General features: G+C 41.5%; 5 protein-coding genes across 18 annotated transcripts; 2 read left to right on the forward strand and 3 right to left on the reverse strand.

Annotated features, from left to right (window-relative positions):
- The first annotated feature begins 9,329 nt into the window (after positions 1–9,329).
- On the forward strand, positions 9,330–16,716 carry gabrp (gamma-aminobutyric acid type A receptor subunit pi). 2 transcript variants are annotated; one of them, XM_085175946.1, is made up of 10 exons: positions 9,330–9,935; positions 10,946–11,052; positions 11,144–11,256; positions 11,399–11,466; positions 11,544–11,761; positions 12,469–12,551; positions 12,736–12,873; positions 13,002–13,154; positions 16,100–16,293; positions 16,384–16,716. In XM_085175946.1, exons 2-10 carry the CDS (start codon positions 11,006–11,008, stop codon positions 16,714–16,716), a joined length of 1,347 nt encoding a protein of 448 aa, XP_085032072.1. In that variant the 5' UTR covers positions 9,330–9,935; positions 10,946–11,005. The 2 variants fall into 2 exon arrangements, with proteins under 2 accessions (XP_085032072.1, XP_085032071.1); XM_085175945.1 differs by having other exon boundaries at positions 9,331–9,935; positions 10,966–11,052.
- Positions 16,717–18,174: 1,458 nt separating this feature from the next.
- On the reverse strand, positions 18,175–44,801 carry afap1l1a (actin filament associated protein 1-like 1a). Of its 3 annotated transcripts, none has more exons than XM_085175860.1 (19): positions 44,287–44,783; positions 27,894–28,019; positions 27,684–27,767; positions 27,505–27,584; positions 26,964–27,090; positions 26,709–26,804; positions 26,389–26,603; positions 26,106–26,285; positions 25,885–25,968; positions 25,234–25,309; positions 24,881–24,997; positions 24,588–24,799; positions 23,671–23,816; positions 23,465–23,537; positions 22,874–22,982; positions 21,232–21,399; positions 19,775–19,950; positions 19,564–19,689; positions 18,175–18,309 (listed from the first exon to the last, which is right to left on the reverse strand). In XM_085175860.1, exons 1-19 carry the CDS (start codon positions 44,423–44,425, stop codon positions 18,283–18,285), a joined length of 2,361 nt encoding a protein of 786 aa, XP_085031986.1. In that variant the 5' UTR covers positions 44,426–44,783; the 3' UTR covers positions 18,175–18,282. The 3 variants fall into 3 exon arrangements, 2 of the variants coding, with proteins under 2 accessions (XP_085031986.1, XP_085031995.1); XM_085175869.1 differs by lacking the exon at positions 44,287–44,783 and adding an exon at positions 31,450–44,276; XR_014876607.1 differs by lacking the exons at positions 18,175–18,309; positions 19,564–19,689; positions 19,775–19,950 and having other exon boundaries at positions 21,286–21,399; positions 21,841–22,982; positions 44,287–44,801.
- A 1,573-nt stretch (positions 44,802–46,374) lies between these two features.
- On the reverse strand, positions 46,375–93,430 carry ablim3 (actin binding LIM protein family, member 3). Of its 9 annotated transcripts, none has more exons than XM_085175901.1 (23): positions 92,898–93,430; positions 82,785–82,919; positions 68,386–68,569; positions 64,019–64,134; positions 60,797–60,923; positions 60,566–60,659; positions 58,147–58,234; positions 57,973–58,031; positions 57,743–57,814; positions 55,481–55,642; positions 54,472–54,501; positions 54,240–54,366; positions 53,567–53,662; positions 53,188–53,238; positions 50,300–50,434; positions 50,055–50,125; positions 49,639–49,807; positions 48,497–48,526; positions 48,155–48,210; positions 47,886–47,952; positions 47,769–47,779; positions 47,593–47,673; positions 46,375–47,498 (listed from the first exon to the last, which is right to left on the reverse strand). In XM_085175901.1, the coding sequence occupies exons 1-23, from the start codon at positions 92,908–92,910 to the stop codon at positions 47,385–47,387; spliced, it is 2,088 nt and encodes a 695-aa protein (XP_085032027.1). In that variant the 5' UTR covers positions 92,911–93,430; the 3' UTR covers positions 46,375–47,384. The 9 variants fall into 9 exon arrangements, 8 of the variants coding, with proteins under 8 accessions (XP_085032027.1, XP_085032020.1, XP_085032011.1 ...); XM_085175894.1 differs by lacking the exon at positions 92,898–93,430 and adding an exon at positions 89,484–92,881 and having other exon boundaries at positions 50,300–50,416; XM_085175885.1 differs by lacking the exon at positions 92,898–93,430 and adding an exon at positions 89,484–92,881 and having other exon boundaries at positions 47,769–47,776.
- Positions 93,431–99,100: 5,670 nt separating this feature from the next.
- sh3tc2 (SH3 domain and tetratricopeptide repeats 2) lies at positions 99,101–117,039 on the forward strand. Of its 3 annotated transcripts, XM_085182783.1 has the most exons (23): positions 99,105–99,662; positions 103,133–103,241; positions 104,345–104,443; positions 105,308–105,442; positions 106,234–106,361; positions 106,564–106,669; positions 106,820–106,963; positions 107,917–108,115; positions 108,200–108,273; positions 108,421–108,616; positions 108,864–109,000; positions 109,215–109,265; positions 109,361–109,665; positions 109,820–110,014; positions 110,366–111,226; positions 111,334–111,554; positions 111,674–111,840; positions 112,098–112,275; positions 112,372–112,522; positions 112,761–112,883; positions 112,986–113,136; positions 113,257–113,453; positions 114,011–117,039. In XM_085182783.1, exons 2-23 carry the CDS (start codon positions 103,217–103,219, stop codon positions 114,851–114,853), a joined length of 4,686 nt encoding a protein of 1,561 aa, XP_085038909.1. In that variant the 5' UTR covers positions 99,105–99,662; positions 103,133–103,216; the 3' UTR covers positions 114,854–117,039. The 3 variants fall into 3 exon arrangements, with proteins under 3 accessions (XP_085038903.1, XP_085038909.1, XP_085038917.1); XM_085182777.1 differs by lacking the exon at positions 103,133–103,241 and having other exon boundaries at positions 99,101–103,132; XM_085182791.1 differs by lacking the exon at positions 103,133–103,241 and having other exon boundaries at positions 99,108–99,662.
- A 14,789-nt stretch (positions 117,040–131,828) lies between these two features.
- On the reverse strand, positions 131,829–137,129 carry adrb2a (adrenoceptor beta 2, surface a). Its single transcript, XM_085130589.1, has 2 exons — positions 136,941–137,129; positions 131,829–136,670 (listed from the first exon to the last, which is right to left on the reverse strand). Exon 2 carries the CDS (start codon positions 136,668–136,670, stop codon positions 135,420–135,422), a length of 1,251 nt encoding a protein of 416 aa, XP_084986715.1. The 5' UTR covers positions 136,941–137,129; the 3' UTR covers positions 131,829–135,419.
- Positions 137,130–144,179: the final 7,050 nt, after the last annotated feature.

Below are 144,179 nucleotides of genomic sequence, written 5' to 3' on the forward strand. Positions count from 1 at the left end.
GTTTCGATTAATGCATCACATTATATTGTTGGGAATGTTAAATGCTAAAGTGAAGAGAAGCTTTGATTTCACTCATGACTGAACATGTTATTATTAACCATAGCAGGCCACTGTAAAAAAAAAAAAAAAAAAAAAGCCAATTAATTTAGATAGAAAAAGTCAAAAAACTCTACTGATGTCTATGAATAGCAGGGGAATGATAGACTTGTCACATTCAAAATAGAGATATGTAATGACAAACCTTGGTCCACGTCATTTAGGTTCTCCATTGAAATAGTCAATAATTTAGAAAAGTAAGATAGAACCGACAGGGGCATGTGGTGCTGCACAAGAACAAGAGCAAAATAAAGAAAAATTATTGTGTTTAGCTTTGATAAATTAAAATTAAAATGTACCATTACACCCAGAGGATCAATATGAAATTCATTATATGCTAATTTTGTATGAAGTACATGACTGATAACTGTTCTGTCCTGAGCTTTTGTGTTTACAGCGCCCACTTGACCACACCAACAGTTTCTCGCCACCAAAAGCGGGTACTTGCAAAGAATAGGGAGGAATATCATCAGAAGTGGGAAAGGTAAGCCCCGATGGGGGTGATAATGTAACACACCCAAAGAAAGATTTTAGGTCTGACCAACCGTCTCAGTCGTGGGCAAAACGATGACAGTCAATAAAATTCTAAAAGATAATTTAGTGACAAAAATATCAAGAGATAAAAGATAAAACAGTCCAGTGTCCCATTCAGGAATCAAATAAAAACACACAGTCCCAAGGCTAGAGTCAGCTATGCCACACGGCTAGTTGCACTCCACATGTTGCCTTGAACAGGGGTAGAAGTTGTCCTTGGAGACCCACTACCCTGAAAGCATATAGCCAGTGATCACTGAAACCTGTGTAACTATGCTGCCTTTAGGCTGTGGCATATAATAGGCCCTGGCCTGCACAGAGAGACAAAATGACACCTTCAGTATAAGATTCATAGCGCAAAACCCATCCATCCCAAACATATCAGATTATCACATTACATACATGCACAGAGAGACAAAATGACACAGCAGTGTTTGTAGTGTGGGCTATAAGTAGACCAGTGTATCAGTGCAATCAAGTACACCTGGCTCTAATTAGTCCAACCCCATTCCAGCCATTGGCTCACCAAAAATGTGACACACGCACACAAAAAACCACTCACAACCCAGTGCAACTTCACACAATAATATGGAGCTGAATTAACACAGGCACACTAGTCTACCATGTTACAATAACACCATTAATTTCACGTATGGTCAAATTCTTAAAACTTGACCCCAAACATGAAAAATTCTTCAAACATTTAGAGACAGAGTGGAGTTCTAGATAAACATAATGCAGCAAACCACATAAGGATGGACCATTGGAATTCATAAAATGGTGAAATAACACGCAGGAAAAATGTTGATCATGTTGATTATGTTTATTCCAGTGTGCAGGGATTGGCTAATCTGACCAGGAAATGTTATAAATGGATTGTCGGAACAGTCAGCGTTAAAGTCACCTTTGACAGTCCAGACTAAGATGGCGTTGGACATCTTCAGGGCGGAAAAGGGTTGGTGTGACCAAAGTGTGGTTTGGCTTGTTGTATGTATATTTCATAATGATACAGCTCTGGATGGACCAGTTACCAGGGCATGGAAGGAGGACAGACTCATTAAATGAGGAGAAGGAATTTTCTGGGATTGGAGATCCTGTGGGTGAGTGGTTGACTAAAAGCATGCATAAAATAAAAGCTATTTTTTGTTATTGATTGGTAAATAGATTGATAATTGGCCACATTCACAGTTGTATTGACTTGTGGTGGACGTAGTCTACTTCATGTTTAAGCACTCTAATTAACAGATTGAAAATAGTGACATTAAAGGAAGAATATGCAGCACCACCCTGTCAAATGCCAGTGCCGGTGGGGCTCAGTGATGAATCAGGTGAGCTTCATGGCTGAATTAAAACATAGAGGCCCCTGCTGTGGTCAGTAAGGGATAAAAAGGGTGTGTTTTACTGTTATTTTAGCATCAGCATTATTGTTACATCAGAATCATATAACAAGCATTGCATTGAACATTTATTGAAGCTATTGACATATTAACATTTGTATTACAGTGATTGTTATAACCCCATGTTAATCTTCTATCTACAGGTGTCAAAAGTAGTCAACAAGTTCATGTTGAAGTGAAGTTCATAATAATACAGGTTTTGTTTGTAGACAATTGTGAAGACGCAGGCTCTGGGCGGAGCCAGGAGTTGAACAGATCTAATATGACAATTAAATTGATTTCATTCCCTAACACAAGATAACAAGACTGGAGCAACGACACTGGATAGGAGAAAGTCTGATACTTTCTAAGATATGAGGTCACTAACCTTTTCTTTTAATTTTCTAGCTTCATTGAATGGACACATGTTAGAATTAGAAATGGCTAATTTGTTTATGTCTTTTATTAGAATGAGTGGTTTTAATCATTTTTATACATATCTTGCAAATGTGCTTATAATGAGTTGGCACTCGGTTTTTTGAAGGTCATAAGCTTCGTTCGGCGATAGTCCGGACTGATAAAGTGTAGGAAATGCCTTGAGTGCAGCGGGCTAAATGCAAACACGCTTACACACACATACACTAAATTAGGATAAGTCCTTGGGACATTCTGAATATTCTAAACAAATTCTGAATCACCAAAAGATCAGTAGACAGCAACATTAGATTGTTAGAGCTAGGAAGAGAGGTGTTTTGGTTTTCTGTCTCTTACAGAGAAAGGAACAGACACCAGACGAGGTCACAGATATACGAGGATCCTTGGCAGCAGAGACAGATATGGTGACTGCTGAAACATCAACTGGGTTCAAGTGTCATGGCATTTTGGGCTCCAGCTAGTTACCTCAAAAGGATGGATCCCATAAACACAGCAATAACCATGAAGGGGTTGACGGAAATCCAGGAACACCACACCAACGACGTTCGAGAGGCTGTTGGTCATAAGGAGAACACCTTTCTGTTGCTTTTCATGGGGAACACAGCTGTGATCCCAGAATACACAGATCATTGTTTGAAATCGGGGCAGAATAATCCCCTGATCTGTGCAACGACTGAAGGGTTGTCTAACCCCTGAGGTTGAAGGAAACAAGAGCAGAGGATCACCCGACTGGAAGACACTGGTGCCTACAGCAATAAAATAAAGGTTAAAAGCTCCTCGGACAGAGGTTCTAGTCTGAGTACGTTTGGAGGGTATAAGGTAGCACCGAAATAAAGCTGTGGGAGAACTGGGGAGTGATGGGAGTATCATCTATACCTACTGTTGTTGTTGTAATAAAAGTTTTTCTTGCATCTGAACTGCGTAAACACAGAGGTCATCTCACATATGGTTCACCCAACAGGGGGACAAAAGGCCTGAGGAGTAAGGAGAAATGAACCCGGCAACACTGGATTGCAGGGTGTAAGTGAGCTCTTTATGTCTAAAGAGCTCATCAGGGGGAATTGTGGGATTGTGATATTGTTTTATGCCATGTTGGACCCCTAATTAAAGATTGTGAATTATTATGTAGTTTCAGTTTGCATTATGCTCCTGAACTAGAAGAAGGTGATAATTATTGCATTTGGTAAACTGATTTGCATTACATTAGACTGTTGATTTATTGTGAATGAATGATATTGTTTTGTGATGCATTATACTGCTGAGTTATAAGAAATACTGTTCACAGAAAGTCATCGTCTCATTTGTCTGATTAGAAGAGAACAGAGCATTCTGCCCCATTTCATCAGGAGCAGATAAACAGGGAGCCAAGGTCGTAGCTTAGGCGCTGTGTGAGAAATAATGTGAATGTTTAGGCTCTGATGATTAGGAGGGGGCCACTAGAGGCTATAAGAGTTTGATCAAGGCTCCACCATTTTGAGATCTGATGCTGTCTGTTGTATGGTGTCCATCTCCCACGCGTGTGTTCATTAAATCATCGTTTGACTTGACCCGGCCGGACCAGTGTGGTTATTTTGGTTTTCCTCCTGTATCCATTCCCAATATTTGAATCCGTAACAGTATATATATTTTTAAATCATGAGAATAAAATGGTAAATGGTAAATGGCCTGTATTTGTATAGCGCTTTTTACTAGTCCCGCCTAGGGACCCCAAAGCGCTTTACACGTCCAGTCATCCACCCATTCACTCTCACATTCACACACTGGCGGAGGCAAGCTACAGTTGTAGCCACAGCTGCCCTGGGGCAGACTGACAGAAGCGAGGCTGCCATATTGCGCCATCGGCCCTTCTGGCCAACACCAGTAGGCGGCAGGTGAAGTGTCTTGCCCAAGGACACAACGACCGAGACTGTCCGAGCCGTGGCTCGAACTGGCAACCTTCCGATTACAAGGCAAACTCCCAACTCTTGAGCCACGATCGCCCCATAAAATGATCCAAATCTTCTGTGCCCAAGTTACTATGACATAATATTTAAATATATATATATATTTCAGGTGGGTGTCTGATGTTATACCAAGCTGCAATTTGTCTTTTCCTAAAGCTAATTATTTCACACCATTGGCTGGAATAATGAAAAACAAAACATGATTTGGGATTGTTGTGCACAGTCCAGATGCCTTCCAATACAGATGCTTAAAAAACACCCTGCAGTCATTTCAAGTGGAAGTCAACTAAAGACAGAAAATAAGATGTTAACATCGAGGGAGTAAGCACCTTATTTCACACTGGATTATTCTTTTTTACCCCCCCCCCCCTCCCCCCTTCTGGGCTGAATTCCAAATCCCAAGGAAATCAGTGACACAACTGCTCTCCTAATAGATCCACTATGTATGAAGTGCAGCTCTCATTGCAACTGTACAGTACAGACAATGTGGTTCAAGATATAAAGAGAAAGACATGCATTCACAGTAAAACCAAAAGTACTGTGTCTTTCAGAGCTAAGGTTTGACATATTAGGATGCCAGAAAAAATTATGTATTGATGATTTTTTGCAATACCTTACTTGTTTCTTTTCCATCCATTCTGTTGTAAATTTGCTGCTGTGCTTGTTCTGTGGCATGACCCAGATTCATCCAAGATTTTGCTGTCAGACAGATGGTCTCACATTTTACTTTGGAATACTTTGGTATACAGAGGAGTGCATGGTCAACTCAATTACTGCAAGGTGCCCACATCCTGCGGCAGCAAAACAACCACATCATCACCCCTTCACTGTGCTGACAGTTGGTATGAGGTGTTTGTGCTGGTATGTTGTGTTTGGTTTTCACTAAACTTGGTGTTGTGAATTACAGTCGAACATAGCTACGTAGGTCTCATCTGCTTAAGGACATTTTCCTAGAAGTATTGTGATTTGTTCAGGTGCAATTTTGCAAATCTAAGGCATGCTGCCCTGTTGGTTATCTGTTGGCTTGTTTTTGAGAGAAGAGACTTTCTTATATTCTTTTAAAGGTGCTGTGAATATTCTTCAGGCTTTTTGATGGTGTTTTAAAACACTGCCGTACATATCACTGTATCACATAAAAGAAACACCACAGTCATAGCAGACAACCTAGCAAAGAATAAATTTTGATTTCGTATCACTAAAAGAAAATGTCTACAAAAATGCCAGAGAGAACATAGTTTGACAGGCAAAAAATAGCACTTTTTGGCAAACTGATGATTGAAAACACACAGATCTCACTGTGGTGTGCAGTGTGTCCTTCAAACATTTGAGGAAAATGGACAAGAGGAGGAACAAAAGATGACGTGGCAGGGCTAAAATGGTCCCTGTGGAAAGGTGATGATCAAGCAGCCATTCTTGCAAGGCTGATGTATGCCAAATTACACAAGAAACGCACGTAAATTCAGTGGCAACAGGTGAGTGATGAACCCAAATTTGACATTTTGGGTCCAGTGTTCATCAGTATCTATTGAGGATGTCAGGAGAGAGGAACAGTGTAAAATACTGCCTGTGGTTTGGTGTTGGGCATCTTTTCAAAAATGATGAAATTATGAGCGCAGAAAACATGTAGGTGAATTTTTCAATTTGAATCTTTTTAAAGCAAAAACAAGACTTTTGTGTTCAGAACACCAAAACATAAACTATTGTGGGTCATCTGAGCTTTGGGCATAGAGCCCAGACTGAATTTTAGATGACTCCTGGTTCGCTTGCATATTTTGCTTATCGCTGGCAAAATAACATGTATAAACAAATAAAAAATCTCAGTAGGGATTCTTATATTTAATAAATTAATCATGAAAATCTGTGTAAAGGCTTTAAAAGACCAGAAAACCACACAGGTTGTTTTGGTATGATACTGATTCAATGTTATTGTCAGTTCTTATTCAAAACTGTGAGTATAGAGTGTGGTTCTCTCGGGCTGTCTAAGCAGTGTGAGAGTTTCCCCACGAGGATTTTTTTTTTTTCAGGATGTTTCTAATCCTCAGAGAGTCAAATTCTTAATCATTCTTTACTGATGATCAAATCCAGTCGTGGTTAGCAGTCCTTAAAGTTGCTTTGTGCTGCTTTCCCAGTCCCAAACAGAAGGGTGTGCCATGCTCTGTGAGCATTGTTTTAAGAGCATTTTAATGATACTTTTGTGAATATTCTGCTCTTCAGAGACCAGGCAGTTTACATCACAAAAGTGATAGCTTGCAAAAAAGGGATGAAAAGATTTCATCCTAACTTTAACAACAAAGACATGAAAGGCAGGAAGATGTGGGAGAACAGGGAGCAAAGATGAATAATGGATCTGACAGTCTGTGTATACGTATATGAGTTTGACAGGAGTGAATAAAAACGAATGTTCTGACAAAGATTGGAGACAGGACTTGAGCCAGGAGAAACCTGGAGATCAACAAGTGCGATGACAGAAGGACGATGTAAGAAGAAAAAATTTAAAAATTGTCACAAAAGAACGTCAATAAACTACGCCTCAGGTGAAACCCAGGGAACAAGTCAAGCACCTTGGCAAGTAGCCCTAAAAGAGCAAAAACAAAAAGTTGAATGACAATTTAATGTTCATATCTGAAGTGAGAAACAACAGAAACACTTATCCACCTCTCAAGGAGACACACCAGTCACAGGGAGACATGACAGCATGCTCAGAGCAGCGGCGTCTACGCCACATTAATTCATATGTGTTCCTCCTGGACATGGCTGCCGTCACAGTCATTTAGGAGAGATTTATCTGTGTCCCTCTCATGGGCAGTCCTGTGACATTTCCATTTGCCGCATGACAGCAAATCACTGGGCAAATGTGGGGGCAGTGACGTTTCCATTTTCTGGTGCCTCAGTGCAGATTCTGAGGAGCTGAACATTACCTGAAACATGTCAAAATGCTTATCCTTTCTGATAGGCAGTGAAAAATAGAGAGAGAGCATGAGTAAAGACAGCGAGGCAAAGAGATTTAGAAGAAAGAAAAAAAGATGGTTATGTAGGTTACACAACTGGGGTGGGAACGAAACCAAAGCGCAAACTCGAGTGTTTTGGCTGGCTGTATGATAGGAGATGATAGGGAACAGCGTGCAGACAGATGGAAAGAAAATGAAAGAAGACGCTCAAGGTTGTCAAGGGTTAACTTAAATAAACATAAGCAGAGCAAGAAGAGACAAAAGAAGTGAGTGACACATGAGTAGCAGAAGGCTGCTGTGGCATCATAGAGCTGTCAGCTAGGTTACTGCATTTAAAATGAAAAATGAACCAAAGGGGTGGCCTAAAGGGTCACCAGTCACAGATACGTGGATTTAACGTGGAAGACTCTTGCCTTACATGAAGCGCCTTGAGGCGACATTTGTTGTGATTTGGCGCTATATAAATAAAATTGAATTGAATTGAATTACAGAAGCACTAAATATACAGACACATAAACTGGCATGCAAGACATATGGGCATTTCAATAACTGGTCCTGGGTTGTGACAATTATTAATAAAGCAATAAATTTTAGTGTTTAAAGCCCCTCCCTCATCCACCCCAGGATTTTTAGTTCCTACCTGATATTTGCAGACCAGCAGTTTATTCAATCATGCTGCACCAACTAAAGAGGAACACACTCCTGTACTCTTCACTCTGTGGTACACTTCCAACATATTGGCATGTTTTCTTTTCCCCTTATTTGTTATGAATAAATTACTAACAGTAATATGTATTAATTTCGTTTTGTGTTCATCACCCACTTCAGATGTGTAATGATTTACATATATTCGAGGTCCAGAAGGTCATTCATATGGCCTTTGGTATTCACTGGTTACCACTGGCCCTCATTAGCACTGTTAGCCACTTCTGTTAGCCTGACATGAAGCCAGACATAAGTGATCAGAGGTAATCAGGTCATTAACAGGCAGGGGGAACAATGATTTTGCATGTTTATCAGTGGTAGGGGAAGTAAAAGAAGCACTCAATCACAGGTAGAAATGGACATGTACGCAGGTAGGACAAGAATGTCAGCTGGATGCTGACTAATGCAAAGCTGTCTCCCACTGTGACATCACTGCTCTGGCTATAATTATTCAATAGCCCTCTAGCACACAGATAAAACATTTACATCCTCCCCCTTCAGGTGCTTCACAAATGTCTCCATTTGTCTCTTTCACTGTCAAGGAATGTGCGCATTGTGTTTCACACGATTCTCCACGTGGAAGCAAATTCTACACGATTTTCTTATGTTCATTCCACAGCTCCCCTTCACCATCACTGTTTAATAAACAGATTGTTTATTTCAGACATGCAGCCATTGGAGCATGAAATTGAGAAAAAGGGAGCCTTACACCCACAGTGTGTAAGGCTCCCTAAATAACTGAGTAAAGCAAAAAGTACTGCAGCAGCTTGTTAGTGACCATTTACAATCATTAGTCAGTGCTGGGAAACACAGACTAGCAAAATAATTGGCTGCAGTAGGTACAAGCATCTCTGAAATCTCATAAAGTGTTGTAAACAAGTATACTCCAAAGGTTCTTGTACATATGCTGGAGATCCAGCCGTGGGTTCTCAGAGGTCAGGCTATATAATTATAGTTGGGGCTCGGTTCCAGAGCCATAAAGATGAATCACATAAAGTCGGCAGCGCTGGAGATGAATGACTGACCACACAGCACACAAGCAGTATTGGTATTTGGGCTGCAGTTTACATCTCTGGATGTTGACAAATCATCACCAGGATCTGCTCCTTATAGCAGCATCAAGCAGCTTTTTCATCATCAGGACTACATGTGCACTTCCTACAACAGTGGCAAAGGGCAAGCTTTATGAACGTGAAAGTAGTCAAAATTGTTCCTTTTGTCTGAGCCGCATGGGTATTTCATTGAAGTTAAGTTGCAGACAGAGCCGAGAGGAAGCTAATTCGGATGATGACACTGATGCAAAGGAACGAAGTAGTTGGAGGTGAAGATGGAGAGGGCATGAGGGGATGAGATACAGTCAAGCTTTGAAGCCCAGAAGGAGGTACAGTGTCAGTGTAAATTGAGGGGGAGGAGGTAGATAGAGAGTAAGGGGCCAAAAAGAATAGGAAGAATGAGAAAAAGGGAGTGATGTAAGGTCTCAAACTAGATGCTATTCTGTGTGTGTGTGAGTATGTGAAGGGGGGGTGGGGGGGGGGTTAGAGAAAAAAAGTGCAGCGCAAATGAGTAGTACGAAGAGAGAGGGAGGGGGGGCTGCACAGAGGCTCTGCGGGGAGATCAACACAGCTGTGCAGAGAGACAGAGGGAGTTGCACAGATAGTGGAACAACCAGCAGTAAGACACAAAGGACCAAATATTAGATGCTTTAACGGTAGCCTGAAGACACACGGGGATATATAATCAGAAGTAAACAAGAAAGTGGACCAATCTCAGCCACTGGCAACACTTGGGATACAGGAAGGCAGAAGAGCAGAGGAGGAAACAAAGGACAGAGCTGAGAGAGAGCAGAAGAGTGACCAAGTGGAAATAAAAAGGAGGACGTAAGAGCACGGCTGAGGCAGGTAAGAGTTAGAAATTTGTATGTAAGCAGTGTAAAAGAAAAAAAAGTAAACAGAAATGTTTATTTGAATGTAGATGCACATATAGGCAAGGTAGTATCTGACAATATGCTGTTGTGCAGTTCAGTACATGGGAAAAGAAGATAAACCGGAAGACAGATGTGAGGACAAAGGGAAACATGCATGATGCAATGCAAAACTAACACAGCAGGCTTCAGCCTAAGCTAAAAAATGCATCCAAACAGGAGAATGTGTTCACCTGACAACTACAACCTGATAACATTCTGTGCCATTTTGGCCCCTGGAGAAGGGGAATCAATAGTGTTCGTTCGCACAGTCATTTAGAATGGCACTTCAGTGTAAATAATGCATTGAAAATTAAATGCTGCTTTTCTAGACTGCTGGCAATATGGCGATATATTAGCTGCAGAATGCTTTGATGATAACTGAAGCACAATAACATGCAGGACAGATTTGCATGGTTTGGATGAAAGTATAAAGTGAAAGGACAGAAGTCTGTTACTCACAGTGAAATCAATCCACGAAAGGAGGAGGAGGGGAAGGGTTTCCTGTGAGGATTTCTTCCTTGATGAGAGGGTTAGTTGAAGATTTCTGAAAAACAAAAAATGTGATCGAGGCCACATATATCAGCAGATGGATGAGTAACTGCAATATTTAATATATAATTAATAAATAAAATAAATGATAGACGTACATATATGCCTATCTAAACAAAATGTTGTTTGTCTATGTGTGTGTTTGTGTGTGTCTGCACAAGTGTGTGAAGGCATTGGAAAAGCTACTAATATATAATATTGGAGCGAATAATAGAGGTGGGGATCAATGCAAGTTTACAAAAAAATTTAAAACTATCGTGTCAGGGTGAACGCACAGTTATCTAACAAGAAACGAGCGAGAATGCGTTGCAGACTTCCCCTGAGCTTTGTAGTCACATTTAGTTAGTTGCTGCCACCTTATGGTCAAACTGTGTCATCCCAATTAAATGAAAACAGCTCTTGTGTTTGTGTTTTAGTCCTCGTCACATCTCTCTGACCTCTGCCAGCTGATCCAGGATGTCTGCCAACCTGTTACTCATCATCCTCCTGACCTTTACGCAGGGGTGAGTGACTCTGAGGTCAAAAAAGCACGCACACTTGTTTGTCTCATTGTTTCTCTCATTTCCTTTTTTCATTTTTCCCTGCTTTTATCAGGAGCTGTGCATTCCATAGCAACCACTGGGGTGAATGGAACGACTCCCAGCTTCTGCCAACAATACAAAAGCTCATGAAAGGCTATAACCGCTACCTCAGACCTAATTTCAATGGTATGAAGTTGCTCGAGACATTTATTTTTTAAGCTCTTCTTTTTGGGTTTTTTTTTACCTTTCTAAAAGTCATCAGAGCTTCTGTGTCTTTCACTTAAGAGTGGATCAGTTGTACTGTTTCCCATGTGTGTCTCCTGAACAGAGGGCCCAGTGGAAATCGGAATGAGCCTTGATATCGCCAGCATTGATGCCATCTCTGAAATCAATATGGTACACCTTCTATTTTTGTCATCTGCGTGATCAAACGAGGGAGCAGGCATCTTTATGTGTTTTTTGTATCTTTTCAGGACTACACAGCGACAATCTTCCTCCGTCAGCGCTGGCGTGATGCTAGGCTGATGTTCCCCGGTAATGAGAGCGTGAGCGTGGACGGTCGCCTGGTGTCACTGCTCTGGATCCCTGACACTTTCATCCCAGACTCCAAGCGCTCCTTCCTGCACGATGTCACCGTGGAAAATCGCCTCATACGCATCTTCAGCAACGGAACTGTTCTCTATGCTCTTCGGTACATTTCTTTACCGAAGCTTTGACGCTTGCTGACAGCTGACATTTCACGCTGCTGGTCACAGACAAGAAGAAAACAAATCCAGTCAACCCCACACTGCTCTCATGTTCTATATAAAAAGAAAGGGGAAAAAAATAACTAGGAGTATGACTAAAAAGCAAATGTCATCCCTCATTCATTCATCTCAGGGGTATGGCGCTGCATTCCTGTATGTTCTGCCCTTCAAACACTTAAGCCTTTGGCAGTGAAGATTTGCAGAGTCCCATATGAGTATTAAAAATCAGTCCAGGCTAATCTGTCAGCTCACATTGCTATATAACTTTATTTTGACTAGACAGTTTGACAGATGAAAGAAAGGTACAGCTGTGTACAGTATGTTCAGAATCATCTTCCTTCTTCTTGAGTACCGAAACTGATTGATAGCTGGAGCCATCATCTGATTGTGTGGAGGTGATTGAATGTTGTAGAACTCGAGCAACCTGGCCTCATTTTTGCAATCCGACAACACTGTGCACATAATTCATATGTGAGACACAATGATGATACTCCAGATATAAGTCTTTGATCTCTTGGATGTTCATCAGGGGAGAAGAGTTCTTTATGTTCACTAATAATTAACATCCCCTGTTATAAATCAGCAGAGCTGCAGTCATTTCAGTTGGGTTTTTGAAGCTTGGTAATGAATGCCTGCTTTGAATGCCCAACAGCATCACAGCTACGATCGCCTGCAACATGGATCTGACTAAGTACCCCATGGATAGACAGGTGTGCACCCTTCAGCTGGAGAGCTGTGAGTATTTCACTGTGAGCTCCATTAACCATCAGTCATGTGTGTAGCTGGACATAAATCATCATCATCATCATCATCACTACTACCATTTTCATCAGCCTCTGTGTAGTGAGTATGAAACTGAAAGACAGCTTTACACCGAGCACTTCACTAGCCAAAGGTTAACTAGTCTTTGTCTTTTCAGGGGGGTATAACCTACAGGATGTGGTGTTCTACTGGACCAGAGGAAATGATTCAGTGAAGGGTTTGGACACACTGCGGCTGGCACAGTATAGTGTGGAGAGCTACTACACATCAGTGTCAGAGGCTGTGTATGAAACAGGTAACATATTTGAGCTCTCTGGATTTCCTTTGCATGTTAGGATTCATCCAATGGCAGCTGCTAGTGGAGCACAAATACACCACAGGATTGTTTAAATCTGTATTTATGTCTCTTTGTGTCTTTTGCAGGAAATTACCCCAAGCTGGTACTGCATTTTGCACTGCGCAGAAATGTGCTCTTCTTCATCTTGGAGACGTATGTTCCCTCCATTCTGTTGGTGGTTCTGTCCTGGGTCTCTTTCTGGATCAGCCAGTCCTCTGTGCCAGCTAGGACCTGCATTGGTCAGTAGCAGACCTCACTCTTTTAGTCCATGATTTTGGTAACTGTCCATAGAGTGACCATTTCCATATTACAGGCTGCAGGATTTCATGTATTGGTTTTTCTTTGGTCATATGAAGTAGGGATGAGTTTTAGCACCCCACCTACTTGTAGCATAATTATAATAATAATACTTATATTATTAAATAATTGTTCTCAATATAACAACTATGATGTCTAATGTCTGAGGTTTTCTGACTCTAATGTATGAATAAAAAGGATAACTTTGACCTTAGTCACTAAATAACTCACCAAATGATCAGCAGCTGAAGACATCAATTATAGTAAAAGTGCACAAATACATGAATAAATCAGATAAGGGTAGCACGGCATTTACTTTGCTTACACTAATGTTTTGTAGGAGTAGCTAATGGATGATGGGCCTTCACATGTAAATAACTGGACATGACTAACTTGAGCTTGTTATATAATTCTAACTAACTAGGCAGCTCATTCTAACCCTTGACAATACTTTAAAGATCAACTTGAAAGAAAGGCAGACATCATGCAAAGTGAGGTCAGAGGTCAAGTGCGACATGTTTAGATGAAAAATAATGTGATAATTAGAATACCCAATAAGATACCCAATTTTAAGCATCACTTTTGAAGATAAAAGGCATTTTATGAAAGCTTGACCTTGAAGTCAGAGGTCCAAAGTAAGGTCATACAGTGGCTTGCGAAAGTATTCGGCCCCCTTCAACGTTTCCACATTTTGTCACATTACAGCCACAAACATGAATCCATTTTATTGGAATTAAACGTGAAAGACCAACACAAAGTGGTGTACACGTGAGAAGTGGAACGAAAATCATACATGATTCCAAACATCTTTTACAAATAAATAACTGCAAAGTGGGGTGTGCGTAATTATTCAGCCCCCTGAGTCAATACTTTGTAAAACCACCGTTTGCTGCAATTACAGCTGCCAGTCTTTTAGGATTTGTCTCTACCGGCTTTGCACATCTAGAGACTGAAATCCTTGCTCATTCTTCTTTGCAAAACAGCTCCAGCTCAGTCAGATTAGATGGACAGCGTTTGTGAACAGATCTTGCCACAGATTCTCGATTGGATTTAGATCTGGACTTTGACTGGGCCATTCTAACACATGGGTATGTTTTGTTTTAAACCATTCCATTGTTGCCCTGGCTTTATGTTTGAGGTTGTTGTCCTGCTGGAAGGTGAACCTCCGCCCCAGTCTCAAGTCTTTTGCAGACTCCAAGAGGTTTTCTTCCAAGATTGCCCTGTATTTGGCTCCATCCATCTTCCCATCAACTCTGACCAGCTTCCCTGTCCCTGCTGAAGAGAAGCACCCCCAGAGCATGATGCTGCCACCACCATATCTGACAGTGGGGATGGTGTGTTCAGAGTGATGTGCAGTGTTAGTTTTCCTCCACACATAGCATTTTGCATTTTGGCCAAAAAGTTCCATTTTGGTCTCATCTGACCAGAGCAGCTTCTTCCACATGTTTTCTGTGTCCCCCACATGGCTTGTGGCAAACTGCAAACGGGACTTCTTGTGGTTTTCTGTTAACAATGGCTTTCTTCTTGCCACTCTTCCATGAAGGCCAACTTTGTGCAGTGCACGACTAATAGTTGTCCTATGGACAGATTCCCCCACCTGAGCTGTAGATCTCTGCAGCTCGTCCACAGTCACCATGGGCCTCTTGGCTGCATTTCTGATCAGCGTTCTCCTTGTTTGGCCTGTGAGTTTAGGTGGATGGCCTTGTCTTGGTAGGGTTACAGTTGTGCCACACTCCTTCCATTTCTCAATGATCGCTTGAACAGTGCTCCGTGGGATGTTCAAGGCTTGGGAAATCTTTTTGTAGCCTAAGCCTGCTTTAAATTTCTCAATAATTTTATCCCTGAACTGTCTGGTGTTTTCGTTGGACTTCATGGTGTTGTTGCTCCCAATATTCTCTTAGACAACCTCTGAGGCCGTCTCAGAGCAGCTGTATTTGTACTGACATTAGATTACACACAGGTGCACTCTATTTAGTCATTAGCACTCATCAGGCAATGTCTATGGGCAACTGACTGCACTCAGATCAAAGGGGGCTGAATAATTACGCACACCCCACTTTGCAGTTATTTATTTGTAAAAAATGTTTGGAATCATGTATGATTTTCGTTCCACTTCTCATGTGTACACCACTTTGTGTTGGTCTTTCACGTGGAATTCCAATAAAATTGATTCATGTTTGTTGCTGTAATGTGACAAAATGTGGGAAAGTTCAAGGGGGCCGAATACTTTTGCAAGCCACTGTATTTGAAATCTCCATATGTGATTCACTATATGTTGTCAATACAAGAAATAAGAAAGATGGTTTTAAATAACTCTATATAGCATTACACTGATATGTTAACAATACACACCGCACTTATAAGATTCATAGTTATAAGGCTTTTTTGTCCATTTTTGACCAATAAATCATGTGTTGACCTTTGAAACTTTAAGGCAAATATTTAATTGCTTGTTAACATGACCCCACTCAAGCAAATGTGTTTACAGACAGAAAAAAATCACACGCACAGCCAAAAACATGACCTCCTTGGTGATGGTAGATACAGAAATACATCACTGGATTAAGATCTCACTGAAAAAAAAGCTTTCTGTTTCCACATGCTCACTAAGATTTCTATTGTTTGTTTTCAATACAAATCCCCATACACTGAGTATTTTCTAAGATCTGGATCCTTTAGTCTCACATCTACTGCAGCAGTGATGTTGTTTGCTTGAAGTTGCTTGAAGAAAATAATAAACCGAGAGAATGCATAAGCAAAAAAAAGCCCCTGAAAGAAGAGCAAGAGTAGTGTGGAATGGACAAACGGAATATTTGTTTGCTTGATTTAATTGCTGGGACATGCTGGAAATAAAGAAAAAAATCCTGACCCTCTGATCTGTCTGCAGGAGTGACAACCGTGCTGACGATGACAACTCTGATGATGGGTGCCCGCACTTCCCTGCCCAATGCCAACTGTTTTATAAAGGCCATAGATGTTTATTTGGGCATCTGTTTCACCTTCATTTTTGGCGCACTGTTGGAGTATGCCTGCGCTCATTTTTACACCATGCAGCACCAGACCATTGAGGATTTATATCGGGTGAGACACATAACCATGATACAGATAAAAATGGAAAGATTCTCTGTTACTGTAAACATCAATCCATCGATTTATCTGCCCATGTAACAGGACCTTCTGAGGGAGCTCAGCGAGTCTAATGGAAATGGCTCTATCCCCATCGTCAGCTCCAGCCAACCAAATCAGTCCGTGGAGATCGGCTCCACCGCAGAGGACTCCACGGAGCAGTCAGCGAACAGCGACACCAAGAACCATACAGGAACAAAAGAGAAGGCGCCAAATCAGGGCTGCGGCTTGTCGTCAGTGAGAGACGCATCACGTAAGGCGGCATCTGTCTTCATTGTGGAAAATCCACACAACATTGATCGCTATGCCCGCACAGTTTTCCCCACAGCATTCCTCTTTGTCAATATCCTGTACTGGCTTTATTATCTCTTTCTGTAAGTGCTCATTCCAAGCCGTGGAAAGCTTAATTTCATCAACCTGAAGCTGCTCTACCTCCTCATTTAAGATCCAACACCAGTCGCCATGGTCTGAATACGAACGGACCTGACCGCTTATTTATTGGATGGCAAAAAATCAATTGGTCCGGACTACGCTCTGCAACAAAGGCTGTTATTGATTGTGTGCAAAGAGTTGGCTCCCAGCACATCAGCATGTAAGAGTGGTAATGCAAAGCCTGTATTGTCTACTGACCAATCCATAGATAAAATGAGGAAGAGTTTAGAATGAATAGGATGCTGAACAGCACCACACAGTTGGTTGCTATGCATTGTTTGCATGAGACCATATACTGTATGATTATGTTTCGCCGTACAATGTGAAATTAAAAGACTACATCAGTGACTGGAATGTGTCGGTGCATTTTATGAGAAGGGAATTCAGTCTGTGCTTAGTAACAAGTTAATTAAACAGGAATTGTTTGGGAAAATAAGACACACATTTATTATTCCCTCATCCGGGTACGAGAACAGTAAAGTGCAACAGGCGACCACAGGTTTGGTAAGGAAGGTGTTAAAATGACATTTGATGATTTCATTAAAAGGAAAAGACAGATTTCTATCACTGATAGCACCACTTTGTTAGTAACTCAATGATCTGTAATGTAAGTATTCAGCTGTATTTAAATGTGTGCCAAAGAGGGTGATCAGGACAAGCATGGATTTACTTTGTTTTTTACCCAGAATCCTCTATGGCACGTACCCGAATACTGACTTCAGGTAGAAAAATGCACAAAAAGTTTTAGGCACTTAAAAGGAGAAGCAACATTAGGGATATGAGCCACTGCGGAGTCATTAAAAAAAACATCAAGAAATAGAGAGACTGCTGCAGCAGATGGCATTATCTGAAGATTAGAGAGTCACTATGGGATTACTTGATGCAACTCAGAGAGCCTGAACCCCCAGAGGAACATACCTGCCAATTACCTTGGAAAAGTGTGCCTAAAGCTTTTGCACACTTATGATGAGAAATGAAACATTGTACAGTATTTTAAGTACAAACACATATAGAACAGTAGTTGGCGCTCATTATGTACAGGCAAAACAAAAAAGATTATGTCACCTAAAAGGCACATCATGGCTTAAACTGTCTTTCATTCTCAAAGCTTCCAATACGTCACATTGCTTTGGTCTTCTTTTTTCCCCTCACGACACCATTTAAACATTTCTGGCTCTTTTCCACACTACATTTTATTCATTTGTAGTGCTTTCCATACTTTTATGTTGCCTTTCTCTGCTGAACTTACCATTCTTAATTATTTTTTCCTTTTCCAAAATTTTAAACTGCACCTTTCCAGAAAGTGAAAATACTTGGCTACAGACCGTAAGCAGTCGTTGGAAATATTCAGTAAGCTGTACCACCACCTAGTGGCTGATTTCTTTCATTACTGTTTATGCAGTTTCTCAGCAGTCCAAAAAGGAAACAAGTCTTGACTTTCATTTATAAATGGCAAATTTTAGGCAAAGTGTCCAAAGTCTCTTCCAGATATGCATTATTTCCCTCGTCCTCCTAGGTTCCCTTCATTGACTCCCATTCCTAGAGAAAGAAAATCAGATTATTTTTTTTTAATGATATGAAAACAGATTTATAATTAATTTGAATTTGAATTAATTTCACAGGAAACACAAAAGTGTACTTATATCATTAAATAGTTGTTCACAGTAATCTAACAGAATGAAAACCTAAGGCTTTTTGGGGAAAAAAAATGAAATGAAAAACAAGGTCATGGTGCACTAAATTGTATTCACTCGTCTGCCTTCACACACATATGAACTTAAGTGACTTCTCATTCTGAAGCCATTAATATGACATTGGCCCACCCACTGATGCTATAACAGCTTCAACGTTTCTAGGAAGACTTTCCAAAAGGTTTAGAAATGTGTTTATGGGAATTTTTGCCCATTCTTCCAGAGGCAGACACTGATGTTGGACGAGAAGTCCTCTGAGTCTCCGCCCAATTCATCCCAAAGGTGTTGTGTTGGGTTGAGGTCAGGACTCTGTCTTTATGGTCCTTACTTTGTGCACTGGTGCACAGTTATGTTGTAACAGGAAGCAGTCTACAGTCCAGTGGCAAAATGCTTCACACCACTGCGCCTGACACTTTGTATCGAGCTTGGTGATGTAAGGCTTGGATGGAGCCGTTTCCATGACACTCTCTCCACACTATTCTTGAGCTAATCTGAAGGCCACATCACATTTGGAGGTCTGTAGCAGGAAGCTGACAAGCTCTGTGCACTACGTGCCTCTGACCCCACTCTGTGATCTTACGTGGCCTACCACTTCATGGCTGAGTTGCTGTTGTTTCTAATCACTTCCACTTTGTTATAAAACCACTAACAGCGGACTGTGGAATATTTAGTGAGGAAATTTCACGACTGGGCTTTTTTCATAGGTCCTGAGCTCCTGAGAGCGACCCATTCTTTCACAAATGTTTTTAGAAGCATAAATAGGTGCTTGATTTAATACACCTGTGGCCATGAAAGTCAATGGAACAATATGGTGTATTTGTAATGCTTAAATTTTGCAATACACATTTTTTTTTATTGCTGCTTCCTCGTAGACTGCCTCACATTTCATTAACACATAGAGCCACTAATATCTACATTGAGTGCACTATCATATGATGACTATCAATTTATGTGCGAACTGTGAAAAACCCATTAGATGATGGTACATGCCGCGGTGACTCTATTAACTCCCTGAGGAGACTGAAAAGAAAACATGACAATACACGACAAGCTGAGCAACTGAACTGCGTGCAGCAGAACGGATGAATTTCATCACTATTACCTTTGCTTTCTGCATGACAGTTCCAGTACAAGAAGCGTAAACAGACGGTGGCCTCCTACGCAGCTCTGCGGCACAATTTACTGGTAAAGAATCACTGTAGATATTCTGGATCTTCTTGCTAGAAGCCTGGACAATATAGAAAAAGTATAGAAGTATATAAAAATCTTTGTATGCAGAGGGCCTATCTTTCTACATTAAGCATAAGCGGTACCTGAACAGGAGGTTTAGCCTCCGCTGATGCCCCCAGGGTTCCTCCTGCCAGGCTCTTATTTAGGTTTTCTTTGACCTGAGTCAGTCGAAGTTCCAGGTCCACCCTCTCTGCCTCTTTAGCTCGACAGGCCTCCTCCAACTGAGCCACACGCTTGTTCAGGAAGGACTTCCTCTTATCTGCCACACAGATTCACAGAAATAGATCAAAACAATAAGATACGCATTTGTACGTTCATATCCTCCTTTGCATTATAAATAAGTCTTAAAATTCCGTTTTTCAAAATAAAGCACTTACTCAAGTTCTAAATTTATTGATTTTACAATAAATCAATCTCAATCTCAAGAGAAAAAAAAAAGTTTATTTTGGGTTTTTTTTTTAAATTTATTTAGCGATGAAATTTATTAGACCACCTGTTAAAAAAAAGCAAGAAAACAAAAATATTTGAGAAATTTGCCCAAAACTTGTTTAAGACTAAAAAAAGGAGAAAAAGTTGTATCATTATTTAAGACGCAAATAGCAAACTGAATTCACATTTTTAAAGCCACCGGACTTCTGTATTTGGAAATTAACCAAGTATAACATTCAACCACTAAAACACATTTTTAGTATAAACTTATTTTTAATAATAATGTGCTATCACTTTTTGTTTTTACTTTATTTTGTAAAACAGTATAGTCGAATATTACTGGATAACAACAATAATTATATTTTTTCATTAAAAGTACAATTTCAAGTAAAAGACTTACACATACTGCTCAACTAGCCTGAAACAAGTTATTAACATTAAAAAAATATTTCAACAACTGCAGCATAAACCTCACAATGCAGGATGCTGTTATAATTTTTTTTAAGCACTGTATAAAAAAATAGAATCTAATTATGAATACTACTTAGATGTTTTTAAAGAAAACATTTTGCTTCATTAAAATGTGTTGATGACTTTTTTAAGGGTCTTTTTAATCTAAAATGTAATAGGCTTCATACAGTTGTGTTTCTGTGGCACAGTTATGATTGTTTCCTCTGTTTCTGCTGGAAGCACGCCACACAGTACTAGAGGAAATTAGGTAATTAGACATAGCAGACATTTTTTTCATAAGCATGTTGTTTCATGTAATAATTTTAATACCAATGCTGTATGGGAAACTTCTGCTCTTTCATGGCCTTATAATAAAGGAGGTCACAATGCGGGGTCATATAAAGAGCCGTGATGCTTTATGATGTAAAGGACGTCTGGCAAATTTGCACAAACACACCAATGAATCCTGCAAAAATAAGACTAAAATCCTCCCGTGTTTTTTTTTTTTTTTGTGCCTTGTAACTATGTCTTCATACATTAGTTAATCATCGAGAGGGTACATGCATGTTTTAGTTGTGTTTTTCATTTTGGGACTGCTTCAACAATAAAGAGCAACCATTCATGCGGGATCTGCTCCCTGTCTGACTTTATATCTTCTTACCTGCAGCTGTCTTCAGCTCTTCTTTCAGCTCTCTCTTCTGCTGTCGGAGGGTTACTAGTGCATTACGTATGCCATCTCGCTCTTTCTCCAGCTCCTCTTTTTCTCTGAGGTAGCGTTTGGCATCTTCTTCTGCTCGCGTTTTCCCATACCTTCCGTACTGGCTGGTATCTGGATGAGAGCAAAGGTTAAAGGTCAGATGTACAGGGGTTATGGGAATAAGACAAAACCCTCTCACGGCAGCCTGTCTGCATAATTAATGCTATGCTCTCCGTGGGAGCTGCCTGTAAGTGTCACATGGATGTAGAGCGTAGGCCTTTTTTACAACAGGCCAGAGAGAGACAGTGTTCATTTTTCTAGAAATTGTGTGGCTTTAATATTAAAGAACATTAAGTTTTACTGTCTCATAATATTTTTGTGTTCATGTCCCATTTATGTTTCAGAGGATGTTTGATTTTTTTTTCTTTCTTTAAGCATCAGACATCAAACTTACTATCTTACCATGCTCCACTCACCCCAAAGCAAACCCTAACCTATAATGGCCGTAATACAGCGTTGTAAATTCAAGGAAACCCGGTGATATGGTTGCAGGAATTAAAGATAAACACACACACTCCTGCGGGGTAAGAGGTCAGAGGGTGAGGCAGCAGATCTAATGCGAGTGTCCAATAAATCTCAGGTTACATCCTGCAGCTCTCAGCCCTTGGAAAGCGCGGCTTCTTTGATGTGCCAGAAGGTGACAGCGAAGACCACAGCGGAGACGCGGCAAGAAGAGGAACCCTCGCTGATATCACTTTTCTGTAACTCAGACGCTCATCTCCTTCACTTGTGCAGCAGAGAGCAAATGACAAAAGGGAGCAAATGGGAGAGGCCAGAGCAGAGGGAATGGAATACAGGCGGAAAGTGAGAAGATGACTGAGTGAAGAGAAGAAAAGAAGAAATACTGAGCCAGATGACTGCTCAAATTTTATGACTGCCAGTGCTCAAGCCCACAACTCGAAGGAGTGTAAGCTATATGAGCTCAAGAGCACTGGAATCTATGACTTAGTGAAATATTGATGTATTAAGAAGAATTATTTCTCTCCCCCCCCCCCCCCCCCCCCCACCACCACCACAGTATTTTGAGCTGTTTTTATGGGTTTTTTTAATCACACAGATGTAAATCAAGGATCAGTATAAAATAGAAAAAATACTTAATATAACAAAGTATATTAATAAACTCAGCCTGTAAGTTAATAAATGTGGAGTCAGCTCCTTTCAAAGTAGTTGGAAAAAGACACCAGCACTGCTCATAAGGCTGCACATTGAACAATAAATGGCAATGTTTCAAAGTTGTAAAGCAATATTTTAAGTTTCATATTGACAGAACAATAAAAAAAGAGAATTGCCTTAAAAATGGTTTAAAACAATTGGTTTACCACAAATGTAACAAGTCAGGAGACGGTTTAGTCACACTCCGAAGAGGGGCGTTTAAAGATGTCTTCCTTTTTATTTAGGAAGCATTGAATTAAAAGCTAAGTATGTATATAAAATAGAGGATTTTTTGCTGCTTTTTGGAAAATCCTAGAATTTATTTCACAAGGTTAGACTCAGCACCACTTGATGAACTGCAAGTCACACTGGAAAACAAACTGAGCACACTTACGTGAGCCTATTCGCTTCAGGGAGACTAATGGCTTGGTTCTGTCGCTGCTTGAGAAACTTGAGCGCCGTTTCCCTGTATTCCCAGACTGCTGCCTGCGGTTCTCTCCTGACTGGGTGGAGCAGAGAGAGGGCGGGGGGAGTGACAGATGTGGGAAGAGTGAGGGCAGATCAAGAAAAGTGAAATTTGTTTATCAGGCTATGCAGTGAACGTGTCTCAGGATTTAGTGATTTCAGACTGCTGTGGTGTGCGTTTGTGTGTTTTTGGTTGTAGGTGGTGAGAGGCATGTGTTTAAAGTGCATGTTAATGGGGTTAAGAAAGGAGTTTATAGGCTGTGAAACTGCTATGACCTCTTGCCTTCCTGTCACCAGTCAGAGCACTTTATCTTTTTTTTTCCTAATGCGGACACCCTGATGTTTCTCTGGTAAGAAAAATGGCATCATTGATAGGCGTGCAGCAGAGCACTGTCTATTTATTTGGGTGACTGATGGGATGTCAGACAGCGAAAACCCAAACAGCTGCATGCCCATACATCTTCTGATCTGGTCACATCAAAGTTAACGCGTGATTTCTGAGCGTGAGTGTCCTGCTTACCTGCAGATCCTCGTTAGGTACCTCGTCGTATGTTCTAGAATCTGTGGAGGTGCTGCTGGAGGAGGTAGCCCACCTAGTTTGAGAGACAACAGACAAAGTAAACTTACATAAAAAATTATGTAAGCAAAAACATCGCTGCTTTGGTTGATGGCCTAGCTTTGAACTTGTCCATGGAGGCTGACCCCCTTCCGCTTCATCTCACTCACAGGAAGGAATGCCGCGCAGCATCACGGATGTTAGCAATGGTTTCCACATCCACATAGTCGTAATGCAGTGATTCTGGGTCTGTCGCAGAGCCCATTTCTGCCAGGAGGAGACCGAGCCACCGTCCAAGCTCCTCTGAGCTGCTTGCCTGACAATTTAAAAGAAAGGCATTGGATAAATAAATAAATAATCAAGTTTAATATTCAATCTACTTAAAGACTGTGGTGATGTACACTGACTCTTGATGAGACCATAATATGTGTAATATATTTTTAATAGAAAAGTTGCTGCGTTTACTGTTAACTTTTAAGTTCCCCGAAAATTGAAAGTTAAAAAAAAAAACAACTCTGAGAATTTTGGAAATGACGACGCAGACACCAGCTTTCCAGACTGGCTCTTATCTGTTACTACATGTCTGCCAGATTCGTTATGCCCCTGTTACCTGACCTTAAAGGAAGAAAATAGACATCAGTCTTGTTAGACAGTCTGCTGCCTTCATGAGCAGGCATGCCAGGCGTACGTGAATGGTCGTGTGAGATGCACGTTAGTATGGATTCAGATTATTTCTGAAGCGTTTGTACAGATCGTGATTGTTTTTGCTTTGCAGGTATTAGAGTGGATGTGAGAAACATCTGGCTCATTAGCTGATAATTGCTTCACAGTCTGTTTATCTGAGCTCTTTTCACTGAAACAGCTGCCCAGTGCTGAACGAGTCGAGCTGACGAGAGCGATGAGATTGAATCAAAACATTAACCCGACAATAAGCCTACCACCTCTGTTGGGCAGATGGAGACTGTTGAGCTGGTTAAAAATATCTCCCTGCTTATGTTCTTATGAAAGATGACTCTTTTCAATTCTCACAGATTCGACCATTCTGGTAATATCATGCAGCTTTGAAATAATCAAACAAGAAGCACACCTCCAGGGCAGCCACTTCTGTGCTGTCCCGTAAGACACGGAAGGCAAAGGGGTGCTTGGGTCCGAGTCCTGGAACCACCTCGCAGCCGTGGAGAGGAAGGGAAGGGAGAGACATCCGAGGATCTCCTTTGTCGTGGTAGAAGTGCAGGGCACCTCTGCACACGCAGCACCACTGCTCCCGCCACACCTGGTTCACCAGCACTGACAAATGGCCTGCATCGTGAGGAGAAAAGGAAGAGTTACGCATTCCGCAAACTCGGACTCCTGAAGCACGACATTGAAGCAGGCTCTGACCTTGCCGAGGATCGCTGTATGTCCGTGGGTCACTTGTCCGAGTGGACTTCTTCTTTGAGAAGCTGATGATGCGTGTGATCTTACTCCCCGCAGCAAAAGGACCCCGTTTCACCTTACCTTAAATAAAAAAAATTAAAAAGAGTTCAAAATCAGATGCTTTTGTTTGGATTTATCTGTGTCGTTTGGGAACTGTATTCCCAATCTGTTTTATTTTATCAACATGTTTCAACAGAATCCTTCCAATCTCATATGGCATAAATGCAGCAATATGGAAGAGTCACACAAATTACATCCAAGCAACCTCTAATTGGAACAGCTGCAATGCTTTAAGACTGCGTGCATCTCTGCCTTACCATTCTCTCTGCAGTTTTCTCCAGCTGACACGCCCACACTGTCTGAATCCGATGTATTCCTCTCTGCAGACAACCTCTGCAGAAGCAAACACGCCAACACAAGGTTAGATTTTATCATGGCCCAAGGTTTCATTCTAAGCTAAGCTGGTCTACACTTGCCTTTGACTAATAAAGAGCTAAATAACTATACTTTAAAGGCATTTCTTCTGATACATATCATCCTTCTAAGACGTCTTGCTGTTTCCTAAATACAAACACATGGCATAATTAAACAAATAGTCTCCTTCCAGCTCTATATGGGCTCCCCTTGTTTTAGTATTTGTTTTTGTATGAGAGCCTGTTGCAGATTGTGATCTAATAAACTCCTAAAGAGGATGTGCCTCTTCCGAAACTGGCTCACCACCACCTCCGTCAACGAAGTCTTAACTCCTAATTACCCTGCTTATCTCCTCTTTGTTCTGCGAGCCAAACACAGGTATCTGTGTCGAGCCAAACAATTGTTTAGGAAAATTGATGCTGACAGCACAATTGCTGCTTGCTGCTGAGCATTCCTCGCCTCAGCTGTAAGGAAGAATTACGGACTTTGGGGATATAACAGAAAAACCCCCCACAAGGATACACTCACATAAACATCCTCTCTCTCACGCTTACCTTATCAAGTTCACATTTTCTGAGAATGACAGGAGATGCCGATTCCTCGGGCGCTGCGCTCTGACTGCTCACCTCTCTGACAACCTGCGGGAAAGTTTGCACTTATCACTCTGGACTGGATGCTAAACCCCCCACCCCTGCTGACGAACCAGTGATGATTGGCAGCTATACCAGAGGAAAACGCATGACTCCTGCATAAAATTGCAGCATGCTAAAATTACCGTAAGCCACGTGTGTGCCTGCTCTTTGCTCTGTACCGCAAGCACCAGCGCGTCCCCATTGGGTAAGGTAAAGCGAAGCTCGTGATGCTTCCTCTTGGTGTCTTTGGGGACGTAGACTACAGTGCATTGGGGCAGCAGCAGGTCCACGTAGGGGGACATGTCTTTGGAACTCTTATAACACTGCACAAAGAACAACATGTGGTACGCGTGAGAAAAAAAAAAAAGGAAAGATACATAAGTAAAGAACATCCTTTAAGGAAGATGAGAAAGTGCAGCATCTCACTTGAAGCCTGTTGTCCCGTATGACAGTGAGCTGCTTGGCCCACTGCCCAAAGCGTTTTTTACGCAGCAGGAAGGCACAAATGCGACAGTCCCTGGCAGGAGGCATGGAGCTCTCATCGGAGGGCCACTGATGAGTAAGCCGGACGCTCGGGCTCCTCTCTTCCTCGTCTTCCTCGTAGGACTCGTAAGAACTGCTCAGAGCATCAGAATCATTGTCTGTTGAAGCAATGAGAAAGACAGAGAGAGGGAAAATGTAAGCTTTATTTGTTGGAAAAACACGGTATTTATCCGGCGATCCTGGAAACGCGTGGGTGTTCTCACAGGAGTTTTTGCGACGTAAGTTTGAGCAGGTAGTGGGGTATTGGTTTTCTGTATCTTCATAGCCATCTTCTATAGAGTTAGGAGGGCTGGACCTTACTGGAAATGGAAGGAAAAATGCATTTTACTTTTTGTTGCGCTAATTATCTGTGGTACATCCTGCTATATGATTGTGTTTATATCAATTATATCCTGTGCATGGAAAGAACACTACAACACTAAAGTCACTGAGTTCAACTGAGGTGGGAACATGCTGACCTCTTGTTATTATATACTCAGGCATCTTGCCAGGGCTCAGGGGCACTGCCTCTTCGTAGTACTCCTCCGGAGGAGGGGTTGTGGGCAGCGGGGGTGGCGAGTCAGCTGAGTGTGGGGCAGCACAGCTCTGCTAAGGGAGAGACATAAATATAAACAAAGCTCTCAAATTTCCTCCCCCAAAAAAGCCAAAAGAGCTACATAATCAAAGAGACACACAGAATAACCCTGTAAAAAAATTCCATAAATTAGACGCATGGGCTCTGGGCGGATCCCCAAGTCTTCACTCGTCCAGCAGTTTACAGAGCAATGAGCATGTCGAGCAAAGGGAAAACCCCACAATATGGAACACAGTCTCTGGTTTTCATCGCCTCTTTTGGATTTGCAATTTGCAAAGTGCAACTGGGGCAGCGAGTGCTGAAAAGACTGATATTAAACAGCTTACAGCCCACACACGGAATCCTTTCACCTTCAGGACTTTAAGCCAATATTTAGTTAATTTCCAAAATATGAGTTCTCATATTTTTTCATACTTTTCACTTGCCTTTTTCAAAGTTTCAGTTTGTGCATTCTTGTTTTCTTTCACATCATCAGAAACATCCTTTAGGTCTCCAAGCTCACAATCTTAAAAAAAAGAAAGAGACATTCATTTATTCTCGTTATGTTAAGGGCAGGGAATTTGCATAAGTGGCTTTCATTTGATCTCACTATGGTGGAGCTCACCAAATGTCTCAAAGAGAGACTCTACAAAGCTCGTGCCATTTCTGTACACTGATGAGTTCATGTAGATGTAGTCTGTTCCTGACACTAGAGGGGAGGAAGAAGAAAACACAGGCAGCAGTAAGTTAAAAAAAAACAGCATTAAAAAAAAAACCTTATGTGTGTAATCATTCAGAACTTAGTGTAAAAATGAATTTCCTTCCTCTCTGTTACCTGATGGCTCTATCTGCTGCAGGAGGTTCCGCACTGAGGTCTTCTTCTCTTGGGTAGTGGAGCTGAGGTTCTCCTGGTCCAGCATCTTCAGCAGCACGCCCAGCTCACTCACCAACACCTCCATTGCTGCACAGAGAGGAGGGCAAATGGTCAAAGGGGTCTGTGAGTGTGTGTGCGAGCGTTTGTGTATAATTAGAGAGGGCAAAGGTCAGACTAGCAAGTCTAAACAAATCCCTGGTGTATGTCCAACAGGCTCTTTCTGCTTTGCTTTCCCCTCGTCCTTCTTTCAATTATGTCACTCTGCTTCACAGTTTGTCAATATCCATCAGCCATCTCATCACTGAGTCTCCTTTCTATCTCCCTCTGTCTATCCAGACTAAACAATGCCAAGATGCTTCAGTCACAGGAAACACGTCTGCTAATTGCTCATTAATCCTGTAAATATGTGAATTTGGAGCGACGACCAAAGATAACAGCAAATGAACAAAACTTCCTGAAAAAAGCTCTAAAATTCTGCGGATTCACAAACTCAAATTTGAATCAAGATTTAAGTGACAGAAAAACTAGATTTTTGTCCCCCTGGCCCTCTAAAAGGACAAACAGATACAAGCAATGGTTCAATATGGAGCATCGGACTCTAACAGGAATAACTTAAGGAGCACTTTAGAGAGCTTAGAACAAGCCAAATGAGAAAGCTAGAACTTCATTCACAAGGACCCGATCTTTATCCAGCAGTTGCGAAACTGAAATGCCAAACTTAGAAAAACACAAGCTGCCTTAAACAGGCTTTCACAGGGCTCTCTGGGTCCTCTGGACCCAAGATTGTAGGAACAGATATATTGCATACATCATATGTTGATCTGAGAGGTAGGACAGGTCCACTCCCTGTTTCTCAGAGCAAAACCCAAATAAACTAGCTCACTCCCCCCAGCTGTTGCAAGCCCGAGAAAAGATTTGCAACCTGCTGCAAGCCAGTGCCACCAAGTAACGCTTTTTGTTTCTTCCAGCTTCCCGAGGTGTTTCCATTAGCTCGTTTGTAACCACTGTCTGTATTCTAGCACCCAGTTTATTACCTCTGTAATCCTAATATCCACAGTAAAAAACAAAACAAAACCTAACAAATGGCTGAGTCACTGCTGGCATTCTTTTCTGCCTCCCCCTACTTCCCATTCTCCTCCATCTCTTATTCTCTCCCCTCCCTCCTACCCAATTTTCACAGTCCAGGCCCCTTGGACCTAGTGAACCGTGCGTCTTACTAGGGTCAGCCGCGGGACAGCCGCTGAGCCAGAAAACTCTTTGTACAGAGTGCGCTCATATGGCAGCAAGACCTGTTGCGCTAACACAGGCAGAAACAGACACATACACTCGTGCACACAAGCCCAAAACGCACAGGCAGGCTCATGTGTTGTGCATTTAGAGAGGTGTGTCAAATCTTAACTTTGTCTGCTTATCTAGAAAATGCACTCGAACCACCATCGTGTGCAGGATTTTGTACACAGGCCTAAAAAGCACATTAATAAGTTGAGGCAGAATGTTGGCTGTCTCAACGTATGACCCCAACACAGTGAACTTGCATGTAATCACCTCTGACAAGCAGAAAATAAATAAGCTGGAGAAAATATCTATTGTTTGTCAGTGATGTATGTCCTACATTTCAGGGTGCTCCCACTCCTTAAAGACAGACATACTTTTCTTAGGTGGGTCTTCCTATGGGTTTTAACAATGTCCAGCCAAGGCTACGGTCAAAAGCAACAACAGCTACAGTAGGTGTATGTTTGCCTGTGTCTGTTTAACCACTTTGACTCCTGTACCAGCCTGGTTTCCTTCCATTGTAATAATAGCCCGCTCCCACTCTGAGGAACGGGCATGAGGATTTAATCCATGCTGTGAGCTGGAATGTGTCCTCATTAACATCTGATTCATGCAGGGAAATGAGGAAGTGGAAGGACAGGAAACTCATGAGAGTGGGATGTGTGGGCCTGGTGAACGCTGTCACTCTGCCAGAGGTTCCAGCTGTTTAGATTCTGGCTCTAGCGTAGCACTGGGCTTCCCCTAACCTAAGTGTAAGACAAAACCGTATCCACAGCATGACTCATTCTCTGCAGAGAGAAGTTGAAATTTACACCAGTCAGCACTAAATCAAGTATATTACATATAATATAACAGAGAAATTGAGGCGATGCTTTCAAAGGATTTGGCGTGAAGTAGGTCGCCTCACTCCTTAAAAACGCTTTCACAATTTTACTCCTTAAAAATCAGATTACCCAATTTCACGTTTACAGTGCAAGGGCGAGCGAGAAGGAATTACTTCCTCATTTTTGCCACTTGCGGCACGTGAGACCACCCTCAAGTCGTCCATCGTTCCTTTATAATTAACAACACACCATGCACGAGTGTCGTCACACGTCTAAAGCGGCGAGTCATCTTTTGCATTTATGCTGCAACTGCTCGTGCGTGCGTTTGAGTGCGATACGTAACCGATGTCTTCTAACTAATTAGGCAAAAGCTCCCGTAATGTTACAGTGATAGATGAAAATGTGGTTCAGTATAGTGAAAGCAATGTATGTGTCTCCATAGAAGGTCAAAGAATAACTTTATTCTAAGCTTTGTGTACTTTCAGCTTTAAAAAAAAAAGACATCATAAAGTAGAAGACTTAAGACACCAGAGAAAAAAAGATTGTGCAGGTCTGCAAAGTCAGTCAAAGCTTAGAACGCACTTGGTTTCCTCACACTTGCTTAACAATTGCTGTTAAACACCAGACACATTCCTCGCCTTGTTCATAGTGCAAGACTCTGCATTGTGTGTGTGTGTGTGCGTGCAGACCTTTGTTAAGTGGAGAGGGTAGTTTGTTTAACACTGCAGACTCAGGCCTTTAAAAGGAGCTTACATTTGTAGACTTTCTGTGCCAACTCTGTACGGTTGAATGATGGGTGAATAATTTCAGTGAGTCTAGCACCTGTGCTAACATGCCCAACAATGTCTAAATTAAAGAATAATCTGACCTCATACGATTGCACCATTTTTCTCAACCCCCGCTCCCTCCAAGTACCAAAGACTTCCCTCATGCTGAGCTGACTTCTTTTCTTGCCATGCAACCCCCCCACCCCCCCACCCCCCCACAAACAAACTTAATATAACAGTATGTCGAAAGTGACAGGATTCAGTCAGCAGCAGCTTTGTTTCACAACATCACTGTAAGCAGACATTCCAACTTATCCAACAAGAATTTGCAGCCCACAAAGAGTCTTCAGAGGCTTCAGAAATTACAATGTTTCACTAACAACTCTGGCAAACACAGCTTTCTCAACAATTCAACATTTCTGCCTTTCTCTGTGTTTCAGTGAGCTGGCATGGCCCTCAAGGCATGAAGTAAACATCACCTGATTCCTACTGTGTTCGGATTGAAGGCACGACACCTTTAGCGTCTTTACATCCCCGCAGCTAACACACCCCTCTTTCCCTCGGCATGCCCAAATCCTGTAGCATCAGATGCTTTAATATACCAACATTTATAAAATATCTGTTTTTTTGTTGTTTTCTTTTCAAAACACTTACCTTCACGGGCAGTGGATGACAGTCCCACCATTCTCTAATTGGCTCATTCATACACAAAAGAGATACTCCAGACTCAAAGACACCCTTTGTGCTCTGTCCTGTGAAGTCTGTAGCGGAGGTGAGCTACCATCTGCTGAATTCACACTCCCTTTACCTCTCCCTTCCTCCATCTGATCTGTTATCTCTCTGCACCTCCCTCTCCGTCTACCCTCCTCTCGTTCCTTTTTTTTTTGAGTGGGGGGGGGGGGGGGGGGGGGGGCAGGGTATAGGGTGGTGCTCTGTGTGTGTGCGCATGTGTTTGATCCCCCTTCTTCCACTGTAATCCTAGGGATCGTATAGCACCTGGGAAAGGCTTGCTGTGTAAACACACACACTAATAGCTAACTCGCATTCTTTATTCTTTCGCATTCTTTCCCTCTTTCTTTACATTATTAACTTTTAACTAGTGGCTACAAACTAAACAGGTTCCAGTTTAGCTGCCTGTGGAAATCCCCAGTTTATAGGGGTATTTTAACATGTCAAGTAAGAGTTGCAGGATTTAGGAAATTCTGTGGAGTAGTCATTAGGGCAAGTTGAGACCTTTTCAGTGTCACACGTGGAGGATTTGCTGCCTTGAGGCAGAATCAGGCAGCCAAACACGATGCAACATGCTGCCTTCAATCACACTGGCAGTAACGTGGCACAAACAGCCCTGAAGCATACACAGTTCAATACACAACCACAACCACAATATGACACACTAGCTTCTTCTAAGTGTAGGCTTTTACTATAAGAAGCCTCTTGCACAAGACTGGACAAGTATCATTATGATGTCACAAGACTGGGGTTACAGCATAAGCGTGCAAGTAATAAGATCACCTGTTGTTTGGAATCCTAGTGTGACCCCTCATCACCCCTTTGTGATTCTATTTGGGGAGCTCATTCACTTTTTTGTTCAGAATTAGACGAGAATGGTTTTAAGATCCATCTGTGCTAATCAAGACAAGTTAACAGGTTGTAAATTTTTATTTAACTCATACAAAGATTTGTGTGGTTTTTTTGTCTTTTGGTAGCTGATAAAAAGCACAACTTCATAATAAAAATATAGAGCACTGTGCAAAACTATTGAGATAACCCTCATTTGTTTATATTTGCTAGGATAATTTGATGTAGGTGCTGCCATTTCTCAAAAACACAGGTACCACAGGTCATAGTGTGAATGTGAGTGTGAAAGTTTGTCTGTCTCTCTGTGTAAGCCCTGTGATAAACTGGTGATCTGTCCCGGGTGTAGCCTGTCTCTCGCCCTAGCACAGCTGGGACAGGCTGAGCTGCAACGGGATAAGCTGAATTGGCTAAGCAGATAGAAAATGGAAGAATGGACTCCATTAGACCTGCTGCCTCTGATTTTCAGTGCAGTTCTTCTATACACAGTTGTTTCCATGTCTCGCTTTTTTTTTTTCTTTCTTCCCTCTCTTTGAAAGAGTAACATAGCATTGGTTCCACAGCAAAAGGTGTTCAAATTCAAGCGGATGAATTTTTTGCTCAGGCTTTTCTCCAAGTTTTCCTTCCTTAAGAATGATTTTATGACAGCCACCATTCTGAGGCTTTTCTGCTGATGCTTAAGCAAACAGTAGATGGATCAACTGAAGGGCCAGATGCATGTCTCAAAAATGCTAATCAGATACTGTTAATCTGTTGCAGATAGTTTTGAGGCTTGTCATTTCTTTTTTGTCCTACACCTGTGTAGTTTCCTCAGATTTTTTTAAGGACACACTGCACACCATGCTGACATACAACAGATTTTCAGCTAAACCAAAGGAATGGGAACAAATTACATCTGTTTGTAATTAGCTGCTAGTAACAAATTGCTAATTTGCTTGTTGTAAGTAAACACAACCCTGGTTCATCATTTGAGTTAGGTGTCTTTTTATGCTTAAATGAGTCATAGGTCAGTGTTAAGTGGCGTTACAAACAAAAACTACTCCTCTAAAAATGGTCCGGTAAAAGGACTGGACTGGACTTCTTGGAAGTTAAATATAAAGTAGTGGCTCCAGGCGTTTTTCACAGAATTGTATTTGTGAAGAAAAGCGCCGCAGTAATAAGCTCCTTCTAAAATCTATTGATAAAAAAGCCAGACCCTTCCTCACTCGTAAATGGTGCTTCCCAGCTTTTCCCAAAATAGTCTCACATACTCATCCTGTTAAGCCTGATATGGCCTAAAAAAAAACGAGTTCTGATAGTGACTAAATCTGAACTTTGACCTCAATAGTAAATATCTGACCCCATAAAGAACTGTGGATGTTAGAGGAGGGATGTGAAAGCACACCAAGTTGTAAAATTCACACCACCTTGAACCATATTACAGCTGGGTGCGATGGATCTCAGGTTTTTGAAAAGCTAAAGCCTTCGGGGCAGAAATAGTCACAGTAATTGATAAAACAAAACCTAGTGTTTATTACAATGAAAACTACTGGTCAAGTCCACAGTGCAAAACAAAGGAGAACCATAAATATGTAAGTCATGCCAGATAAAGCAGTTCGAGAAAAAAAAAAGACGGTACCATCTGTGACTCCACAAGAGATCCGTATCTACTGAAAACTGATGGATTATTCTTGGAAGAGCCCCTTTCCTTATTGTCTTTGGAGATGCTGGATACACAACCATTTCTCAACCCGATCTGACATGAAAGCACACTGCACTGTGTAGGTGTCTTTCTTCCTCGGCCGAACAATACGACCCAGCAAGTTTTTGAAGGAGACGAAAAGCACATTTTTTTGTGTGCAAAAGCATAATCTTATCTCATGTTAAGCGAGTCAAAGGATAGGGTTTTCAGTACAGAGACAGTGGTGTTTGAGTGTTATCATCATGCCGTGTGAGTGTTACCTAAATACCTCCATCCAACTCAGTCATCAAAGCTGAGTCAGGCATGTTTGAAAAAAAAAAGAGCTGATTCATAATGTTAAGAAGCACAGATGAGAAAGGAGATATTTTTAAGTCACAGTTCACCACAGGATTTATCACACCACTCCGTGTAACAAAGAATGAGGTAAACCAGACAGCCAGATGTTCGCCCAGTTTTTAATTGAATTAGGAGGTGTGCCAACAATGCCTTCTCTCACCAGGCTGTGCCCTATAATGATGAAATTCCCTCCCACCCTACCCTTCGAATTCCTGGCATTTCCCAAGAGTGACAGCTCTTCTCTCCTCTCGCCAGCAGAAACGTGTCTGGGCATTCGCAAAGTGATATCTCTGGAGAACACCACAGGTATACAGGGACAGATCCGGTTCATAGCGCAAATCATCTTGATGGCTGCTGCCAGTCTTTCTGCTACTTTTTACTGCGTCATTTGGGATGGAGGAAGAGATATTCAAAAAGAACGCTGTTTTATTTAATGTTCATTTTACTTTCACGGTACATAAAGTTGCTATATTTGACATCTCACAGAAAGACTGTGTATGAAATGGCGTGCTTACAGTCACAAATAGACTGGGAAATATAGCTGCAGGCAGCGAGGAGGGGACCAAGCTGGCATAGTCACCATGGCAACTTGAGCTGACCATGTTAAAAGCACTGGTAGGAAAAATGTGTTGTTGCTTAATGCCCTGAGTGGGGACATTATGGAACTTGAGAACCTCAAGAAGAAGTACAAAGTTCATACACGAAGGCTTTATTCAGATATGGAAATGTATTTATTCATTTATGTTTGATTGGAAAAGCTGGTGCATTTCCAGGTGTTCAACCTACGGTACAGTTTTAATACAATAGGATTCATGTCCGTATCATTGCTGATTGTGAAACAGATATATCCATCAAACAAGAGAGAGCATAGCTTTAGGCCTGTTGAGCATTGTTGCGTACAATCTGCTAAACATGCCATAATGTTGTATGCTATTTCCAGACTGAACGTGACCCATATCTGATGTCATGAGCTTTGAAGTTAACTTGCTACAAGGAATATAACAATACCTCATTAGGTGGTGTTATAAAGGTTACTCTAGCTTCAACTAAGCGATGGTGCTATAGTGCATGAGATGTAGACATGAAACTCGGTGAAACGACTGTCCTCAATGAGGGTGCCCCATTCATGCTCTTTAGCAGTAGCTGCTAGGAGCTACCACAGTGTTACTTTTATTTTCTCGCTCTGGTTGGCTAAGTTTAGGCAACAAAATGATTTAGTGTGGTTTACCACACAGGCACACCTGTGCAAAGTTTACAAGCACTTTTTCACACATCTTCTTGGGGCCTCTTGCACAAACAACATTCAATGTTATATTATGGGAGAACATAGTAATCATCCAACTGTGCAGTGTCCTTAAGTTTTGTGGAGCATTTTAGCATGATTTGGTCTGTTGTGTTGGTTTTGAATGAGCAAACAGCATATCATTGGGGGAGCTTTGGTTCTTCTTTTGTCTTCTTCCTTTAAGGGCTGCTACAGCAGATCATCAGTTTCCACCTAACCCTGTCCTTGGCATCCACTTTTCTCACACCAAGCCTCTGAATGTCCCCTTTGATTACCTTCATGGGTTTTTTTCTCTTGTCTTCCACTTTTCATCTTGCCTGGGCAGCTCCTTCTTCAGCATCCTCTGTCCAATATATCCACTATCCCTCTTCTGCACATGCTCAAACCTTCTCAGCCTTGCTGCTCTTTGTCTGCAAACTGCTTAACCTGAGCTGTTCCACTTGTGTATTAACTTCTTATCTTATCAAATCCTGGTGTCTCCCAATGAAAATTAATTCTTCCTTCTCCAGCTCCACCTACTGTCATTTTGTCAGTGCAATCCTGGTGACCCTGTCCATTTCACTCTCGCTGTTATCCTTCACATCACTCCTGACACTTATCTCCACTCTTCTTCACCTCGCTTGTGCACTGTCCATTTGTTTGGATGGTTGATCCCAGATATTTAAACTCCTCCACCTTCACTAACTCTGCTCCGTTGCTCCTTCACAACTACACCTGTTTTGCTCTCATTGACAAACATGTATTCTGTCTTGCTTCTGCTGACTTTTATTCCAAAGCATGCTTCCACCTCTCCAGGCTATCTTCTACACAGTCACAGTGTCGTGTGCAGACTCCTGTCTAATCTCATCTCTCAATCTGTCCATCACCTCTACAAACAAGAAGGAACTCATAGCTGACTCTCTAGGCAACCCCACCTCCTCCTTGAACACATCTGTCACTCCGACTGCACACCTCACCACTATCTCGCTGTCCTCGTTCATGTCCTGCAGCAGCCTCACATACGTCTCTGCCCCACCTGATTTTCATCAGCTCCTCTCTTGGCACATTATCTTATGCTTTCCCTAGGTGTCCTGGTTATTTTTTGGTTAGCATTTAAACTTTAAGGCTGGAGGAGTTGATGGATGGCAAAAAGCCACAGGGAAAATAAATACTGGACTTTCAGACACTTCATCAACTGAATACTAATGATTCGCTGGATATATTTACTTAACATTTAAACACAAAAAATGACAATATTTTATATTGCTGTGCTTATAGTTTTTATCAACATACACTCCAAAGAAATATATTAGTTTAAAATTAATGAATGTTTAATTAAATCTTATTATTGGTTAATATTGCCGGGCCTGAAAACAGAGATGTCATTACGATAGAGGACTGTGTTTTTGAGGGCTAAGGAAATAAGAGTCCATTCATTGGAAGCATGTCTGGCATATAGAGTAGAAAGTGTGGGTATTTAAAGGTTATGCCAGCACTTCTAAACTACCTACTGAAGACCCTGAAAGGCAGATTTAAAAAAGTAGCAAAACAAAGCATTTTTCCTCGCCATCATTAGTATAATAGACTGAGCATCTCTATGGGGTTCTCTCATATGGCCCCCAATAGAGATGGACTTCCTCTTTCTGCCGATGACATCACCTATCACCTCCAGCCTTCTGTTTCCTCTTCCTGTCAGCTGACCCATTCCCACTTTGACTGCAGCGTCTCTGGTGACCCCATTCTCATTTCACTATCTAGATCATTTGCCAGTTAGAATAGAGAATGCATCTGCAGCTGCATTTCAAAGAAACAATAAAACAGAGCCTTGAATACACGATCACTGCAAAAACCCTGAGAGTGATAATTATGTTCTCATGGCCTTTTTGTTAATGCATTCATTGTGTAGGTAGTAATGTCAGACAAAGCAGTGATAATGAACATATATACTAAATGTAGACTACAAAACTGGAGCTGAGCAGCAGGTGAGAAGAACATGTGGAAAAGCTTATTTGTTTTGGAGGAACTGCAAACGTATATGGCTAAGGAGAGAGAAAAAAACATGCTCCACCCCCACTGTTTTTACTGGACTCGGGAAGCTGCTTCAGGTTATTATAAAATACAACAACGATCCCACACTCCATGATGCAAGTGTATGAGCAAAGACAATAAATATAACAGTGATGGGGACTCTCTAAGGACATAGATATGCTGAGTTTCTACGCGAGTAGAGTATTATTCTGTCTGAGATGTTTACTTTTACTTGCAATAACTGGCCGGCACACTGACCTGAAACTGACAGAGCGATAAACAGCGTTGCATTCAGCAGAGCATGCGTTTCATGGCACAATTACTTTCCAATCTAACATCTTTGTTTAAATCTCCCTGAGCCTCTCCCCGAATCAAAGCAAATATTTCTACACATCACTTACATTTGGTTTGTTTGCGTCATGCAGTCTGTCTCTAACAGATTTCTGGCTCCGTCCTGCATCCTTGCTCCTACTAATTACACCACTCTAATGAGCTCACCCCAGACAGAGAAAATACTCAAACTCATTAGGTATCTATGGTGGCCGGGGCACTTCTGGTCAGAGTGTGGAAGAAGTATGGGCTTGTGCACTCCCGCTCACCTGCTTAAGCATTAACTGGCTCTTTGAAGGTCAGCCATTAAGCACAGAAGCTTTTGATGTTCAGACGGTGATAGCTAGAGCCGCTATCTCAAAGAGACAGTCAAGGTCCTAAGTTAGAGGTCAGGTTAGTAAAGCAACTCTGCTCTTTCTTTCCACCTGACATTGGTGATGTTTGTTCAGCAGCTTTTGCATCTCTTTAGCAAGAATCCCATGCTATCAGGCCCTAAGAATAACCGTATCTGACAGGTATGGGAGAAAGGTTTATGTTACTGAAATAATTTTAGTGAAATAATTACACTGTTGAAAGAGGCAACACTGAAGTTGTACTACTGACGCCCTGAAATAAGATTTCTTCTGGTGTAGCAGAGTTCCACTTTTGACTCCCACAATCCTTTACCCCCCAGTCTACTGTGGCAAATCTCTTGTGTGTGATGAAGAAGCATCTCAACAGCTGATGATGCCTGTTTATGCATTACCACAGTAACAGAATGGCAAAGTGCCCAGGGGATTTCCCTGTATTTTATCAGTGCATTGTGAGGCAGGGCCAATCTTCCCAGTGACCCTGAAAAATAAAATGCAATAAAAAAAGGGAGGAGACAAAAATGAACAGATGGGTAGAAAGAGTCTGATCAACAGTAATACTCACCAGGTGTAAACATATGCATCTGGGCATTTCTCAATATGGACTAAGGTCAAAGGTCAAAGGGATGTCTGCCTGCTAGACCTCCTTCCCCTTGCTCTCATTTTTCATTTTTTGCTCTGATTTATTCAGGTCCAGGATGGCACAGAGGGCTTGACTCAGCCTGCTGCTAGACAAAGCCCCTACAGTGCAGTCAGTATTATTCAGATCCCGTATCTGCCCTCAGTCCTATGAGATCACCACAATGCTATGTCTTCCTCACAGAAAAGTATTCACACACTGAGAAAGATGCTATTTTGCAAGTGGAAGCACTGATGTTGCACAGACAAGGGTAATATAGACAGAACAGACGCCGGCAGACACTCACACACACCATTTACGTGCGCGTGCGTGCACGCACACGCTCAGAATCCCAGTCACACATGCACAGAAGGGGGAGAGAGAGGCTGCTTTGTCTCCACTTGGGATTTTCTGTGTTAATAAGATCTGAACTAAAACGCTGTATTCAGTTTTCACCAGAAAGCTGAGATTTCTGTTGTCTGAATCTGTCATGTTAGCCATAAGAAGGCCTTGATAACTGCCTTTGTATTGTATAGTTTAAGAGTATTTAAATGCATAATGAGGATGACTTTGGGCATGGATTTTGCAGTGTAAACAATAAAATGAGTCTTGATTATAAACAACAGTTATGTCTAAAAAGTTAAAATAACACTTACTAAATCATTACTAAGTTACCTTTCAACACACTTCCATGCAGTGTTTTAGATAATGGATTAGCATGTCGTGCCTCATGTAGTTTCACTTCATTTTTGGTCTTTTTTCACTAAGTGCAATATGTGTTCAGTCTTCAAAGAAGCATGAAACCACAGAGGCAGAAAACAAAGGAGGTGGAAAGTCTGCAAAGTATTAAATATCATTACAATATAATAAGCTATTGACAGGCTGGAGTCTTTTTTTATAGTCTATCTGCTTGGGTTTTGTTTTCAGGTTCTTCCCACATTCCAAAGACGCTCATAGTTAAATGGCTGTGCTATACTGACCATAGGTGGGAGGGTAGCTTGTGACTCACCTAGTGTGACCTGGGATCGGCTCCAGCCACTAAGACGTTCTTATATGAAATACCAGAATTTGTCCTGCTTTTTTCATGGTCCAATAAAAAGAATGTAAAAGCACAGCAACAGGGAAAAACCTACAGGTGAGAAGCTGTTTTGCAGTATTTCAATATTTTACTTTTACAGTCATTTTTGCATTTATACACAATAACAATAATTCCTTCACTGACAGTGATTGGAGCAAAGAACCACAATAAACTGACACATAGACTTTAAAAATATCATTTTACAGACCGCACTTCTTCAAAAGAGCCAAGCATGTAATCTACTTTTTTTTTAATGTAGATAATATCAAACATTATGTTACAATGTTTTGTGGTATACATCATCACACATCATACACCAAAACTCTTGTGAATTCCACAACACGTGTTGTCGGTAACATGTCTCTTTACCCCCTAAAGCAAAATGAAAAAAAAAACAAAAACATTTCTGTACCTGTTTCATAAATCACCCTAATTCACATCTGTTCGAAAGTCACATATAGACGTCCTAACTGATAACAGGTTAGACAAGTCCTATTATGCCAAGTTTTCCCAATAAATCGTAATCTTTTGTAAGAACTGCTTGTATCTGTGTGCCAGCACACCTCAGGCAGAGTCCCTTTTCACTGTCAGCAGCATAAGAAAACACCTTTTTTTCCTCAGTGTCACGTACACTCTTTAGTCCCCTGCTACAGTGGTGTGATGCAGGTCTCCATGGAAACCCTATATAAACAGCTGTGTGGAGAATGACCACTGGCTACATGTGCACGCCCACATGTGCGCATACACTCACATAACCCGCACACATATACAGCCATATGAATCATAGTGATCTCCTGTTCTCATAGGGTTAAAGAGGGGGAATTCCACTTCTTATAGTGCTGGTCTACAATCATTCATAATTTAGAGCTCATGAATGATAAAACACATATATCATACATACACGTATATCATACTAAATGCCTTAATGTATGCTACATGTGTGATCGAACCATGTCTGCAAAGCTTCTTCATAATTAAATACTCCTACTAAAGTCTCAAAAGGGAAACAAAACAAAGAATCTTTTGAACAAAGGTTATATGGAAGGGAGATTCCCTTTTCTATATGTTCTGGGTCTCATTGACGTTCATGTGGTTCAGGTTAGTTACAATAACACTATACTGTATACATCACATCATAGAAAAAATCTAGAGTTCTACTGGAAACAGCTTTGCACCAGAGAACAGGCAGCTTTCTTTGAGTTTTTTTGAACTGTAAATGAAGGTGAATGCTATTTTATGGCCTGTAGAATTCATTAAAACTGTCCTTTGTTACGTCTGGCTATTTCATTTACAACAGGATGCGAAACAGATTAAACAAACAACATTTAAACTGAACCACAGGATGGTTTTATTGTTGTTAATCCTCCTTGACCTCATCGAACTCAACTGGAAAGTTGAGCAAGGAGGACAACATCATAGGAAGCTAAGATTTTGCTAATTTTGGCTGCTAAAACTACTGGTAAAAAGCCAAGCTGTAAAATACTGGATGAAGGCCAAATGTATAAGGACTCTTTGTTTGTTACATAAAAATGCAGATCACCCAGCAGATAATCAGGAAGTGTTGCACAAATGTGCACACAGTGAAGTCCCCTGACCACTGCATAGATGATGAAAGCGGGCAGCATTTTAATTGAGCTCTTTTGCACTGCTAACCTGAAACCACTGAAATTGGTACCAATTAAAACTTCTGTTGTCTCCTAACAGTGCTCAGAACTCAGTTCTATGAAAAGAAAAACATTTTTCTTACTCTGAGCCATTTCCTATGTGAATAATATATTAAGAGGATGGTGGGGGTTGGAATGACATTCCAACAGGCACACAAGCACGGGCGCATGGATGCCCTGCAACACACTGGCTGTCTTTTTCATATAGTACTCAGTGGAATGTGGAGCACGCTGTCACATTAGCAGAAATGAATATACGGAGTAGGGATTTGCATGTGGTGAACTTGTGCATTTCTCTCTGCATCATTTTCTACTCCATAGTCTATTGTTTTTCTCTACAAGTTCTTCCACATGCTCTGACAATAGCCTCAATTCATCATATCTGATGGGCTTAATCACAGGCAAACCCCGTTGCTGCGATGCATCTCTGCAGGGACGACCTCACCCTTCTCACACCCACCTGAATGCTCTGCTTCTCACACTGTTCACTGAGGTCGACTGTGGAAACAAAACCTTTGTTACACTGCTGCTGCTGCAGCTGGCTCAGACAGTCGCTGGCTCACACCATTCAAGTTCCTACCTGCCACTTGTCAACTTTTAGGTTTGATATCTGAACATGTGAATTCTAACTGCAAAAGCAGTTCCGCACATTTTCGCTGCCTTGGGTTTTTCTTTTTTAGCTTTTAGTGCAACTTGATCAGTTAAAGACGTGGTGATTGACTCCTGCGTGACTCCTTTTGCAGTATGTTTTCTTCCTCATTCACCGTGTGCCCCATGAAGCTCTTTCGCATCAACTCTGTAGCATTTGTCTGAATCTAAGCAGAAGATGTGTATAAATCTTTATAAGCATTAGAATTTATCTGGCTGCTTCTATCTCCTATCACGTCATCTGTAAACATTAGTGATCCAATGTCACTGGAAGACACACACCCATGCATCACTGCATTTACTGGGCTTTGAAAGATATACTTCAGGTCCTGAACCTTTCTCTATAATTTTGATCTTAGTGTCGTTGCAGTGCATTGCAGTCCCAGAGCTAATTTGACCTTTCTGTTCTTGAAGCTGACTTCTAGTTTGCTCCTCACAAATACAAAAGATTTAGCTCTCGTGAACTCTTCTATATTATCAATGTCAGCCTCCTGGAGAGTGTTAGTCACTTTGCAGGATGTTTTGAAGTGGAGCTTCTTTACTAATATCTTTATCTTTTCTGACATGCTACAAACTTTACAAATGCTCATTAGCCCATTATAACATATCTGACAGATCAAATAAGCAGGCAAGCGGGGGACAGGGGAGTGTTTATTCTTGTGGTGTTTACACAAACAAAAAGCCCAGTCTGTCAAGATGCATTCTTGTGTGTTTGTACGAGTTTCTCTGTTGAGAAAGATAGGAATGACAGATGAGATTTTCTGCTCATCTGCAAATCTGGACAAGACCTAAAAACTTCCTTCCTAAGATGCTTTGCCTCCACACCAAAAACACTGCTAACATCAACATAATCCTCATATGCTGACAGAGTCACAAAGAATGGAAAAGGAGGTAAACTGAGGACGGGAGGGCAGGAGTGACCAAAAGAATTGTTGTTTTTCTTGTAGGCATGCAAGTTTGCCCCCTTTTCTTTCATTTCCAGTCAGCTGAGTAAAAACGTCCATTAAGCTGAACGTTATAATCACTATCACATGTTTACCTGCCTGGCTGCGGGCAACAAGTCGATGAAAACCATTTGAGAGTTCACAGCTCTAAAAGCAAACAGCAACACCAGCTTAAATCACTCCAGGTTTGACCATATGTTCTGAGTTGAAATGCTACACTGGGTCAAACCTTTCCTGATTAATGCCATCACTTCTGATGTTTAGCTAAAGCCCAGACGGAGGCAAGTGTATATGCTTTTTGTTACAGTGGGAAAACATGTTGCTGTGCAGGGGGTGCGAGTGCACCCCGCCCAGAGAAAACACATGGCATGGAAACACATTTTGTATTTCTGGCTATTCAACACACACACACAAACACTGCATATCCCTGGAGATCTGTGCAAAAGAATTCTGTGCCGTTGGCGTCCAATACCCGACAATTACTAGCAGGATCACCCAATCTGTAAAGATCTCATCTCCACATCCAGATATTTGACTTGACTCAGGATGAGTGAGATTCACTTTCTAGAACAACAATCAAACTGTGGGTCTTGGGTCTGCACTTGGTTTCCTGGTTGTCCAAGCAGCTGGGGGGAGACCAAAGCAGCTTTATTTCTTTTCTTTTCCTTTTAAGTGGACTACAATTGTATCTTTGTAGATGCCCCACATGAATTCACATTTACTCAATTTGCTTCATTTACATTTACTTTGTCTAAAATGACATGTTTGTGGAGTGTTTGTTGAAGGTAAATGAGGCAGTAAACATTTGGGTTTAGTGAAGTAGAAAACCCAACAAGAATTTCCGCAGATAAAAGTGTGAGAGGAAGGGTGTGTGTGTGTGTGTCACTCTTTGACAGTCTCCCAGAAATGATTAGTTCCCATAAACAAACACATGCTTGTCTTAATTAGCTGAAGAATTAAAAAGCAGCTTAACTTACACTTGGGGCCGCTTGTGTCCATTGCGCTGTGATGCTGTCCCTGTGAGAGTTGCTTAAGTCTACTGCAGGTCCATGAGTGAGTGAGCGAGCATGTGAAGACGTGTGGAGAACTGCTTGCTGCCGCCGCTGATAGATCCATAGTGGATACAACACAGAGCAGCAGCGGGCACCCGCTAATCTGCTGGGTCCTAAAGCCAGCAAGCTCCCGGCGCAGCAACACAGCTCGGAGCCACAAATGACTCGTGTTTGACAAGGTTACAAGTGTGCTTGAAGGGTAAAGTTAGCACTTCTTCGTCTGCAGTCTGCTAAACAAAAGAGAAGGAACTCGCCTGGCCCTGTCCAAAGCCAAGCCCACCTAGCTGCTCCCTTAAAGCGCCTATTATGTCTTATTTGCTTATCTTAGACAAGAACCTGTTGCAGAGATGATGATGTGATCCCTGTCTGTACTTGCCTAGGAGCAGAGTTTCAGCTGGCTATTCTACTTGCGCAAGTAGAGGTTTTACTGTCAAAAGCAGTAGATTTTTTTTTTTAAAGAAAGGACTGCCAGATAGGTACAAGGATTTCCGTGCGGCTTCCAGGCAGCTATATAATGGGAATAAACCCCTTTTAAATAGGAGAGAAGTCTAACTCCAAGTTTCTTGTTTCATAGAAGGGACTTGCCTGATAGTTAGCAAATAAAAATAGCAGTAAAGTAAAGGTAGAGTTTTTCATAAAGGGTTTTGACAAAACAGACAACTGCCAGTGCAAGGCACAATCACACAGGTAGGCATACCATGAGTCACTCTTTGACGTTGCCATGATTTCACAATTCAGATAAGCAAAGAGCAGACAATTTCTAACACAGGCCTCCAGATAGCAGTCTCACAGGACCACCGATGCTAACCTCTAGAAAACTGTTTTATTTTTCATTTTATTTTTTTCTGAACACACTATGACAGTGATATCTGTTGTATTGATCTTTTTGGAAAAAATGTGCCATTAAGGAAAACATTTAATCTCCTAAATCCATAGCTGACCAATCAGCATGCATTAGCAGAATGCTATGATTTGCTATGAGAAAAAAGGAATCATTTCAGACACATGATCAGTACTAGATTTGTGAAACTAATAAATAACAGTACTGTGCAATCTTGATCCGTTGGGATTGTTAGGAAAGAGGTGCAGTGATTTATTGAAAAAATGCAAGCATGTGTAGAACTACAGTATATAAGGCAAGAGCAGAGTTTGTGTAATTCCAACAAGCTTGAAAGTCAATATTTGGTATGACCTCCTTGATTCTTCAACACAGCCATAGCCAAGCTTTCTTGTGATTTCTTTGGGTAGTCTTCAGGAACTGTTCTCCAGGCTTCTTGAAGGACTTTCGAAGCTCTTCTTTGGATGTTGGTTGCATTTGTTTTGTTCTCTGTCAAGATGATCCCACACTGCTTCAATATTGTTGAGGTCTGGGCTCTGGGAAGGCCAAATCATGACTCATAGTGTTCCATTGTGTGTTTTTCTTTAAAGATGTGCTTTTACTGCTTTGGCAGTGTTTCGGATTTTCATGCTGAAGAATACAAATCTGACAGTACTTTTTTTTCTTTCATGATTCAATCAGTTTTAACAAAATCCCCAACACCACTGGCTGAAAGGGAGCCCGAAACCATGACAGAGCCTCTACCGTATTATATAGACAGCTGTAGAGGCTGTATTATTCTGGTGTCTTTACCTTACAATGTAAAGCATCTTGAAGTGACTGCTGTTGTGACATGACTGAAAATGAGTGAAAAAAAGGAAATAAAAAAACAAACAAACAGTTAAAACACCCTTCAAAAGGCTGGATAACTATTGCTCAAGACCAAATTACCAGAGAGTCTGAGTCTTTTGAAATAAAACATGAAGAAATGAGGGATGGCTCGACACTGTTGGTACTCTATGCAGTGAGTACTGCTGAGCACCCCAGCTGGCATTAACAGGAAGTGAACAGGCTCTGGTGGTATCAGTCTTCATACTTACACAAGCACCTGGAAAGCAAATAAGGGCAGTTGCCTAAAACAAATATTCCACAGTCTATTAAAAGTGTAGCTAGTAAAGTAATAAAAAAGAGGAGGCTGGTTTTGATTTGAAGTTTAATTTTAGTGACAAAAATCAAAAATAACAGTATTCAAAGTCTTCAACAACCCTGGATCTTTGTCGGCACGTTAAATCCTTTGCAGAGTGTTTTATCTGTGAGTGATATAATCTCTGGAGCTACAAAATTATTAGATTACCATTCTAAAAGTATATAAATAAAAAGCAAATGCAAATGGATGACTACAACTCTCATCCTAAAACATTTAGTCATCGTTCTATTGCAACGGGTAGAAAAGCAGAAGGACAGGACCGCCGTGATTGCACATTCTTTTAGGTTATCGCACAGCTGCACAGTGAGATGAATCTATTGGTGATCTTTGACAAGTTTAACCAGAGTGATCTGATAAATTGTACATTTGCGTTCTCAGTTTGGTTTTCATATCTAAATCAATTGTTGTAAACTACAGGTCTCTTAGTTTCTGTGAGAGAGCAAGAAAACGGGGTCACAGGTAAACAAAATGCATCCCTAAGCAAAAAAAAAAGAGAAAAAAAAGCAAAGCGATGCTCGCAGGCTCACACTCTTTTTCATCTAGTCATTCTCACTGATAAAGTGTCATAAATGATATGCTATACCTACATTCTACTCATTCAGATTGCTGGTGCTGCACAGTCATACCTAAGAGAGCGTAACAAATAAGGCAAAGCCAAAATTCTCCTCATTATGTTTTACTACTGCAGCTCTGGTCACTAACGGCATCCTTCATCCTTTAGGCTTAACAAAAGCAAAACACTACTGTATGACAGTCTCTATTGCTTGCACCCCACACAAGTTGCACACAAGTTTATCAGTCCAGCGTGCATAATGTCTCTCGGTATCCCCGGAGTCCATCTGGTGGGACCAGAATTTGGTTTATCACGTGAGGGGATGTAGAACAGGTTTCTCGGGCATGGCAGTGTAACTGTGTAGGAGTCTTCATTTCTATCCGTCCCCTCCTACAGTTAGTCTGTCTCCGGCTCTATGGCAGTATTCAACACACGTCTGTATGTTATTAAAACAGTCGCGCCTGTTTTTTCAGTTCATTTCTCTTCCACAGAGCCAGCCGGTCAAACTCTTCCACGGTCATACCGAACACTTGGACAAACTCCTCTGGGGACAGGTGGCGCTGGAAAAACACATCATAGCAGAAATTAAGTCTCAAATTCTAGTCATGGTTTTGGGATTTCTTTGGCCGTTAATGTCTCGTTTCATTAACTTACTTCCAGTCTGGCTCTGTCTACATCTTTGGGCAGCCTGTTGCGCCCTCTGGTGGTGACGATGAGCGACTCATAGGGGTAAATCTGCAGGATAAAGGAAAGGACACACACACACATTTCAGATACCCAGGTACAAAAGGAGTGGAATTTCATTATTTTAAAAAAAAAAAAAGCCTTACTTTGTGTTCTGCTGGGAGAAAAGAGAGAGAGAAAATGAAATCAGTGCAATTGAAAAAAAAGCATGTTAGATTAATTGCTTGGCTCTAATAAGGTGTTTTTAATTCATATTAAATTACCTCTGCTTCCCCAGTTGACCTCGCTGCCACTGTCATATTGGTACTGGTAGCAATCTGCACTCTGAGGCTGCAGGAACAGAGTAGGACAGTGAGATTAACAAGAGCAGCGAGCTTTGGGGAATTAACTAATAAAACAGCTTGAAAGCTGGGCCGAAGGTAATAATAAAAAGTGAAAGGGGCCAAAAGAGTTATTTGAATTAAGCCAAATAATATGTATGATAGAATATGTCACAGCTATTCATGCTTTGCCAGGTTCAGTGTGATCTCACCCGCTGGATGCCGTTGCGGCCATATCCCGGTAGTGAAGCTGACTTACAAACAAAATCTGAAGCAGAAAAAAGAAAACACATCAGCATGATATCTGTCTAGACATGAGCTGCTTAAATGTTCAGTTGTTTTCATGTATTCTGGCACCATAAGATGGCGCTCCTGCCTAACCTAAAACAAAAAATATCCCTAGAGCTCCAGATGTGTGCAAATGATGCTGGTCGAAGAGAATCCGGGAGTATTAAAACTAGCAGGAAAAGATCAATAATAAACTGATGCCTTAAAAAAACAGCTATTTAAATAAACCAGAGCCACATATTGAAACGCTCTGCAGATGAACTTACCGCTATCGGTGCTATACTGTGACCGAGGAGCTGTAAAATAAACAGATGATACGATTACCTGTCACAAAAACAACAATAATAAAACAATAAATCATGCAGCACATGAGCCTAATCTAAATTCATGAAAAACCTCATCAGGGAAAATAAGTGTAGAGTTTTGACATCAATCTGTCTTTTAAAGGCTTGACAAAAAGAGGAATTAAAGAAAAAAGGGGGGCAAGTTCCACATTCATCAAGCCCTGCGAGGAACACAAAACATCAAAGGGGCAATAAGGCCAGGGAACATGCAAGCATCTTTTAAAAAAACGAGAAAAATAAGATGCACAAGTGTGCAAAAAACACACTACATGCTTCAACATCTAACTGCAACACCCAAGCTTGCACAGTTACAAGCCTTTGTTGCCTTTCAAACACCACCACCGAGCCGAGTCCCATTCAGCCCCGCTCACTCCCATTTGAGAAGCGGCTTTAATGAGAGATCTTACCGCTCATAAATAAAACAGGATATGGGACACCAGCTGTGAGAGTGAGAGAATCACATAGATGCAGGGGTAGATGGAAGGGTAGATCCACCCATATGGAACAATTTTGGAGAGAGAAAGCAAAGGGAGCAGGAAAAAACCTGTCTGATAGAGATGAGGTGAGGCTGAATGTCAGAGGATAAAATAACCAGTAGCTTATACACTGTATGAGCAGCGAAGTGCGACTATTACAAAGAAAAACAAGTCGGCATGTGACTTTGTGACATCTGGAATTTCAGCACACCTGGTTGAGCACTCTGTTTCAGTTAGCTTGAAATTTTCTAAATCAGTGTGATCAGATATCCCTCCAACACTGACAGGCCACATCTGCCCCTGTCGCTGGCCTACCACAGCTGTTAAGCACACTCATCATCGTTCCATCTCAATACACCACCCAGCCTCCAGCAGCGGCCGTGACCCTCTATGACCTGCATCCGCAAACCTCATCACCCTCGCCCTCACGACGCTGGCGACATACTGATGCTCATAAAAAAACCCTTGTGGCAACATATAGGGCTGTACAGAAATACAGTCATAAACCTGCTGAAATAGAAGAAACCAGCAGACAAAAGAGGTGGATGTACTGGGGGTGTGGGGGTGGGTGGATAGGTGGATCCTTACAGCCATTGATGGTGTTGTTGTACACCGTGGTGCCATAGCTTGTTGTGTTCAGTGTTTCCTTGCTCCCGCTACGAGAATTCCTCGCGCTGCCCCAGGGGTCGTTGTCATAGGAACCAGATCTGGCTTTCATCTCCTCCTTTAGAATCATCCTCCCGATGCCACTCCCAATCTGCGAGGAAAGAGGGCGAGGAGAGAAGCAGAAGGTGGAGAGGAAACAATGAAGGACGCGTTGTTGAATTAAACGAAAGAAAGAGAAAGAGCAAGAGAAGCAAATAAGGAGGACGGCACAGGCGCCGTGCTTTTAAAAAAGTGCATTTATTTATTTATGGGTGATTTTCTTTCTTTTCTTTTTTTTGAGGTGGGGACTTACTTCAGTGTGACGTTGAAGAAAAGAGAGAAAATGATGAAGCTCTTACTCTTTGAAGACCGTGACTCCAAGTCTCTTCATCTCCTCCCGTGGAGAAGCGTCTTCTCGGCACCCGATAGGCTGGGAGAGGAAAAGAGATGAAAGAGATTCCCTTTATGAATTTTGCACTTTCGCGGGGAGCACAGCAACAGCGCGAGTAAATGGATAAACATGACAATATGGCTACAAAACGAACCGCTCTCCCATGTGTGCCATCGGTACACTCTGAATAAGTGAAACAGTGGTGTTTCATACCCCTGGGGGAGCTGCTGTAGGGGTAGTAGTCAGACTCTGACTGGCTGTATGGCTCTGGAGAGTAGGTAGACAGTCTGGAGGATCTGAGGATGTCCTCACTGGTCCTGCTTTTGGTGGCTGCATCCACGTGATTGTCTGTTTGAATTAAGAGAGAAAGAGGCAGAACCAAAAGATCTGGCCTGTTAGAGGAATAGTTTGTCTGTTCAGTTTATGGTCGGGAGCTAGATGGGAAATTATAAACCATTCTTATATCTGTTAGTTCAATATGATTCTGGAGTCACTAGAGCAGGGGTGGGAAATTAAATTTCCTAAAGGGCCACATGAGAAGTCGGGACTGCTGTGAAGAAATACATCAAAATGCTTATAAAGAGAAAATTAATAATGAGGAGAACTGAGTTCAGCTTATTGGTGCACCCCTCCAAAAACAGTCCCGGTTTCTCATGTGGCCCCTTGGGAAAATTAATTGCCCACCCATGTTATTAGAGGGTCATCGCAGCTTAGCACAAAGGCTGGAAACTTCACTATGATGACAATCCTCTGGTTCTAGTAGAAACCAGATATAAACAGGATCTTGCAACACCAGAGTGGAGAAATTAAAATAAATGTGGATTATTTCTTGGCTTGCAGCAGCGTACTCTGGTGTCTATAAACTACAGAAAAGATATGGTGCTTGGTTTCTGAATGAATTACCCAAACTCGATTGTTAATGAACTTTAGGGCCTTGCGTTTTACAGACCCAGGCTAGCTGCTTAACACTGCGTCTACTCTTTCTGTCAAGCTAAGCGAAGATGTTTCCTGGCTTCATATTGAACAGACAGATACTACAAGATTGGTATTGATCTTCTCATCTTGCTCTCAGTGTGAAAGGAAATTTCCCAACATGTCAAACTATTGCTTTAAGACGGCACGCACCAGCAGCGCACTAACAAAAACATCTTAATGAGCGTCACAAAGACGTACAGCGATGAAGCACATTCACTCCACAGCTGCACACGTATGATATCCAACGCTCTTGTCAGAGAAGATCAATATTCCGGCCAACGGCGGGAAAATAGCTGGCATTAAAAAGGGAGTTCTGTTACGGCTCAGCCTGAGGCTCACATTCATTTCACGAATGGCGCGAGGCGGCGATATTGATGCCACTCTGCACTAAAGCATAGTCAACGGAAGTCAATGGGAGTGACATGCAGGGTAATGTCGCATAGATCGCTCTTCACTCTGTTAGCCATTAGCCATGCCAGATCCAATCCATGGCCCATTGAATTCCCATGTACACGATGCACGACACCAACACATATTCAGAGCAATATTGAACGCTCTTGATACTACTGTCAGAGGAAGTATGGCTGCACAACACTGAATGCGAAATACAGTGACACACACGCATGAAGACAAATGAAATTCTGTATCTATTCACTGACGGTAACTGAAACAGTGAAAGGAGGGAGATACTTACAGAGGCAAGGTCACCGGGTAAAGTGGGGCAGAAGGTGGAGGGAAGTGAGTAAAAGTGATTGGATGCAATAAAAGAAAAAAAAGAGGTGCAAAGATAAAGGGCAACATTATTGGAGCATCCAATGTAAGTGCTTTGCTACCCACACGGAAGGCATACATGTATATGACTGGGTGCTAACTGATTAGTACATAACTGGCATTTGGCGAACAAAGCAAATGGAAAGCACATGTATCTGCTGTGGCCTTGGGTTTACATGGGATGTGTTTGGCGCTGACACAAGAGAACATGTTAATCAATGGCTATTCAGGAAGACATGAAGTACAGGGATCAATATCACTGATGTATGAGTTAAATGTCATTATTCAAACAAGGCGAGCTAACAAAGGCTGCCAATTACAGTGCATGCTACTTTCTTAATCGTGTGTAAAGGACTGCGCGAGGCAGCGTCGTGACCAGTGATGTACTAATTTTTAGAACAGAGACACTGACGGGTGACGGGAGTCGACACGCTGCTCACTGACTAACCCCCACACACACATACACGCACAGCACGGAAAAGCATGCAGGACAACAACAGAGATAAGACTGTCCTCAATCAAGAGGTCTTATGACTCTCAGCTGAAAAGGCCTTTAAAATGCAGTTTAATGAAAGAGACTCTGTTACTGATGCACACTACCCAGAAAGTTCAAGCGCATTTAATTGCTGGGCCTTGTGAAAAAAAAAAGTCTCCCAAAAAACAGCATTTCGTGTTAACCACACCACCATGCTATCTGAACGTAATGAAGACTTTAAACAACAAGTCTATTTGTTTTCTAGAGCTGGAACACTTGTAACAAATGGTTTAAGCCCACATTAAAAAGAAAAAAAAAGAAAAGGCAAGGCCGACAAATAAAAGAAGACTCCACAGCAAATCTAAAATTCTGTTACAAAACAGTTTTTCCAGTGCGCTTTGTTCCATTGTTCTGTTCTATTCTGGTGAACTGTGTTGTCCTCAGAGCCCTCTGTACTCAACGCTTCTCACGCCTGAGCAACCTTCACTTCATTCATGGCCTGTTCCAGCACTATTTGCCAACAAGAACCTGTCGGGAGCTGCGCGCGCTAGCAGGCATATTCATATGCTTGTGGCATGCACACTAAAACATCGCTCTTTTATATTCACTCAGTGCCGCTAATGCGAGACGTCTGACTGATCCCCTTCCTCAACTTTGGAACGAGCCACGCAAGTCAAAAACCTTTGTGCTTTTTCTAGCACGTCTAATCGTTGCTGTTTTTGTTTGTGCAGGCTTCGGTTTCACTGAACAGCTGAAACATAGACACTACTCGAAGCTGAATGGCGAGAGGCCGGTAAACACATCTACATCGGGTTAAACAAAGCATGACTAAAACTGACAGAAGGACAGGCAGGCTAAGGCAGGACTAACTGCACTGTACCCGTTCTCTTATAGATGGGAGGCTTCCTGTAGATGTTGGGATCCCCTGTGGCTGAGGAGAGAAAGAGGAGATGAAGACGTGAAACATGGAGGAGTAAAGGAGGAGAGGATGTGAACTACTGCCAGGCGAGGTAGGAGGGATGATTGTAAAGAAAAGTAAATATGCAGTTTGAGGGGAAGAATATGCCAGATTGATTATGTGTTGTATAAATATACAACTTTCACATTTTCACACACGCTCACTCCTGAGCAACTTAATATGACCTTTTTTAAAGGACTTCCTTCAGTGAATAATGGCTGATGAAATCTTCTCTGTGAAGTGAAAAAAGAAATAAATAAATCTGAGAGTAGTGTGACTGTGAGGAGATGAGGAGTCCTACCTGGTACATGAAAATGTTTAGGGGGCTGGTTTGTGGTGGGTGTGCTTGGTCGCCCGTCTTGGCTATAATAAGGTGAACTCCTGCCACTCTCAGAGCCTGCAGCCAGCCATGGCCCAATCACAGCGAAGGAAACACGAGCATGAAGGAAGGCATCAGCACATGCAGATGAAAGCCAAACAGCTCAAAAGTGTGTTTAAAATTACAAGGTGACACTCAGTAACCTTTCTACTTGTGTAACAACAAAGGTTATTGACTTATCAGCAGCATAGAGGGCTGTTTAGAACTGTAATTAGTAATTACAGCCTCAACGCACATGTGTAAGAGTTAAATGAAATGATAGCCAAGGAGCAACTGCAGCAAAGGTGACAGTCAAGCAGCTACTGTGGCAGATATTTGTCACCAGTACAAATATATTAGGGGCTATTTGTCTTAACTGGTAATGACAGATGGAAATGACAAACACTTTGATCTCTAGTAAAAGGAATAGTTTGACATTTTGCTTTTGTGCAACTAGTTGGACGACACAGTTGAGTTTATTCATTGTCTTTATGCTAACTATGTGGCTACAACTTCTACAGGAGCTTCTAATTAAAAGATTATTACTTAGTTGTTATGTGACTTAATGAAGTTTCCAGCAGCTGGTTTCCTAAACTTTCTAAAACAGACATCTTACCAGGGTAGCCATAGTGCTGTGGAGAGCGAGGCATGATGGGTGACATGCCTTGGCGACTATAAGTTGGTGAGTCGATGTAGCCGGGACTGGAGCACCGCCTTTGCTTTATATCTAGGCTGTCATAGTCCTAAAAGGGACAAACAAAGCAAGTCAGGTGAAAGACAAGCAAACAGACACACAGCTCACTTGGGTGAACTTGTACTACATTCACTGCTACGTTCAGAGTGCTTACCTGAGAATAGGGAGAGAGAGTCCCAAGTGACTGCAGGGGAGACAGGAAAAGACAATTAAAGTTTAAAATTTTAATGAAATCAACTCATTCAGTTTCTTAGGTAACCACTCTGAAGAAGAGGGGCTAAAGAAAAGAAAGTAAGAAAAAAGAAAATAGGGCTTCATGACTTTGTTTTCAGAATACAAATGTAGGGGAAAAAATTGAGATTGTAGGACTAAAGTAATAATTCTGCGAAAAATGTCAAGATGGAAAAAAAAGTGTAAATTGTGATTTTTTTTCTCAAGATGCTGAACTGAATCTGCGGCTGTAATCCTCTTCCATACCTCTTTCACAGATTTCAAAAGCTGACTGATTAAAACTTTATTGCTGAGTTTCCCAGACACGGAGTCTAGTCTACTTTCAGTTTAATTTTTCTTTTCTGTTTTTTCAAAGACCAGGTTTAATCCATTGTGTGGAAAAGTGGCTATTTATCTTCTTTTTAGACTGCAAAATCCAAATGAGGGTTAGCATGCATTATTTCTTGGTTGAAGCTTGCAAGGTTCGTTGTTTAAAACCCAAACCGATCACCTGCAAGCTCTTTCTTCTTGAGAAGACAGATGTGAGAGTGGCATGAAACATAATCAAAATTTTAATCATGAAAACATAATTTCCTGTAAGTATGTTTACATTTAATTGCACATTTGCACTACAAATAACTGACTGCTATGTAAAAAATGAGTTTGGTCAAATGTTTTAAACAGTTCACTCATCCACAAAAGACAGTTTGATCGTTTTTCACCTTTAAAATTACTTCTGTAAACATCACATCAATCAATCATCAATCAATACCTAACCTAAATCATCCAAACAAATATCAATCATTTCTGGGATTATTTTTCAAAAACAGAAAAAAAAAATCGAAAACTAACAAAATATGCCCAATCAAACTGCATGACACCCATTTTTGATCTTGCTGAAAAGAGTGACGAGAGCAACGCTGTGTTTGACCTGGAGTGTGTGGCTGCAGTACCTCCCCATAGCTGTAAGTGTCTAGTCTGTCATCAGAGATGTATCTGTGGTACGGCTGGTATGAGGAGGATATGAGGTCTGGCTGTTGGACCTCATATATGGCTTTGACCTTTGGCAGGGCAGCTAGGTCCTTATAATCTAGGATCTCATTCTCCACTCTGGCCTGGAGAGAGGACACACATACACCCACCAAAAGACAGCGCTACAGCAACAAGACCCAACATCAACCACATGGACAATGAATGAGAACTTCACCAGTGATAGCAAGCAGATCATGAAACAGTGAGAGCCATAGAGGGGGGGCAGAGAAAACTTGATGAGGAACACACAGGTACAAACGAACACGCTGCAGGAGCTGACAGCACTGTAAGCTGTTGACCTTCAGGATATCAGCATATGTCAGAGAGAAAGCAGAGGAAGCACAGACAGCAGGAGAGCGAAAGAGAGGGAGGAAGCGTGGAGACAGTATGGGTGACAAGCGTGCTTACACTGCATTTCTTCCTCATCCATCACCTTAAACAGAAAGGTCATTGATTATGAGAAGAGAGCAGTGCAGGGCTGAGCAAGGAGCAGTGACTCCTGCTTGCATGCAGATAACCCCTGACATGCTAATACTGCAGTGATACACAGCAACAATTCAGACAGCCAAAAAGGCAGGACTTACAAGTGCAACTGCTAAGCACTAAACAAAAAATAAGGCCTGGCTGACACTCTGATGTGGTTTTCAGCATAAACACTGCTCAAAAAACTTAAAGGAACACTTTGACAACACATTAGATTGGAGGGGGAGATCATGCTGGATATCTAAACCAACATTGACTCTGTAATGTGTTAGAAACGAAAGGATGCCACATCGTTTGATGGAAATGACAATTATCAATCTACAGAGGGCCGAATTCAAAGACGCCCTGAGAATCAAAGTTAAAAAATGATGCAACAGGCTAGTCCATTTTGATTAAATTATATTCCAGTGAGTCAAAAGGGCACTTAGTAGTTTGTATGGTTTGTATGTTGGGGCATGCTGCTAATAACATGACAGATGGTGCTTGGAGGATCTCCTTGCAGATCTGGAAGGCACCATCAGGGCATCACTGAGCTCCTGGACAGTCTTTAGATCAGACATTCACGCCAGTGCCATGCTGCAAGTCATTTTGCAGCTTTGAAAGTGCTCATCCTGTTCCTCCTCGCACAAACCAGCAGATATCAGCCCTCCTGATGGGTTAAGGACCTTCTGTGGCCCTGTCCAGCTTTCCTACAGTAACTGTGTCCTGGAACTCGTCCATGCTCTTGAGACTGTGCTGGGAGACACAGCAAACTTTCTGGTACATATTGAGATGCAACCACTGTAGGGTCCAGGAATTGCCTCATGCTACCACTAGTGGCACTGACCATAACCAAATGCAAAACAGTGAGAAAGCAGATGACAGAAAAAAATATCATTGTCCTCCAGCTGTAAAACCATTCCTGTTTTGAGGGTTGCCACTCTAGTTGTTAATTTCATTAACACTAAAGCAGATAAAACTGATTACCAACCCCCTCTGATATTTAACTGAGCAGATCAATATCACAGAGGTTTAACTGACTTGATGCTATACTCCGATTAACAAGTGTTCCTTTAATTTTTTTTACTTAGTGTATAATGAGTAGAGTGCTTTTTGGTCATTGAATATTGAAAATGAGCATGAGATATCCAGTCAGGTTGAAGACAGTGACACATTGTATCCACAATTTTGCCATTTGATTTGAAATAAAACTGAAGAGAGAGATTCAGTAAAGGACTGACAAAGCTTTGCAAAAGGAGCAAACCCATTGTTTTGGCAGTTCTTAAGTTCCAGACTTCAGGCGGCCCTTGCAGCCAAAACAGTTTTCGTCATTAAAGCATTAAAATAATCAGTTTATAAAATGCTTATATGAATTTGAACTTTTGAACCGCCCCCAGAAAACATGGGAATGTGTATAACAATAAATGAAGCAATGCAGTTCAACCCCTTGAGACTAAACGACAGGAGTTCAGTCGCACCACAGTTTTTTTATTTCAAATCTAATGGGATGTCTGGCACATCAGCAGTGACAACAGAGGTTAAGGACACAGACAAAGTGAACAGGCCAAGGGAGCGAGCAGCCTCTCTTATTTTGTGCTTGACTGTTCAAGCCTAAGCATAGTGCTCGTGATTCTAGTGTAGCAAAGGTGCTTCAAGGGTAGGCTCGGTGGCAGTGTGGCAGCCAAAAGTGACTAAAAGCTGCAGAGTCACAGGTTACTTACACATATAACTCTACTGGGAGAGCCTATTGAGGAGCCCGGGGGAGAGATGGAGGCCTCGGACAGGCGTCTGTGCTGTGGGTTAGAATCAGACAAAGAGAGAGTTAATTCACATAGTGAGGAAGTTTCACTCTATATCTGTGGGCTTCTCTCTGTACCACTGTCAAATGCTCTTAGGACTGTTTAAACTAGTCCTCCGTAAACACAAAGACTGAATTGAAAGTCCAGCTCACCCTGAGTCTCCTCTCTGCTCTCGCCGCTTGCTTGCATAACGGGTGCCACACCTCGCATCCTGAGGAACAAGAGAAAGAGGGCAGTCACACAGTTGCTGGGTGTTCCCCGCATGCCGTGCATTTTTTAAAATTGGTGAGCACAATCTAAAACATGCATATGTGTTGATACTCGACCTGTCAGGTACATTTCCTCGCCCTCTTTGAACATCATGTTGCAGCGGGCGCACCGAGCGCAGGTTGGATGGTAGTGTTTCCCTCCTGCCTGTGTGATGAGGAGAGGACGTGGCTGAACGTAAATCATCGCTACAAGGATTTTCACAGATTGAGGGCCTATCTAAAAATTGCACCCCGCCTAGCAGAGCAGGTCACTGTTTCCATATGTTTTTTATGCGCTTTATTTGGCCACCAGTAGCCTCAGAAAGTATTAGGAGACCAGTGGATTGCCCGAAGCTGTTTCATCAGCATGCTAGAAACCACCCATTCTCTCCCTATGACATAATTAGAGCAAAGATCCCCGTAGGTCAGTCACATGAGGAAGCATGTGTATGCATGTGTGTGTACAATACAAAATCATGTAAGTGAAGGACATGTGAGTGTGAAACATGCCCTTGAACATGCAAGGTGCCTCGAGGGGATAAATCCAAGCACACGGTGCAGCTGAAATGGACACAGAAAAGTGATCACACTCCTGATGTTTCTCACATGCAACCCTGCGGGGCTGATGGCCGAGGCGTGGCCCCATCCCATCACCTCTGCCTTCCCTAAACGCACCATTCGAGAATTTCTATTTATAGAGGCACTGCAGACGAGGAGACCTGAACTGTGTCAGCTGAACTCCCACGGCATGCAAGTTTAAGTGGGTGTGTTCGTGTGCACAGTGAGGTACTTTATATCATTTCAAGCTGCACTGAATCTTCCTGGTGTTCATAAATTGCACGTTTTTACTGGATTTCCAAGAAAGATTCCAAGATTTCCTGATGAGCGAGCTCCCTCCAAGAGCTGCCACTGTGCAGCAAGACGCTCAGCTGTTTCCGAGACACATCTTAACCGCACTCCCTATCTGCTCAGGTTACTACGAAAGGGGGAGGATGCAGCACTTCTGTCTGTTTTCCAAGCAGTGGAGCGTTTACTATCGGTGGCCAAATGGTATCAGTTAAACAAGTGCTGTTACCATCTCAAATGAGGAACCTCTGTGGTGGCACTAACAGGCTGCTAAATTTATTGCCAAACTGAGACATTAAGTGAAACACAAGAAAGACGGTTTTATGATCCTCAACCCTCCACTTTCCCCCTTTATGTCTTCCCTCCTCCATCTTCTATATAACTACTCATTAAACTAACAACCTTTGGCTGTGTTAAGTTAAACGGAAGCACTGCGCCGTGGGGGAAAAAAAGTCTAATTATCAACACAGACGCAGAGAGATTAATCCGAGTGTTTGATGTCGGACAGCATAAATGAAAGCAACACTTTTAAACAGACGTCTGTGCGACTTATTGGTATCTGTCAATGTGCCAATAATCAGCTCCTAAGTTTTTCTTATCCTTAATGAACTGCATTTTGCATGTGTAGGGCTACAAACCTCTGCATGAGACTTCCCCTGAGTCCGTCTAGATGCACGCTGCATCCTAAAGAAGTGCATCATTATGTGATCAGATACTGACAGAAGACTGAATGCAAGCGAGCACAGATACACATGTTCAGAGAACAAACGACACAGATGCAGTGGGAAAAGAAAGTGAGAGAGAGACTTGCAGCATGAAGGCTGACATGTCCCCATGTCTATAAATAGCCTAGAGAGGCTGACAGTCAGGAACAAAGCACTTTACACCAGCTATTCTGACAGGCGAAGGAGCAAAGGGACAACAAGACCCTGTATGTGCATGTGTGTGTTTGTGTGTGCGTGTGACAAAGTTTTACCCTTTCCTCAAGTCCCCTCAGACACAAGACGCCCACCAGAGACTCTTCCAAAACATTTAATTAGCATCTGCACTTTATCACTTTCATTATTTCCAGCCCTGCTCTCCTCATTACTCTCCCTTCACTTCTTTCTTAAGCCCAACTCCTAACTCTTTGCTGTAGATCCTTTGCTGCTGACTCCTTCTGCAATCTCTTAAAAAACTGCTTCACTCTGTGCATTTTTAATCCCGCTTTCTGTGTCTCCCTCTGACATCACCCTTCACTTTTAGCCTCTGATCTTTTTTTTTAAACTCCCTTTTTGTCTCCGTTCCTTTCACAAAGTTGTGCCTCAGTCTAGTTTTTTTTTTAACCTCCTCAGAGTGGAGGGTGGTTTGTGTTCTCTTTGACCTCAAGTAGAAAGAGTCAATCTGCTCGGATGCTCTGTCGGGCGCGCTCAACGTGGTGCAGCTCAATTGGTTTCGGTTTAGTAAAGCTTCACAAAATGTTTTATCACCCCCTCAATCTTAAGTCGGTCACTCGCTGAAGCGCAGCGGGGCTTAAACTCCGCAGAGGACGTGCGATGCGGCGGTTCAATTACGATAACGCTGATTACGCTCCGCGGTTCACTCCAATTTGGATTTCTGTGCTGCTGCTGCGGTGGGATCATCTAATGTTGACATCTGGTTCCGTTCTCACCTCCAAAACCCTTCCACTGATGTATCTGCTGCAGGTCTCACATTTCACCCCATACTGGGCGTGGTAATCTGCCTCACAGTATGGCACTCCATCCCTGCAACATAGAACATGCTGCTAGTAGAGTGTCAACGACACAATTTGCCTTGTCTTGGGGAAACCGCAGATAAAGAAGGACAGAGCAGTTGTTGGGCATTTTGTTTCTCTCTGTTTTCCTTCCCTTTACACACTCACTTGCTGATGTACTCTCCAGTGAGGACCATATTGCACGTCCGACATCTGAAGCAGCTGACGTGCCACTGTTTGTCAAGTGCCAGGAGAGACTGACCCTGCTTGATCTCGGCTCCACATCCAGCGCAGTCTGGAGAAAAAAAAGAAAAGGGAAAGGGAGGGAAAGAAAGAGGGACGCAGAGAGATAAGATGTTAAAATGTTGTGGAGCGGTAGAAATTGTAAGAGACAGAGAAAGGCATAATGAGCCCAAGGACTAAGTGTACATCTTTAAGCACTTTCTGAGCTACTAAGTGCAGTTTTTATCACTGCCACCACCTTAAATAAAACCTACTGTGCTTTTTACACTCCCCTAAGAGGTCCAGGGGATGTGGGAAAGTAACAAAAAGTGTCCGGGTTAAAAAAAAGGAGACAGGGAGGCAAAATTGTTAAATTAAAAGTTTTTATTAAAATTTCTATCTAAGAGATCTAACTAAGAGATACGGGCAAGCCGATAAGTAAGGAATGCAACAAAAAGCAGGAGTTCATCACTAAACTGAAAAGTTCATGTAAATCAAAAAAGGGTAAATCAGCAAAGCACACACCACTCGTCTCCACAGACCACCACACACAGCTGCACAACCAGCAAGGTTCTCTGACACCAAAGTTCACCTTTCTCTGGCCTGAAGTACATTAGCTTAATTGCTGATTATACAAGCATAGAGCACATACATCGTTTTTGCCCTCAGAAAGATGCTTCAGATGACCAACAGGAGCGTCGGGAGGCTTAAAAAAGGGTCAGCCCTCTGTTTGTTTGTACTAGATGGACGCTTGGCTTTAGCTTAACCTTTTTGACCCGGTCTGTTACACAAGAGAGTAAGTCACTCCGGGGACCACTCCAGTCTGCTTCGTCAGCCAAGACAAACTGTGTTTTGTAGTGAAAAACTGCAGTGTACAGTGCAGGCTGGGTTTCTGGCGTCCAAATCAATCTTAAAAAGTGATTTAGTGGTGATTGTGCTGAGCATAAGAGGGCTGGGATTTTAGTCCCAGACCGTTCTTCTACTGAGTCATTATACACTTCTGATTTTAGCCACTGGATGAAATAGGTATTAGATCATCTAAAATTACGTAACAATGTTTGTGATAAAGAGCAGCCGGCTATGGACGCATAAAAATGTACAATAAATAATGTAGGAATGTTGCTGCTCACCACGCCTTTATCTGTGATGTCAAAGCAGTTTTTTAAACTAATGGTAAATGGTATGGCTCTTCTTCACACAACTTGCCTTATTTAGCCATGCTCACCTGGCTCAGACCTTAAAATACATTCAGTTTTAATTTCATTTTTTATATATATAATTTGTTTTTTGGTGAACGTGTGTGAACACACACTTCTCAAAGTGCAGAAATTGCCACAAAAAAAACTTTTAAAAAAGTAACTGCTTATGACCCAAAACATATAGCGTCATCAATCATGTAAGGTGGTGTGTCTGTTATTGTGTGGGTAGCGTGAAGAGAAAATGAAAGGAGTAGGCGAGGGGTCTGATACGCAATGAAGGTGCCCAAAAAAACTGGGGAAGTTGGATTTATGTCATACACACTAAGCTCTTACCCCACTGTAATATATCACGTTAAAATCTTGAATGAAATGAATTCGAATCCTTAAGAAGGCTCAGCAAATGAAATTACAGCACTGTGTAAAAAATCTTATGTCGCCCCTCATTTCTTTATATTTTGCTTCCACTGGTGTATGCATGAGAAAACTTTAATAATTACTTAGCTCTGTTTTTTTTTCTTTTTTTTCCCCTCTAAGAATTCTGCACACTAAGCGTTTATTTACCTTCTTAAATATCCCGATCGTTATGCAAAATGAGGCAGTGCATTAGTGTGTGTGGCCTGTTCCGTCCACACACACTGCATCCTCATAAGACAGAGTGATGAACATGTACCTGGGGAGCTGTTCGAATTTTATTCTGCTGAATGGAGCAATTTGGGGAGGACTGTTGTTCACTGCCTATACACCATCTGTTGTTACTGCACAGCCACTGAGCAGCAGACTGCTGTCTGTATGCTATGCTTAACAAATGATTCACTATCAGTCACTATCCTGCTGCTGTATCATAGTAATTTGTCATTTTAAATAATGAGAAGGAGAAAAATAACTTTACTAATAATCCCTCTGGGAAATTCCTGCATAACAGTTGTGGAGGATTTGCAGAAGGAGGAATTACGCATATCTGAATAAACTGAGGAAGGAGGAGCTCTCTGTCATTATTAGGACTTTTTTCTGAGTGGGCTACTCTTGCCAGCAGGATGACTGTGCAGACTGTGGGAGACTTCCAAGACAGAGCTTAAACACCACCTCCTCTCTGCTACTGCGTGTAGATCATCCAGCTCTGGTACCAGGAATAAACCAACCATCTTAAAAAAAATGTTAGTCTCTACTTCCTGTCATTCATCCTCAGGTTTTATCATAGACTGTAAAATAAGATAGACACAGGTGACATCACCTGTTTGTTTCAAAAGTTCTGTTATGAAGCATCTAGATGAGCGTTAACACCATTGGCATCTTGGTCTACCTGCTTGCTCAGCGACCAATGATTTATGATTGACAAACCATTAGCCATTAGCGGTTTCCTACCACAGATAATCCTAAATTTTAAAACACAGTATGACTGAGATTAAAAAACAGACCACATTTTTTATTCAATCTGACTCGAAATGAGTGACTGACTCAGCAAGAGCTTGTTCACAAAGGTAAGACACAGTTCAATAGGACTGGAAGTCTTTTTGTAGTTATAGCTATCGCCATCTGGTGCCCTTGAGATGGGATGTGAGATTAAAGCACTTTGACATTAACTTAATGAGTCTTTAAAACAGTCACAAACCCAACATCAGTAAGGCTAGATTCATTTTTTTTATATACAGTCAAAGATCTGGTAACACACATGGTAGCAGGCTCATGATTTCTGTTAATAAACAACTATATGATATAAATGTGAGCATGCAGTGAACAAAACCACTAAACCCTGTATGTTTGAAATTGGCAGGTGGAGTATGTGTCTGTTTGTGTTGCATAATTCTCAGCTGGCAGATCAACGCGGCAGGTCACTCCGCTGATTTGACAGACACACGATGAGCTAAATGAGCAAAGTAGGCTTCGTGGACATGTCGCATTAGCTTTAGCGCACCGTAGCGCCTGGTGGCCCTAAACAGAACGGACAGAGCGAGGTGGGCGCTGGACTTACGGCTGGGCCCGTGGATTTTGATCGGTTCATTTGACTTGACAAGTGTGTGGGAGCACTGCTGGCACACGCAGTCCTTTCCACTGAACGTCACCCTGTCTCCGATTGGAAAGGGTTTACTGAGGAGGCAAAAAAAAAGACAGACAAGAGAATTAGAAAGCGGAGCACAATGGGCGTTAAAACGCCTGCAGTAATTCTGTGTTTACATCCAAGTCTACTGTATTCGTTGAAATAACAAATGGGTGCTGGCAGAGACATGATTCGGTGACAGACAGGCCATAATCCTGCTGACACAAGCTGAATGTGGTCCGACATCCTCTATGAAACTGAAAATACATTTGCAAACTGTTGTGATGATGAGTTAATAGGATGCTGATTGTTACAGGAGCACCTGGCTGCTCTGTGATTAAAGAGGCGATAATGCGACAGGCTTCTGAAAGGAAAACTGGCTCTCTCAGTGAGAATAAAAACTTATTAGGGAGACTTTGTGGAGCGCATACTAATTTTAATTGCCTATTGCTCTCTCAGTCTAGCCATCCAGCTTGCCCTCCCTACACAGCTGACGCCACCAGGTCACCGTTTTCAAGGCTTCAAAGAAAGAAAGAAGGAATAAAGAAGAGCAAAAACATGCGCCTGCTGACAGGCGGAGAATATGACAACCAGGCAACACCAATGAAATCAAATTTGCCACATCACGATGCACTGTTTTGACTCGCTTTCCTCTCCTTTCCAAGGAGACAGATTGATTTCCTTATGACCAGGGACGATACGAGAATGAATGGGGAGCTAAAAGGCTTAGAGAAGGCTGTGTAAAAAACATAGATGGCAGTAATCCTTTTACTCCCCCACCGAGCCCTGGAGCCGGAGCCAAGACCCAGAGGGAGGCTTGAGTCTCCAGTAGAGCCCCCAGTCAGCACACATGAGTGCAGCACATCCATGTAGTCACTTAAGGGTGCTCAGAGAATGTATATAAGTCTTCTCTCTCTCTGTGTCTTTGCTAACAACATATTCGAGACTTGCTCCTCTGTGCATTTATTTTATTCACAAAAGGGCACCATCCAAACATGAGAGCTGAGCTGCAGATACACAAATTATGCAACAAAAGCTATGGTAAACACAAGCTGCTGGAAAGTGATTTCACTAAGGCTTTATTTTGAATGTCACTCTTCGGCTGGTCCAGAGGTTAAATGCACATTTTAAAATTCAGACATGTGTCCATGCGAATATTTGTGTCCAGCTCCAAGCACGACAGACTAAATCTCTTCTACATGTCTGAACATAGCATTCACATTGGATAGTTCAGCAGAACGAAGCACCAGAAATGCTGTGATGGTGCAGAAAAGCATCTCCGTGCATTTGTGACCTTGTCTTTACCTGTGTGTTGCTCTCACTCCCTCAAGACACTCTTGCCTTGTCAGCCCTTTGCAGCGCTTTAAAAATTTACTCTGTTTACATATTTAATGCTTTCTTTTTCTTAACTGACCAAAAAAGTAAAGCTATTTCTGGCTTTAGGGGTATGTCCTCTTGCTTTGATCACCACTGCATTAAAAATATGTTCATGTGTAAAAGTGAAACTTGCATTCGGACTCCATTAAAGCTGAAGCAGTGATGACAAAGAAGTCAAAGTGGAATAATGATGAGGACACAAAGGAAGAGAGGGCGATGTGGCTGATGATTAAAGAGCGCAAAGATTATTATTTGTGAATAATGCGAATGACGAAGAAGAAGCAAGAGCAAAGGAGGTGCGTCCAGAAGGAAGACAGGAGTGAAAGATGAGGGGAAGAAAGGACGTACAAGATGGAACAGTCAGCAATGTGACAGGGGGCAGACGGAGCACGAAAAAAGAGATTCACCCTTTGGCTTCTTGCTGTCTCTTCTAGTTTACTCCACATACACTGACAACACATACACACACATCACTGTCACTGCCTGTCTCTGTCCTGCTGGTATCATTTCAGTTTTTTTGGAGGGGGGGGGGGGGGGGGGGGGGGGGGGGGTTGCTTTTTGTCTTTTGCCCACAGCTGCTGGGTCAGAATGTGTGTTTATCAGGCAATGTCAAGCAGATACCCGAAAACAATCTCTACTCTACTGGAAGACGATACTATAAGTAAGCGAAAAGGCTGCTCGCTTATTCACAAGGAGGCGCCACAGCAGGTAACTCTGCATGTTTGATTTGTCAGATTTTTTACACCCTGATGCCCTTCCGAACGCAACCCCGCAAGGGATTTGTGTCTTCTCCCAGGATCAAAGCAGGGATCTGTCGCTTGTTAGGGGAATGTGTAAACCACTACAATATGATTTACTCTGGATACTGTTAGTAAAGATCCTTATAATCTAAACAACACATTAAAAACCAGTCAGCAAGTGAGAGGGTGCAAATGAGAGACAGGTTATCCCATATATGCAGCATGCTCTGAAGCAAAAGCGAGGGACGCGGTTAAATAAAATAAAGAAAGGAGCCAACATTGATGCTGAGATTTCATTCTGAAGGAGCTTAACATGAACACTGATGGAGTTCATAGGAGAGATGACCTACTTTTACTAAACCTAAAAGTACAATACACCAGGTCAGCTTTCTATCTTTCCTACACTTGAGCTTTCCAATCACACATTTGCTGACATTCAGAAGATGAATCATAAGTTAATTATTAAATCCTCCATGAAAAAGTCAGTCAATTAGCCAATTCTTGTTTTTAAAGATGCAACTTTTGCTGCGTCACTTCAGGTCTTGAGGCTGAAAATAGTGACTCATAGCCGAAAAGTAAAAAACAGTCATGCGTTTCTTATTCAGTGCCTCCACAATCTGTTTGCTATTTCCCGTCGCCTCTATCATGCTGTTCTCTAACAAATTACTAATGAAGTCTCACAGAATAGACTGAGAAAAGCACAGATACTCTAAAGAAGTCAACCGGCAGGTCTCACATATCTTTTGTGCAATACATAAAGCAGCATGCTGCAAATAGTAGCTACCAATAACAATATTATACTGTTTATTTGTTATAATCACACATATCCAATTCCAAATAATTAAGGTAACTGTTGCATAGGCAACTTTTATTCACATGAAGTTTGTTTATTTATAAGGAACCCCATTAGCTTCCACAACAGTGGTTGGTAGTCTTCCTGGGGCCCAAGCCATCAAATACAATCAAATAAAATGTTACACAATAAAGTCGATGGAAAATATCCACATAAGTGATAATACATTTTCTGCTTTGCAATAACTGGTCATTTTGAATCGGTGGAAACCAAAGCAGAGCAAAAAGAGACTCTGTATCATCTTTACATCTTCCAAAGTGGCCAAATATAATATAATATAATATAATATAATATACATTTCTCAAGATAACTACAGTGCAACCTAGAGCACAATTTGGGTGAAGGGCCATTAGGTGATCACTGTGTGCATGTTTTGCCAAAAATACACTAATACTCTAGGACAGTGGTCCCCAACCTTTTTTGCGCCACGGACCGGTTTATGCCCGACAATATTTTCACGGACCGGCCTTTAAGGTGTCGCGGATAAATACAACAAAATAAAACTAGTACCGGTATCGAAAAAACAGAAGATTTATTCATAACACACGTGGAAAGACCAAGGAAAACCGAGTTAACGATAAAAACGATAACAAAAAAACGCTAAAAACCGATAAAAACCCTGAAAACCATACATTTTACACCTGAGCCTCAACTCTCGCGGCCCGGTACCAAACGACTCACAAACTGGTACCGGTCCGAGGCCCGGGGGTTGGGAACCGCTGCTCTAGGAGGAGTGACAAATTGTGTGCAAATGATGAAAGTGACCTTGACCTTGGGCAAACTGTGGGTAAAGGCCCCTTAAATGGTAAATGGCCTGTATTTGTATAGCTCTTTATTTAGTCCCTAAGGACCCCAAAGCGCTTTACACTACATTCAGTCATTCACCCATTCACACACACATTCACACACTGGTGATGGCATGCTACATTGTAGCCACAGCTGCCCTGGGGCGCACTGACAGAGGCGAGACTGCCGGGCCCTCCGACCACCACTAGTAGGCAACGGGTGAAGTGCCTTGCCCAAGGACACAACGACCAAGACTGTCGGAGCCGGGGCTTGAACCAGCAACCTTCTGATTACAAGAAGAACTGCCAACTCTTGAGCCACGATCGGTCAGATAAAATTCTGACCACTACTGTAGGATGACGAGCAATTGTTATGACTTTTTGTGAACTGTGGACAGATGGACGGAAGTCATCAGTCACTTGACATAAAATTCATATTTCAGAATAAAGTTCTTGCGCTCTTCTTTAGTCTTTGCACATAAACATCATCAGAATAGATACTTGTATATAGTATTGTGTGTGTGTTTTGAGAAGGAATATACATACCTGCAAACACTGCAGACAAAGCACTTGGGGTGGTACGTGCGTCCCAGAGCAGAGACCACTTCTCCCGTGATGAAGGTGTCACAGCGGTCACAGCGTGTACCATACAAACGCTGATAGTCTGCCGTACAGATGTATTCGCCCTTCTTCTGGAAGAAGCCAGATTGTGCTAAATCACAGTTACACACTGTGGACAGAATTGTGAGAGACAGGAAAAGTGGGACATTGGAAACAGTAAGGCATACAAAACAAAATTCTATATGTCTGTTTTTATTTCTATTTTTGGTTTTCCGCTTTAAGAGAACACATTTTTCTTTATCTGTCATCTGCTCTTTTTCTCTGTTTTGTTCCTCTACCAAAACATGTTTTTTTCAGTCAGTAGTTTTTTCATTCAGTCTGAGCGCCCTCCTTTTTTTACCTGTTTGTGTGTATACGTGTGCTTGGTTGTGCTGTGTGTGTCTGTTTGTCTTCACACATGGCTGCTAGGGAAGTTATCCAGTTCCAGACAGCGGTGAGCCAATTTGCAATGATGAGAATATAATTATATAATCAGTGGAAAAGTCATTTTGTGCTAAACAATGTGAAGAAGGAGACAAAACAACAAACCACAAGCTCCCAACATCATCAGGACATCCACTACGGTCTCATTACATTTCACGGGAGAAGACATCAACATTTCTTGCTGTGTATGCACAAGGTAAGTGCTCAGTTTGTGTATGTGTTTCTATATATTGTGGATCCTAAGCAGACAGTACGTGCTACAGCCCTTTGCTGTGTAACTGAGAGGGAATTCCAGTGGGTGTAACAATATAGCCAAGAGGCATTTTAACAGATCAGCGGCCGGGGTGGTCTCTAGTTTCTTCCTATGCAGTTAACCAACAGGAAAGGCGGACAATTACTGGAACCTCTGACTGAAAAAACTGTTATTACCTGATACATATTGCACTAATAAAGGTCATTAGAGAGGTACTTGTATAAACATTTTTTTTTTATTGTTTTAGCCAAATGAGAAATTCTTGAAACCAACATAAAGAGTATTTAAACCTTTGCCAATGCTGAACTTCACCCTCTCTTTCGGCATTATAGCTTTGACCCAGTAATTACTCATTTGCTGACACGGGCACTGTAATTAGACTTCTGTATAGTATACAATTATCATGGAACATAGCAGCAACCACTGTAACAGTTCAGATGGCAAAGCTTCAGATGGAGCCAGCCATCATTCTTATCTAAACACTTGTCACTAAACATTGGTCTAATATCAAATAGGGGTCTTTTTTCTACATTCATAACAAAATCTGAATCGAAACCTGATGTTTTTTTTCCCACATTTCAGTGTGAACACATGTCCATACACATCAGACTGAACTCAAAACGTCAGTTTGCGTGTTTAAGGTTGGCAATGTCACAAACCATAATTTAATTCTAGCTGAATTTCATGCTTCAGGCTGTTTGTAGAAGTCTTTCCTTGCTGCTTTATAGGCTCCCTTACATAATCCATATGTGTATCCCCAAAGGAGGTGAGTTGTGTGCTTATATGCACATGGCAAAGGAGTGGTAACTTAATTCATTATTCATAACAATTGATTATTTCTGACTCAGAGACTCAGTATACAATCTGTGTTTTTCTATATCTCAGACCTTTACAGTCATGTGAAAAAGAAAGTGGAAGAGGACTTTATGCAGTTCTGTGCATAAAGGAAAAACTAAGTACACCATTACTGCTTCTACAGGCCTCAAGATGTTAAGTATCACCAGATGCTCCTATATGCACTTGAATAGGTGATCATCATCAAGTGTGACCTCCTTTATGAAACCAGAAGTTGTGACAGTTTGCTGTTTAGGAGCATTCAGATGTGTCTTAACACAATCCCTAAATCTTCCCAGGAAGATTATTAAAAACAAACATCCCTAGAAAATTCATTGAGAGGTCAGACTTTGCAATGCTCAGTAGAACTGGAAAAAACAAAAGCGCTACATCTCAGACTTTACAGACCTCAGTTAGCATTTTAGATCTTAAGTTTCATGACAGTACAATTAGGACCTGGGCACACAGCAGTTACTGAGCTAATCATGAACTCCTCTTTATGCCAAAGTATTCTAGACTCAAATGTGAGGCCATCTGTCCTATAGCTGAAGCTTTACTGAAACTGGATCATGCAACAGGACAGCAATTCCCAAGCACAGCAGAAAATCTACAACAGATCACCTGAAAATGAAAGAAACAAGGTGCTGCAGTGGCACAGTCAAAGTCTAGACCTCAATGCTGTGGTGGGACTTTAAAAGTGCACAAACAAACAACTGCACTGTTGTGAAGAAGAGGGGGCCAAAATTCATCCAAAACAACAACTATTCCAAGTGCTAAAGGAGGTTCTACAAGATACTAAATCGTGACATGTAGTTAATTTTCACAGGAGTGCATAGAGTCCCGTGAAAGTAGCTAATAACATGTAGCAGCAGTTAGAAAATAAACAAAACCCATCCTCCAGGACGATAAGTGACTGTTAAATTATCACTACACCTAGACAGAATATTCAGTGTTTATGATGTCAGGAAATTATGTATTAAAAACTATATCAACACCATAAGCAGTAGGTCTGAGCTGGTAAGTTATAATAAACTCTTTTTGACATGATAGTGTTATGGTGCTTGTTCCATGTGGAAACATCACCTGCTGAACACAGAGACTCTTGCATAAATGACCTCAAAAAGACAGGTGAACTTGTGTTGTTGTTGGACCAGAGCAGATTCTGTGCAGAAATACATCACATGTCCCTGGTGAAGCAGGAGGTCTTGCAAGCAATGGTCAGTGAGTTAGAAACACATCCAGCATTTGCCTCCCATGTTTCTAAATTTGAACTCCAGTGTGTGTGTTTCTGTGTGTGTTTCATTTTCACTCAGATGTTTTAATCAGCCGATGATGGAGCGGTGGCCTACCCAAGATGTACCCTTTGTCCTATGACAGCTGGAATAAGCTACAGCCTCCCACCACGACCCTGACCTCAATAACTGTAAAAAAAAAAATGCATTGAAATATGAATGCCATGATGTTATTTTGTGAAACTCTGGATGCATGAGAAACTCTCCTGTGTTTCTACACTGAAACCAAACCACTGACTATCATCATATGTAAAGGAAATATAAGCTTTAGGGAAAATCAGTAGGTTAACAGTATCAGGTTAACTGCTGCTAAATGACTGCCACAGTAAATAAATATCTTCATTTACCAAGGCATCACTCTTCTTATGATGGAATGAATCACCTTCAATACCAATGACTTACTGATAATAAATGGATTTATACTGGCCACATACTACAGAGACTGAGCTGCTGCTCTAGGCAGTACTTGGCTCCCTACAGCCGCCCAGTTTTCAATTTTTGTTGGCAGGCTGAGAGTTCACAGACATGCAGACATACACATAAACCCTTCAAAGGGGCTCATTTAATCTCAAGCTGTTTATGAGTGGAGCACATTGACTTAATGGTGTAATAAAAGATCAATGGGCCCTCACTTAAAAACAAAACAATCTCCCTCAGGAGGATGGAGACACATAAATCCATCCCCGATGAGGTGGCACACTGCGTATGCAGAGATAGCATGACAGAACTGGACAGCGTGCACACTGAGATGCGATCACAGCAGATCTTTATCATTTTGACAGGTCATTGGCATTGAGGCAAAGTGAGTGCAGATTTGCAGTAGAGGAGCATAAGAAGATCCATAAGGAGATCCACAGCTCTCAGATATAAAATAGCTTGTTTATATAAATGTGTGTGTGCCTCCGCCAACCACATTTCCAGAACCACTGAACAATGGCACATAGCTTCAAAAAGTGCCTCGACTGCATTTTGAGCCAGACTTACTAAGGCTCTTACCAGAAACCCAAATCACAAGCTATCCAGTTCCTTTACGGAAAAAAGGGAATGAGAGGGTAAATATTTCCACATCTATTAATGTTTTCACCATGGAAAAAAAAATAAAAATCATTGTGTCTTGAAATGCCATTCACTTAATAAAAACAATGTTTTCATCTTCTCAAACTAAATTGAAGTCAATGACTGGTTTCATTTCGTCTGGTTCTCGCTTGCCTCTCTCTTTTCCTTTTCCTCAGTCTCTCCACCCTCGTTCTCAAAATGATTTGCTTTTCAGTCTCGGCCCAGATTGATTTCTAAATAAGTGAAATCTGCTCAATTAGCCTAATGCACTGTATACATAAGCATATGGATGCTGGATTGAATCACAGCCAGCTGAATTGATCAGCTCAGCCTGGATTGGACGGGAGAGATGTGTGGTTCACCTGTTGGCTTATCGCGCTGTTTTCTTCAGGCGATAAGCCGGTTGCATTGCAAAGGACGTCCCCCCCTTACCCAGTTGCCAGGAGGATATAAACCTTCCACGGTTGCCCTAGAGACAGCTAGGTCCCAGTTTGAGTGATGAGGTGGTGGTGGTACTGGTGGTAACTCATTCGGAGAAGCTTTAGTTGAACGGGAAGCTGTAAATACCAAACCTCGTCTTTCATAATCTGATGATCTGTAGCCAGGTTCTCCGTTACTGTAATTGTGACATAAAGGATTATACCATGTTCTGATTTATATAGTTCTAACCTAAACGAACTACTTTTAGCAGACATTAATGATGAAATTAGAATTTTTGTAGCTTATTAACCTGCAGCTACTCTTTTTATTGGATTTAAAGACTTTCCACAATATTTCTGTAACTACAAACATGCCTATTACTACGAATCAGTCATTACATCAGATCAAACTACAAGTATTGCTTGTTTGCTTTAACAGGGTAATCACTTTGTAATGTGCACCTGAGTGAGTAACCAAAAGAAAATTACACTTTTTAGATATCTGAAAAAAAGTGCCATTCATAACACTTTCCTAAAAAGCTTTTCACTTTTACAAGCCTACTCAGAAGGAGTCCTTCTACTTTCCAAGTGCTCCCAATTCAACTGTGACCATCAAGTATGTTTTCTAAGCTCATCCCTCAGAATTTTAGGTGCCAGCACAGTGGGTGGAGTTGGGACTGAATACGGTGTCTCTGCTGCTGCTGCACAGTTGTGGCCCAGCTTGGCTCTAAGAAGAAAGATTTTGGTTAGAGCCACACAACCAGCACCACATGGGTGCGGGCACACACCCATAAAAACAAGAGCCCAGCACAACCGACTGAAAACTTTTCTGGTCTGCTTTAATATCCTCTGAATAGACCGTGAGGATTTTTACTGTGCACATCCCACATCGATGTGCAAAAGTCAATAAAAAGACTGTTTTGTTTGTTTGTGTAAGAAATGTGTATTATTCCGTGGAGACGTGGAGCTTTATTGTCATTTAAATGCCTAAATAAAGACGAGCTTTGCAGAACCAAATTAGATCAAACACTTAATTTAATTTATTTGCTTGTTTTATGCTCTCTCCCTGAATGACATGCTAATGAGGGAAACCAAAAGATGACGCTCGTCTTCTTGATGTATTTCATTCTGGGGCTGTGCAGGAAGCATCTAGAGATTATAAGTCTCCTTATTAGAGGTTAACATGTAGGCTGGTGTCTTCAGCTGTGGTCATTATAACAGCACTGATTAGGCATCCACGGGGGGTCTGCCTGATTGGGTATTTATCTCCAGCCAACAGACGCAATTAAAATTCCCTTCTGAAAGTCAGCCCAAAACGGAACTCCAAAATAGTCCGTCAACCCCCACCCCCATTTCTCCCCTTCTCTGTCTGTGACTTTCCGTTTCAAGACTGCTTCCAATTTTTTGTGGCTCTGAGCACAAGGTCTCCGCTTTATCTCAATTTGCACCCTCTCTTCTCACCACTACAGAGCTCTACCTCAACACAACCTCGCCTTTTTTTTACAGTGTTCCTTCCCTTGCTCCGTCTGTCACTGTAACTTTTTCCCACTGCTTATTACGCCGCACTTAGGTTTTCATAATGTGCTATTAAGTGAATCGACATGCTTTTGCAGTACCGTCAAGTAGCCTCGTGGCACATTTTAATTGCTGTCAGCATTGTGCTAATTTCCCAGCCTTTTGCAGTAAAATACAGGCAGTCACAGATAGTTTAGCAAAGGGACATTTAGTAGTGGGGCAGTGACAAGTTTCATTAGAGAAAGAACTTCAGACGCACATCTGTGGTACCAACATGGTGCCCTCGCTGCCCTCTCCCTGTCCCCCCGGATCTGAGGCTCTCTGACAGGAGGGAACACTTCAAGAGTAAATAATGCGTTTTCTCAAGTTGTGCCAAATCGTGGGGCGGTGGAAGAAGGGGTCAGACAAACAGGAAGAGGAGACAGACAAAAGGCACACTAGCAGCTCTGTGAGGCACTGCGCTTCAATCTCAATACTCTTAAGATGCGTACAGTTGATATGCAGGTAATGCAGGTTGAGCTTTTGCACATATTTTACAATGCATGCAGTTTAGTTTAATGTATTAGCATGCTAAAGCTCACTACTTAGCAATGTGCATACAAGTGAACTGATGACAGCATTAATTAATGGTCTATGAAGAATTTGCAGATCCATACCAAATTTGTGACAATTAATCAGGTGAATTCAGTAAATAACTAAACTTCTGATGCATATCAAGAGATGTAGTAAGGTTCAACCATCCAGTAGTTTTTGGGATATTTTTGTCTGGACCTACTGGACAGTGCTGCCACCCCTTGAGCTCTGCTTCAAGCACGTCTAAAGGAAAACGGCAATAGAAGACAGACGGAGATGTTTTTATAGGAAAGGGCAAGAGAAGGAGGAGGCGGGTGGACAGCTAAAGGCTAAAGCAGAGAGAAAGCATGCATGAGTGGCAGGGCTTCCCTCATATTTGGCTGCTGTAGTTGATGGAGACAGATGGTTGCCCAGTGGAGTCTCTTCATACCAGCAGACCAGCCCTGCTGCTGAGGCCTTCAGCTTTTAACCCTAAGAGAGCTGATGAGAGATTCTGAGGGGAAGGGAAAACAAGACATGAACGAGATCACAGACACACAGAGACAGCTAGACGGCTACAGATGACGCTTTGAAATAAGCCCTAAACATGCTCCAGTTGTCGGTATGTCCGAATGCGCTTGTCTAACACGGCTTCTTCTTTACAATCAAGAAAAGACTCCTTCTCTGAAGAAGACATTTGCACACCTAGGAAGCTGCACCTCACTGTTCCAAGCAAACACACACAGACACACCTAGAGGAAACAAAATGATTCTCAGTATGTGAAAGCCCTCAGGACCAATACACTTTGGGAGAAACGAACAGAGGTATAATCCCTGCCATCTAAACCGAATCCAGAGTCGTAAGGGAAAAGCGCCACTTCCTGCCACACTCCCTTCTCCCTCAGCCAGAATCTCTCCCTAGCAACCATGCATTGGCGTGGTGATTGGACCGGCGTACCAGCGGTTGCTATAGCTACAGGAAGCTCCCCTTTCCTGTAACCCCCTCGTTTTTTTGTGTGGTTTTTTTGTGCTTTTTCTGTGTCTGTCTCTCTGTTTCTCCTCATAACCTCGCTGTCTTTGTTTTTCTCTTTATTTCTCTCTTTGTTTTTTTTTATATTCTACTCCCCACTGTAGTTCTCTCCATTACAGTCTCTCCCCTTGCCTTCAGAGAGCAGTGGCAGTACAGTACAGTAGGCTGATGTTAATATGATGGGGGCTGATAGCATCCAAAGGGAGGCTGGATTGACTGAGACAGATCTGCAGAGAAAGAGCCAAAGATGCTGCTGCTTTATAAAAGCCCCGGTGAGAATATCAGCCAGAAAGGGTGCATTAGCAGAGCAGTCAAGTATTTATCTGACCTGTCTGAATAAATCTTCTATTCCCCTCAGCGCTGTTTTATGAGAGAAATCTGCTTTGTCTCAGAAAATAAATAACTACCGGGAGCAGGTTTGCAGTTTATGTGCAAACGTGTCTGTGTTTGCATCTGTCTCCTGCTCTGTTTGGATATTTGCTTCTCTGTGTCTGTGTTCTTTGTTAGTCTGTGAGCTGGCTGCATAGGAAGCAAGCACCTTGATTTATGTTTGAGTTAGCCTTATGCTTGTGACACTGACAGGCTCCCTCTGTTTTTGTAGGAATCTAAGAGTGCCAATTATGCTTTGGGTAAATGTGGTCACTATGTCACTGAACCAGTATGCACTAGTCAGCCCATATAGCAGTAATAGAACACTCCATCGTCACACACTATAGCCAGCTGCTGACAAGCGCTACAGGATGCATGTATTCAGGAGCTGTTTAATCATTCTGTGAGCTGGCTTCTGTCTTCAGTGTTTTCCATACTTCTTCTTCTTTTTTTGTCTTGATATTTTCCAGCTGATTGCGTGGCTGCTTTTTCATGCCGTAATCAGCTGCGGTATAATGGGTTCAAATGAGATGATTAGTGATCTGTTCCTCCTCTAACTAATGCATGAGAGATGAATTATGGTAATGTAGCATGCAGAAGGTTCATAAGTGTGGGCAAAGATAGAGGGAGAATGAAATGATAAATGATGTGGCTGTATGTCTATGTGTTTTTACATGCTAAGAGAATGTGGGAGACAGTAACTGAGAGTGTCAGACTTTTTAAGACTGAATGATCAGGAGCTATTCAGTGGGGCATAGTCAGCCCTTTTGAGGAGTAAAGGAGGCTGGATGGAATACAGACAGAAAATGAGAAGTAGGAAAAACAGGAGGGAGATTTTATGTCATAGTTTCGCAGCGGAGATGAAGGAAATGGTCGAGGTCAATAACCTGCGCACTCATTCTGATTTTTAAAAAGAGAAAAAAAAGGCCAGGAAATCGCAAAATCAAATGATGAAACACACCCCGGTCTCAAAGTTCATAACCAGGAGTGCTAGATAAAGATATTGGCTGCCGGGCAGTGAATTTTCTCTACAGTGTGTTGGCATAATACAGTTTAGCCATTAGCCTCCAAATTGCACACACCGCTTGCCAATGTCATCCTGCCCCGAGATGAGAAATTGATTTCATGCTTGAGTGACTGTCATGAGGAAAAAGAAGAAGACGGAGAAAGCAAAAGAGAGAGAGAGAAGAAGAATCAGAAAAAACACATGACAGAGATGGACAGACACGGGAAAAATCCTACCAATGCATTCGGGACATTTTTACACTCTCGAAAAATATACAGAGAACAAACTAAAAGCCAAAGTCAATGCAGACAAAAGGGGAAAGATGGAGTTTGCGAAGTTCAACGGAACATGGAACATGTTTGTGTGTGAGGGGGATTTACACACTGAACAATAAAAGCTTTAGAAAACTGCTGGGTGTGCAGAAGTCCATACGGGAGAGCATATTATGGGCAGGTTTGTGTCAGAGCCTGGCCATACAATAGTCCCCCATTGCCTCATGGGAGCAGGAGAACTGTCTGGAACACGAGGGGAGAGATTTGTCAGATAGGTGTAGGCTAAGATGATGCGATCAGTGACAGCTTTCCATTAGCATCGCGCTGCTACGAGTGCGAGGAAGAGGAAGAAAAGAAAGTGAGAATCAGACTGGCATTATACTCAAGTGATGATGTAATGTTTAGGCGACACAAACGACCCCCATCCCCCCTCTTTTTCTCTTTTCTGCTCGGTTTCGGTGCTCTGCCCCCCTTTTTCTCTGGGGCACAGAACAGAGCTTTTCGATTGGTTAATAGGACCATAGAGATGCTGAGAATATCCACCAACCAGGGCCCGGGTGCCCCTTCACAACGTTACCACAGCAACCCCACACAACCACAGTGAGCGTGCACACATGTATACAGTAGATGTGCGTGCTTATAAACACGACTGCATGTGTGCACAATAAGCTTTTTTTGTTTTTGTTTTTTACATGTGTGACAGCTAGATGTAACAACAATCCTCAGAAGAATAGCCTTCTGTGAGTTTATCAACTGTAGAACATCTGGGAGCTGCACAGCACTGTAGTGCAGAGACATATCCTCAGCATAACCGTGTATAATATCCACAAAACTTAAAAAGAGGTTATACACACACAATACGGTAATATTATGTTGAAGCACAGTACGTATCACTCCGCGAAACTCCTGCCTACGATAGCCGTAATGCTCCGACAATCCATCAAGCGGTGCGGGTTTGTAGATTAGCAAAGTCGTTCTAAAACATTTGACAGATTTTCGAGCACCGTGTACCACATAAATTCATTTTGAGCTCAGTAAACACAACCAGAATGCATACATAAGGCCCACTGGATTATAAGATTTTCAGAAAAATCAAAGGATTAATTTTAAGTGTGCCATATTTTCCAAAAAACACGGTAATAACAACGGCCCGCTAGCATGCTTTACCAAAAATAGTGCTTTGTTGTGTTCTGATGGACGAAAGCTAAACCAGTTCCACACCACTGAAGTTGCAGCATTTTTACAAAGCAATTCTGGTTCATTTGCTTCATTCAACGATCTGATTTCGCCTTTCACATTCTCCGTCGCCGCCATGCTTTTTCCGCCATGTGCGTATGAAAACAAAGGCACTGCGCATGCGCGTTTTACCCATATTCTATCGTGATATCATTGCCCAACATTATACGCGTATTACCGTGAATGGTATGATATGGCCCAGCCCTACTACTCAGGACGTTTCCTTATGTAAAAAAGTTGTCAGGGTGTTAAAAAAAAGAAAAAGACAGTTGTCCTGTCTCACAAAAAAACAGGAAATGAAAAAAAAAGAAATAATATTTTTTCAGTTTTTTTGTTTTTTTCATTTTTTTAAAATTTGCACTGAATAATGTTTACAGTGGAAGAGTTTGCACAATTCTAATGAGCTTGAAACTCAATTTTTGGTACGACAGCATTTATTCTTTGGCACAGCCTGAACTCTCTGAGCAAAGCTTTCTTGTCATTTGCTTAAGTAGTCTACAGGAATAGTTCTCCAGGCTTCTTGAAGGACATTCCAAAGCTCTTTTTTGGATGTTTAGTTCCATTCTCTGTCAAAATTATCCCACACTGCTTCAAAAATGTTGGGGTCTGAGCTCTGGGGCGGCCAATCACTGACTCACAGTACTCCATTGTGTGGTTTTTCTATCCAGGTATGCTTTTACTGCATTGGCAGTGAGTTTGGGATCATTGTCATGTTGAAAATGAAGGCATGAAGGCAAATTTATGGTTCAGCAGGGGTAGTGTATTCATAGTCCGTTGGTAGTCCCGGGGAAAACCCGTGCACCTGCACAGAGCTCTGTTATCAGATGTAAGCAGTGTACAAAGTATGTGGTACAACCAGTCTGTGGACCACTCTTACTTGTGCTATTGTTGGTGCGTCAGCCAGCCGTGGAGAAGTGCGAAGCTATAACATTCAAAGAGCTGATGGGAAACCAGTGTTAAAAACAATAAAAGGTGTCCACTACTGTCTGTGCTTTTTTGTGTGTATTTTTCCATTCCTGGTGAGCTCCTCCAACATACATGTCAACCAATCAGCATTTGGCTAACTCCATGTCACTGGATGCAGTGACTGGATGCAGTTAGGATTTTGGAGGACTACAAAGGAGCAAGGGTGCAATGGGTAAAGAAAAACCCTCGACAGACAAATTTGCAGGACCCTAAATCACGCTTTAACAGTCGTACACTTTCACGATGTTATTGCGTGGTGGACATAGCTGGACTGGCCATCGGGCATACCGGGCATTTGCCCGGTGGGCCGCTGGCGATTTTTTGTTTTTATGGGCCGATCGATTTTTTTTTTTGGAAGGGTATAAATAATGAAAGGTGTTGGATTGGCCAATTGGTCATTATCAACTCTGGGCTGGACCAATTACAGCCGTGGAGGTCGGATGCACCCTCCCCCTTGTTTAGCAATCTTATAGGCCATCCATCGGCTCTTTGTTACTTCGGAAACATGGCTTAAACAATTTCCACGACGTAATCCGATAACAACCGATCTCTTTACCCGTCGGCTTCCCGTGGCTGTCATGCAACAGGTGTTGTGCCAAAAAGTGATTTCCAATGTTTGCGTGTATTTTTTATGTGTAATATCTATGTTGGTAAATAGACTTCGGTGAACAGCGTTTACAAAGGGGCTATATATGGAATTAAAAAATTATCTGTTTTTTCAAGTATCTTTACAACTCTGTGTTATTGTACTTACATCATAACCAATCCGGTCCTTTATCCCCACTTTAAATATTTTTACAGAACTATTGTAATATTTGAGCCATTTCTGCTGTCCAACTACTTCTTACAAAATACATTTTTAATGTTAATTAGGCTTTTTTTTAACGGCATAAATAAAGGTTATATAAAAGTCACTGCCAAAGACTGATTGCGGCTTCTACCTTGTTACACTAATGTTGTTTGTAGCTCAATATGACTTTATGTCATCCATGAGGGATGCATTTGACATATGTTTCACATATTATAGCCCAACAAGTTACTTATAGCAATTTAAATACGAGCAATCAGTTTTTGGCAAATACCGGAAATCAGTTTTTGGCAGACAATCACTTTTTGGCACAATACCGGCTATTGCAGTTAATAATACAACAGCTTCTTGCCATTTTTTGTGTTTCTTTTTATCGCTGTGTAACTGAGTTCAATTGAAAGCCTGCATGCGCTAGTACCGCTTGCCACAAGTTCCCAGAATCCTTTGCGGTTTTACCCCTGAATGACGTCACATTTTTTGGTGGGCCGGTCTCTAGTCAAAATGCCCGGGCCGATTTTTTGTCCCAGTCCAGCCCTGGTGGTGGATGAAAATCTGACCAGATGCATCTATTAGCTCATTTGTTTGCTGTTTCTTAAGGACATGACTTTCAGAAACAGTTAATTTGATTTTTTTTAAGCTCCATTTAAGCTCAGTTTCTTAATTTTTTTTTAAGGACATGCTGCACAGGATGTTGAGATTTGCCAAGCTTTCAGCTAATAGCCCTTTTTGTTCTCGTTTTGTTGGTGCAAACATAAAGTTTTGTGCTTGTCAAACTGCTTTATTTTTGGCACTTTTCAAATATTCATATAAAGAAATGGGAGTGTTTTTGCAACAGACGGATGCTAGCAAAGTGCCTAAAGATACAAAAAAATGCTTCTTTGTTAAGCTGTTATGCATAACGCAACACTCATTCATCCCTCGCCATTTTTGCACTTGAATAATTTGTACTTCATAATTAAAGGGCTTTATAAAAAAAATATTCCTTTTAAAATGGTCAGGTATAATAACTGAACAGAGAATGATTGAAAAAGTAGCCAATGTCCACAGAAATTCTTTTTAAAGACCTTTACAAATCCTTTACAAACTATTGATTAAGATCACTTTAAAAATTTACAAGAAAGCTTGTATAATATAAAGAAATGAGGCGTGGCTCAAGACTCTTTTAGCACACTGTCGATTGATTTGGGTGTATATAATATAATATAATATAATATAATATAATATAGCATTCCTCTACGCAACTCGTGCTACCAATGCAAACATATTACAGAAAATATGTGGCAAGGCGATTCGTTTTTCATTTGTCCTGTAGCAGTTTTGGTCTCAAATGTTACAAAGAACTGATAAGTAACCCACAACTTACTGACTGTCTTTGTTTTAGTGTGGAACTATTAACATAATTCTGAGAACGCTTGCTCAAGGCTGCACAGCAGTGTGACAAACAGCATTCCTCGTTTCTTTCATTTCCAGTTTTCATTTTACACATGCACAGACACGTGCTTATCACGAGCCCCTTTCAGACTTGCCCTTCACTCTGCAAATGTTGCCAATTGCACATGTCAGTTTTGCATTTGAAATGAACTATGAGTCAGTCTGATTTTTGCTGAGCCACATAAAAATACAAATCCCATTCATCAGACTGTCAACCTCCTAAATTTCCCTCAACTTGAATGTCAGTTGGTCACAGTGTGAATACATTTTGCCTCCAAAGTCTACAGCATAACCAGTGTACATTTTACCTGGGTGTGTAGCTCTCAAAATGTCAATTAACCCTGCAGTAAAACATGTCCTAGAGCACGCTGCCATGTAAATGTGCTTTACACAACAGACAAACACAAATTACAAAAGTGAAAGGCATTCCACACAACTCCTACACTAAGAGGGTGTGTGACTATGTCACCATTGTTTCTATTGGAGGTCACCGGTGCTCTTCCACTGCAAAGCTAAATCAGTCTCATTAATCCACAGCATACAATCTCTTTTAAGTTGCCAGCAAATTAACAGGCTACCTTAGCAGGAGCCTGAGTCGCCTGCAAGGCACCTCTGATCCATTCCAATTCCCACCGTTTACTAATAGCAGCACTCAGCATGTACGCTAGAAGACGGATGAAAAAATGCAAAAATGCAATGTGGGTGTGAGGCTCAGCAGACGAAGGCGTGACCAAGATAGATGTCTTGTTTCTGGCCTACCACTGGAATTCCCAGTTCTTTCTAACCATGGCCACCCAGGCTCAGGAACTGTGCAAGGCAGCTCCAGTTTGTGTGATTTTTATATAACTGATTAATTTCTTACCGGTGCAGGTGAAACACTTGACATGAAAGTGGGTCTCTTGTACTCGTACCACTTCGCCTTTGCAAACTTCCCGACATCGCTGGCACCGGATTGGCCCAGAGCTCCGCTGACCGCCTGTTGAGCCTTGGCGATAAGCTGATGAAGGCATAAAAAGAACATTTACTGAACTCAGCTATGGTCCGCTAAAAAACACATTAAAACACAATTTTGAAAGTTGTGTTGACTGTTCCCATTCCCAGTTTCCTTAAGGTTTAGTTTTCCTCTCTCTCAAAGCACATTTGCAGTTCTGAACCTCTGACAAAGTCCTAAGCTTCTCAGGCCTTTTATATGTAACTGATGCCAGCTTTTAAAGACACTTTAAGTTATAGTTACTTGTATATATACATATATATATATATATATATATATATATATATATATATATATATATATATATATATATATATTAGGGGTGCAACAATACTCGTATCGATATTGAACCGTTCGATACAGTGCTTTCGGTTGGGTACGCACGTGTATCGAACAATGCAAAATTTTTAATTTATTTTATCAACTTTCCTTCGGACAATGCTGTCTGTGTTGAGAGCTCAGTGGATCTGCGCTCGACAGTGCAGCCTAGGCGGAGTAGTCGAACGCAGATCCACTGAGCACAGGGCAAGCTAGCGAGACTGAAGTTAAGCTCTCATTGCAACATGGCAAATTGAACCTCCCCCACCCTCATTCAGATGTGGTGTTTGGAACTATTTTGGTCTTCATGTGAAGTATGACCCTGAAGGTAAGCGCGTCATGGACAAAAGTAAAACAGTATGTCGGATGTGCCACGCAATGCTCAATTACATTGGTGGGAACTAGTGCGTTAGCGCAGTTAGCTCGTTAACGTGTTGGCGGTCCAGCCCCACGCACGGGGCGATCCATGGTAGCTCGTTAACGGAGATTTGCCGTGTTGTGGCATTAACGTCATTTCAACGAGATTAACGATGACAGCACTAGTGGGAACACAACGAATATGACTGCACATTTACTCCGACATTATCCTAGTGCAATGACAAGTGGAAGCAGACAAAAACAACAAGCACACATGCTACACACTTTACCCGAGTCATTTAGACAGCCGTTAGCACATGATTCTCCTCATGGGGACCTGATATGTTTAATATGCTGCTGAGAATATAGCCCAGAAGAAGCGTATAGTATAGCTTTTATTTTGGAAAGAGCCATTTATGTGTAATAAACTCTCTTTTCCAAAGATGAGTGATTCCTCAATCAGATATATGCTGTTGTTTCAGCAATATTAAATTTAAAACTGTACTTTTGAGTTAAAATATAATTTTTATAATTTTAGTAAATGACAAATTAAAAAGGCATGAACATTTTTTTTGTATCAAAAAAATATCAAACCGTGACACCAAAGTATCAAACCGAACCGAACCGTGAATTTTGTGTATCGTTGCACCCCTAATATATATATATATATATATATATATATATATATATATATATATATGTGTGTGTGTGTGTGTGTGTGCATTAACCTGCATGGACATGTTGCCGTCATTCCTGCCATTTTGTAATACTATTTCTTGATTTTATAAATTCTTGCCCTCTTAAACTAAATTTAATCAACTTCCCCCTGGGATTAATAAAGTATTCCGATTCTAATATGCAGTATAAACGGAGCCTGGTATGAGTTCAAGCAGGCCAGGGAATCAAGCTCAGCTGCAATCGCAGCAGATGATCTTTTCTCAAAATTACATACTAATGCAGTTTGATATTGCCATTGTCACTCACACAAATGTGATTCAGAGAAACTATACAGTATCCACAATATCTTCTTTAATCAGCATAATAATACTTCTGTTAATGGGTGAAAGATATAACGCGGCTTTTCATTTTCAAATGTTATCTGAGGAGAGAGTACATTACAGACTCCACTGTGTGCAGTACAAACAATAAGATCAGTGTGTAGCTCTGTCAACACTTGCTCTGAAGCTGTGAGGTCTGACACCTATGTAAGCTTGGTAAGCTCCAGGCTTTCTCTCTCACTGTCTCTATTTTTCACACAGTTATACGGGATGACACACACAAACATATACACACACACATATAGACACGCACACACACACACATACACTGCTGTGTCAGTAGAGAAAGCGAGATGGATCCCCTTACCTCATTATACCTTACATGTCAGACTCCTGCAAGCCCAATAGCTATTTCACACAGTCAGGAAAGCACGTTCACACAGAAAGCCTTAAGAGTATTGGAATAAATGCGAACACAAGGAAAAAAGGTTGAAATATTATATTAACTGAATCTTAGGCTATTAAGGGCTCTTTAAAGGTCCATCTTCTCCTCTGGGTTGTAAACACACTTGAATCCACAGCCAAAGAAATGGATAATGGACAACCAGTCACTTATTTATCTCTATCTTTCAAAGGAGTATGAGAGGTCATACTCTCTGTGGAAGGGGTGTAATGGCTGGGTAACCAGCTGGCCTTGACTACCTGAATAGCTAAGTGAAGGATTGCGCTGCTAAAGTCAAAGCAGCAGCAGCATATGGGCTGCCGTGACAGTGCTACCGATTCCATTTCACCGAGTGAATCCCAAAGGGCTGGCATCACTTAAACAGTCTAAGGGCCTTGCACATCTCAGAGTCTGAGCGCTCCTTGCGTGCCTCGAAGTTGACAACAGGATATTCACTGTGCACGTGAACACGAGGACGTGCATGTATGCATAACTGTAGCTGTGTATTTTCTCACTCTGGACAGGGTTGTGGGCACTGGAAATATGCAAGCATATTTTTCCCACTCCCCACCTCCCACACTGGAGCCTCTGTAAATCCATAACCTCACAATGTTGGCAGCACTAACCTGACTGATAAGTGCAAAGGCGATGGTTCAAACAATAGCACTTCCGTAAAACTATCTCTTTTTTGTCTTTTTAGTTTTTTTTATTAATGTAAAAAACAACTATTCATTAACGCTGTTCCCAGCAGGAGGACATGAGAGATGATGGGAACTAACGGCAGAACATGTAAGCCCGTGCCAACACCTGTAAAAGACAGAGTATTTACTTACAGGTCTGACCTTCTTAATCTGGGCCAGAACAAACCTCTGGCACACAACACAGGTAGGTAACATTGTACAAAAATTAACAATGTAGCTCAAATCTGACCGTGGTAAGGAATGGCAGTTATCAACAGGTACTTAAATTATAGGCAGGGGTGAGGTATATGGCAAGAATTTTTTTCAAATGCTCAACAAGTCTGTTTTAATGATCTAGGTGCTTGTTTAACCTCTTGAATGTCTGTGACAGAAAGAGAAAGGTAGCCGAGGATCCAGGTCCAAAAGAAGCTGAGGAGCAGAAGTATTATGTAACTCTATCTAATTGTGTCAACACGCTCACTCTCATTAACTGCAGCAAAGCTCTCCAAGTCCAAGCCCCTTATAGGCACCTCTCTAACAATCCTCCTTCCTCTCCCCTAGTGAGGTGTTGAGTCGTTCTTCGAAATTATGGCCACCAGACTACCAGTTTAATCCACTGACTCCAAATCATTTGAGAGTAGCCTGGAAGAATACAGCCTTTGGTAACAGGTGATAACAACAGGGCTTTGGTCAGAGAGGCAGACAACATCCCCAGGGACTGAGAGGTTGCTGCTATTTCTACCCCTGACCTGACAGCCCCAGGGAAAGACATGCTGTGGGTTCAGTCATGAGGGATGCTGGGTAGCAATGAGAAAAAGAATAGGACATTCTAAGCGAGCCAATACAAAGACCTTTAGGAATTAAGATGAATTATTAAAAGGAAAAGAACTGCTTTGCAATCTGTGATTACTTTCCAAAGCTTTTTCTTTGGTTTTCAAAAACTTAAATTTCATTGTTGAATTCTAACAAATTTAAACTGATCTCTACTAAACAAAGACCACAAGCACAAGACTTAAATCAAGGTGAATTCATTACAGAGAGAAACTTATTTGGTAGTCATCTTAAAATTTTAATTTTTATTGTTTAAAATCCATAGCATAGTAACTGCAGTTTGAGAAGTTTGCAAAAAGACTTGACTGACAGTCATTTTGATGCAAAACCATCAACTTGTAGTTTAGCAACAGAGCTGTGGTGTCTGGTAAGGTAGCAGATAATCTATCAGAAGCTGTGAGAATCTCATCCATAATTTTTCAGCAGGCATCTTCCTGGACAATTTGACAGCTGGTAGCAAAACATCAATGCCTAATGTCGCTCATGTATCTGGGCGACAACTCAAACCCTTTAGAGAAAGCTGCTGATGAATTTTTCAAATTCTGTTTTTTGTCGTTTTCTGATCCAGACACTAAATCCTCTTATAAAACTCTAAAGTGCCATGAAATCCAAGCGGCAACCAGCAATGCCAAAAGTTGAAGCCACTTGAGAAGTACGGCAGCTAGATGCTGGCTCTAAAAGACTCGCTTTGTTGAAATGACTGGGAAAAACCCCAACTTCTCTATATTTATATTAGCTTTTGTTTTCTACAAGCCTGAAGTCACATGTGTGTCTTGGTGACAAATTTTAAAAAGCATTATTTGATCAAGAACAAAATACTCAGCCTAGGTCCAGCTATTGTTACTGTCTATACAGGCTGGAGAACAAAACCACAAGCATAGATATTGAAAAAATGTTATTGATACCAGTGTTATTATCAGTTCTGCTCATGGGTCTCATTCTTTATCGATTTCCTTAACGATACAACCAGGAAAAGAGTAGGCCTACAGAGGTTTTCATTGTCCAAGTATGAAAACAGTGTAAAAACAGAGTACAAATAAGGACTGCAGATGACTCAAGTGTACAAACATTTGACTGCCATGAGTTCCATGTTATTCCTTTGCAATGCGAAACAATCGGAAAAAAAGATCCCAGAACTGATGTAGTTAGGATACTGACGTACTGAAGGGCTGTTTTTTTTTAACTGTTTACTGAAACCTTTTCCAGTTATAGTTATATAATGGACATAATGTGTAGACTCTCAGCTTTCATTTTAGTGTATCCACATTTAAATTGGATGAAGAGTTTACAAGTTTCAGCTTTTTAACATGTGCCGTTTATTTAAAGGGACCAAAGGTGACTGGACAAAAAGACTCAAAGGCTATTTCATGGCCAGATTTGGGTAATTCCTTCATTATGTCATTATCAATTAGGCAGATATAAGGTCTGGAGTTGACTTAAGGTGCAGTGCTTGCATTTGGAAGATTTTGCTGTAAACAGACAACATGCAGTCATGCAAGTGAAACAAGCCATCCTAAAGCTGCGAAAACAGAAAAAACCCATATGAGAAATTGCTGCAATATTAGGAGTTGTGAAATCTAAAGTTTGGTACATCCTGAGAAAGAAAGACAGCACTGCTGAACTCAGCAATGCAAAAAGACCTGGACGTCCACAAAAGACAACAGTGGTGGATGATCGCAGAATCATTTCCATGGTGATGAGAAACCCCTTCATAACAGCCAACCAAGTGACCAACAACACTCTCCAGGAGGAGAGGTGTATCGATATCCAAGTCCGCCATAAATTCAAGACTGCATGAAAGTAAATACAGAGTGTTCACTGCAAGATGCAAGCCACTCATAAGACTCAAGAATAGAAAAGCTAGATGGACATTGCTAAAAAAAGCATATAAAAAAGCCAGCACAATTCTAGAAAAACATTCCTTGGACAAGACCAAGACCAACTTCTACCAGAATGATGGCAAGAAAAAAGTATGGAGAAAACGTGGAACAGCTCCTGATCCAAAGCATATCATATTATCTCTAAAACATGGTGACGGCAGTGCCATGGCTTGGGTGTACATGGCTGCCAATGGCACTGGGACACTAGTGTTTATTGATGATGTGACACAGGACAGAAGCAGTCAAATGAATTCTGAGGTATTCAGAGACATAGCGTCTTCTTAAATCCAGCTAAATGCAGTCAAATTGATTGGGCGACATCTCATAATACAGATGGACAATGATCCAAAACATAGAGCAAAAGCTGTTTATTAAAGCAAAGAAGTGGAATATTCTTGAATTGCCAAGTCAGCCATGCATTTCACTTGTTGAAGACCAAACTTTGGCCAAAAAGGCCCATAAACAAAGACTTGAAGAATGTCTTGGTTTCTCTAATGTTCAAAGATTACACAGTAATGTATAGCAAGGAAACATCTGTCAGATGATCAAAAAGGTTTGTTATCTGATAATAATCTTAACAGTTAATCAACTTGTGAGTGCAACACCACATAAATATAAGCAATGGTTTTGTAATTCTGATATATAATTTCACAACAAAGCAACATCATATCTTCCGTGTCTGTGATCTAAACAGGCCAGTGGTCAGGTTTTTCCATGCCTTCCCCCATCCCCTGTCTTTATATCCCCTTTGGGTAGGAGCATTTATCAGAGCAATGGTAGTGTCCAATTGTATCACAAACATCCTGCTGCTCCACAGAGTGAGAAGGGTCAGGTCGCTACTGACAGTCTGAATAATCACTCAGTCCTACCAGAAGCCAAGGTCGTGGAGACGGCATCCTTGAGGACAGAACAGCAGTCTGGCTCGAGAGAGTCTACTGATTAAACTGTGCAATGAAATGAACTGAGCACTTACAGTTTAAGATAAAACAAATGCTAAATGTTATTATTATGATTTGAAAGTGGCTTTTACTACTGTAAAAAAAAAAGAAAAAAAAAACCCTCACCTATAAGCAGCAACAATGGCCTCCGCTGCAAATTAACAACAAAAAACATGTGCTCGATTTTAATGTCAGCCTGTAAGAAAAACACACCAGTTGTATGTGATTACTGCATATGAATATTCATCAGTCTATACCAGCATCTGTGTTTGCATCTGTGCATCTTTGTTCTCTGTGTTATTATAATAAGGCATTTTGTATCGAGAGGGAAAATAGCGTTTGGCTCTGGTTTGGACTGTTCACCACATGCTCTTCTCCTCCTTCACTAGCCCTGCTCCAGTAGATGCTACACATAAAACCAGGAAAACAATGAACAGTAAATAAAACAGCAAAATAAACAAAAAATATTAATTAATGTAGTAATAAATCAATTAATTATCCTAATTAACATAATTATTAATTACCTTAATGTTCCTGGGCCCAATAAGGATAGCATCTGGCAGCAGGTCATTTATGGATTACCCTCAAGTGTCAAATGAGCTGCTCATCTGTAAAGTCATCTTTCACTGATTGCCTGTTTCGTATTCTATTTTATTTCATATTGAAACTATAAATAAGCAACTTGTTATATAACTAAAGGTAAAATTTGGCTAAAGCTAACGCAAATCAAATTGTGTTTAAAGCAGAGCGATTTTTTTCCTCAGATTTTCTTGATCTAATCAGATCTGTTTGCTTGATTCTGCACTTTAGGATGCACAGCTCAAGCAAATCCCTGCAGACAACATCTATATCACTCTCCTCTTAATTTATTATGCTACCATTTTCCAATAAGCATTCGTTAGACAGTACAGCTGATGCTCATTAGGCAGGGATTTGGTGTTTTAGCACTACTGGTCCACCTTTGACCTCATGGTGGCACAAACTAGTCATTAGAATATAATGTATGGGAACATGAATATTTGCATCAAATTTCATTTCCACGTGACTAGAAGAGCAGCAACATCATTATCAGATATTGGCCTGACACTAGCTCAAATAGCTGGAAGGAGCATCTGTAAGTACGGGCTGGCTTCTGCAGTCATTTCCATTCTTTGTTATTCTGAGTTACCTAAATCATGTGGCAGCACTGCACTGGCAAACCAGTACATGATGGTAGGAGGAAAGCCAGCAGAGCGGGTAGGAGCTAGCAATAATGTTTCAGCAGTTTAGAGAGGTTCAGGTTTCATTACAACAAGTCTCTTTGGTTGTTATTTGTGACTTTGCTGTATTTATAAAGCATTTGCACAAGACTAAATAATAAATCCAAATGGTCAACATATTGGAAACTGCTGCTGTAACATTTAAACCATATGTGTTATTTTTCATGAGACACAATACAACTTTTTTTTAAGTTAAGACAGCCAAAGAGGAAACATTTTTACCGTCCCCATATGCTGCACTATGCAGCTACAGTCTTCTGAATGCACTTTGTTAAATAGCCTTAGAATTTTTCTCTACATAAAGACAGAGAGCAAGGAGGAGATGTGTCAGAGCTGCCTGTGATGTATGGCTCTGCAGATCCCCTCAGGTCCTTGAGCTCCATGATCAGTATATTGATCAACATGTGTTTTATCAGTCCCCTGAAACACACTAACTGTCTGGAGCCAATTCTGCAAAGACAACTCAGAATCTGTCATCATAGCTACCCACATACTTTCTCTATATCTAATTATTGAAAAACAAGGCTCCTTCTGCAAGAAATGTACCTCCCGTGCCCAGGGTACTGCACCGTCTGTCAGCCACATGGAAAATAAGACCAGACCAGACGAGACACACTCACGCACGTACAAAAAACTGGTGACCATGACAGACAGAAGGACCAGAAGATGAAGACAGACTATCAGAGCTGTGTGTAATTACTCTATGTGTGTCGATAGCTCCTGGGCAATAACACCCAGTGCAGCGGAACAACTGCACACAGCACAGCCTAACAGGCCCGTTCATGTCAAAACCTTAAAAGTGTTGAAAGCAGAAGGAAACACATGTTTGACTGACTGAAGGAGAGGAGAGAAGAGGACATGTTCATGTTTGCTTTGTTTCGATGCCTAAAGCCAGAGCAGAGACACATGTCACACCACCATCTGCCTGCTGTGTCATCGCTAACACACACAAACACACACACACAAACAAACACTTTTAAATTCTGACACATCAAACACCACATGTTGGCATGTTGTTTCTGCGCGTGTTTGTGTGTAAACCTGTAGGAGCTCACGCTATTAACTCACAGGAGTTTTTGGACAGCTCTTCACATGTTGGCCGCGTGTGCTCCTCCCCCTCCCTCTGTGTCAGCTGAGAAAAGCATTCTGAAGCTTAACAATGGAATTATAGTCATTTACTCAGACCACAAGAAGCTGCCACATCACTCCTGGCACGGACGGCAAAGGCACCGTGGCTGTCAGGCAAGATTCTGTGCCACAGAGTTAAGAGCACTGGATGAATAATGTAGTGCCACACAATGACAGGCTCGATTATGAATGATGCAGTAATACCAGAGGGTGGACAGGAAGCGCCTGACACCATCAGTTCACGGAGCACCTGGTGCACATCAACTTCAAGAGGCCTTACTGACAGCTAAGGGGCGGGGGTGGAGTGGGGTGGGGTGGTGGTGGAAATTTCTTTTAAAGTTAACCTTGAGATCCACATGCGGTCTGACTTGTAAACAAAACAAATACACATTACCCTACAAGCCCTACGGGGAAAGCCCTGATTCAGCTGACAGAGGATCAGGGTCAGAGTCAGGTGATACAAGGTCAGCTTAGCATCATGGCTGTCCCAGAGCCATTCTGAGGTAAGTATGACAGGAGCCCCTGAGGCTGACAGATACACAACTAAAGTCCCAAACGCTCAGCTTAGGAACTTTCAACCAAAGGCCTTACTGATCCTGTGAGGAATGTGTCAGTAAGGAGCAGGTGGATTTTTAAAAAGAAGAAGAAGCAACAGCTGGAGGCTTGGGTGTTCCCTCAAGAGTGATGGGAAGGAGGATGAGGAGGGGGAGAAGAAGATGAAAGAGAGGAAGTGAAAGAAGTGAGTGAAGGCCCCAGAAAACAACTGTTATGTGGATGAAGAATTTCAAAAATGCTCCTCATTGGATGAACTCAGGGCAAATGCCACTCTGACCTCCAGATATACTTAGCTCTAATCTCTAAACCTGCTCCAAGTCTATTATAAGGACTTGGCACCCACAGTCACACTGGTGTGTGTGTGTGTTTGTATGTTTTTGTGTTTTGTTTTTCCTTAATGCAAAAATGCTAATTTCCTATTTTTATTACATTAAATTGCAAGTCATCCTTATTTTAAAATGTTTATTATTTATAATAAATAATTGAGCAAACGTGACATAGTCTAGACTACTATTGTTCTATGGCACTTCTCTCGGCTCTCACATACATAAATCGTCCCTGCGCTTCAAGTGGAGAGGTGGAGCGCACATTCACTTACCACTGGAACTCATGATGCCCAATCGGTTGTTATCCAAAACAAAGCGGCTTCGTCAGAAAATAATCCCATAAAGCACGAGGAATTCCTCAGTTTCGGCAGTTTTGCTCCTTCGCAATTTTGAAATAATATTATTGATAATAATAAAATTAATAATAATAATAATAATAATAATAATCCACTAAACGCAAATGATGCTTCTCACTCCCAGCAGCACTGCTTCCAGTCAATTTCTCAGAAGAAGAAGGTGGGCATAGAGGGGTACAAAAATATAAGAAAAAAGAAACAGAAGGTAGGATAATACCCGTACTCAGCTACAACATCCAAATAAAACTCCCGCTCTTGATGTGTGAACGTCGGCTGTCTTTATTATTATTATTTTCTTTCTTCTTCTTCTTTTTTCTTTTTTCCCCAAAGACGCCAGTGACAACACACAATGCTGCTCACACGGATTCCACCTTCACATTTTCGCTCCCGGCTGATCCCAGCTCCGCCGCGCTCCCCTGGCGTGTCATCGTGCGCCTTTCACGCGCTTTAAACACAGCCTCCCTATATATTTTTCCGTTTGCGGTTTTCAAAATAAAGCAAACACGTTTGCGTGTTAGCGTGTGAACGTTGCGTGAAAAGCAAGGAAAAAACAACGATTTTGGTATATCTGAAATTAAAATATTAGCCTACAAAAGACATGCATGCAACTCGAATATCATTGATAAACGCTGACAACTTAGACCTAAATCGAGGTTTCAGCGATAATAGTCTTTGATCATATATATTTTTATAATAAGCTAACACTAAGTTATTATTTAATTTAGATTTAGATTTGAAATATCTATTTAATTGGTAGCTAATTCAATGCAAGATTAAAGTACGTACGTTATTACTGTGTTTTCAAGGTATTAAGTACTTGACTTGAACTAAAATGTTAAGCCCCACATAAAAAAGAAGTAATACTTTTGTAATTGTAATGTAACTTTTTCCCACAAGCTCAGTCCTTTCTCGAATAATATTAGGCTTTAGGCTGAATATCATAACTACATTCATATATATATATATATATATATATGTGTGTGTGTGTGTGTGTGTGTGTGTGTGTGTAAAATAACATTTACATATATATATGAAAGTGTCACTGACGATTTCTGAAGGCTCAGGCTTTATGGTTATCAAAACTGATTTTTTATGAAAGTAGAGTAAAGTCATTTCCGGTACTGCTTCGGGTTTCTGAGCCCAACTTGACTGCGCTCTTTTTTCTATCCTAGGTTAACGACGTCACTCTGGGCTGCTGTGAGCGCTTTGGGGATACTATACCCTACATCACTCTGCAATAAGTGATACGTGTTCACAAGTCCTTCCGTTTAAGTCGATTTCCAAAGCAAAGGAAGACTGACAGAAAGATGAGAATTTTAGATTCATTTGCAAAGCCACCTTGAATTGAAACTGGGCCGGAACACATTTGTCACTTTTCAAGAGATGCATGTAATATTTAAAACAAAATTATTTAGAGAAGGTCGAGAGCGTTCATAAAACCACTTTGTTGTTTTTGCAGTGCTGGGCTGGGCTTGTTGCTAAAACTGATATGACACCGCCCTCTTCTGGAAAATCGACGTAAGCAAATAAATTAATTGGATTATTTATGGTGAACCCGCTGCTGAGGCCATGTTAATTTAGAAACTGTGGACGGATTTGTTTCCACGGTTTTCACCTGCGGAATCACAGTAATTGCCTTAAAAGGCATGAGCTAGTTCTGCCACGAGATTAAAAGCTACCCTGCCTTTATGGCTCAGTGATATTTCTTCACCAGGTCCACTGGCATCAACGTGGAAAGATTTCAATCTTAGAGCTCGCGTGAAACACCCATCCGCTGTTTCCCATGGTATGAGCCAGTAGCCATAAGGAAACAATTGAAGTTCGCCAAAAGGTAACGCCTGGCCAATTTAAGGGATTAACTATTACATAAATAACAAGTGGTTTATTAAACTTGAAGATAAAAAAGAAGGTAACGCTGTGATAAAGAAAATTCAATATTTATTTCGGTTAGGGAGACAGAAGATAAAATTTCTGCTGTCAGATTTCTAAATGTGTTCCTTTAAAATGGGATATTAAACACAAGGCCTGGGAGCAAGAATCGGCCTTGCACAGAGTCAATCCTGCCCAATGGATATCTTCGAAAACAGGGGAGGAGAGCATAAATGTTTTGCTTTTAAATGTATTTTAATAAGTTTTACAGCTTTTCCTGCAGATAAAGAAATCCCCATAGTCATTCATACTACACCAGACAGATAAACAATGAAATAATTAAAAAGCAATTCCTGTTTTTTCACTGTGAGTTATAAAAATGTCTTTTGTGTGTGTGTGTTCATTTTGTTTTTACAGTTTTCTATTTTGCAATTAATTTTAACAAAAACTAAACATTAATGATATATACTTTGTGACAACCATCCCGATAGTGGGATAATTTCTCGCATGGTGTAGGGTTGTTTGTCCCTATAGTTATCACTATAACTTATATAATTTAAAAACTTTGTTTTCAGAAAAAAATAAAAGTTGATATTTTTTGGGATCTTCATTTTGCTAGGATTCATCTAGCACCCCTGTGCCTCAGAGTCATGACTCTGTATACCCCTGGACTTCCAGCAGTACAATCTTTGCAAGACCAGTTGTGGAAGACAATACACTGAAGCCATATTCCTTGGGCTGGTTATTGAAGTATGGCTCAACAAAAGCCATTGTACCAACACGGAAACAAATAACAAAACAAAACAAAAACCTTTACATGCTTAGCTGCAAAAACATTTCTCATCAGAGACTTGGTTGTCACATGTGTGAAAACCAAGCCCAGGACAAGTGAGACAATCTCCAGCTGACCTCTTGCTACTGGAAAACTGATTCAAATCAAAGATATTCCCTTCAGCTTTTTAATAAGTGTCTGTTTATGTGAGCTTTCAAAAACAACAGGAAAAACTACTCTAACTTCCTCCTTAAAGTTTTGTGAGTTTTCTACAAACTGAACACTGCATATTGGAAGGTCAGGTCACATGTGTCACATCCACAGAATTCCATAGTGCCCTCTAATGTGGCAGTAACAACCAACGTGGCAACCAATCCCAGGTCTACCCTACAGTACAGTCTGGGCAATGGAGCTACCAGAACTTTTTCTGTTATTGCTTACAGCCCACAGAGTTGTGCGGATACATTTCTTTCATTTACTACAACAGCTGGACTTTTGTCAAAGCGGGAAAGGCACCTAAAGAAAGCTCCAGCCGATCCAGGAGTGAAGGACAACCGCTGCCTAAGCAAAAACCTGTAGTGATCCCGTATGTGTCAGGAGTATCGGAGCAGTTGAGACGCATATTTTTCTAAACATCGGATCTCTGTGGCTTTTAAACCCCAAAACACGCTGCGCCAAAAATTGGTCCACCCCAAGGATCGGGTCCCCCGACACAAACAGGGTAAAATAGTGTACGCTGTTAAGTGCCTTGAGGATTGCCAGGACTTATACATCGGGGAAACCAAACAACCTCTGGCAAAGCGGATGGCACAACACAGAAAAGCTACCTCGTCAGGCCAGGACTCTGCAGTCTATTTACACCTACAGGCCAGTGGACACTCTTTCAATGATGAGCATGTACACATCCTGGACAGGGAGGAATGCTGGTTTGAGCGAAGAGTCAAGGAGGCCATTTACGTGAAAAGGGAAAGACCATCTCTGAATCAAGGAGGGGGCCTAAGGGTACATCTTTCGCCATCTTACAATGCTGTAATTGCAGCCATTCCCCAACTCTCTGTGAATGGTACTCATGGCCATTGATCAGTGGTCTTTGATCAGTTGGTTTTATTCAGTGGTTGTTGATCAATGTGCATGAGAATTTGCATAATTATGATTAAAGAACTGACCTCCCAGCCCATTGTTCCTTCACTGGGCTGGTTTCAGTCATTATGCAAATTTACTGTTTATAAGATTGGGGAAACCTGCAGTCAGCTGAGACTGAAGAAGTCACTTGGATGAGTGACGAAACGTTTCTCCCACAAAACGCTACGTCCAGATGAACAGAATCAACTTTTGGAGATTTACTTTCCTGAATGATTGAGAATGCATCAAGACGTTACTACAACAGTGTTTCCTTATCATGTAGAAAAAGTGGAGAAATACTGTTAAAAGTCTTTTTTCTTATATTGAAACATCTCATGGATTCAATATTTTTTTCTTTTCAATGACATAAAGGGCACTTTCACTGGTGGCCCAGGATGTAAAATGAGTTCTACATCCCTCATTTAAAACACTTGCAAAGTTAAGTTGCAACTGATTAATCACAGTGCATTTAATCTTGATGAATTCCTAATACTTTTAGTATTTGATACAGATTGTAAGGTGGTGAACTCAGTGCTCTGTCAGCTTATGTGCTGTGAAATGTGTGTGTGTGTGTGTGTGTGTGTGTGTGTGTGTGTGTGTGTGTGTGTGTGTGTGTGTGTGTGTGTGTGTTGTTTTTATTAACCTTGTCCCTGTGTCCTGAGGAAGCCCTGGTTCTGGAGCCCTTAGGAAGCTGGACAATGGCGGGATGTAAAAGGCCCCTGGCTTTCTTGCTCTCTCTGTGCTGCACAGTCTCACCTCTTCTGGTTCTGGAGCTCACCGATTTTACAAGATGTTCTTTCTTTGCACTTTTAATCTTATTTTCGCCTCACAGTTTCATCGTTGCCTCTTAGTTTCATCTGGGAACTTTGTAAAAACGTAGCATGAATCTCACTGACATATTTATTTGGAAACCATTTCACTGTTCATTCAGTTCAAACCATTACCTTATTCTGCATGTCTTAGTTTATTAATAGTATCACACAGTATGTTTACAGCTATCTGTGCTGGACTAACATGGGTTAGTACTGACTGTGACGTCTGTTAATAGGATGTACTGACGTGAAGCATCCTTATCTTCATTACTGTGTAAATGTGACAGTATATAACTGGATGGTGTGCAGGACAGACTTATGCTGGCTGCTGATCATGCTCCTGTGTCAATCCAATACTTTTGTTCTCCAAACTGATGGGGCAGAAAAACAGGAAACTGACTTTCCTGTGCACTGAAGGCAGCGGGGCAGGAGGCCGCTGGGTCAACACAGTGCGTTCGGTATATGTAAAAGCGCCAGTGCCCTCCATAACTGACAGTAAAGCCAAACATCCACTGCTGACATCACTCTGTTCTTTTGAATGGAAACTGTTTCTTTAAGTATGCCAAGCAGTGGAAAACAACCACAGTCAGCACAAATAACACATGACAGACACATCATTTAGTTGCACTACTAATGTGTTGCAAAACTGTTTGTGTGTGTGCATGGTTGTGTTGTTTTTGGCCTTATCATTCATTTGTTTATCAGTTGGATGTAATGTGTCTTTTGTTTGTCATTCGCACCATGGCCATGTGTCCACTATCAGTAGCACTGATCAGCAGTGTGCTGCATTCTTCACTAAATCTCACAATCCTTGCCCTTTGTCCACTCACATGGCAAGGGGAAAGTGCACATACCCACTCCGTGTTTTTACTATTCATCCTGCAACGCTGTGCTTGCTTGTTTCTACTTATTCCTGGCTATTTGTAATTTGCTGATATTTAATGCTTTCACCCCCCTCCCCTCCAACACTCTCAGACTATTGGAAGCAGAGCAAAATAAATGGTCTGTGTCCTCCAGCCTTGCATAGCCAGTTGCACGATCACATGAGCACCACAGGGACGATGTTGTGTGTTCAGGGTGACTTAGTGGTGCTGTACTTGGGGCTACACAATCAGTTCCAGAGTTTATATTTAACTAAGCACGCAAAAGAAACAGAAAAAAAAACATGGCAGACCAAAGCACTGCCGGCTTGGGGTTTATTATCACTGCACACACAGATATGCACAACAGAGATAGCCCAGAAAGTGAATGACAAGAGGTCACTGCTGTGCCGTTTTGTTTTGTTTTTGTAGTGTCCTGCAGCATGCCAGGATAAATATTTCACACTTCCAGGCATCACTCTGGACATTTCACACATTCAGTGGACTTGTTGAGCAGGCCTGTGAAAAAAACAGGAGCTTTGGAATGAAGATGAGAGATTTGTCAGGTATGTGCTGAACAATGCAAAGAGAGAAAAAACAACAAACCCAAAACAAAGCAGGTGATTACTTAGTCATCTAAACGTCATCATTAGTGGTGCATCAAGACAAGCTGGTGAGACTGGTGTTGTAGAATGAGAAGAGAGAAAGTATTTATTATTGTGCATCTGGTACTCTAACTACGAAGAATGTTGTAATTGTGCAACAGGTTTGAATAGTTTTGAGAAGATAGATTGAGGATATATTTATAACCTGACCTCTTTTCGGTTTAGTCCTCTGTGGGATCCTGTTTCCAGATTCTGACAGAAAGAGGAAGTTTTTTATGCATGAGGGTGAGAGAGGGGAAGAAACAGAGAGAGAGAGAGAGAAAAGGAGGCCCTACGACTGCCCCAAAGTAAATGTAGGAGGAGTTACAGGGGAAAAAAACTTCCTCGGTCAGTGGCACGCTGTTTCGGATCGCCTTTGAAGCGACAGGCAAGCACACAAACCCACGCATACACCCACATTCTCACTCACTTCCACACTTTTTCGCTGTTTCCTTTGCTTTCACCCGCGGAGATTGACAGCACACTGAGCCGCTGTCATGACGCGCAGCTCACCGGTTACCGCTCACGGTACATTCATTAGATACGTTCTGCCACGCACACCAGGAATGAACTGAAAAGACAGAGCTGGCACCAACAGAGAGGTAAGAATGTGCTTTTAGCTGATCTTTAAGTTTCGTGGTGTCATAAACTTTATTCCGTTGGGCAGTCGCTGCTGTACTTTGTACCACGAGGCTGTTGTCAGTCTCTTGTGAAAACGGTAAACAGTTTTCTGAACGTTTGAATGAGCAGTGGCTGCCAAGTAGTGATTTCAGTTCCTCGGTTTCACTAATCGTTTGACAGTAAATAGTTACAGATTCTCCCAAAAGGTCAGAAAACCCAATTAAGCGGCAATCCAAAGCCTTCTTAGAATCAGACTGTAATGAACTGTGGAAATTATCCACCACATTTTGCAGTGATCCACCACAGTGTGTGTTTAAGGGATCCAAATGTCTCTGTGTAACTGTGGGAATCTCCCTGCAGGGAGCTCTCTCCGTCCCAGACACACAGGCATGTGAGTGAGTTAACAGGGGGTTATAGTCTAAACTTAGAGCTCATAACTCCTGTCTCGCATTTCTCTCTGCTAACTCTTCTCCCACATGTTTGCCGTCTACCAGCCTACGTTGTACACCCAGAGACACCTCACTTCAAACATCTCCTGCATAGTCATGCAGTTGGACACAGCCACACACACACAGCTGATCACACCATATGTCTCTCATTATGCTAGATGTTATTGTCATGGCCCACAGAGTGTCACAATAGTGTACCAGGCTGTGGCTGTGGCTTCAGACTGTGTGGAGACTGGGAGGTTGTTTAAGGTATGTGGTCATTAGTCACAACAGCCCCTGTTATTACAAGCAATGCATGATGTGTCTGAGGCTTAACAAGTCAGCAGTCGTGCATTGTTTATAAGAGACTTTAGTGAAGCGGTGTGACAGCCTCACTCAGAAGAAGAAGGGTTTTGAACACTGCCGCTTAGAGGAAACAATAGTTTTATCTAAAGGTGTTTGGTAAAGAGGATATATGTGACTTGTATAATCAAATTACCTTTTTTTATTGATAGTATCTATGGGTGTTATGGAGACAGCTGCTGTTAGCTTTTGATGCTAACAAAGGCCTGTGCATGTGACTGCACATATGAGCTTGGAGACCAGTCTGCGTTTATTAGATTGGATATTTGTTGAACAATGGCAAACAAGCAGGGCTGTACAGAGAGCGTCAGGATATTCCCTGCCATGGCTCCTGCTTGTTTACAGCTTTCTGCCTCACCAGGCACACATGCGAAGATTCAGTCACGAAGAAGAGAAGACCAGTTACAGACAAGAACATCAGGCCTCTGCATCGCCTAATTTTGCGGAAGCAATTGTTTTCCAACATCAGTGATTGCAGCTGATGGCAGCTGACACGAGGCGTGTAAGGCATCAGCTGTTTCTATCACCTCATTACATCAATTGGCTCCTCCATCTCTGTTAACAGCGTAATCTGCAATTTGCTGTGTCTGCACACCAGCCAGCAGTCATCAGATATGTTTTCAAAGTTTAACTTGGATACTGTTCGGGTACAAAAACAAAATGCATAATTCACTTAAATATGGTGGTGTTAGACAGTATTGACAAAGTGATGGAAAGCTGGCATGTGACATTTGAAAGGTAGAAAATTCTGAAATATGCTTTATATTTTGTCAGCGGTAAATCAAACTTGTCTCATACCAGGAACCATAAATCTGACTATCAAAGCCAAGGATTGTTATAGTTTTAGAACTTTTATTAATTGATGTACACTTCCAATCTACTCAGGTTTACTCTCTATATAAACTTATTTTTACGGCATATGATGTTTATGTCATCAATTCAACACTTTTTGGTAGTTTTATTCACTTTCCATTTAAAGTATTGGAATAGATAAGTATAGATATGTGCACATTGATTTTGCTGTAAAACCTACTGTAGTATTTCAGTTTCAGTAATTTTTAAATTGATGTAAAGTCCCTGTAAAGACTTCTCTACCTCCTATCTGAAAACACACAGTGATCAACCACAGCTGACCAGATTGACTGGTCAGCTGTGGTTGATCTGTGTGGAATTTGCATCTTCTCCGTGTCTATGTCTCCTGACCGATTTATTGACGGGCAAATATTATCAGCTGGTATTGGCTATCTAACAATACCGGCATTTATAACAGCTTATAAATAATATTTTATAATAATCAACAATTTTAAGAACGTTCACATTGCATAGTTTTTCCACCAGAAGGCACTCTGCAAGTTTCGTTTTGGGAACACACATTTGGAACGCCACAAAAAACCAATAACAGCTGATCTGGGTAGAGTCGTGCAGAACGTAAGTGGGTAACTACAGGTAACAAATGTTAGGGAAATGTATGCTTCAGTTATCTGAAAGAGCAAAAATATATATATATATATATATATATATATATATACGTGCATATTTAGGTGAACTGGTGATTCTAAATTGGTTGTGAATGGGACTGTCAATAGTTGTCTGTTTCTTTGTATTAGCCCTGTGATGGACTGCCAACATAGGCCCCAGACGTGTCTGTATGTTTTAAGAATGGAGAGAATTTCACATTCTCAATGGAGCCATTGTTGTATTATTTACCGTGTCCCTCTCTGATGCTAAAGGGTCGCCTAAGGTCAATTATTCTAATTTTCCCCTCCCTTTGATGCGCTCAATTAACAGGGGTGTCTCATAAGTGAGAACAATGGCATCTATCACAATCTTCTCACCACGCCATCTCTATTTTCAGCATTCAGCCTTTTTTTTTCTCAGTGACCTCACACTGTAGAAAGAGGCTTTTCTGCGGTGCTCTTGTCATGTCACTTTGCCATCTGATGGTAGAAAGCTGAGTTGGGTTAAACTCTGTGTTGGAGATGAACTGATCCTCAACCTGTGTCACCAGGAAACTCTTACCCCCACTTAGCCCTGACCTTGCAGCCTGTCCCTCTATGGAATCACCTTACTGTGTATCAGCAATATGTTATCCCAGCAACAAACACACACACACACACACACACACTGTCTATGTGACACACATTCTGTGCATATTTTCACTGACACACACAACACATAAGAACGCTATCACTGAGGCCTGCCCCCCCACCCCCCTACACACTCATACCAATCGCAGAGAGTGCTTTGTGCATTCACTGACTGGCTGGGCAGTTACTGAAGAGAGAGAGAGAGCAAGACTGGTGGGAGGGGGAAGATGGAGACAGCAAGACACAGAAATATTGGAAAGAGAAGCAGACAGATAGAGAAGAAGAAGAAATTAATACTGGGGGGGACATTAGAGACAGATCCTAACTGGTGGGAAGACAGACTGAGCAGGGCAGGAAGGAGAGTACAGAAATAGGAAGGGAGCCGGGAATTGTCCAGTAGAGAGGAAGAGAGGGAGTTGTTGTTGTTAAAGAGACTGAGAGGAACTGATGGGATGGCATTGATCTCTGGGAGCTGCCGACTCCTGGGCCAGATGGCGTCTTGTTGCTGCAGACCTCTCCTCAGCTCCTCCTGTTGCAGACCGCTCATCAAACTGTGCCTCTCCTCATTCACAGGTCGGTCCCACTCCGTTCTCTGTGCTCTGCTGCCATGAGCAACTGCTACAGTCATATAGGCAGGAGCAGTAATCAGTATACAACATGGGTAATACACTTAGCCAAGAAGGTAAAAAAAAAAAAAACAAATAAAAAGGGGGGAGGCATGGTGTGTTTTTGCACTGTGACTGCATGACTTTGCTTGTGTTGACTCAAGCAGTCCCAGTGGTGCTAACTGTCCTCTGTGTTGTAGAATGAAAGAATAGGCTTTTGTCCTCTTAGGCATAATGTCATGTTGCATACTGTGTTACTAAATTGTGTGCTCCCATTGTTTTGTGAATGCTTTGCATCAAGATAATGATGTTCTGTTGTGGTTCCGCACTGACAACACATGTAAAAAGTGGAATTCTAATCCGAATTATTACAGTTTTTTTTTTCCTTTTTAAAATTTAAATTACGTCTGATGTTGTGACCACGGTGACATAAATGTGTGCTCTGAGGAGTCAGGAGCAGAGCAGCTGAGTGTGTGTATGAGTAAGCCTGGAGGTCTTAATGATGTCAGTGCAGTTGTGTGTCCGTGCTCGGCCTGTGTGTGTTTAACGTCCGTGTATACCCTTAACAACTCCTCAAACTAACGAAAAAGCTCAACTATGTCTCCCTAAGTGATGTCAGCACTCTCCCCACCCAGAAACATATTTGTTTAAAAAACCAGAAGATCCTTCTCTCCCATCTGTAAGGTAAAGCTACACCCAGGAGGATCTTGACTTAAAGACTAAAAATATATTAAAGGACTAAAAGCAAATATTAAACTCAACTCATATCTTTTTGTTTTGTTGAGTTTGCAAACCCTCCTTAATGAACCTTGATATGAATGAAATAATTTCCTGGATTCTTTGCTGGTTACTTTTTAACACTTCCTGCCAGGAAATGGTCTACCTTATAAGTATTCAAAAAGGTGATTAATGAGGACCGTAATGAGATTTGGGGTACTGATAAGCAACATTTGTTTAATTTTTTTTTTTTTTTAAAGATACGTTAGCCAATTGCTAAGTGACTGCTGGCTGTAGCTTTGTATTAACCAGTAGATGCAGGAGTGCTGGATCAAAGAAAGTACATTATGCATGTATCCCCAAATTTTTAGACTATTACTGGTGTGATATTTAACACTCTATTGCTTAGGATCATAGACACAATTCAATTTTTTCAGTATTGTCATTGCTTTTCTTTTTCCAGACATCTCTCCTGCCGAACTGGATGCTCTATGGAGGGAACCGCCATATACTCTCGGTGGAGCTAATGAACACTTCCCAGGAAATGACATCATGACTCAAGGTGTGTTAGCTATAAAGCACCAAACAGCCGGATGTTTGGGATCAGTTTGAAATCCTAATATTATTAAGTGCCCGATTAGTTTAGAGTACAAATAAGTCATCAGCATTCATGTGAGAAGGAGTGGTGCTGCTTGCGCCGTGTTCAAGCAGAGGAAGTGTTTGGGATATCCTCCCTGCACAATGGAACAAACCAGGGACAGCCCGTATCAACTTTCCAGACAAAAAAAAGCGTGTGCATTCAGCTTGCTGCAGGTTTAGAAATGATTAAGATCCTGTTTACTTAAATGGCTGGCACAGAAAAAGTGCTAGAGTAATTGGTGATATGTCTAAAGCTGTAATCTACTAAAGTATGTAGCAAATGAGTTTAAACTGAGCATAAAATGAAAAACTTGACAAACAAACACTTCTTACAACATCCGGCTCTGGAAGATAGGATGGGTGGTGTCAGTTGACAGACTACTGTGGATTTTTGTGGATATATCAGGAAGAAAGTCTAGAAACTACTTTTAAATTCACAAGTTCATCCTGTTCAAATACAGACTGCAGCGTGTTGTTTTTGTAAATAGCAAAGAGCGATTGCTGTCTTGTGTCATCTGGTAACATTCCCAGTTTAATCTCCATGCCAGTCTGGAACATGCATTGCAGTAGCAATCTACTCTTAAAGCCCTTGTGTTGTCTGTTTTGATAAAATAGTTTCCACATACAACATCCACGTCTCGATTACACCTCAAATGTGAAATGCTGTTTAGGAAACACTGCCTTAACCAAAGTACGCTGAGTTTCCTCTCCTCATTTTCTTCTTGTTTAAAATTTAAGATCTAAACTAGATTCAGGAACTGTTTCATGACTTTGTTTCCTCTTTCAGGTGCGGGTGAAGAGGAGGATGTTGCAATAGTAATATCAGGTGAAGGTACGGTGGAGCCCGACAGTTACTGGAAGAAGAGGAAGGAGGCCTTCCTTAGAGGAAGTACTGTGTCACTGGGAGACAAATTCTCTTCAGGTACACTTTGTGGCACTTTTACTGGAATTATTTGCCTGGATTGTTTTGCCTTATTACTGGAAAACCTGCTTTCGTATAAGCTTTGCTAAACTAATTTCATACACAGGACCGTTTCCCATGCATATTATATTTATGCATACTGATGAACAACATTCCCCGTCTGCTAATGTTTTACTCACTCAGCATTTTACCTACATCCATCATTTGCCCTCAGGTTCTTCCTCTCAAATGGATTTAAATGGCCACACTGAGTGTCCAGTAAAAGGCCTAATAGCTTTGTTATTCCTCTGAGGAATCACATTGTGCTCACAAAGCATCTTCCTGAAATATAAGCTCTCAGAGAAAATATTTTACAAAATCTTGCTTTTTTTTTTTTTGATGAAAATGATGTGTTTTTATTCCGGTTTCGGTTTTATGTTTTACTTTTTTGGAGATACTCTGAATAGTGGAACAAAAGGATTTAAAATGCCCTCCATATTTATTCCTGGTTAGCTGTAGCTCAGGTAGAGTGGGTGATGTACTAACTGGAAGGTTGGTGGTTTGATTCCTGGCTGCTCCAATCTGTGCTGTAAAGTATTTTGGGGCAAGATACTGAACCTTAAGTGTTCCAGTGCATTCATCACAAAGCGAATGTGTGTGAATGGGTGAAGGAAACATGTTATATAAAGCACTTTGAGTACAATATAAGTGAAGTATAAAAGGCTAATTCTTTATATTCCTCATATTTCACTGCTATAACCAATTTAAACTCAGTGTTGATAACCCCAGAGCGCATTTTTTCCTCTTGCTAGAAATCGTGCTGCTGTTCACCGGACAACGGCGTTCCAGTGCAGATTCTGATCGGACCCTCCAGGAGGCGCTACGCACACGACTCCGAGTGGTGGAGAGCAACAGCCAGGATGTCATACAGCTCTTCAAAGTGAGTCCCTATGATGAAGACAACACATAAGCTTTCCTACACTTCTAAACTGTCTGATATAATAATGAAAAGTAGTATGTTTTTACCATATAATGAGTATTATAGTATTATAGTAGTAGTATTATATACTGTACATGTAATGTGCACTTTAAAGAGATGGCTTAATGATTTTTTACTGTAACGTGAGACTTTGTTTCTGCAGGACTTGTCTGCACGTCTGGTCTCTGTCCACGCTGAGAAGGATAGCTTTGTACTCACATTCAAAACTGTAGAGGAAATCTGGAAGTTTTCAACATACCTTGCACTAGGTAGGACTAATAAGCATCCTTCTGGATGACATTTCAATGTCTGTATTCTCTCTTTTTCGTCTTTGTTGTGCCATCATCACAGTAATACTTCTGGTTGGCATGAGTATAAGCAGTAGAATTTCATCTGGTGCTGCATGTGCTCTTGCCCAGGCTATGTGGCTCGTTGCTTGGAAAACTTCCTCTGCGATCCGTCATTCTGGCTGGACCCAGAGCTGCTCAGTGACTTGCAGATCAGTGTGACGGTGGATGAGGAACATCTGGCCACACTGTACCTTGGACTTTTACTCCAGGAAGGTCAGTAGTGTTGTAAGCGCAGTGATTCATGTCACTGAAATGTAAGGGTTTGTTTTATCAGGCCTGGCATTGCACAGGGATAACAGGTGGAGGGAAAAGGTTAAGCATTTGTAAATAGAAATGAGATCCTGTCAGTAAATCAGTGATCCAGTCTATACTTTAGACTCTAAAGCTTCTGCCTTTATTTCAAAATGTTAATCTATTGATTCATAATGAGATTTAAAAAAGAAAGATAAAGTCAAATGAGTCATTGTCAGAGTAATCTTGAACTTAAGTAGTTAATTATGGGATGTTAACTGAGTTCACTGTGATTTGATCCCATTATTTTTAATCCATTTCTTTGTGACCCCAATTAAGACTTAATGAACAGATTGCCTCACATAGCTTAAGTAAAATTGTAGAACAGACCCACCTCATATGTAGTGGAAGCACTTATGTGCTGCGCGGAAACTAATTTAGAAACTACGATACACTTTTAATCAAGTCAACATTATAATCACACTTTTATTCAGATCAGGTTTATAGAGTTACTGTTAAACCAAAATCCCAAATTTGATCTGCTGTTTGAATGCATTAGACCTGAAGTACAACTTACTGCGCTGTTCTCCTCCATGAATGTGTATCGATTCCCTCCTGCCGGGGCAGCACAGACATCCCTTCTTTCTCTTGAACATATCCTTCAGGCAAAATGCATCATGGGAATATATAATAGGACTGCAGTGCTGGCAAATAGTGGTGAAAATTACATTAACTTAATGGGCCAGGTTATAAAACATCCATCTTTTCCCAGTGACTGAATGAGGGCGCGGCAACTCTGGCAATTTTGCTGATTTTGAACTTAACTTTTACCAGCATCATAAGCAATGACTAAAGATGGGTTTTGTGTTTCTTTGTTTTTCGGGCGGGGGGATAGCGAAGCTGATTCTCTCTACTAAAAATCAGTCTCCTTCCAGGATCCTGCTTTGCTAAGGCGCTGTTCGCCAGAGCCGACAATGACGAGGATGAGGAGCAGCTGTCGTTCCAAAAGAATGACCTCTTGGTGGTGAGGGACACGGGGCAGGACGACATGTGGGAGGGCACCTTGCTCACCACAGGAAACCACGGCATGGTGCCAGTCACCGCCATGCAGCCCCTGCCCTACCCGTTCTATCAGTAAGTTGCTATCTGTTCCTCAAATTGACCGCTTCACCTATGTGGAGTACAGTATTTGTTAAATTATACTTCCTGTTTGGTCAGGTGGTTCCTGAAGAAGTACCCAGTCTATGCTGGATGCTCACAAACAGAAAGGGAACCATTTGAGCATCCTATCGGTAAAGCTTTGCTATCACATACAGCATACTGTAACCACAGTGCCTGTTGAAATGTAACTGCGTCACTAACTGATATACCCTCAAAATCCTAATCAGTGTGCTTAAAACTGTTGTTTCTTTTGCAATTCACCTCATTAAATGCCTCAGTGACTGGCTCCTGTGTGGCAGTAGCTGACTACAGCCCAGTGGGACCAGATGAGCTCCCGCTCAGCCAAGGTGACGTTGTGGAGATCCAGGGTCTGCTGCTCCGAAGCTTGAGTGTTTTCATAGGACGACACACTTCAACTGGATGCCGCGGCTTTGTTCAAATAGCTCACGTCAAGCCTTTCAATACTGCACCCTTGTAAGAAAGTCTTTTTTTTTTTTTTGTAAATCCAGGCAGTGGCTTAAACTAGCTGGTCTCATTGTAACATGTGACGCTTCACCTTAAAATGACTTTATCGCGATACCATCTACATTCCTTATGTCTTGTTTACAGTCTTCTGCTAATCTTTTATAAAATCCTATTTCGAGGATCCACAGTCTGGACAGGGCGGATCAGGTGATGAGGCCTGGATAATCATAATGCTGCCTTTGTTTCCGTTACACAGGGATGGACAATTGGTCTTTCTAACCGAGGAGGAGAAAGCCAGCCTGGCTCAGGTTAACCCTTGCAGTTCTGAGCTGAGCGACAGCGGCCTGCTGGAAAGGCTTTTCTCGACTGACATCAGCTCCGTTTACAGGCTAGGTAAAGGAATGACTGGGCTCGCTGAGAAATGTTGCACTTTTAATTAGCTAGGGGAAAAGGGAGGGATCGTGTCATCGAGGCATAACTGAAATACAAGTCATGTTTGTTTCCTAAATAGCGGCGGCATTTGTACTTTATTCTAGGAAAGATAGTTTCCATCTGTGCTTCCAGCTGGAAAATCAATGCTGAATTGATTTACCTTGTGTGTTTCCAGATAGGCTGGATGAAACCGACTTCATGTACATTAGGAGTCGGCCAAAACATGGTAATGACTTTTTAAGAAGAAACCTGACGTTTACGATGCTGATGCCTTTGAGCAGCTTGAGAAAGGATTTATGATTATACCTGTCATCTTTACAGATCTTAAAGGCCTTACGAGCGCTCGTCAAAGCGTCATGTCAGAGAGAAGTGGAGTCACACCCACCCACCAGTCGTCCCCTCGCCAATCGCTCTCTCGCTCCTCTCCTCATCTGTCCCTCTGTCACTCTCTCAACCCTCTGCCACGAGAGGGAGAGCGCCTATCCTTCACCCTGGATGACACATTCAGAGAACTGGACGAGTTCCAGGAAGATCCTCCTCTCTTCTTGGAAGAGAACAGCTGGGATGGGGAGGAGTCAGAGAGCAGTGACCCTACACTGACTCTACTCAACCAGGAACACTTCCAGGTCTGCCTCATTTATTACATTACCCGAGTCTTTCTTTCTTATCCTTGTTGAGCTTCCTGTGTCTGACTTTCATTAGGACATTTGCCCTCCTGTTAACTCGGTTAATGCCTAAAATAACTCTAAAATCCTTTGTTTGTTGTTTTTTTACCCCCAGGATGCTTTCTTGCCCCTGTATGACCTGCAGTACTCCTTCCTGTGGGTGACCTTCAGCGGCAAGACTGAGGACGAGCTGTCAGGTCACCTTGAGAGTGTCAGAGAGTGTGCCAAGAGAATGGGAATGCACTGGGCGCATCGGCGGGCATGCTTTCTCCTGGGGAGACTATGTGCCAGGAAGCTAAAGTTCTCACAGGCATGTTTTTTTTTTTCATTTGTATTTACCATAAGTGTGCTTTGTAGGCTGTATGATTACATACTTTAGTGTTTTCTAAACAGAGATTTCAAGGCAAGTTAGCCTGTAACAAGACACCACACTATAGAGCACATTACCATTTACATAATATTGTAATAATAATAATGATGATGATAATAATAATAATAATGATGCTTTTTGCAGTGTGGAGAGAGATAAAATGAAGTGCACAAATTATTTGTCGCACCTTTTAAATGAAAATAGGTTTGAAACACCGAATTTTACTGCAGTTTTACTTGGTGGAACATATTTGTTTTCAATCTACACCGGTCTACAATCTTTTCTCCCCAGGCACGTGTATACTACGAGGAAGCTCTGAGCGTCAGTGTCGACAGCTTCTCTGATGTTCAGCTCCTCGTTGCCCTCTTCACAAACCTCACTGCTATTTACCTGAAGCAACGCATGACTGACAAGCTGCCCCAGACTCTGGAGAAGGCCAGCGCCCTGCTCCTATGCCTCCCCTGTCGTTCCTTCACATCGACCGATGAAGTCGAACTGCTCAAGGTGCTCCTGAGGAGATCGGTGGTGATGGTGGACAAGCACCTGGAGGCTCGTATCTGCTACCTCATGTCCACCCTCTTCCTGCTACTCAAGAAGAGCGATGACGCTCTTCCTTTTGTCGAGCGGCTCCAGTTTCTTTCGCTGACTCTGTCTGCCGCCGACGGGCAACCGATAGCTCCTTTGGATCTCAACTGGCTCCTCAGCTGGCTCTATCACTGCAAATACATGCCTTACTTAGCACTTGCCTCGCTGAGCCTGGATTCGAGACAGGACCACTCTCTCCACAATGTCTTTCAGAGGATTGAGTTATTTATTAGGAACTCTGTTCGTTTGAACCCCTGCTGGAAGGAAGGAACCTCACTGCTCCCTGCTCAGATCGTAGTTTACCTGCAGCAGACTCTGGCAATAGCCGAGCGCGGGGATGACATGAAAATCCAAAGGGACCTGTGTTTGGGCTTGGCCTCAGTTTACCAGCAGTACGGTGCTCTTGATAAAGCGCTGCACTGTGCTCAACGAGCCGTGGAGAAAGGAGGCCACATCAATGAGGAGGAGGGATTTGAGGCATCTGTGTTGCTTGGGTGGTTGCTGGTGTTGACAGGCCAGGCTGAGAAGGCCCAGAGTGTTCTACAACCACTGCTCACATCACTACAGGTACAGCGACCAGTGATGAACTGGTGAAGAATGACGCACTCGCAGTGAATAATGTCTAAACAAAAGTGAATGTCATGGGTAATACGTGCCTTCGCATCTTTCTGCAGGGAACAGACAGTCCCACTCAGCGAGGTGTGATCCATAACTTGCTGGCTTTGTGTCTGAGGCGTCAGGGTCGCATCCCAGAGGCAGGATGGCACCTCCACTCTGCCTTGGTAATCTCCAGAGAAAATGGAAACCAAAGGAATCAGGCCCTGGCACTGGCCAACCTGGGGTGTCTGGCGCTGGACGCGGGGGCGTCTTTGATTGCAGAACGCTTCCTGGTCAGGTCAGAACTTTGACATTTTTTGAAAAAATCTGCCACACTTAAGTTCTGACAGATCAAACAAATCTAGCATCTATAGGATTATTTAGTTTTGATATAATCTTATTTTCTCTTTATTTTAGATCCCTGTGCCTTTTTTGGGATCTCTGGGAAAGCCCGACAGATGAGGAGCACGTTCAAACCTACCTGTGGCTGGGGCGTAGCTACAAAGACAGGGGGCAGAGTCAGGACATCAGGGCATGCTATGAAATTGGGTTACTAATTGCACTACATGCCAAAAACTTGCACAGTAAGTACAAGTTCATCCATGAAACTTGCTGTAATGTACCTCCACTGAAAATGGCACCTTCAAGCATGCATTTAGGTTCATGTATTCGTGCGCACTAACTACTAACTGCATGTAAATAGAGGACTTTGTATTAAAATTCAAGCAGGTAGTCTGTCCATTAAGCCCACATGTATTACGTAACTATAAATAGAATATAAAAAGGAATCAAAATATGATCAGTATGATCAGCTGATTATGTTGATCTCAATTTTTCATAGGTCAGATGGTGGTGGCCAAGGTGCTGAGCCGACTGTATGCTGACATGCTGCTTTATGGTCAGAGCATTGTCTACTATGAGCACTGTGTGTCAGTGTCCAGAGAACTGAAGGATAAGAGACTGGAGGGGGAGTATCTGGAAAAGCTCAGTAGCCTCTACCTCACACTCAACGATGAGAGGTGAAGATTTGCGTCTCATTCCTATGATTCTGTCTCTCTGTAACCTACATTTGTGTCTTAGATTTTATGTTTTTTTTAATCGTGCACTCTGTGCAGGTCATCTCGTAAATCTCTCGACTACACCAAGCAAAGCCTGAGAATTTCTATTGATCTGGGAAAGAAAGAGGAGGAGTCTGAGACCTGGCTACAGGTCGGACGCATTTATTATCTCGTTTATGAGGATGAGTTGGCTGACATGTATTTACAGGTGAGGAGTGTTGGTGTGTGTACAGTAGTGGGTAGAGTGAACTTTTTCTTTTCAGTGCCTTTTGTTGTTTCATAAATCTGGTATTCCTGGAATGTCGATATTTCACATTCCTGAGCAGCAAACAATTCCCTTACTAAACAGTTAATGTTTTTACCTATGAAGTATAAAATAAGATCAAATGATAAAATTTGATTACTTGTGTCTTTTCGTATTTTTTTTTTGTTTGTTTGTGTTTCAGGCAGCAGTAAAGACAGCCTTAAGGATGAATGACCCTCACTTTGCCATGAGCATCTATGAGGAGGCAGGAGATGTTTACTTTAAAGGTCACAGGAACCGGATGGCTTCACTGCCGTTCTACAGGGTAAAAGGATACTTCAAGCGTACTGGTTTTTTGGGGGTTTTTTTCAATAACAAACTGTAGAAAGTTTGGATTCTCAGTAAAATTACTTATATTTGCTTTCAGGATGGGAGTCTGCCGTTTGCGAGGAGCATCGATGACATCCACTCAGAGTTTCGATTGTTAAGTAAACTCACAGACCTGCTGATGAATGAAAAGGAGCACGAGGAGGCTCTGCAGTACGCAACACTGGCTGTCCAGGTCGCCAGCCAAACAGGTACAAAGTTGAGCCGTGCCTGAGCCTCATGTCTGTAATAATCCTCTCAATCCAGGTGCTTTGTGGTATTTGTACTTGGCAAGATACTTTATAAAAAACATTGACTTGTTTTTGCTTTAGGAGTGAGTGTGAATGAGAGGAGTGCTTACCATCGATTAGCTACAATTTACTACAGTCTGGAGCAGTATGAGATGGCAGAAAACTACTACCTGAAGTCGCTGTCACTGAGTCCGCCTGTCCTACAGCACCCCATGGAGGCTCGCTACTACACCAAGGTCTACTGCAGGCTGGGAAACTTCACTCTCCACAAACTCAAGGTACAAGGGACACAGTTACAGTGTTGCACTGGGAAAGATAGAGAGAGCACATTCCTAAAATGATCCTGTGTGGGGAAGCGACCGCACCGCCCCTTATTTTCTCTCTCATCTCGCTGAAGTCAGCGTTCTCTGAAAGAAATGGAAAAGAAATCATCCCAGAAAGAAAAAAGTAATAAGAGTGCGTTCTGACTCAGGCATATTTAATATTACTTTGTTAAGAGAAACACACATGCTCACACTGTAATTTGTTTTACACTTTAACCAATGATTTAGTGGCAGTATTAAAAATCTTCTTGTTTTTCTGTATTAAAAATAACTTTCGAGAAATTACTTCTTCTGTTGGCGATGATCGATTTCACTGTCAAAAGCTGATGGCAAATGTAAGCTTTATCTTTCTATATGTCAAAATGACCTGCTCATGTTTTAATCATTGGCTGAGAAACAGTTACATCGCTTTCAGGTTCATCTCGTGGCGATGTAACCTTCAAATGTGAAAATTATGTGTTTGATTTTGACGAGACCGGTTCTGACCTCTGTTCTGCATGCTCGCTCTACAGGATGCTTTTGATGCAGTAGGCTACTTCCAGCTGGCTCTGGCAGCAGCACTTGAGGACCAAGCTAACCCTGAGGCTCTGTATGTGGTGTACATGAAGCTGGCCGAGATCCATGGCAACCACATGCCCGATGCTCAGCTGTGCCAAGTTTACAGAGACAGAGCGCAGAGTCTGAAGAGAGTTTTGGCTGGATTGGAAGGCGCTGCTGTTGGACAGGAAAACAAAGATGACGCAGATAGAGAGGCTGTCCAAAATATGGAAAGGAACTTGGATGCTGACGTGGGATATACAGAAAATTTGGTTAAGTCAAGCTCCTCTTTTTATTCTATACCTGAAAGTGTGATGAATGAAGATGACTTGGCTCCAAGAACTCGTAGGATGCACGTGAAATCAGACAACAGATGCATAGACGCTAATCTTAGATTAGGTGCTAATGGGAAAACCCACCATAACTATCTTCCTGACTCAGTGGATGTGTCTGGCTCTGAGACAGATACCATCGCCAGTCAGTCGTACAGTGAGAGCATTTTCACGGAGTCCTTCGATACAGCCAAGGAAGACATGTCAGACTCCAGCAGCTCTACTGACACTCTACAAACTCAACTGAAGCCACCTGAACATAACATTCCCACTCAAATACCTGTTAATCGCACAAGTGATGTCACAGGAGATGCACAGACCAAAGACGCTGATTCTGATACTCAGGATGACGAAAACACCCTCACTAATGAGACTCCAGCTCAAACAGAGCCTGGTACTGACCAGCGTGTTGTTATAAACAATGATGAAGCTCTAAGAGAGGACAAAGAGAGAAATGGTTGTGAGACTGGTGGCGCTCACAGTTAACACGCTAAAGGAGGCACATAGTCTTTCTCCCTTTACGGATCTTGCCGGCTTTTGCTTCATCAGGTCACATGTGTCTTGGCAGGGAAAAAGCCACAGGGCACAAACCCAATACTGTAAATCTATGAGACAATTCGCTGATTTAGAGCATGTGCATTCTGTCTTATGCAATCACAGGGCACTGTGCTTGCAATGTATGTTTTGTACGTTTTTGTATCTCTGGAAGATATGACACAAACATAAAAAAAAGTGTTATTTTATTTGCTGAGTGTTGATTTTTATATGGTTGCCCAATCAAATAAGAGAGGAATATGCAGAGTATGTGCACGTTTCCATAAGGAAGAACAGATATAAAACACGAATAATAATTACTGCTCATTTATACTACCAGCCGTTACTGCTATAATGGTTGGTAGTATTAATGATTCTTTGTGGTAGCATTTCATGGGCAGTGCCGCCCATTCCAGTATATGCATACATATATATATATTTAGGTTTCCTAGAAGCCATTTCAAAACAAAGATAAGTGTGATATGCTGTAAATGTAGAGGAAGTTTTAAACATAAGCAGAAGTATGTCTGAGTTATTTAAATACAAGGTTAGATAAATTCATTTGCATACAGGTGACACGTGCGTTATTCAGCAGCTTACTTTCCTTAATGGAAGGTACAAAACCAACCTGATGTCAGAAAGAAATCACAATGTTCCAGGTGAGATTTCATGCCTGAAACCAGGCAAAAAGAGGACAGAAGAGTAAATGGTGTGAGAAAGTGATCCCGAATGCTCTGCAGCTTCCCTGCAGTGTATTCCAGTATGTTTTGTCCCTGTGGCTTTGTTTCTTATTTGTGTTTTGGTTGATAGAAAGACCACCATAAACTGGTGCAGATTAGGCACAATTTGGTACACAAAAATATGAAGGAAATTGTGAAAATATGAAGGTTCTGATGCTCCCTGTGTTGAAATTGACCTTATTCCTGTTGTGTTTATTGTTATAATGGAAATGCAAAAGAAGGAATGAAAGAGAAAATGGTGCATTTGTTTACCATAATGTTGTCTTCATTGGGTTTATGTCACAGTGCTCAAGTAAGTTTCCGTTTTTGACAACCATGAAGTGCTCTTAGATGGTAAAGAGCATGTTCACAGCAGCTCACTTGATCAGTTAAAAGTCTCGAGCAGGCCAGTTTGATTGAGATTTAGCAATCATGGCAGGAGGAATGGATCCACATGACCTCAGCGTTTCAGGAGGGATCTTGGCCACAAATGCTTTTCGACAGAGTAGTGTGTCTTTGAAAACTGGGATCTTAAAAAATGTTTTAATTTAAACCTGTGGGACTAGTGGATGGTTGAAGAACTGGTTCTAATATAGCGGTTTTCTGCTGGAGCACTCAAAGCACTTTATGCAACATGTCTATCTAACAATGACATTCCTATGAACGCATCTAGAGCAACTTGAGGTTCTGTATCTTACCCAATGATACTTTGGCATGTAGACTGGAGCAGCCAGGGATTGAACCACCAACCTTCCAATTAGCGGGTGAGCTGCTCTGCCTCCTGAGCCGGAGGCACGAACTGTATATCGCATTAATGCGACATAAAAGGAAAAGAGAATATCTTCCTCGGGTGACTGAGAAGGTGAAGAATGGAATCAGACTGTAAGCAAGAACATCCATAAGCAGAAGAAGCAGATGGATAATGTCATCTGGTTGGGCTGCATAAAGCCATCATAACAAAGATGAATGCACATTTGAGAGTTCAGCTGTGCAAAAGCCATTGATACTCGTCAACAGTGCCTTGTCACCTCACAAGAAAGCTCCTATTTTGCCTTTCTGCGTGGAGTTTGTATGTTCTCCCTGTGCCTGTGTGTCTTTCTGGATGGATAAAAGGAATGGATGCATAAAACCCATCCATATTTCATTGACATTCTTAGTCCAGAGACATGGATGTTAGGCTAACCAGTGATTATCATTCTGAATTAGAATGAATGTGGTGTGAATGAAGGCTGTGTACAGTATAATTTCCCTTAAATGTGATTTGTAATCAAAGTGCTCTGAATGGTCAGTAAGACCAGAAAACAGAGTGCATTAAATTGCAAAGGTCCATATATTTGTTATAATATAAATGATATAAGAATAGGTTTTGTATTAATCAGCTGAAACTTTAGTCAGCAAATTAAAAAATAAAGCACCTGATCATAATCAAGTATTTATTTATATAATGCACAAGTTTCCATTTGTTGAAGTACAAATAAAAACAAAATAATTCAAAGTAAATATTAAAAGTCACTAATAAAGTTGTCTTTACATCAGTCCTATGAGCTATCCGACTTACAGTGAAAGCCTTCCTGATACTGATATTTTTTTTATTATTGCTTATTTTTGCCAATGCTGGGAAGTGACCTGTTCTGTATCAGCTGAATTACAAATACAGGGAAGGCAGAAAAGAGAGCACGGTAGAAATAAACTTTCCACCAAATGCTTGGAAACCACAAATCCAGGGTGAGCATAATGAAAAGTGTCTTTTCAGTCCTTTTACAAGCTTATTGGAATCCACTGATTGGGAAATACTATATTTACTAATTACATCAAGCCTAGTCAAATAAATGTTGTTTCACAAGGGACATCACAGGAAACAGAAGTCTAAAATACACCCACAAAAGAGACTTCATTTCAAGTAGTTTGGTACTTCCCAGAGTGTGTTAATATAAACGGTGATGAAGATCTAAGTGAACAATGTTGGTGCCACACAGAGTGAACATGCACACTACACACAGTCTCTTAGCGGCACTTATATTTCTTTCATTTCCCCAAGTGTGTCTTTGCAAGCAAATTGACTCTAATGTTAGGAGCACATGGCGCTTATTGTGCAACTGTGATGTCATTACCGTAAATCTGTTATATTAAGTCAATTCAAACCATGTGCATTTCTAAATACTGCATTTATCACCAAATGTCAAAACAGAGAACATTTTATCTTATTTCATTTGATTATTTTTAATATGCTTATTCTTAATTTGATGGCAGCAAGAAAGAGGCAGAGGCATGTTTCCCACTTGCATCACCACTTGTTCAGTTTTGAAAGCCAAGTGTTTTCCATTTTGTCTTTTTAGTGGATGACAGGCCACTTTAGTACATCAACTGTTTTTGTGGTTTGGCATTGACTTTCTGATATAAGGAAAGCGTGCTCTTAAAAAGAGGCCGTCAATGGCAGCATGCTATGTTGTTCAGAAACCTGAATATGTCCTTCAGCAATATAAAGGCTTTGAGAGATGTGCAAGTTACCCATGCTATGTGCACGAACACACTTTCACTCATGAAACTCATGCCTAAGATCACTAAGGATGAGTTGTGTTCATTGATCTGCCACCTGTGTTTGAGCTACTACTGCACAAGTCAGTTCTGTTGTTATCATATTCATTTTCTTGCCCACCTCTGTTGCACATCCTTTAAATCTCACTGCTTTTCTGTCATTCTGCCTGTTACACTCTCATTTGTCCAATCCATCTCTTCCTGACCACCACCAGCATCTAGACTCAAGGAGAACCTTCCTACTTCCTAACATTGTTTCACTCCACTCTGATATGGAGCTTCACTGGAGTCTACTTACCAGATCTGTATCTGTATTTCAGTAAATCTTCCGTCAAATGAGCTGATGACTGGCTGGATGGTGCTGGTCCACAGTGTGATCCAATAATAAGATCACAAGAGTTTTCCTCCTCTAAGCTCTAGAGTTCTAAGACACTATTTTAGCCATTCACAATTGTTTAGCCGTGATTAACTGGTAGTATACAAAGATTTTTTGATATTCTCTGAATTCTTTAATCACATTGTGCTCCTGAGATGATGAAATCCAGAAATCTGTAGCAGTTTTGAACAATATTCTTCATTTGTTAAATGTTTCACTGCCGGTCTTTCACACAAGCCTGAACCGTTAGCCGACTTGAGACTGCTAAGACTTTACTAAGTTATCACATTAGCCATGAGATGTGAGAAGAAGTGTTTCCACTATTTATTTATTTATTTTTAATATTAGACAACTTTTCATTCCAAATGTGAAAAAAAAGAATGAAAAGAAATGTGGTCATATTTTCAAAGACAAATCAGATTGATAATTTTCATTTTTCATTTTTTCCTCTCTCTAAATATTTATCATATGACAATGAGTACTGAGCAAAAACTAAGCACTAATATTTTATGTAACAGAGTTCTGTTGTACCTTAAGCTCATTTAGAGGGAAGCAAAAAAATCATGCTGTAATTATACAGTATTATTAGGGGACCAGGTAGACTTCAGTTTGCAGTGTGACTATGGTTGACCTCCTCTCCACTGACCACAGTGCTCTCTGGACTAAAATGCATTACTTGGAGAACTATAATTTTTTTTCCCAATAATGAATTCTTCTTTACATATAGTACATTTCATTAAACTTCCTGTAAGGCGGGAGTCTAAGCAAGCAGATATCTCTGTTTTCCTATTTCTGCTTTTAAAAGTTCTTTTTTAAATATACATCATAACTTATAAAAGCTTCCCCCCCCCCCCCCCCCCTTTTAAGAAGTGTAAATTTGGCACTTCTTAAACAGCTCCACAAGAGGGCACTCTCCTACTGATTTAGTACTTGGCTGTACAGTAAAAACCGTGAGCATGGTGTTCCCGTCTTCAGCCAGAGGTGGGCAGTGAAAGACAAAGCTTAACTTCATGATAGTTTTTGTTTTTTTTTTTTTTTCATCAGCAGCCTTACAACAGGTAGAATAGGAGAGAAGAGGAGAAGGAATATCTCCATCAGTCTGCTTGGTAATGAAAGCAAACCAGGACCATAATGTAAAGTGTCCTCTATGTCACATTTATGGCTTCAGTTCACATACAGTGAATGTCCTGTAATGACCTTTATGTCCCAGAGCCCTGAAATGAACAGTGAGAAGGAAGATTTGAACTAACACAGACAATAATAATGGGTGATTTTTTTATAGGTACATATAGTGCTGCTTGACTGCAGCCATACTTTAGTGGAGACTGTTGTGCTCCACTGGATTTCTCTCATTAGATCACTAACATATTAACTACCCTGCATTTCACTGGCAAATAGGAAAATATCAGAGAGTTCAAACAAGGGCAAACAAAGAAACGGCTAACGACTTGATTGTTGCAGGACAACGCGGAAAAGGAAGAAATGTTTGCATACATGATCTGCATGGTAAATAATATTGCAAGGCTTCCTTCCCCCCACAAGCATGAGTTTAGCACAAGTTCAAAACAAGAACAGCTGTGCCAAAACAAGCACTGAATTGTTCTTCCTTTTTAAGTATTCCCAGGGTTACATTCAAGCAATCTTTAGGGACTTATAATTAACAAGTTTACACTCTACGCTCCACCTAATACTCATGTGAAATTATAAGAGCTCATTAGGATCAAAAAAAGAAAACCACAAGAGGCTTTATCTAAGAACTTTGATGCAGCACATGTTCCCTCTAAACTTAATCGACTAGTTTTTATAATAAAGAAGTACAACCCTGTTCCCAAATACGCAGAGATGCTTTGTAAATAAAAGCAGTATGCAAAAATATATCTCTCTATATATAACAATATATGTAAGGCTTACAAGCATTTCCTTTTAGCAACAGATAATTAATGTTAACCAGAATATAATGACAAGTGACTTCATGAATAGCCTCTTTCATAAATCAGATTTAATGAATTACTTACGGCTTCCTGCTTAAAGTGATTCCCACTAGCCTTCTGACCCTAGATAACATTCCCAGATTGAGAAATAACAGTTAAAATAAAAATGTTGAAATCCATGTTGCTGTCCGCTGTCAGTGTCCAGTAACGGCTCACAATTGCATAAACAAGGAAATCAACAGTTATTTCAGCCACACAGCATATTTATGTTGCTCACCTGTGACACACAACTCTCTATGACACACACACACACACACACACGAATGACTCCTTGTCAACTGTAGAAACTCAACCAGCTGACTAAAAGCTAGTTTGTGAGGTAAATATTGTTCATGCAAGCATATCGTTTTAGTTATTTATTTAACCAGAGAATAGTTAACCTTTTTTGTTTTACTGTTATTATCTCCGTTATTATTATTAGAGAGAAAGGAACCAAACAAGCTTTCAAGGTGACCAAAAACACAGAGGGACCTTTGCCTCTGTCTGTCATGGACAACACCACCACACAGACAGCTCCATATACTGTATGCTGAGAATGGGCATTAATGGCCTTTTCAACCTACCTGTAGTTGTGACGGTCTGAGGATTTTGTATTGTTTTGTGTTTTGAATACTTGTCGAATTTCATTAGGTTCTGGATCCTGTTTTGACTTCATGGTTATTCCAGTTATTAGTTCGACTTTTTGTAATATTATTGAGTTTTGCTTTCAGTATTCATTTTATTAATATTCTTCTAACCCCGAGTTTTAGTTTTATTTATAGTATTGTTTTCTGATTCTTGTATTGACTTAATTGGTATTCTAGTGTTCCCGTCAGACTCCCATCATCTCACTCTTTTGCTTCCTCCTGTCTTTGTCATCATGTTAGTTTTAGTGGTCATGAGACTGGAGTTAATATGTGTCTTTTGGTTGTTCCCCTTTCTCACGTCTTGTTTCAGTTTAATGTAGTTTAGTGTCTAGAAGTCCTGTGTACAAAACAAACTATAATAAATACAAATTTAACGAACATGGCTTGGTGCCGTGATTCTTGTTCAATAAACTACTAAGAAAACAAACAAAAGCTAGCCAGCATTATTCACTTTGTGAGTCTAGCAAAGCACAAATGAGGTGTGATCAAAACACTTGGAGGACAGGTCTAAAAAAATCTGAAACCTTATGTTTTGAATTTATCCAGCTCATGTTTTGGTATTTTTCACAGTATTCAGACAGGTTCCAGCACAGCTGCTTCCCCCCCCCCCCCCCCCTTTTTTTTTTTTTCTTTTCAGCTGCTTTCTGAAAGCCCCAGTTTTCAACACATTCCAAGCCCTGAGGCAGCGCTAAAGGTGAGGAGCAACAGCAAAGAGAATGCTCGTCAATTTTCTCAACCTCAACAGCGCGCTGCAGAAATGAAGCGTTTTACTGTACAGCCCTGAGGTTTCTCAGGAAGAACACACACACACACACACACACACACACACACACACACACACACACACACACACACACACACACCTAACCATCCTAGACCACTGACCAATCTTGGCTCCCAACAACTCCTTTTCCTGAAAATGAAAATGACCTTCAAAGCATATTCAAATAAGCTACCATTTGATTTTACAGACCTGTTGTTGTAGCCTTGTAATATAGTTACTGCCCCACTCATTGTCCTGTTCAGGTTCTGTAAGAACTTTGATGCAGCACATTATCTCCCTCTAAACATATCCGAGTAGTTTTTATAATAAAGAAGTACAACCTGTTTCCAAAAACACTGAGATGCTTTGTAAATAAATACAGCATGCAAAAAATTTGCAAATATTTTAAACGCTATATTAAATATGCAACACACATAACTGATAAGACAACATGTCAAATAAAGAAAATATTTCTCCCATGTAGTGCTTTACATATATTTGTTGTATTTTGAATAATGCACAAATATTTTACGTGAATGACAGATGGGGACTGAAAGTAGGCCAGTTTAGGACCCAGACTCTTTGACTACATAGACATGCTGTTGGAACATGAACAGAATGTGGTTTGTTGTTGTCCTGCTGAAGAGAAGGGAGGGTCTACCTGAAAAATAAGCTGTCTAGTTTTCTCCAAAGGCAGCATATATATTTTTTTAAATCATTTATTGTAGGTTGACAGATGTCTGTTTACCCAAGCCATGTGAACCCAGCGCACCCTCATATTAACAAAGATGCTAGGTTCTTAAAAAGCACTGATAATAAGTCAGATGCATTTTATGATTAACTTTTGAGCAATCGAAGGATGACACGCACATGTGCACGCAACCGCTTCCAAAGACCTCTGTGCTGGAGGAAAATGTTGATTTTAAGCCTTCCATACAGATATGTTTCCTGATTCTTTGAACCCTTTAATGTGTACACTAGATGATACAGTATCTTAATTCTTTATCATTTTTCTTTGAGAAACATTATTCTTAAACTATTAAAGGTCTTGCCCATGCAGTCATTTGAAGAATTCTAGCCATTTCCATGTCTTTAATTCACTTTGTTTTTGTTATATATCACGTGATAAAGAATTCACGTCTCATTAAATCAGGTGATAATTGCCTGCTGAACCTACTAGTAATCTCATTTAGGTTTTAAATAGCACCAATTCACAATAGCTGCCTGAAAGGACTTTACATTACAGCCTGACCAGTATGGAAAATTATCATTTTCTTTCAAATACTATCAGATAATATTATCCAATAATGTTTGACATTTTAAGGTAAAAATCCTGCAGTATTAGTGGGATGGGACTGGTATAGGTAATCACTTGGTAATAGTGCAGAGGAAAACTCCCCTTTAACAAGAAAAGACCACATATCCAGGCTCAGCGATTGTCACCCCCCAACTGCAGCAGCTGGGTGGTGACGGGAAACAGAAGAGAGAAAAATGATTACAGTTGGTAACATCTGAAGCAGGTGACTTTGCTGTACAGTTTAGGACATCCACACGCTCTTGCAAACTTTTCTACCACGCCATGTCATTCTCCGTACCACCTCTCACCTCTGCTTTAGGATGATAACTCTTCTTGTCTGGCTACCTTCTCCTTCGCTGTTGTAACAAATGAGTGAGTTTGTTTCACCCACCTCTAACGTCATGCGCGCACACACACACACGCACACACAAGGCTATCATTTTTCAGTTTGTCCCATTATATACAGCGTGTGCTCTCTATAATATTAAGCAAAGTTACTGTCTAAGGTTGACTGCTCATCCTCAGACGAGTCTGGAGCAGGATGAATTTCCCCTGCTATCAGTGCCCTCAATAAGGTCGAGGTGAATAACTATAGAAGCTTGTGATGAAAGTTTGGCCGGCAGGATTTACTCTGGTTTCACTCCCTGCCCCTACAGATTTTTATTAGGAGAGGTTCATGTTGACAGGAACTGTCTCTCCTTATTGGACATGATCCAGATATGAAGTGGAAAATGCCTGGGTAAGCAGGTTTTTCAAGATCATTGCATTTGAACTGGTGGGAAGATTATTTTTTTCTGACATCAAGTGTTATAACGTACATATATAATGAAGTTCTTCCACCCATTTTTAGTCCACTTTCTCTAATACATTAATAGGGTAATTATTGTATTTTACTTTTTATCTACATTCAATCTTAATTTGTGTTTGCTTTGATTAAAAAAACACTGGGAAAAAAGAGCTTTTTAACATTCTTAGAATATTTCTTGAATGATATATCATTACACTGTGACGAACTTCAGGGAAATGTACGCAGCACAGAACGTGGTGTGTGTCCATTTACTTGATAAAGTAACAGCTGCTGACAAGCGCCTGACGGAATGTACTGCCTATGTTGCACTATTTACTACTGACCCAAGAAGTGTTTTAAATACAATTCATAGCTTCCATTTCACATCCTGTGCTCCCTCAGTTATGGCGTACTACTGTATACTTCTTCACCACTGGACACTAACCATGAGCCCATAGGGCCAAACATGTAAACACACAGACATTAGAAACATTTGTTAGCCAGAGCTGCTCACCAGCATCACACCATATCCATGGCTGCAGCACCATATTAGGGTTCAAACTGACTGACTGTATCTTTGTTTCATGAGTTGGGGAATGCTTATGGGAATACTGTTGTGTCAGAGGGATAATCACACAGTCTATTCGTGACGAGGCCTGGCAAGACTGACTGTGACTTTACACTTTAGAACACTACGTAGTACGACATTTGCTTTCCTGTCTTTGTTTTCGTTTCTTTTGTACCGTTTAAAAGCTGTGAATTCTCCAGACATGTGCTTTCAAACAGGTTGTTCAGCCTGCCAGTCATACAGCAGAGTCATAAAGGTAAATGCATGGTAAATGTAAGCCTTTACATTGCCGACGACTGTCAGTTCAGCGTACACCACGACCACTCTGCCACTTACCTTAAGAACTGCAGCATAGCCAGTAAAAGAGACACTTTAAAGTTAGCAACAAAGAGGCAGTAGCTTACAGAATACAGCACAGTCAAATTGATTGCTTGGAAACAAGTAACAGATAATTGAGCCATTAGGGAAGCAAGAAAGAAACAGAGAAAGAAAAAGACAGGAAGTCAGGCACATTTTAAAAGGTAATCTTTCACCGCATCCCTTTTGGCCTGTGTTAATGTGCCAGCTACTATCCGCAACAGGAAAAACATTAATCAACCTTGAAACAAGAGCCTGACACTTGAAATTAAGTAGCACAACACTCCCTGCTTGCTTTAAGCAGTTAACATATTTTATATGTGGCCACCCATTCCCTCAGTTAAAAAAACAATCCTGACCCTCTGTAAACCATAGACAGAATGTATTTTTCATCAAAGAAAACCACAAGCAGATGTATGCAGTTTGTAGCCAAGTCTGTTCAAAAGAGCTGCTCATGCATATTATTCACGAGTGCAGTGTTGATTTAGTCCTCTGTTGGACTCTAAGACACATGAAATTGGGAGCTGACTTGTTGTCATTTGCAGTTTACATGAAATAAAAGTAAATAAGAAAACAGAAATAAAGCACTCAGCACAAAAAAGTGGTTGCTTATTGATTGAATGCAGTCAAAGACAAATCTTAAATGATCATTTAAGGTACGTGAAGTAGGAAAGAAAAGATGGGGAGTGGAGCAGAAGGAGGGATTGCTTAATATCTACTCACAGAAGAGCACCAAGCTCTCTGAAAGCTTATAGCATGCGCTGAGGGAGTGTATTAGCACATACAGTGGGGCAAAAAAGTATTTAGTCAGCCACCGATTGTGCAAGTTCCCCCACTTAAAATGATGACAGAGGTCAGTAATTTGCACCAGAGGTACACTTCAACTGTGAGAGACAGAATGTGAAAAAAAAAATCCATGAATTCACATGGTAGGATTTGTAAAGAATTTATTCGTAAATCAGGGTGGAAAATAAGTATTTGGTCACCTCAAACAAGGAAAATCCCTGGCTCTCACAGACCTGTAACGTCTTCTGTAAGAAGCTTTTCTGTCCCCCACTCGTTACCTGTATGAATGGCACCTGTTTGACCTCATCATCTGTATAAAAGACACCTGTCCACAGCCTCAACCAGTCAGACTCCAAACTCCGCCATGGCCAAGACCAAAGAGCTTTCGAAGGACACCAGGAAAAGAATTGTAGACCTGCACCAGACTGGGAAGAGTGAATCTACAATAGGCAAGCAGCTTGGTGTGAAAAAATCAACTGTGGGAGCAATCATCAGAAAATGGAAGACATACAAGACCACTGATAATCTGCCTCGATCTGGGGCTCCACGCAAGATCTCATCCCGTGGGGTCAAAATGATCATGAGAACGGTGAGCAAAGATCCCAGAACCACACGGGGGGACCTGGTGAATGACCTGCAGAGAGCTGGGACCAAAGTAACAAAGGTCACCATCAGTAACACACTACAACGGCAGGGAATCAAATCCCGCAGTGCCAGACGTGTTCCGCTGCTGAAGCCAGTGCATGTCCAGGCCCGTCTGAAGTTTGCCAGAGAGCACATGGATGATACAGCAGAGGATTGGGAGAATGTCATGTGGTCAGATGAAACCAAAGTAGAACTTTTGGTATAAACTCAACTCGTCGTGTTTGGAGGAAGAAGAATACTGAGTTGCATCCCAAGAACACCATACCTACTGTGAAGCATGGGGGTGGAAACATCATGCTATGGGGCTGTTTTTCTGCCAAGGGGACAGGACGACTGATCCGTGTTAAGAACAGAATGAATGGGGCCAAGTATCGTGAGATTTTGAGCCAAAACCTCCTTCCATCAGTGAGAACTTTGAAGATGAAACGAGGCTGGGTCTTCCAACATGACAATGATCCAAAACACACCGCCCGGGCAACAAAGGAGTGGCTCCGTAAGAAGCATTTGAAAGTCCTGGAGTGGCCTAGCCAGTCTCCAGACCTCAACCCCATAGAAAATCTGTGGCGGGAGTTGAAAGTCCGTGTTGCTCGGCGACAGCCCCAAAACATCACTGCTCTTGAGAAGATCTGCATGGAGGAATGGGCCAAAATACCAGCTACTGTGTGTGCAAACCTGGTAAAGACCTATAGTAAACGTTTGACCTCTGTTATTGCCAACAAAGGTTATGTTACAAAGTATTGAGTTGTATTTTTGTTATTGACCAAATACTTATTTTCCACCCTGATTTACGAATAAATTCTTTACAAATCCTACCATGTGAATTCATGGAATTTTTTTTTTCACATTCTGTCTCTCACAGTTGAAGTGTACCTCTGGTGCAAATTACTGACCTCTGTCATCATTTTAAGTGGGGGAACTTGCACAATCGGTGGCTGACTAAATACTTTTTTGCCCCACTGTATTAATTTGCATTGTTTATCCCAACCTACGGGTTGTACTTCTATGGTTTATGTGTTTCTGAGTGCTCATAAACCATAAATGTTATCAGACTAACCTTTAAAGTCCCGTCAGCACTATGATATTCTAAATAATTCATTACTATGTATTAGCTTAAATTTAGCTTTCTATGTTGCTTAAAACATCATTTCATTAGCTTAATTATAAATTTCTGAACACTGAAACTTCTTTTTGTATGTAACTAAATAAACACAAATACAAGGTATTCCAAATATTGTGTATACTTAATATGGAAAGCTTCCATTTGTATGAATAATTTCTGGCATTTTATTTTAATTAAGAATTGTATGCCAATAAAGATAGATGAATTTAAATACCATCGATGATGGATCTCACGATAGGTGGAAAACTAGAAGCAGAATACTGGAAGTATGCTGACGATGCAGTTTCCTCTCCTTATACTTGCAGCAGCTGCTTAGGGTTTGCTCAAACCATGCAATCAACAGGAATGATCTCTGAAATGATGTTAGTGATGTGCAGTAAAGTAAATATGCCAGACTGGAAATTCTGTTTGCATGCAGATTATATTGAAATAGCCATTTTTAGAGCCTATGGTACTTCACTACAAATTTGCTTACAGTAAAACAAACATGAAAATGCTTCAGGCAGCCTGTAATGATACATTCGGGATCTTCCTTCCAAGATGGACAAATACAAGCCAAAACTCTGTAACCAATAAGGTTCCTGGCTTCCACGCTGACCTGAAGAATTTTATGTATAAATGTATGTATCAATTAATTGATTCTGTGGCCATAGTGGCCTTAACTGTACCAACTTTAAGTGCCAAACAAATCTTCCTGCTTCTCAAAAATTTGAATCAATCGCACGTTGGTGTTCTATTCAATGATTACTGCATTTGAGTGTTCTCATGTGGGTTTTTTTTTTTTTTTTTAAATTGTATTTCTTTTTAAAATATTGAGCTGGACTATAAGGTCTAAAATAAACACAGTTACACACTTAATGCAATAAACTTAACAAGACACCACATTTCACTTTATTCAAAGCACAAGAATTACCATGTTGGACTTCTAACAACTATGTGATATTAATAGTTACAAATAATAAGTAGTAATAAGTGAATAATTGGTGATGTCTCTTTCAAATTGTGTGAAACTATGTTTCACACAATTTGATCTCCTGTTTACATTTTGTCAAACTAGGGTTAGGTTATATACACTTGTGAGTCTAACTAATAACCTCTTACAGACAGATTTGTGTCCATCTGGCAAAACAGTCCATAAGCTGTATTTTTTACATTCTCCACTGGTTATGACAAAGTGTTGGTGCTGAAAGAGGTAAAAGGCCCGATGTTAAAAAAAGAAAGAAAACAAAACAGATTTTGATATTTTTTTTCTGCTTGTGATCCTTCTCTCCATTTGTTGTGAGATTTCTCTGGACATTAGTGATGGGATTTCCAGCTCTTTTTAGAGATCTGGCTCTTTCGGTTCGGCTCACTAAAAAGAGCCGGCTCTTTCGGCCCCGATCCGGCTCTTCAGGTTGTTTTGTTGCCGCACAACAGGAATTACTAACGTAAAAAAAAGTGGGTTTATTTATATATGTTTATATATAAATATATGCGGTGGCCCCTAGAGACAAAACACGTACAAACTCCAAAACACATTTCTAGCATGAACTGAACTTCCAAAGCAGAGCTACTAGATCACTTAAATTACACAATTGAAAGCATGTGTGTATTGTTTGTGTATTTATACACAGGCACTCATGTATATTCAAATAATTAAAAAAAAAAGTTCATTTACCTGTTACTACCACACACCAAATCCGGTCATTGGTACTTGCTGGCTTGTGTAGCCAGTAGGTAACAAAAGCTCAACACTGCGCCCAGCATCCTGGAGCACTTCTGTTGTCTTTTGTAAGTGTTTTGAGTTTTTACGTGCTTTGGAGTTTGTACGTGCTTTGGAGTTTGTACGTGCTTTGGAGTTTGTACGTGCTTCGGAGTTTGTACGTGTTTTTATGTGCTTCGGAGTTTGTACGTGATTTGAAGTTTGTATGTGCTTTGTCTCTAGGGGCCACCATAAATATACTTTTATTTATTCACTCCACATAAAATGTAATAAATAAATCATATAATACAAAAACCAACTATTCACATTTCAACTTTTAACTATTTAAAATTTCAGCTTTTTCCTTTTAAACAAATTTAAAATGAAACGACACAAAACACTGCAAACCACAACACAATTAAATATAAATTAAAATATGAAAACAAAAAGAAGATGCATATTCTCTGTCATATGGGCCCGCATGAAAAAACGTTCTGAATCCTTTATCATCTGCAACCGAAAATAGTTGTGGATGATTACTATACCTTTCTAATGTGACGTTGTTGTCCCTGGCTCTCTTTCTCTCTCTCTGGCTCTGTTCCTGTGCTACTGAGTGTAACTACCGTCCCTCCCCCCTCTGCCCAGCGTAAAGCACAAGGCTCGCGTGCGGAGTGAAGCGAAAAAAAGTGCGAGAGAGAGAGAGGCTGAGAGAAAGAAAAAAATACCCCACGTGACGGCTCGCGATAAGGAGCCGGCTCCCGTCGTTCACTTCAAAGAGTCGGCTCTAAGAGCCATTTCGTTCGCGAACGACCCATCACTACTGGACATAGTGAGAACGTGAGAATAAAGGTTAACGTGCATGTCACACACCAGAAGGTCGACGGTTAGCAACCCCGCTGATAAAAATCCACAGGGATAACATTTCACTGAGCTCTCATGGACTGCCAACTTTTTCTTGAACCGGCCTTGTTCTCCTTTCTTTCTTTAAATTGTCACACCTAAAGCATGCAATCAGCTGTGACCTTATTGTCCAGTAGTTTGGTCCAGTGATTAGTCTGAACTCACGAGCGCAGCCACAAGCTGTAAAAATGCAATGTTCATTGCTGGTGCTATGTTAATTTCACAAGAACTGAGGTATTTATATCTTGTAATGTAGAGATGTAAATCCTTTTTAGAGAAGAGAAATGATACACTGATCATTTTGTTGCTCACTGGAGATAAAAAAATAAATAAATAAATAATTTGACACAGTTATGACTAAAACATTTATGGGATAAACATAGATCATTTTTGGTTATGACAGAATTACCAAACAGAAAATATTTTTGAAAAGATGTGTTTTATTATATTTACTTTGGCCTTTAAACAGAGTGAAACACATCTTTCAGGGTCACGTTTGCTTTTTTAACCTTAGGTCAGGTGGATCTAGTTTTTCAGAGGGGGGCAAACTTTAATTTGAGATGTGCCTATGAGTCCACAAACATCCACACGTTCTCAAATACACACAGACGAACACACTCACACAGACACACATGCTAGCAGGTCTCTTGGGAGAAAGGGAACTGCAGACATAGCGGTGCCTCGGTCACTGTAGTCACCAGGGTGCCAGGGGACATATCGATCTATCAAAGACAATGTTTTCACATAGTCACACCCTGTATGCAGTATATCCCTGACACGATTAACATATCTGAGAAAATATTCTTCCTGTCCCAAAACAGACTCTTTCTTTCCAGAGTTTTCCCTCCATGCTACTTTCTTTTCCCTCTGACTCAACATGGTGGGTCTCTATGGGAAAATGGCGTTCTTATCTAGCTCTTAAGGATCAAAGTCTGTAAAGCTTGATTGTGGATATTACCATGGAAGGACTTATTTGAGTGGCTTGGCACATAAGTTGGCTCATGTATGCGTGCATCCCAGTGATGCCTAAAACCCTGAAATAAGGAGCATCTGCCGGGTTAGCCCGGATTCTGATATGGCATTCGTCCAGGACCCTCCACAGAGCAGAAAAGGCCACAGTGTAGATGTTCTGTCTGCGTGGGGAGTTTAACCTTTAACCCTGAAAATTAATATTCCTTAGAGTGTGCAGAAATTTTATCAAGCTTCAAAGCTAGTCACCATTTTTTCATCGTTCTTAGTATACCTATAGAAACTGTAGTATGTGATATTACTGAAAGTGGCTCATTTTACTGTTTTGCATGATGTAAGAAACTGTTCATATCTTACTTAAAATAGTAAATCAGTGCCCAGTGTTCTCTACTCAGCATGAAAGGCGTAATTACATCTCCAGAGCAAAATCCTTTTCTATGAAACTGCATTCCTAACTATGATGACTACTCTTAAGGTTTTTAATCTTCATTCTGCAAATGAACATATTTTATTCTTGAAAGAAACATGAAAAATGAACTCCACTCCAGCTTAGTGCCAAATATCGAGACGTTTTTATGGCTCTATATATTTCTTCTATCCTCCTCCCTTGGATTTCTGGAATAGAATTAGGTGGTCTGTATAATGTACGATTACTTGGAGCACTAGGCAGGCACGCTGTTTAAAAAGGAAAGTGGAAAGATTTTAATTGTATCCCGATGTCCTTCCTGTCCATCATTCCAGATCACGTTTTGATAGTTTTCCCATACTAAAATAGACTTAACTGCAGTTAAGCCTTCAAGCCTGACGTATCCTTTACGTGCGCATTTTAATGTGTATAAAGGAAATGCACATGAGGACATTACGTGCAACATGTAAATCATTTATTTCCATACAAATGTTACATCACATATATACATTTTTTTGTAATAAATATCACAAGACACCACATATTGTAACAGCCTCCGATACCTTAACAAACAGTGACAAGAACTTGTGCGAAGTTAGCTTGCAAACATTTAGTAAACATTTAGTTAGCTGAGTGACAGCTTATTCACCCCGGCCGCGAGAGGAAAAAAAAGAAAAAAAAGTATTTCACATACTTTTTATATGACGGCTTAAGCAATATTTAACATTTGTAAAAATTCACATTTACACATGTCAGTTTCTCTGAATGCTTCACACTGAACAGCATCTGTGCTGAGATGCTACAGTCTTTATTTTGAGCTGCGAACAGGAAGAAGAACTTCCATGAAAATATTATGGTACAATTGAATAGGCATAACTGTTTAAAGTTCATGAACTCCAATGTCTATTTGGTTATTCGAAATCTCTAAAAATACTTCCTGAAAGTAAATGAAAGTCCTATACAGTGCTGCTTTTAGGATGGTGAATAGTTTAATTAAAATCATGACTAAGTTGTTCTCATGAGCAAAACTGACTTTTATTCAATCTGAACAACTGTGGTTCTGTTAGAAAAGCACTGGTTTTACCCCACCAAAATTTGTATCATATTTAACTCCAAGATATTGATTGCCGTACAAAAAAATATATGTGTGAAATGCGCATGTCACTTTGTAACATAACCTCTAAGACTTCTCTGTAACCCTGAATCTGTTTTAAAAATATATTTCTTTCTGTGTGCACCCACACTAAATTCGCTTATCTGCTGCAAGACACTGGTGGGAGAACTAAATGTGGACTGCAAGCATCCGTAGGCAAGGTATGTGGTTAGAAACCATCAGCTGTGCTTTGCTTGGAATGTTATACTGTCAGCTATTCATTCAGGACTCATTGCACATAACAGCGTGGTGTTCTCCAGCAACAACGGGAGGTGAAGCCATGCATCCCTTATTATACAGCCTTATTGATGAAACAGTAACCATGAGTAACTCTGAGACAGCTGAGGTGCAAGGAGAGGCCACTGCCAGGAGAGAGCAGTGTGGATATATAGTTCACAATCTACAGCACTTGGGCTCAAACTGATCACTTTTAAAGGAAATGACACAGAAGTCCACAAACACCTCACTACAAATGTGAAGCTGGCATGCAAGAGATCATTTGTGCATTACTCCTAAAATTACACTTATTTAAGCTGCAGACCTTTTAAACTCAGCTATTTGCATCTTGATAAAAGCAACACAGAAAATGGTCTAGAGTCTTTGACCGTTTTGTGCTTTGCGTAGACTGTACAGTGAAAATGTTATGAAAATGCAGACCAACATGTCTTATGACACCCAACCCCTGCATTTACTTTGCTGTAAATCTGTTAAAAAGAAAAACAGATAATGAGCTCGACATCCTGGAAAGCTTGTTTTTTCACATGGCAAACAGTGACGTATGAGGATACCATGTTTATGTCTATTCCTAAGGTCTGCAAGCAGCAGTGCTGATCGGACATAGCAATACAGTACATGGAGATTCCTCTGAGAGAACAAAGTTCACAGTTTTTACGGCATCAGCAGACCTGCACCGGCAATGCTACATGCACTTTAACACAGGTCACTAACACCGATTTAGACTTGCAGAGAATCCCTGGTCCCCCTTCTGCCACATTTAGCATGCTGATCAAGCCATACTAGAGACTGCCAAACTGACTGGGGAAAGGGGTTCTGTCTGTAGGCGCACATTCATTACTTCTCTTAAGACTAATGATCTTGCACACCGTTTACTGTAAGTCACAAAAACAAAATTGTTCCCATGACTATCTGATCTCATTTTAAATTGCCCCTTCAGATTTTATTCTAACCTGCATTGTTTATTAGAGAATTAATGTCGGAAACTGGAACAGCTAAGGCACTGTTCTGTGGACTCCTGAGTGTCTTCTCCAAAGGTTTTCTGATTTTCAACTGATTTTACAACGGCGGAGGCACCTGTGAGAGAGCAGTGACAACAGTGCACTACTAAGGGCTGTTTTCTTTTTCTTCCTCTCATCTATCTTTATTAGCCTGAATATTCACCACCGCCACATCTTGGGTGTGGAACTTTGTTATCGCTTGGCTATTTTGACTGTTTATTATTACGTGTGGCTTGTACCCTTGTGCCATGACTAAGGAAATGGCTTCTCTGGTTTCGGTAAACAGTGTACATGCTGAAACAGAGCAACCACAGATTTTAATAAATAAATAGGGCTTGTGCAACAAAGGGGGCTACTGTAACTGTTCCATAGAAGGAAAAGGAAAGATGAATAGTTTTTCTTACACTTACATAATGGCCATAATGTACCGAGTGACCAGTCGGCCACTTAACAGAATGCAAGAAGTGATGGGTTCTGACTGTGCAATAGCAAACTTTAAAACGTGCACTTTTGAATTTATGTTAATAACAGCTGCACGCTTCAAAGGTCAACACTCAGGATTAACCGCATTATCTGTAATGGCATCCACTTTGCACTGAATGATTACGCACATATATCTTCGACCTGACAGTGGAATCTGGCTTAGACAACATATACAGGCATGCAAGTTTTGCAAAAGCCTCACTTTGACCTAGGTTTCATCAGTAACTCGTAGATTACTGTAGATTAACCCTCATATCTCTAGTGCTATCTGCCTGCAATGGAAAGTCAAATGCAAGAGACTGTAAAACACTATAGGAGGGAACAGGGCCTCATTGCTGAGGAGTGAGACAGAATGACTGAGACAGGTTTCGCCACACCTGCTTTTGATCATTTTTCAGATTTGGACAATCGTTAAAGAAAAAAAGAGCAAAGTAAAGGATGCCAGATTATAATCTCGGTCAATTTGGAATGTGTTTCTTGAAGCAAAGCATCGAAGAGGTATTACGTTTAACCCTTCACCCTCAATTGTTCTCTGATTACTTTGCTCTTTGTGCCAAATTGGCACGTTCGGATGAAATTTACAGCCTCCGATTGCTTCTCCTTTGAAATTCGGAAACATTTTATGCTAATAAAAACTGTGGGATCTCTCTCCAGATCAAAGATAAACAACATGGCTACAAATTCAGTTGAAGCCAGACAATTAGCAGTCATACAATCCACAGGCCATTTAGTAGAGTAAATAAACTGCTGAGATGCTGCCCTACTTTAACTCCTGCGGACAGTGACTTAAAGTGACAGATGGTCAGCTAAGATGCAAATATTGAAAAGGTATGATGAGGTAGATGTGAAAATTCAAAAAAAAAAAAAAAAAAAAAAAAAAAAAAAAGCAACGAACGCACACAAAAGGGAAATGTGAGAGACCTACAGTTTTGTGTCACTGTGTTTGAAGAGGAACAGTGACACTTTAGTCAGCTGAGTTATTGTTTCTTTAAAGTCTCCAGAGACTCTGTCAGTCATTTTTGACTGGCCTTACCTTCATCAGTCATTTGAAAAAACTGTTTACAATAGCAGTGTAAACATATCTGGATTTCCTTGTTGACAGGAGTCTCAGTGCTTCAAGTTTATAGGACAGTCGTTATACTTGTTACAGTCATTATGTCTTTGCTGCAATTCCCGTTGGGGTCCACTGCTCTGTCCACAACACTGCAGACCCCTGCTCCTTTCCCCAGAAACCCTTCAGTGGGGTCACTCTCTTCTGAGTTACCTTTACTCCTCCCCTGCTGCTCACTCTGCCAGCTGTGCCTGCTATAGATGTATCCATTCACAGGTCCAGGGTTGGTGAGGCGGTTCCTATTCATACACAGGATTTCCTTGAATGCATACCAGAATTCAGGGCTCCGACAGTAAATAAGTGGGTTGAAGGCAGAGTTTGCGTAACCTATCCAGTTAAGTACCATAAAGGTGATCGGGCTGTTCACAGCCCATATGGCCTCCACCACGTTTAGCACAAAAAAGGGCAGCCAGCACAGAGTAAATGTCCCCATGATGATGCCCAGAGTCTTCAGAGCTTTGTGTTCCCGAAGGCAAAACTTTGCCTTTTTAAGGCCACGCCCATTATTGGCCTCCAGAGAATTACTGTTGCTGATGTCGCTATTATGAAAACGTCCAACGCTTTTGTCTATCTTTTTCAGTTGGCGCCTTGCCTCCTGGAAAACTCGACTGTAGACAAAAATCATGATGACCAAAGGGATGTAGAAGGAGATGATAGAGGAAGTGATGGCATAAGCCTGGTTGGTGTGGAATTCGCAGCAGTTGGTTTGGTTCGTACAGTTTTTAGCTTCAAAAGTATCAGCGGTCCACCACTTCATGTGGATGGGCAGGTAAGATATCAGACCAGCAATCACCCAGACCAGCACCACCACAATGCGAGCTTTGCATTTGGTCAACATCGACTGGTAGCGAAAGGGAGAAGTAATGGCCAAATAACGGTCTATGGCGATGACACACAGGGTCTCAATGCTTGCAGTCACGCAGAGCACATCAGTGGCAGTCCAGAAGTCACACCAGAAATTACCAAAGTACCACGTACTAGAGATAATTTTACAGGCACCGAAAGGAATCACAATCAGACCCATGACCAGGTCGGCACAGGCAAGCGATGTGATGAAACAGTTGGTGACATTCTGGAGACGCTGAAAGCGGGCAATTGCCGTTATGACCAGGATGTTGCCAAAGACAATAATCAAAACTAATAAGGACATGACCATGCCCAGCAGGATCATTACAGGGGCACTGAAACCTTCATCAGTCCCAGTTGAATTTGATGACGAGTTCATCGCATTGGTGTACTCTGAGGTGGTTGTATTTCCCATCTGAAGAGAACACACATGAATAAAACACACACACACACACAAACAAAAGGAGTGAATTTTAGAAATTCCGTTGTTTTTTTAAATTCTGCCTAATTACAACAAAAGAAAATGAAAAAAAAAATGCATGCACATAAATCTAGCACTAACAAAAAAGAAAAAGGAGACCAAAGCTTACTGCACAAAAACCACATACATAAACAGTATATCAAGTTGACTTCAGGCAAGCTTTAAAACATGCTAAACAAGCCAGACAAAAGCAGAAGTACAAACCTCCACAGGTTGCAGTCGTGTTTCCTGGCTCCCATACAAAGTAAAATGTCACTGTTCAGATAGTTCCCACAAAGCAGTGAGTATCACATGTCCCAGCTACTTTCTGCTTTACTTGATCTGCGTGTGTCTCACTCACTCAGTCCCTCAGCTGAGCAGTGTTTCGTCTAATGTGTCTCCCAGGCTATTTGTCAGAGCCCTTATAGCATGCAGTGATGACATCATGGTCAGTGCTGAGCCAATCAGACAGCCAGCCTGCGGAGGGTGCTGAGAGCTCTCAAGAGTTTGAACACGCTGTCCCTACAGCGGTGTTTGCAGGGCTGCATGAGACAAAAACTGCAAACAGTAAAGGACTCCTAAGATTGATCTTTTTTTTATGGTGTATAATTAGTTTTAGAAAGTTTACATTGTGTTTAAAATTAGACTCTACTTAAAGTTAGGCAGTGCAAAACTATTTGGAAGTGGGGGAAGGGGGTAATGGGTAATAGCTGCTTTACAGATCTTACTCATTGCTCATATTTCATATTGAAAACAGGCTCAGCTTTCTGCTTTACCTTTTTTTTGTTTTAATGTCAAAATAATGTTTTAAAACTGTGTATATTTTTCTGACATATTTTACTCGTATATTACAGCCCGTTTAGTTTTTGTAACCACAGAATAAACACACTTCGATTTACATAATGCTACAAGTACAGATGTCTAAAAGTCAAACTAGGGAAGAGTCCCTCATAATTTTAGTCTAGGACTGCACCACTAGTGTGGCCAGTTTGACAGGGACAAGCTGGCACGCTATGTCTTATAAAGATACAAAAATGTTTTCAGGATTCAGGACAAATTTGCATTTATATATTGAAAGTAGCTCTGTGCAAATCATAAAAAAACTGGCAGGTTTGTTTGGTTTTATATTTGTTTATGTGTTTGTTTTCTATGAACAGCAACTTTACTTCTCATTTTAATAATTTCCAAAACATTCCCATGTTCTGATCAAGTGGATCCCACATTTGAGTTAATTAGCAGCCACAAGAATTTGTTTGCATGTTTTTGTACATTTACATTATATTACACAAGTTAAAAGGCAAACAGTGAAATCTTCTGAGCTAGATAGCAGTGTCTATGTAAAAGACACTCGAATATACTAATACAGGTTAGTCTGTTTTTCATCTACAACAATTTGCAATTGGTTCTGTTGTCGGACGTCCCCTTCGTTCTACATGCATACTTGAAAAGCCTAACATAGAGGGAAACACACCTTCCTGTCCTTTCATGTATATACATGGAAAGCCTGAGGCAGGGAAAGTAGTAAAAGCAGCAAACATGATAACAGGGATTAGACTGCAAACACAGACTTCACTTGCTTGTTTCAGCTAACATAGGAAGACTGGGTGTGCTAGCAGGTGTAACAGATGTAAAAATGAACAAAAAAACAAAGCATAACAAAAAAGAAAGTAGCAGTTTTCAAGTGGTTGAGCCATACGAATGGAATTGTGTCTTCAACCTACACAGGTTAGTCTCCACACTGAAGCAGCTGACAGTCGAAGTGAATGACACTCATCATTAAAATGCAATGTTGTGCTAGGGCCTGGCATTTATGTTAATTTGACGCGTGCTACCAAAGGTTACCACTACATTACAACACCACTTGTCAAAACCAGTGACGACTAGCATGACAGCATCCACGCCACACTGCAAAAACTGCTTAGGAACACGTGCAGCTTAAGAACCTTCTCTGAGAGCCCCACGCAATGACCCAGTCTCAACAGTGGACTTCTTGTTTAAATTTTGTGGCAGATAATTAAAATAGCTAACAAAGATTTATTAAAGATGATTTAACGGTAGAATCAGTTCACCAATAGTGACAAATTGCAAACTGGAGTGCAGATTGCAATGGCACGTGATAGCACTAATGTTTTAGATAGTGGCTGAATTTTGGTCAACGTCCAGTCTGAGTGCTTTCCAAATGGCTTCTGCTGCTTCTGCAAATGATGATGATGGTGATCGACACAGAAAGCATTAGAGTAAATGAAGTGTGACAATTGACAGCCCGCTCGTACATGAGACCGAGAGGAAGTAGTAATGGTAGACAAGGTAAAACGGCTTAAATACCACATCACATATGAGCTTTGCCAATGGCATTCTCAAGTCTAACCACCGGGAGATCAGTGATGAGTGAAGTGATTTTGGTGACAGTACTGTGGAATGGAGTTATGTGTGGAACACACTGTTAACCAGGCTCAGATGACTGTACATTTTGATGAAAATTAGGCTGCTCCATTATCAGCATCACAGCAGTGGAAATGAGCGATAGATTGTGCTTTTGTCATTTCTGAGCTACTGGTCCGACATTTCAAATCCCAGGTCGAGGTAAGTGTGTCTCAGTTCTCTGTGGGTGCTTTCAAGTGTGTACAGGTCCACGCTAAGCTTACAAAGGGAAGTGATGATAGTTTCCAGAGCTCTGATCTTCAAAGAATGCAGACGCCAAAGGCACTGTACTTCCTCTGTGCACTTCCAAGGGAGCTTTGACAAATGCCTATATGACTGATGACCTAAGAGCAAATCCAACCACTCAATCCATATGTGCAAATCCAATTTTCAGCATTTACACAGACATCTCAGTACTTATTTATACAAATATGATTTTCTATGTCCCACTTTTTACACAAAAATGGTCCAGACATGCTGCATACTGCTTGTAACCATGGTGCCTTCTAACTAATTTAAACTTTGTTGCTCCAGTTCCAGGCAAAATGTCAGTAACTAGCTACTGGGTGAATTACCCTAAAATGGTAAATGGCCTGCATTTGTATAGCGCTTTACTCAGTCCCTAAGGACCACAAAGCGCTTTACACATTACACAAAGCGTAAAGCGCTTTGGGTGCCTTGAAAAGCGCTATATAAATCCAATCCATTATTATTATTATTATTATTATTATTATTATTACACTACATTCAGTCATTCACCCATTCACACACACATTCACAGACTGGCAATGGCAAGCTACATTGTAGCCACAGCTGCCCTGGGGCGCACTCACCCTAAAATGTTCCATAGGCACTCATAGGAAGACTTAAATTGATTTGGTGACCTTGTGTCTTGTTACATATGTTGTTTATATGACACCTACGCTTGGCAGATTTCCATGAAAACCAGTAGTCATATTCCCAAAATCCATTTAGATGTTTTAATGACCTTTTGATCTATTTCCCTTTACTACTGTGAGGATGAAACATGTGCCCCAAAAAGAGGAAAAATGTAAACATGCATTGCTCTGAAATCAAAAGTCCACTCCTTGGGTTTTCCTACTGCATTGGCAGGTAAAAATAGTGCCATGAAAACCCCCCCAGCTCATTTTACTTATTTGATTTTAGTAACCCCCATAGTCTTATCTCTTGCACAACATGCATGACAAACCCACCATGCTTAGCCTCCAAAGATAAGTCAGTATATTATCAGCACCTTCCAACAGTTAGATTGTAAGTTATAATGTACAGCATAGACATCAAATGCTTTTTTCTCCTACATGTATTACTTTGAAGAGCTTTTCTATTTTGGTTTTAATGCAGAAAACAGACTTTTAAATAATATCAAGAAAGCTTTTTATTGGATGATCAGCTTTAGCGTTGTCTGTAAATGCTGGATTTAGACCTTGAGCTTGTTTGTAATTGTTTCTTGGCCTATGTGGACAACTAAGTGAAACACAGTACATATTGAACTTCACATTGATTTAGTTTAAGTATGCAGTACAATAAGCTACACTAATTGTAAATGAAATTTCTGTTCTGTGTTCTGTTTTGGAAAGCTTGTTCCAGTGTTGGAATAATCGCAACTGGTTTCCTCAGTCTGTGACATCTGTTTTCCTGTATCCTGTCACTCCCAGGCAGAACCGGTTCACATTTGGACAACCCTTCAACTATCTTGGGTCCTGTCTGCACTTAGATGTTGTGCACTGCTCTATTTAGTCAAACACTGTCACATTAAAAGTGTCTTATCTCTTTACCATCTCCTCTACAATTCTTACTTCTCTTTATAGAAGTTGTGATCCTGACCAGATGGCGCAACAAGTTCCCCCCCCCAACCCTCACTATATTTTTCCTGCAATATTCCAGCAACCATACATGGAGCTATAATTCATTTAGGGAAAGGTTTCTGGAAAAAACTAGGAAATGAGAGGACCTATATTCTCATTATACATTGTACATCATACGTTCTATACATGGCAACGTTAAAACAGACTAAATACTAAACAGACCACAATTGCTTTTAATTTTCACTTCTGAAAATGAAGTGAAAATGTGAAAATAATGTGTTTTTACAGTGTTAGTAAGTAATAATAGCACACTGTAACAAAAAATGGGTGTTACAAAAAAACCCCACATCTAGTAAGTAAAGGCATCCAAATTTGTATTTACTCAAGTACAGTTAGTATTGTACTTGAGTAAATACACTGTTCACTCATCAAGCGTGTCTAATCTATTCAATCTTTCTCTCATTCAAGGAATCATTGGCCAGTCAATCGTATCCTTAATCACTGAAACAAAGAATTTCCACTTGGGATTAATTTTAAGCATGGAACACTAATTGTTTCTCTGCTAAAGGACCCTAGGGATCTGCGGGGGAGTTCCACCCAACAACAAATGTGTGTATGAGCATCAAAGACCAAAACCTCCATGCAGTGTGCACCACCATGCAAATATAGTGCCAGTTCTTCTTGGTAATGGAGAACAACCAAAATGTTTTGCATGTGGTTCAGAGAAACAGTCTTGGTGCACCATTGTTTAATAATTGCTTACTTAGTTTTGGTATAATAAAGATAGATGGAGTTAACCATGCACAAAAGACAAAAATGTTCTGGTGGGTCTAATCAATGCAACACCTGTTATAGTGTCACGTTTTACTGCGTGTACAGAATTTTAAAGCCCTCAAAATGTGTGAGAATTCAGTTTGTTTCACCTGCACCTGAATTTTACCGTCACAATTTGACACTTTCCGGCGTCTCACTTGAATTCTAATACTAATATCTAAGGGTAAGGTAAACTAGAGACGGGAAGTCTTTCTTCACCTGGCAGACAAATTGCCAGTCTCACGGGAGTCACCTTTTTCTCTGCCTCATTGATTGCAAACATACAAAGAGAAGGGCGAATTAGACTCTTGTTTGAGGAGGTTAAAGGCTAAATACTGTGATGACCTAGTGACCTATCGGTTTACTGAAACATGCTGTTAGAAAAAAGGCAGTCTGCAGCAAGACTTACAACAGGATTAATAGTATAAATTAGGTAGTTAAGGTTAAGCCAAATTATTACCTTTACGTAAAACTTTGGGAAGAATAGGATTGGGAACTTTAATCCTTTCCTTAGAAAGCACAAGTGATGGCTACAAGTCGTGGCTACGTGCAGCGGGGCTAGGGGAGGGTCTGTGCTGACGGACGGGGGTTACTGACCTGGTAGCCTGGCTGCCCCTGGGTGGATCCGGGACGGGCGTGAGGTTCTGGGGGCGCTCCGGCTCTGGCCTGGGGCCCTGGCCGGGCCTCGGGGGCCTGGGTCCTGGTTGGTGTGTTGCCGGGGTTGTGGGCCGGTGGGTATATGGGGGCCCACCACTGGCGCAGGGTGCTGCCGGTGCGCCGAGCCACCTGGGGGGCTCTTCAACTGGTGGGGGGGGTGTTGTCACATCTTGCAGGAGCTTTCCTCTCTCAGGAACTCTCTCTGCAAGAGGGGGAGATACAGGAGAGGTGGAGGAAGATCTCAGCCTGGGCGTCTATTGTCTTATGTAGTCTGGAAGATGAGTGGATGATGGGGTGGGTGCAGTTTTCTCTGTGGTGGGGTTGGGTGGACTGCCCCGGGCTCTGTGGGGCCGGGCGGCGCCGCTGCACTGGGCCCCGGTTCGGATGGGCCTGGGCCCCCCTTCCCTGGCGGGTCGCGGAGTATGGGGGTGCCTACTGGGGTCAGCGGGGGAGCTGGCCCCAGGGAGGGGTCACTTGCCCCTCCCTTCCTTCCCTCCCCATCTCCAGCTGCCTCCCTCTTCCCGCTCCACCACAACCACCCACACATGCAGGGCCTTGGAGTAGGGGTGTGTCACCAGGGTGCAGAGGAGGTAACCCCCCCCCCCCCCCCCCTCTGTCCCCTTCTGGCTGCCTCTGACTCAATTTTATCCCGCAACTTAGACATTCACATTACTCACACTCTCATTACACATACATATAGGATCTTGGGGGTGGGCACGCTACACGGAATCCCAATTACCATCAGGGTGTACACCTCACCCCTGGCGTCGTTGCCCACCTCTCAATTTTAAATACACGTAGACATTGAGGGCTAGCAGGAGGGACTATGCGCTTACCTGCTGCTCTCTGGCAGGTAGCTCCATGCCCTCCTGGGTTTTAAATGCACCTTAGAACACACATACATCAACACTACAATGAGCGGGTGGAGGGAGGTTAGGAGTCTTCTCTCGCCCTCGTTCTCTGCGGTCTGCTAGAGCAGGGGGGCTAGGAGGAGGAGTTGGCCGTCCGACTGGGGTCCGGAATGTGGGGCCTCCCTGCTGCTGCGGAGTCGGGGCGGTCTGCTTCTCCCCACCGCAGGGAAAAGGGTAACACAACCTGGGTCTGGGTGCAGTTCCCCCCTCCAGGGGCAAGGGTACCTAGACCCGGTTCGTAGAGTACGCTTGGGGAGTGTGATTGTGTGTACAGCGTCTCTTTATGTCTGTCTCCACGTTGGTTGAGTGTGGAGTAAGTGCATATGAGAGCATGAGGGTGGGAATGGATGTTTGTATCTGTGTGTGCCTGTATGTCTGTGTCCATATGTCAGGTTGGGTATCAGACGCCACCTCTCTGAGGACAGCTCAGGCCCTCCAAGGTTTGGAGGCCTATCTCCCCCCACCACTTCCCCTGCCGGGGGCGGACTCCCTCAGACATCGGTGCGTTGGTGGTTCTTTGTGTCCGGGGGTGGGCGTCCGGGTACACACCGGCTCACTCCTTGGCGGCTGCTTATCGAGGCCTGGAGCCTGGGGCTCGCTTGGGCCACTTCGGAGGTGGGGTGCCCCCGGCCTCTCGGCCTGGGGCTCGGTCACTCAGGCACAGCTGGCTGCCGGCGGAGCTCACGGGCACGTCACTGCAACCCCCCCTGGCTTCTGCTCCGTGGCTGCTGGGTGACCCCTCATCTGGGACTCTCCTCAGCTCTTTCTGGGACAGTGGCACGGCTGCCCCTCTGTTGGTCTTCCTTGGTCTCTTGTGTTCTGAGGGCCTCTGGATG

This window comes from Neolamprologus multifasciatus, chromosome 2 (genome assembly GCF_963576455.1).
Source record: "Neolamprologus multifasciatus chromosome 2, fNeoMul1.2, whole genome shotgun sequence".
NCBI lineage: Eukaryota > Metazoa > Chordata > Actinopteri > Cichliformes > Cichlidae > Neolamprologus > Neolamprologus multifasciatus.

Excerpts from the sequence above, each read along its gene's own strand:
- gabrp (XM_085175946.1), top strand. The coding sequence starts at position 11,006 with ATGTCTGCCAACCTGTTACTCATCATCCTCCTGACCTTTACGCAGGG. Across the intron at positions 12,552-12,735 it reads CACCCTTCAGCTGGAGAGCT|GGGGGTATAACCTACAGGAT; the intron begins GTGAGTATTTCA and ends TTGTCTTTTCAG. Across the intron at positions 16,294-16,383 it reads CCATTGAGGATTTATATCGG|GACCTTCTGAGGGAGCTCAG; the intron begins GTGAGACACATA and ends CCCATGTAACAG.
- afap1l1a (XM_085175860.1), bottom strand. The coding sequence starts at position 44,425 with ATGGATCTATCAGCGGCGGCAGCAAGCAGTTCTCCACACGTCTTCACA. Across the intron at positions 26,805-26,963 it reads TGAGTATATAATAACAAGAG|TAAGGTCCAGCCCTCCTAAC; the intron begins GTCAGCATGTTC and ends TTCCATTTCCAG. Across the intron at positions 19,951-21,231 it reads AGAGCTGAAGACAGCTGCAG|ATAAGAGGAAGTCCTTCCTG; the intron begins GTAAGAAGATAT and ends TCTGTGTGGCAG.
- ablim3 (XM_085175879.1), bottom strand. The coding sequence starts at position 89,532 with ATGTTTTTTGTTGTTAATTTGCAGCGGAGGCCATTGTTGCTGCTTATA. Across the intron at positions 60,924-64,018 it reads CAAAATCCACGGGCCCAGCC|ACTGCGCTGGATGTGGAGCC; the intron begins GTAAGTCCAGCG and ends TTTTTTCTCCAG. Across the intron at positions 49,808-50,054 it reads GGAGTCACGGTCTTCAAAGA|ATTGGGAGTGGCATCGGGAG; the intron begins GTAAGAGCTTCA and ends CTTTCCTCGCAG.
- sh3tc2 (XM_085182777.1), top strand. The coding sequence starts at position 103,012 with ATGGCATTGATCTCTGGGAGCTGCCGACTCCTGGGCCAGATGGCGTCT. Across the intron at positions 109,266-109,360 it reads TAGGAGTCGGCCAAAACATG|ATCTTAAAGGCCTTACGAGC; the intron begins GTAATGACTTTT and ends TCATCTTTACAG. Across the intron at positions 113,137-113,256 it reads CCAGGTCGCCAGCCAAACAG|GAGTGAGTGTGAATGAGAGG; the intron begins GTACAAAGTTGA and ends TTTTTGCTTTAG.
- adrb2a (XM_085130589.1), bottom strand. The coding sequence starts at position 136,670 with ATGGGAAATACAACCACCTCAGAGTACACCAATGCGATGAACTCGTCA.